The following is a 115783-nucleotide window of genomic DNA, read 5'->3' on the forward strand; positions in this document are numbered from 1 at the left end:
TTAGCATTTCAGATCTAGAACTAATAACACAATTTAGGCTACTGAGATCTAAGGACAGAGGTTTGCAAATAATAGTTTGGAATAAGTATCATTTTTCAGCTAGGATAGAGAACTCGATTTCTCTGTAAGAGAGAGTTTCTCCTTTGAAATTTTCTGCTAAATCAAGAAATAAAATATCAGGGACAACTACAGGAGAGCAATTGACTGAACTGTTGAATGTCTGGAAGGAGGTGGTGGAGTTGGGGTGGAGAAAGCCTGTGCATTCGAAGGACTACGGCTGGAATAAGGGAGGGAAACAGCAGGCAGGAACAGGAAGGGCCCAAGAATTTTTGCTAAAAAATAATTGCTCAGTATGAATATTTGTAGGCATCTTTAGAACATCTTTATCACTTTGTATTCTGTACATTTTCAAGGCAGCAGCTGTCTGGCAGGCAGCTTTGCCAGCGAGACTTTTAATGTGGATGTTTCTTACAAAGAAAAATACAGGCTGACCAGAAAGACTGGAATTTAAGCTTCCCCCTCCCCATTTCCTTGGATTTCTTCTCCCCCACCTCCTGCTGCAACTCTTTTAAACAATACATTATTGGGTCAGTGCCTCATTTTACCCTTTCCAAGCTAGTGGCTTCCTTGGCTAGAGCAAGAAAAGGACACGGTTACCTGTAAGTACTATTTTTTTGTTCTTTCTCTTTCTGATTCGGTTGCTTTCTCTAATAATTGAGTGTTGCAATGTCATATTTGCAGAATAACATAATGTCTTGTAAATGCTCAAGTTTCATAGAACTGAAGTTTTCTTAAACCATGTGCATGAGAAAAGTTTTTGGGATGAAAGTAAAAATCTAATGGGGAATGGGAAAAACAATATTGTAACAAAATACCATTAAAGAAAGTTGTGGCATCAATTCTCTTGCCTTAGTAGCTTATGTTGTATAATGAAACTCTGGACACAACAAATCTTAAACCACCTACATCTTGTCTTGACTGCTCATTCTGCCTTTACAAAACTTGGAAAGAGGAAGATTGTTTTTCCCACTGTTCTCAGCATGGGAGAAACTGAGAAACATATTTTACACAATATGTTTAACCTGCTGAGCAGTGCAAGTATCTCATGCTTTTTTATTAAGCAAGATTGCAAATCTTTTAGAGCCTTGCAGTGTGTTTACTAGGAACTTGTAGTATATTTACTAGGAACAGATTAACTTCCTAAGCAATTTAGCATGCTTCAAATGACAGGACAAATGTTGAACCCCAATCAAAAGTATTTTTGCAACTTGTAAAATTTTTATAATAAAGGAAAGATTCAGTAATAACTTGCAAAGAAATAGAATACATCTCATTGAATTGATTGGCTTATACAATTAGTGTAAGGTTATAAAAGAAAAATAAATGGGGGTTATAAATTGAATAAATAAATAAAATTATATTTTTAAGATGCCAGCTAAATCCAAGGTTTTAGGAAATAGCTTCCTGCTCATTATTGAAATAAGCATGGTCTACAATCCAGCACACGCTGCTTAATATATTAATGATTTTAATAAGATTTAGGTTGCAGTCTTAAATTCACTGATTAAAGAATAAATCTCATCAAACTCAGCAGGAGTCTGTCTTTTAATTTGCTTAAAACTGAATTGCCCAATATCCCAACTGCAAAGGATTTCCCCTCTGGATTGTAAAAATTCCTTTGTCTGTCTGGAGACCATTTTCATCTGTCATGCTGTTAACTTTTCATTCTTTGTTTTCCAACAAATGTTTTCTTTTGTTTTGAAAATATTTTTTTTAAACCTAGAAAGTTATAATATTCCCTTGCTATATTTAGTCAGCAATGAGATACATCTTGTAGAATTCATTTGTAAGATCTGGCATCTTCTGCTTAATCCATTTTCTCTGTGAAGTATTAAATAGCTTTCAGATTTGTGGTTCTGTTTTAACGTCCTCCTGCACTCATAAAGAGCAGAGTAAATAAAGAAGTTTTAAGATCAAGTTGCTTTTGTCTTTGGGGAAGACATTTGGAAATAATATTCAGTGTTCACAATTCTTACAGAAGAAAAATAGTGATAAAACATTTTGAGTGTGATTTTCTTTTTCTTCCAGTGAGTGCCTTTCCAGAAACATTAAATTAGTTTCATCTCTATAAATGTATCTGCTTTTCCAACAATCAGTAATTTTAAATCTTCAGCTTGACTGTCTTTTGCTGAGATGTGAGGAGAGTTAGTTTCGTCTACATCCTCTTTGACTGTTAAAAGGATTTTTTTTTAACCTCCAACAGAGAAGTGAAATGTACATAATTTTGCAGTTGCACTACCATGGTTATAGGATTAAAAAGAAAGTTGCTGCTTGCTACCCTGATATGAAACATGCTCATTGGAATCAGGCACCACATTTTTGCTTAAATAAATAAACTTTTAAACAAGAAGGGTAACAAAGTGAATATGTATACAACTAGCTCTTTGGTATCTATGAAATATTTAAAAAGAAAAAAGAAAAAGAAAGAAAAAGGACAAAGAAAAGGAGCATAAGCCAAAATTTTGGTGCCAGCTCTATTTGTGCTACTCCCCCATCCCCCATTATATCTTTGGTTCTAAGAATTTGTGGGGAGCAGAGAGTAAGTGGTGGAAGTGGTGAATTCTGCATTGTGATCTTGTGATACAAACTCAGCTCAAAACCTGCAAAAGGCTACTAGACATTTGTATCATAATGTCATGATGCATATTTCAGCATTGTGCCACCCTTCCAGCTAGGAATGGATGCCTCAGGTCCAGAGGTAGGTTTCTGCCAGTTCGGCCCAGATTGGGCGAACCAGTAGTGGTGGCAGCAGGAGGCTCTGCCCACCTGCCCGCATGCTTCTGCACATGCGCAGAAGTATCGCACAAGCAAGCGTGCATGAGCGAACTGGTAGAAAAAAAATGGAAACGCACCACTGCTCAGCTGGGTGGGCTTGGAGTTCCTTGCGGTTCAAGGATTTGGTTTTCAGCCCGAATAGCTAAGTTCAAGTAAAAATATTGACCGGACAGGTTTTATTTTCTCTATATTTAATGGTCTGTGAGAATAATCTTGGGAGACAGGAAAAGGCTCCACAGCTAGACACTGGTCAGACAAAAGCTATCTCAGCCCATGGAATGAAGACAAAGAAAACATCTCAGAAGGGACCCTCCCTAGTTCTGTAGGAAGTACAGGGAGGGGGGGAAGATTCTGTTATTTGTAACCCTACAATAAATTTAGCATTAAAACTAATGATTTTGATTTCCTGATTATCTCAGAAAGCTGACACTAAGGTAAAGAGGCATGATAAAACAAATCTAGCTGGCTGTTAGAAATTCTCTTTTCACTTCCTATTAAACCCAATTTTAAGCTTTTATTCTTGACAGTAGGCATGTCTGCAAAGATTCAGTGGCATGTTTGAGAATGAGGGAGGGAGACTTACAATGTTTTTTAAACCTTCCTAATGAAATGTTTTGCTTAGATTACAATAGTTATCTGTAGCAGATTTTCAAAGGCTTCAGAAAAATTGGCTGACAAGGTGAATTGTCAGCTGTGTTTCTTTTGATTTTTAGATAAACATTCCTTGCTAAATACAGGCAAGATAAGAGGATTTGTTTTTTTTTTTAAAGAGAGTCTTGCATTTCAAAGAAAGCAAAACAACCCTTACTAAACGATTTGGAAGTCATATTGTTGCTATCTTTGTTCTTTTAAAGTTGATGTTATATCCTTCCTAAAGTTGTCTTATTTTAAAGTGGTGTGCCTCAATTACTTATCCCCAAAGAAAAATACCTGCAGGCAAAATTCAACTCTGTATAAGCTCATCTCAGGGATGAAATCCAGCAGGTTCTGACAGGTTCTGGAGAACTGGTAGCGGAAATTTTGAGTAGTTTGGTAACCGGCAAATACCATCTCTGGCTGGCCCCAGAGTGAGGTGGGAATGGAGATTTTGCAATATCCTTCCCCCAGGAGTGGGGAGGGAATGGGGGTTTTGCAGTATCCTTCTCCCACCATGCCCACCAAGCCACTCCGACAGAATCCAGAATCGGTAGTAAAAAAATTGAATTTCACCACTGGCTCATTCCTACCTCTTCATCATCCACTTCTTCAGCTGGGAGATCTGAGGAGATTTGTGCTTATATTTCCTTGATCACAAATCCAATCCTCTGTGCAATCTGGGGCCCCAGCTACATAATTCAGGGTGGAAAGTATATGTGTGTTTGAACCATTGCTCAATTTTTGGTCTTACAAGCAATCTAGCTCTTGCTTGACCTACTTCAATTCCTCATTAAATGAAACTCTGAACAGGCCCAACAGGCCCTTGTAGGCAGAGATTACTATGACAAACATACAAAGCTCCTTTTCTTGCATGTGAATGCTTACCTTACGGCAATGGGAAAAGCATTGGGGCGTGGAGTAGAATGGGAGGCAGAGACTCCAATGCACCTCCATACCTGTAGCCTGGTAGATGGGCAACTCAACAGGTAGCTCAACTTTTGTTCAAAGCAACTGACTACATATGCCCTGGTGTAGGTTAACCTTATGTGGGTTAAAAAGACAATTCCCACCATACATTAATAAGAGAGATTAATGTTTGGAAATGATGCTCTATGGCTGGAGAAACAAAGTCATGGAAATTATCCAATCAGTTTCCTTAATTTGTCCTGCACCAAATCTGAAAAGACATCACTACTTGATGGTCTTCTTCCTGAGGCATAATACAGTTTGGGAATCAAATCAATGCAATTGATGATAGGATACATTTCTGCTGACTCAAGGATTAGATTATGGGTTGGATTAGGGACTTTTAAATTCTATAGATATCAGTAGTATAGAAGGAGCATTTTTCATAAATAGCAGTATTTTGTCAATAGTGAGTATCCCTTGTGCCCTGTTTCCCTGAAAATAAGACCTCCCCAGATAATAAGCCCAATTGGGCTTTTGAGTGCATGCGCTAAAATAAGCCCTCCCCTGAAAATAAGCCCTTCCTGAAAATATTGCAACACAGCTGCAGCCATGAGGTGACCACACTCGCCGCCTCCTTATTATTGCACCTCTAACATAATAAGACCTCCCTGAAAATAAGGCCAATGCTTATTTCGGGGGTCAAAAGAAAATAAGATCTTGTCTTATTGTTGGGCAAACACAATAAGTGAAAAGTATTTCACAAACTGCATTAAATAAAACTTAGATTGCATTTGTATATTGGACTATACCTATTTCTGAGTCTATGCAGGAAAATGGTGATGAACTGACACGATTACTTTATTATTTTTATATCTTCATTTATGTGGCACTTTGAAATGTAAAGCGTATAGATCCTTGCTCTGCAACACTTGTACTGAAATCAGTTGACTGAAAACTGTGAGGGATAGGATAGTGATATTATGTTTATTGGTCACAAAACACCTTGTAGCTCTTCCATTTTTCTTTTCAACTTTTTTTAAAAAGAAACTTTCCAAAAAAGCAATGAGACAAAATGGGACGGTATCACTTCAAAAATCCAGATTGTGCAGTAACAGTCGGCAAGCCTGGAACTAGCTACACAATTAACAGTTACATTCAAGCAACAGTTAGTCATTAGATATTAGCCTTTTTGAGTGATTGGTTTTGTGCCATCAAGTTCTTTTCAACTCCTGATGACTACATACATTTTTGTCCATGATGATCCATCTCTAATATGATTTTTTAAAAAAAAAAAAAACTTCCAACAATGCCATCGTCATCACTGTAAACTAAGTCCATTTAACCTTCCTCTCTTTCCTTCCATGTTTCTCAGCATTACAGCCTTCTCTGGAGAGTTAGGTCTTTGTATAATGGTCCAGAGTAGGATAAAACGATCCTAGTCATTTGTACCTCACGTGAAAACTCTGGATTGATCTGTTTTCTTGGCTGTTTAGAGTATTCTCTAGACTTCAAAAGTGTCAATACTCTTCCTATCTAGATACATATTGACTTTGTTATTAGATAGATATTAAAGTGTTTCAAAGTCCATTTTATTCTGCTGGAATTTTAAGATGGACACAGCTTGTAAGAGGACCAGCTGCAAACATGCTCATTTTTCTCTCTGTGGCACTCATCCTATAAAAAAAAATGTTTCAACAGGTAGAACACCTGCACCAAATAATGGCTGAGAAGATACAGTAGCTGTTTTCTTAAAGAAAAATGAAATATGCATTTTTGCGGGGGAAATAATAAGGCAGCTTTTAGCTTCACTAGGTATAAAAAGTTAGAATTCTTGTTTATTTTCTTACAGTTGCCAACAATTTTTTTCCTTTGACTTTCCCCCTCAAAGCATAAGAAAGCTTATTTCTCTAAAATCATATTTTCTATGCAGAACTGCTCATGTGGCATTATAAAAAATGATTATAAATCACCTCATGAAACTGAACACAACATTTAAGTAATGCCCAGTTGCCAATTCATGGTTTTATAAGATGTTATGTGGGGTTTGTTTTTTTCTTACAATGAAAAAGGATTCTGTTTTAACTGAATATAAAACATCTGTGTACCATCAGAGTATTTTGGCTCCTCATCATTATATAATTAAAAGATATCCCAAGGCTTCTGAAAAGAATCTACCTCAATTATCAAATCCTTTTTAGAAGCCTTGGGCTGTCTTTTAATTATAGAATGATGAAATTCATGAAAAATACACTACTTATTTTTGCTACAGACTTAAAGAGTACAGTGAAAGAAATCCATTTTCCATTCTTGATTCAATATACAAAATATTGAATATATAATATTGTTGAAAATATTAATTCAAAATTGATATACATATCCACATTTACTACTTCTGAACAGGAAAGGCCTAAATATGAGAGTCAGTTGCTACAGATAAATATAATCAATTAATATCACAACCATTTTCTGCATTAGTTTTATACATCTTTGATAATTTGGGATAGATAATTTGGGATGCCTTACTCCTGTGGTTATCGTGGGCAGACAATTGCTCCATTCACCTATAAAAGAGTGATGCATATAAAAGCTACAAAAACGATCACTTGATGACTACCTATTGACACATCTTTTCACCTCTGTAATAATAAACAATTGGGTGAATGACAGACATCATTAAATGCTTTCATACATGTTTAATGAGACAGGAGTCTCTAGGAAAGATCAAGATGGCAACTACACTGCTCTGTGATTGAAGATCTGCCTGTTTTTATATACATTTACTATATGGTACATTAAAAACAAAACAAATGAAGTTTCAATCACACCATTATGGTCCCCATCTTGTCTCCCCGCCGCATACTGTAAGGCTTTTCTCATTTGTTGGGTTGACATTGGCTAGTCTTAGGAAGTGTGAATTCCAATTCATTCATTCATTCATTCACTCGCTCGTTCACTCACTCACTCATTCATTCATTCATTCATTCTATTTAGCTAGCAGAACATGAGGTACATGAGATACAAAAGTTGGCATAACTTTTGTATCTCATGTATCTCATGTAAGTAGGAAACAGGCATTTTCTATAGAGCTAGATATCAGCCACGGTGCTCTCAGCGGCTTGGGGCTGCCATTCCGTTGGTGGGGAGATTTGTGACTGGAGCGTTTCATGACTCGGATCACGGCTGTGCCGCACTTGTTTTCCTGCCGCGCCAAGAGCTTAAAGGACCTTCGGATCCTGCAATGATTTTCATACAGAACGGTACCAGCGCAGGCATGGCAATGTAAATCAACATGGTCTGTCATGTCATTGGACTATATTGGGTGTATTGTGCGTGCGTAGAAAAGGGCGGGCCATAGAAGGGCGGGGCACAGGAGGGAAGTACAGAATTACAGGCTAAGATAAATATAGAAACAGTTATAAAAAGTTATATAAGAGCCAAGACTAAGGAAATGGATTGTATGATGGTGCTATGTTGTTCTTATCCCATCAACCATCTCCAGCAAGGAGCATGCCTTCAGACTCCCAAGTCACCTGGCAAAACCCAAACTACCTGGCTCCTCTGGAAGGCCAGGAGGATGGGATCAGATGTCATGTTGAATGAGGCTCTTCTCCTTGACTCTGCCAGTCAGAATTCCTTAGCAAATGGGTCTTGAAGTAATCCCCTCCACTGGAGGTGGTAGGGCAGGTAGTCCCATTGGGACGATACAGCTCTTCAGATACCCTGGACCCATGCCATAAAGTTCTTTAAATATTATTATTATATTCTATATCATATCATAAGTACTTTCCAGGTACTGTATGTCCTTGCATAATTTTTATTTGTGTGTTGATTTGTATATGAATTATTTCTATACTGATTGTGAAAGCTTTCCAAAGCTTTCTGAAGATATGTGATTTCATAGACATGACCAAATTTAATCAGCGTTCAATGATGAAAAGTTCTACTGATCATCATACTACTTTTCAAACATATTGAAGTATTCCTGGAGTTTATCATCTGCCTGTCCTTCCGCCTGTCCGCCCATCCATCCCAAGATTTAATAAATAATGGTGGCTCAGTGGCTAAGACACTGAACTTGTCGATCAGAAAGGTTGGCGGTTCGAATCCCTAGCACTGCGTAATGGAGTGAGCTCCCATTACTTGTCCCAGCTTCTGCCAACCTAGCAGTTTGAAAGCATGTAAAAATGCAAGTAGAAAAATAGGGACTGGGAAGGTAACAGTGTTCTGTGCGCCTTCAGTGTTTAGTCATGCCAGCCACATGACCACAGAGATGTCTTTGGACAGTGCTGACTCTTCAGCTTTGAAACGGAGATAACCATTGCCCTCTAGAATCAGGAACGATCAGCACGTATGTGCAAGGGGAACCTTTACCTTATAACATTGAGATAATCTTGGCATTACATTGGAAAGTAGATTCAAAAAATTACATGGGAAAGGAGTATGAGGTACAATATGTTCACCACATTAAATTATAAAAATAATAAAGGTCCTATATAAATAAAATAATATTTAACACTTTCAAAAAATACTCATTCCATTGTGTGTGAATTTTTCTCTCTTTCCATCTAGATTTTGGAAAAATATGTTCACCATTCTGATGGTTGGAATTGATCCATATATTTATTAACCTGAGGATACTTTCAAAGATCTCCTGGTTTCGTTATGCAGGACAGACCCTTAATGAAACCATACCAGACGTTGTAACCTGGAACTGTTGACTGAATGTTGATGTTTTTGTGTTGTTTACTTTTTGGAAAGGATTAAAAAAACACCTCATTGCACAAGGTGCCTTTTCTTTGGAAACACTATGGAAAACATTTGGGTTCTGTGGCTCTTTGCACTGAATCTGAAAACCACCTGTTCCACCTTTGTCAGCATCAACCAGGGGCTAAAAGTGATGAGAGGTCAATCTGTCTTCCTGTCACAAAATGAGTTGCAGTTTTCCATACCCAGAGAGAAGGATACTTGTAAAATAGAAGTGGTGATGAATGAGCCAATCTCCCAAAAAGTTGGGAAGCTGACTCCACAGGTACGTGGATTTCAACTGTAATTGTGTAGTGATGATTTGATGAGATAAAGACTTTTTAAAGCTGCTGTTATTTGACAAGGTGGAGTGCTGAGCTCTACCTTAGTTTCTGTCTGGGAATGATATTTTATGGCTAACGAAAAGTGCATAAAAACTTTAGAATGGTAGCCATCCAGTAAAACAACTATTAATCTAAAAAGACATTCTACTTACATAATGGAATATATGGATGATCTTGGCGAACAAGAGGAAGAGATGCTGTCTAGGAAATGATGAGATAAGTTTCAAGCTCTAGAGATGTCCAATATGACCTTTGGGCATTCCAGATATAACACCATCCTACTTCATGTATGGATCCAACATGAGATTGAGAAAAAGCAGAAATTCCTTCTCCTGTTGCCTAACATGGGAAAAATATAAAATTTTCATGTTACGTTTATCCCTATATAAGTATGAGAGGACATTTTCAGGAATGGGAGAATATTATGAAGAGTTGTTGCCACTTTAATATAAAAAAAATCAGTGGGGGGTTTGGGGAGACTGATGGGATGAATCAGACTGTCAGGGGGTGGAATTCAGCAGGTTCTGGTAGGTTCTGGAGAACCGGTAGTAGAAATTTTGAGTAGTTCGGAGACCCCAGAGTGGGGTGGGAATGGAGCTTTTGCAGTATCCTTCCTGTGCCACACCCACCAAGCCACGCCCACAGAAATGGTAGTAATTTTTTTTGAATTTCACTACTGGGGCAGATGTATTGATCATTGAATCAAATTCTCATTCCCTTCTCTCTTTCTCTGTTACTCTCTCCCTCCCTCTCCCTCTATCCCCCCCCCCCCCCGCAGCACGTTATAGTGAAAGAGGGTTGGGATTTGGGGAGAAAGGTTGTACAGATCACAACACCTCCTCAATTATATACAAAAGCTCCATGGAATTCAGAACTGAGACTAAATTCAGAGCTATCTATTCTGCTCTAATTACCATAAATGAACATCACTTCCAAATTAAACCTTTTTGCAAACTTTAGAAAGAGTCCCACGTTTATCCAAATGCTCTTCTCAGAACTCTAATGGAGGGAAGGAAAAGGATTTCCAAGGGCCACGTGCTGTTAAAACAAACAAATTGTACAAGGGATATACAGGAAAGCAAACACACTGGGCTACAGTGCTATAAATTTAAATCACATGTGGCCTTTTCTGACCTTTCAGCATTTATTTCTTCTGTACTTACCACACACACACAAACTGCTACATGCTCAAGATGCAAGCACAATAAGCAAGGGTGGGCTGCTGCTGGCGTTATTGCCAGTTCACAACCTGTGTGCAATGTGCACGTGCGTGCACTGTTCAGTGTAAATTCTTCTGTGCGCATGTGCAAAACAATTTGCAGTGAACTGCACACACGGAGTCACTAAAATCCAAAATGACAGAGGCCAAGCGGCACCAAGGGAACCAGTTTGGGGGTGTGGCAGGCCTGGGTCGCTGCCGGTCCTGCAACCCTGGCCTGAACTGCACTACCGGTTCAACCGAACTGGCAGCAACCCACCTCTGATAGTAAGTATTGAGTTGAATTCAATGTAATGTGACCCCTGAGCAACAATTCAAAAACTCTAGCATAGATCCAATGTGCTTTGTTAACAACTTACAATGAATTGCTTTGAGGAATTTAATTTGATTTAAACCAGAGTATATCCTTTATTCACAAACTTCATGTTTAATAAATAATGGGACCTGGCAGGATGAAATCCCATTCACTTGCTCCCATGTCCAATCCTGTCCATACAATTAGGTTATGCTGTGAGTGGATTTATCTGCATATATGCATTATTATTTGTTTTTATAGCTGTTTGTTCATTATTGCACCTTGCTTACATCTCTTGGACAAATAAGATGGGCGTGTGTATCAAATTTCTTAATTGCCCATCTACCTCATAGAGTTGCTCCACTTATATAGTATAAAGAGGCATTATTGTAGTTCTCAGTGAATCATCTAAATTATTATTTGTTGCATCTTTGACATGGTTAAAAAAATACATGGACCACATGCTGACTTGAAAAGGAAAGATAGATATTCGGGGAAGCATCATATGCTTTTATTTACATTTGCCTACCTATTGCCATTGTTAAGGCCACACTTTCCTTCCCAGAAAGTCTGTGTTTGAATACAGGTAGTCCTAGATTTACAACCAGCGGTGGGTTCCTACCGGTTCAGATCAGTTCGGCCGAACCAGTAGTGGTATGACTGCCTGGGTTGCTGGAACCAGCAGCGACCCAGGCTGCCAGGCCCCGAACTGGTTCTCCAGTCTCTTCCGCTGTCCTGTCGCCAGCACATTTCTGTGCATGCACAGAACAGTTTTCAATCAACTGCGCTTGTGCAGCAATGTGTGGTGGGGGTGGGGGTGAGTGAAGCAAGCAGTGCGCGTGCAAAATACCCTCTCAGAGAACAGGTAGTAAACCGGTTAGGAACTACCCCTGCTTACAACCATGTGTTTAGTGCTCTTTGAAGTTACAATGGCACTGAAAAAAACACACAACCATTGCAGCATCCCCATGGTCACATGATCAAAAACCAGATGTTTGGCAAGTGGCTCATATTTATGATGATTGCAATGTCCCAGGGTCATGTCATGGCCTTTTGTGACCTTCTGACAAGCTAAGTCAATGGAGCAGCCAGAGTCATTTAACAACTTACAATAGCAGAGTTGGAAGGGACCTTGGAGGTCTTCTAGTCTAACCCCCTACCTAGGCAGGAAACCCTATAACGTTTCAGACAAATGACTATCCAGCATCTTCTTAAAGACTTCCAGTGTTGGGGCATTCACAACTTCTGGAGGCAAGCTGTTCCACTGATTAATTGTTCTAACTGTCAGGAAATTTCTCCTCAGTTCTAAGTTGCTTCTCTCCTTGATTAGTTTCCACCCATTGTGTCTTGTTCTACCCTCAGGTGCCTTGGAGAATAGTTTGACTCCCTCTTCTTTGTGGCAACCCCTGAGATATTGGAACACCGCTATCATGTCTCCCGTAGTCCTTCTTTCTATTAAACTAGACATACCCAGTTCCTGCAACCGTTCTTCATATTTTTTAGTCTCCAGTCCCCTAATCATCTTTGTTGCTCTTCTCTGCACTCTTTCTAGAGTCTCTACATCTTTTCTACATCGTGGCGACCAAAACTGAATACAGTATTCCAAGTGTGGCCTTACCAAGGCATTATAAAGTGGTATTAACATTCACGTGATCTTGATTCTATCCCTCTATTTATGCAGCCTAGAACTGTGTAGGCTTTTTTGACAACTGTGTTATTAACAACAGCAGTGATTCACTTAACAACTGTGGCAAGAAAAGTCATAAAATGGGGCAAATCTCACTTACAACTATTTTACTTAGCAACAGAAACTTTGGGCCCATTTGTGGTTGTAAGTCAAGGACTGCCTGTATGTATGTTTCAGTTATTTATATTTTGATTTTGAGATTTTAATTTTCCCCAGGCAACTCAAAAACATAACACAATGACAACATTTGAATATATTTGAATATTAAATTTGAATATTAAAATCAAGCAATATCATACAATTACATTTATTTATATAAGAAAAAATCTTACCCTAAAACTGATTAATTTAAAAAGAAGCCCTCTGACATGACATTATTTGAAGAAGAAAGGCCCCACTGGATCTTTGCGGGCATAACATTTTATAGCTGCACTGTCTTTCATGCTGTAATGAAAATAAATGTTATATTAAATATGAGTCCAGAATAAGACAGACCCCCCCCCTCTTCTTCTCTGTGTGTGTGTGTATGTGTGTGTGTAAGCAGACTTAGATATTAATGCCTTTCCCACTAAGTTTTTGGAAGCAGATGTCAAACATCATGTCACACAGGATTGCATGAAAAGCATGATTTATACAGGAGTGGGCTTCAAAACTTTTAGCAAGGGGTTCTCTGCCTGGTTGCTGGGTGGACATGGCCATGGTGGGCATGGCCTATTTCGCATCCTGCACCATGACGGTGGTGTGTGTGTGTCATTTTTGCCCTCCCCAGACTCCTGGGGTTTTCTTTGAACCTCCAGAAGGGAGAAAATGGCCACCCCAGGCTCCGGAGGCCCTCTTCCCGAACTTCCAGTAGGCCCTGCATTTACCTGCATCCAAAATGGGCCCAGTTTGACAGACAAATCTGTTTTAAATAAAAAATCCTATGGGATTCTTGTTTTAGAAAGAAGCTCTTAAAGATAGTATACTTGAAGCAAGGCTAGTATTACAGTTTAATGGATGTCAACAGACCAGCCAGAGGTGGTATTTATTGGTTCTCTGAACTACTCAATTTCCGCTACCGGTTCTCCAGAACCTGTCAGAACTTGCTGAATTTCACCCCTGGTTTTGACTGCACTAAACATTAACTATTTTGGATGACCTCAAAATAATTTTGAATGAATGTGATTCAGTGAGAATTGAAACTGAACACATCTGGTGGGCATCAGGCCGGTGAAGGCAAAATTGTTATTTTAACCAGCAAAAGCTACATAGTAGAAGAGCCTTTCCTATGATCTCACTTCTGTCATTAAAGTGAGTAATGTACCAGGGATGTGTGACAATTTAATTACATATTGTAATTGAAAAGTAGTTGAAGTGGAAATAAAAGCACAGACAGACATTAATTAAGAAAAGATTTAGCTCTCCTTTGTTTTATTTGTTAAATATATAGACAATTATGGATGCCTGTTTGTATGAAAGGAAAACATATTAGGTAGCATAAAACAGATGTTTCTTTTTAACAAAGCAGATTGCGTCTATTTTATAATTGCTGTCTGTTTTTGGTAACAGTCCTGTTGAGAAGAAAGCTTTCATTATTTATCTCCCTTGTTATCAATTAAGAGGAAGAAGCAATGATGTCTTACGGGAAAAAGTATAATTTATGAATATCATGACTATTATTCTCTGATGGATAAGCAAAAGCTGTACAGATGTATATTTTTGCATTAGGAGAAGCTGCTTTCTCAAAACTAGGAGTGGTTTGAAACAGGAGGCTTTAATTGCCTTTAATCTTTTCCCATCTATCTAAAGTCATTTTCACACACCAGCTTCTAATATGCTTAAAAAAAAAATTAATGTATGCTTATACTGAGTGAGGTTTCTTTCAATGATTTCCTGCATTAGCTTGAGGACACATACGTACATGCATAGGCAAAAAGGCATTGTTAATGGCTGGTTCTACCATTGAGAAGGATAAAGTTTGTTGTCTTGGAGGAGAAATTTTGGAGGATCTTTAATTGGTAATAAAGAAGAGTTCAGTGTGTGTGTGTGTGCGCGCGCATACACACACACACGAATGAAATTTCGAGTAGTTCAGAGAACTGGTAAATACCACCTCTGATTGGCCCCGCCCCCATCTATTCTCTGCCTCCTGGGTCCCAGCTGATTGGGAGGAAATGGGGATTTTGCAGTATCTTTCCCCTGGAGTGGGGTGGGAATGGAGATTTTACAGTATCCTTCCCTGCCACGCCCACCAAGCCATGCTCACCGAACCACACCAGGTCCACCAAGCCACGCCCCCAGAGCCAGTAGTAAAAAAATTTGAATCTCACCACTGATATATATACCACTATATATATTGTTGCTAAGCAAAACATTTGTTAAGTGCACTTTACCCTATTTTATGTTTTTTGTGCCACAGTTGTTAAATGAATCACTGCAGTTGTTAAATATCGTAACATGGTTGTTAAGTGAATATGCCTTCCACATCGACTTTGCTTGTAAGAAGGTCACAAAAGGTACTATTGTAATGAACTGTTGTAAATTGAGGACTATTTGTAGTTTTTAAAAGGTTAGAGAAAAGATTTTGGGGAATCAAAGGCTTACTCTAAATTTTCTGAACCTTTATTTTAATATGAATCTTGTTTTTTCTCTCTCATCATTGTCTTTTGCTTTTTCTAATGCAAGAGAGGAATTCGTTTCTCAATCTTCAGTTGTTTTATGACTTTGCTGGCATTTGGGAATTTGAATGAGTGAGATTCTTTTTCTCCACCATCCTCATAATTGGCAGAGACTTTCAGAACATTTTTGATACATAAGTCTTGCTAGATATGATGGCATAAAAAGCAAGTCACCTAAAATCTTTATAATTAATTAAAATAAATTAAACTTTAAAATAAAAACATGGAGACAGCGGAAAAACTATTATAATACCCCCATAAACAAAAGGAAAAATGTTCAACAAATAAAAAATATATTTAGCGTAAGTATGTATAAGTACTACCATTCAGCAGTAAGTGAATTTTATGTGTAAAGTGTTGGCTTCAGTAATTATATTATTTCTCAAGTCTCCATATATTTGGATGACTCAAAGTTCATCCCTTTAAGACTACTCTTTGGGGGTGGAAGTGCCTTCAAGTCAGTGTTGACTCCTGTTGCTATAGTAGTCTTGGTAAGATTTTAGAAGGGGTTTGCCATTTACCTGCTTCCTAAGGCAGAGAGAATAAGAGATGCAATAGCAATGAAGAGCCGAGGTGGCGCAGTGGTTAAATGCAGCACTGCAGGCTACTTCAGCTGACTGCAGTTCTGCAGTTCGGCTGTTCAAATCTCACCGGCTCAGGGTTGACTCAGCCTTCCATCCTTCCGAGGTGGGTAAAATGAGGAACCGGATTGTTGTTGGGGGCAATATGCTGACTCTGTAAATCGCTTAGAGAGGGCTGAAAGCCCTATGAAGCGTTATATAAGTCTAACTGCTTTTGCTGTTGCTAATAGCTGAGTGGCTAAGATGCTGAGCTTTTTGATCGAAAGGTCGGCCGTTTCGAATCCCTGGTGCCGCATAACGGGGTAAGCTCCCGTTACTTGTCCCAGCTTCTGCCAAACTAGCAGTTAAAAGCACGTAAAAAATTGCAAGTAGAAAAATAGGGACCACCTTTGGTGGGAAGGTAACAGTGTTACGTGTGCCTTTGGTGTTTAGTCATGCTAGCTAGCCACATGACCACAGAGATGTCTTTGGACGGCGCTGGCTCTTCGGCTTTGAAACATAGATGAGCACTGCCCCTTAGAATCGGCAATGACTAGGACATATGTGCGAGGGGAATCTTTACCTTTAACTAAGGCCGAGAGAAAGTGATTGGCCAAATGTCAGCAAGCTGGCTCTGTAGATGATGGAACTAAAACTCATGGTCACTGAGGTTCTAGGCTTGTGCCTTAACTACTACATCAAAATGGCTCTCTACTGTGATATAAGGAATGATAACTTATCTTCTCCAAGGTGTTTATAAATTATAAAGGGGACAAACAGTTACTTCAAAAATGTTCACAGATTCAGTGGGGAGCCACACTCCCTTTTCTTCTTCACAGTTTAAAACATGTCTCTTTCTCCTCTAACATGGAACTTACTAGAGGATTGATGGATTTTCCTAAAAACATGAATAAGTGATTTTTAAAATACCTGACTTCAAATTAGGTTGGGATAATCTGACCATGAAGGAGAAATAACTCAATTCAGGAGAAAAAATATTATGTGACAAAACAAAAGCAGTAATCTACAGAGTCATTCCACAATTATCAGTTACTGAAGTTTCAATTTTGAAACTTTCTAAATAATACAATGAAATCAGTATTCATTTTTGTAGCTCAATTACATTGTTAGGGTCCTATCTTTATCATGCATGATTTAATTGTGAAAATCTCATCTGTGTTGCAATACATCCTTTTCAAGTTATGAATGCATAATGATAAAAGAGAAATGTCTATAATACTACGTTCCCTCTCTAAATATATTCTTTATGTAACAGGTGTTTGACTGCCATTTTCTTCCGAACGAAGTCAAGTACACTCACAACGGATGCCCAATTCTTGATGAAGACTTTGTCATACTAAGGCTTTATAGGTAAGCAACACCTGAGTAGCATATGAGTCATGAGTATATGAAATATATTTCCATCCTTTTGTAGAGTTAATAAGAAAAATTAATATTATTTAATAAGAAATCTAGTTTCTTCTCCTATGTTCTAGGTTTTTCATTTAATTTATTTTCATGATTTGATCAACATTTTAGTTGGCTGTTGTCACTATTGATCAATCATTAGCTGTGGTACATTTCACCTCTCGTATAGGTATTTCACTATTGCTTCCTGAATTCTGATTGCATAGTTTCTTTACCCTTTGCAGGTTTACAGAAACTGAAACTTTAACTGAAACTTTCACTCTTCTTGTAAAGATACTTGAACCGGATTGTAATATTATCAAGATGAGTTCCAGTGCTTTGGAAGTCCCTGAATTTCACGGCCTGTCTAACATAATTAATAAGAACATAATCACTTTGGATTACAACAGGAAGATAAACTTGGAATGCACTATAAGCTTGAACTCTTTAGAGACGTTTCTGCCAGCCCACGGGCAACTTGTTATTGGAAAATACAAAGAAGAAGTACCTAGAGGAGATCAGCCACAGAGTTCCTTCCATACAACCAGTATGTCCTGCTTTAAAAATATATTGATTATCTCAATACTATCTGCATAGTATTGAGACCAATTTGGTATTATATCTCTGGTTAATGCTTCCCTAGAAGCCACATTAAGTGCCAGATTGTGTCTTTTGAGTCTGCAGCATGCAAATGGCTACATATCAGGGGTGAAATCCACTTACCTTTGCTAATGGTTCCCTTGCTTCACTCACTCAGGCCACTTCTGCACATGTGCAGGAACTCTTGCGCATGCGCAGAGAGTCAAAAAGGTAAGGTAAGCGAAAAGCGAGGGTGGGGAATCCACTGTGCCATGTGATTTAGATTAGCTAGAAAGCAGGAAATTCTGATTTTTAGCTAATATAAATCATGCTTCACAGCTGATCGTCAGAAAGAATGTTTTCTTTCTTTACTACCAGTTCAGGCGAACCAGTAGCATTTTTACTACTAGTTCGGATGAACCAGTCCAAACCGGTAGCATTTTACGCCTGCTACATATGTTTACATACACATGCATATACTTAGATACATACATATCTCTCATGCATACACGTGTACACTTTATCTACCTAGCCATCCAGTCAAACCACGTTTGTCTTTCAAACCCAGAGCTCTTCACACATACACACCGACCAACAGTTTCTTTTCTTTTAGAAGTGAAAAAGGCTTTTTTTTTTCTCTTCACCCAGCATTTCAGCACCTAATGAAGTCTGGAACCATCATAAGCCCTGCAATAGGTCACACAACTGGATTTTTAGGACTGTATGTGAGCTGGGGATTTCCACTTTTGCTATAGCTGTCCAAGGGTAATCCTTTATTCAAAGCAGTTCTCCATTAAAAAGGCTATTCCGTTTAAGTCCGCTCAGAGTGAAAGAACTGTAAGAGGAAAAAGTAGTTTACTCATTGATAACATTTATTTTGATAATAGATTGAGAAGGTACAAAAGAGTTGTTTTTTGTTTTAATTAAAACATCAAATGCCAGATAATTTAAAAATGCCCTGCTGCCTAAAAATTAATGCTGTGAGTTCTGGGCTATCTTTTTTTTGGGTGGGGGGAGAGATCTGTAATTAAAGTTCTTACAAGTGAGCGGGCTATTCTAATATTATTTCTTTAATCAACCATTATATTAATTAGATAGCATGCAGTTTATTTTCTTTGAATAAGAATTTGACACACAAACTGTTTAAGAAATAATAAGACTACATACCCTCTCAATCTGTGTACTACCCAGATCAGAACTTTACTAGTTTACTTCAAAGTCAATATAAAGGGAGAGTTTATCTGTATATCACATAACATATGGTTTGAGTATGGTTTGGTTCTTTGATAATTATGGTACCTACAAATGCTCAAAGACCATGAAACGTGAATAGAAAATGGCTGTTTATATCTTGTGACCAGCTTTGTTTTGCCAAAGTTTGTAGATATTGGAAGGGTTATGTGAAAATTGCCCTGGAAGTGTGTCTGATAACAGTTGAGAGATCTATCCCATGGATAAATGAGAAAGGCTGGTGTTGTGATTTAGACCTATATCCCTGAGCTCATAATGTAGTAATCCTGGATTCTGTTCCTCAGACCTATTTACACTGATTTCAAACCATAGGATGGGTGAAACTGTCTGATGAAGATTTGTGTTTCAGACCTGAAGACTGTTCAGAATATCAGAGTGAGCTGTGATGAGTTTCTTTTGATGGGACTTAGATACCAACATTTGGACCCTCCTTCACCTAATATTGATTACATTCCCATCAGGCTGGATCTCACTGATACCAGAAGCAAGATTTTGTATAAGGTAAATATCTTAAATGAAAGGCCAAAATCAGTTCTGGTTTACCTGACTCTTAACATCAAATCTGAATACAAAGGACTCCTTATTGGTTCCAACTGTCACATAATAAAACAGTCTCAGATGTCCTTCCACAAATGGCCTGGATTTTGGCTACTTAAAAAAAAATCATAAGTGATGATCATAGGATGTGTTACGATCTTAGTGGATATTATGAGTTAGATAACAGTAATTGTTCTCGCATATCAGAACCCAGCCCAATCTGGACTCTGCAGAAAATCCCATAAATCTCAAAGATCTTAAAGAACTTCCCAAATACAGAAAAAAATATTACAAGTTTTACTAAGAAAAGGATATCTCTGTCCAGCCCAGAAGCCTCTCTGATTTCTCTTGAGCCTTGCTATATTCTGCAATTCTCTTTCCTTGTCATGTAGTTTTGTAGAGCACAGGCAAGAGATCAGATGAGTGAACATAAGACTATTCAGTACCAGAGGTGGTATTCAGCTGGTTCTCTCCGGTTTGGGCGAACCGGTAGCAGTGGCTGCAGATGATTCTGCTCACCTGCCCCGTCATAATGTGCGAGCACTGCACAAGTGCAGATGAGGCGCCTGTGAGTGAAGTGAGAGTGTGTACAGGTGCACTCGCATTTGTGAAAAGGTAAATGAAACCCACCTCTGCTCGGTACTATTATAAGGTTTTGTCATGAAACAGCTAATTGGAATAATAAGCCTATTTGTGGGGAAAAAAACCTCAGTTTTAATTAGTGAAACAGCAAAAAGTCAGAGCGAAGATGATGAGTTAGTAGTTTAGATTTAAACCCTTTATACCTTTCTTGGCTCTGTCGACCCTTCTTCCTCTAATGTGAACCATAAAACAATCATCATTAGCCACTCATTTTTTAAATGGCAAAGTAATTATAAATATATGGCATCAATTAACTGGGTTTGTTGGGACGCAGCTTCTCTCTATAACTGTACATTTTCAGCAATGAAAACATGGAAATGGTTTTTTTAAACCTAGAGATCAGTGTGTGTGTGTGTGTTTTTTTTTTTACTATTGTCAGTTTTTATTCCACAGATGGAAATAAACCAGCTAAGCTCATAAGAACTGAAAGAACTGCATATTAATAATATTTAAAGAAAAACAGTCATAACTAAAGAATAAGCCCTAAATATAGAAACAATGTTTAAACCCTCTTAAAGTTATTTTTAAGTAGGGGACTACTTGATCTTCTCTTTACAGTGGGCCTGTCTCCATCTGTCTCTTTGTTTCTGTAATGGTCAGATCTGTTTATCTTATTATTTTTCAATGACTGTGAGAATTATCTTTCATTGTTATATTACTGTGTTATATGCAATGCTGATATTCATTGTTTTGCTTCAGTTTGACCTGCTATAAATAAACATTATATTGGTGCACTGGATGAACAATGGACAGAACTGGAGATGGCTTGTATTATTTAATGTTAAAAGTGTTACAAATATGAGGATTTTTTCTCTCACAAAGGAGGAATCTAATTTGTTGCTTCTTTTTTTTATTCCACAGTCTGAGTGTGCTTGGATTCCTGTTCAAATCAAAAATGCAGTTTCTAACCAGCCCCCCCAACCTGCCTTCATGGCCATGCTCATCTTAGAAGCAGACCAATTCATCCTGAGTCCCCTATCCACAGCCATATTGGATGCTGAAGACAGTGAAACATCCAAATCTTTGCTAGTCTTTAATATCACCCAGCCACCCCAGGAAGGTTACATTACACACCTGCAAGACCACACGAAATCTATCTCATCCTTCACTTGGACCAGCCTGGATAGCATGCTGATTGCATATCAACCTCCAAATAGTAGCCATACAGAGAGAAGAAACTATGAGGTAATTGAAAGGAAGCTGATGCTTCAGTCTGGCATCTTCCTTTATAAATGAACTCTTCCCTCTTCCTGAGTAAATAGTGTATCATGTACAGTAAAAGGATTCTATGAGGATTAGTACTGTTGTTTCTGGGTAACTAGGAGGCAAAGAAAATATTTCATATTATCTTTTGCTCACAATGACTTTTAAGTTGACAAATGTTAAATGATCATATTATGAAAAATCAGATGAACATCATGTATGTCTTTTGCACTGACTCTGTCAGTGTAAGGTGTCCCCCCCACCCCGATTTTAACCAATAAACTAGAAATATTATTTCCTTCAGCAGCATCTGGGTCTGCAACAAAATCACTACTCCCTCTTGTGGAAGTTAAAATTAATAACTCACAGACTAAATCTTAAATCTAGATCTCCAAACTTGGCAACTTTAAGACTTGTGAACTTCAAGTCTTAGAATTTCCCAGCCCAGTTGAATAACACAAAGTTGCCAAGTTTAGAGACCCCTGCCTTAAATCATTGTGCTAATTGAGTAGAAAGAAAATGAAGGTACAAGATTCTTTTCCTCCATTCAAAATGAGATGCTGAAAGTTGCTGTTCAAAAGAATTTGGTCCCAAATTATTGGTGTCATAAACATTATTGATTGTAAATTATCATGTCACTTTAGAATATTATTTAACGGTTGTTAGATCTGTTCTTGAAGCAGATTTATGTATACAGTCACTAACAGTTGACACCTAATCAACATTCAGATCAGCCCAGCAATAATGAGTCATGACCAATTTTGGTAATCTTAAAAAATATTAGACAAATTCATAGAGGAAATACTCTTACTTGCTACTAGATATATTTGCTGTAGATTGCTTCCATTATCAAAATCATTTGCCTCAGCTGTAATTTCTTCAGGAAGGTGAATGGGATGACATCATTTTGTTCTTCTCTTGACTACGCAATTCCTGTAACATCCCATTAGCTGCTGTGGGGATAAAATTCTGAACTACCTACACCTTGCAGAGTGGGAAATAATGTTTAGTAAACCGTTTGTGTCTGTTTTATTTCATAGGTGGAATTTGAAGTTTATGATTTGTACTTTGAAAGAAGTGTGCCAATGACTCTTTATATCTCTGTGAGAACAGCAGACACAAATGCACCGAGAGTTTCATGGAACATGGGTGAGATTTTTTAAAAATGTCATAATATCTTTGATTTAAAATGCAAAAGAACGCTTACAAGTTCAAATTAAATAAACCATGGAGATTTCTAGTAGATCTAATCTCTCTTGGCTTTGGGATAGATTAGTAAACTGTGCAGAGAGAAAAAAAAATAGTTTTAAGCACAGAGTTAGCACTGAATACAGTGGAGTGAAAATATCTATGGGTGAAAGTCTCATTGCTGCTTTATGTTAATGTGTATTCCCAAGAAATCATACAGTCACCAAGTTGGAAAATTGTTTAAGGTAACGTCTTACTTAGCACAGGAAATCATCCATAACAGATGGATGCCTAAGGGTTCATTTGCACATGGTACTTAAAGTGGTACAAATATGCTCCATTGACCATTTGCTAAGGGCATGTCCTCACAATGGATCCTCCATCTTGGTAGGCAACTGCCACTGAAGTGAACTGAAGCTGGTCCAAGATTTTCTGGCCTGAAAATAGAGTTTTCCACACTAGTAGCATAAAACCTCCCATTGGGGCAATCCCGAAGGGGATTGAAAAGCAGCTCTGGCCAGAGCGACAGCAGGTTGAAGGGAAATAGTTATGAGGGATTGCAGCAAGAAGAAGGAAATAGTTATGAGAGAGAAACGTTCTATTTACATTTAATGGAGCTGCATCATATTGGCCTACTTCTTGTTATTGTCTGGTGTAGTGTTTGCCTGATCTATGTATATAAAAATGGCTGTGTGTGTTTATGTTCCAACATAACTCAAGCAATTTCAACCAAATTTGGTCCACAGATGACTCTCTGGAAACAAATACTGTGAGGGGTAAGACACCCCTAAGACCCTTCAGGGTGTGTGTTCTGTTAAGATATAGCCTGTTGTGCCTTAAAAAGGCTTCTGCCATACTGCCTTAAAATGGCTCATACTATACAGTGCTGTATAGGGGAAAATCCAACATTAGAAATTGCGGCAACATTCATGGAAGGAGGGTTGGAATAAATAAATACCCGTGCTGTGCCGGGTTATGAGCTAATATCCAATAAAAGGGACCTAATAATCTCTCAGAGGAGTTAATTTATTATCAAGCTATTTGTTAATAGTTTTTTTCCTGATATGCCATTAGAATCCAAGATCCACTTTGGTGTAGTGGTTAAGGTTTTGGAATAGAGCAGCCCTGAGTTCTAATTTTTCTAATTCTGGGAGTTGAAGTCCACGCGTCTTAGAGTTGCCAAGATTGGATACCGCTGTTCTACAATAAAGCAGAGTTAAATCAGGTGATATGGAATGTAAAACAGAGAAATGTGTCTTTAAAGAGTAGTTTATAAATGTTTGTTTTAAGGTCCAATAAAAAATTACTGGATGCATAGAAATATAACCTATATTTTTGTTATACACCTATACACATGTACCTATTATGTTTGCATGTTAAATATTTATCACATTGAATGCATATTAGTGTAATAACTCTGGCTGTATCATTGTTTCTCTTGTCTTTTTTAGGTCTTGATCTCCTGGAAGGTCAGTCTCGCCCCATAACATGGGAGCAGCTTCAGATTGTAGACAACGATGATATCAGTGGAGTTCGCTTGGTCCCTGTGGATGGGTTACAACATGGGCAGCTTACTGTAAGAGGTACCATCTTCCTTCTAAAGTCTGACTGCAGTAATTGCAATTTGGTTCTCAGCATAGCCTCTGCAACATGAAAAATATATTTTTCCCTTGGATCATCCTTCTTCACCCAAATGTTTCTTTCGTGGTCTGTCTGGACTAGAGGAGGGATCACCTTGTGTCCTACTTTCCATTTCTGTTCTGTTGTCGTTATGGACACAAGAGGGTTAAAGCTGGAATAACTAAAGGGCCATTCCTGTGGAGCTGTCCACGCTAATTATCTATAAGGCAGCTTCTAGCAATTCTGAAAGATTCTGCACTTTTTGATTGAAATAAGATTATCCATACTAAACTCCCTGCCGTTTTTATCTCTTGCCTATTGTTCATTTCTTTTCCAGCTTTTTGTCCTGTTTCCATACATCCATCTATATATTCCGCTAACTGAACTGAGTGATGTCTGTGCCCTCTGATCTGAATGTGCTGGGTGAAACAAGATTGGAAAAAGTGCACAAAAATGTGCAACATTTAGTATAGCCTCCTAAATGTGAAATTTTGAAAATAGACTTTCGTTCTTCCCCCTAATTTTGCATTGCACAGAAGAGAACAACACAGTTGGAAAGGACTTTGGAAGTCTTTTAGTCCAACCCAAGAAATTGTGATTAGATATATTGGTTAAGGAGCAAAAATCAGAAAAGGCGTGCCTTATTTTTATTTGTTCCTTTCAGCATGCATGCATATATATATATATATATATATATATATATATATATATATATATATATATATATATATATATATATATATATTTATTTATTTATTTATTTAAAGTCACAACCCCTGGTATGCCCAAATATGGGAGGAAGGTCACACTTCCATTCTGTATCCTTCGGCTCCTCACAAGAAACCATCCAGACAAAAACCCAATATTTTTTACTGTTGCCTTTTTGTTACATTTGTTATATTTGTACCGTCCTCCAAATATAACAAATGTAACAAAAAGGCAACAGTAAAAAATACTGGGTTTCTGTCTGGATGGTCTCTTGTGAGGAGCCGAAGGATAGAGAATGGAAGTGTGACCTTCCTCCCATATTTGGGCATACCAGGGGTTGTGACTTTAAATATATACCTTTCACCCTGGCCTGGCTGATAAGGAGTCGAGTTCTGTAGCTCAATGGTTAACACATCTGCCTAAGAGGCAATAGAGCACAGGTTCGATTCCCAGCAAGGGTATGGCTAGCTGATGAGAGCTAAATAGCTTGAAATAGATCTATACTAGTCTCCCTTTATTTATTTATCAGCACAAATATAACATATATATATATATATATATATATATATATATATATATATATATATATATATATATATATATATATATATATAAAATATATATATTTGTTGAACATTTTTTTCCTGCTCCATAGTGTAAGATTTCAATTCAGTTCAGTTCTCTGCCTCAATTTCCTACTTCCTGTTGCGTTTCTGTTAGTGGGTGATAGTTGGAACGTCCACTGAGAATGAGCTGAAATGGAAAGTGTTACTCTTTGTATATTGGGGGGAGGAGTAAATTTTGCCTAAACGGCTAACGTGTTGGTGGGTATTAGGAAGGAAGAAGAAGAGTTCTCTGAATGTGTGTATGTGTCTGTGTGTCTGTGTGTCTGTGTGTGTTTGTATCAGTAGCTATCGCACCATCTTTATAAAATAGTGCATTTCCAAAAGCACATTCTAATATGAATTGCTCACTTTCAATTGTCTAACAGGAGGGAAAGGATTCATGTTCAATGTCTTGGATCTTAAGACTGGAGTTGTTCGTTACCATCATGATGACAGTGATTCCACTAAAGACTCCATTGTCTTTAGGATCTTTGATGGCCACCACAGTAGCCGCCACAGGTTTCCAATCAATATTCTGCCCAAAGATGACAGCCCTCCTTTTCTCATTAGTAATGTTGAAATAGAGGTCCATGAAGGAGAAACGATCCTGATCCAAAGTTCAATGCTTCAAGCATCAGATATGGACTCTAGCGATGACTACATACTCTTCAATATCACCAGATTACCGCAAGCAGGAGAAATAATGAAAAAACCTAAAACAGATTTTATTGGTAATGTGCTCAACATCTATGGTGGTCTTTATTCCTTTTTTCTTTTTCTTTATACAATGTTTAAGTTCTGTTTTGATTTATGCCTGGAGATTATTTTCAGCTACACATTAGATTTCACGCTTGCCCGCCTTATTAGCTTTGGTGCTTATGTTAGTTCCTTTTGCTAAGAACTGTACAAATGCACTCTGAATCACATCTATTATCAAAAATATAAATAGTAACTTCAAACTCTGGGACCACATGCTTCTAAAAGTCTGGGCTATGGGCCTAATTTGTCACAAAATTGACAATTTTTGAAAGACAAGAAGAGATTCAATCTTATCAATTGTATCAGTTAAAATTTGATTTGGATTTATATTTAAATATGCCCAGGATTATAAATTCAATCAAATTTAATTTTCTTCTGATTCCATCTTTTTTTCCTGCCCTAATCCCATATGTTTTTTGACATACAGGTAATGTAGTTCTCGACTCATGACCACAATTGAGCCCAAAATTTCTGTTGCTAAATGAAGCACTTGTTGAGTGAGTTTTACCCCATTTTATGACATTTCCTACTACAGTTGTTAAGTGAATCACGGCAGCTGTTAGAGTTAGAAGCACGGTTGTTAAGTGAATCTGGCTTCCCCATTGACTTTGCTTGTAAGAGGGGCGCAAAAGATGATCACATGACCCCAGGACACTACAACCATCATGAATATGAGTCAGTGCCAAGTGCCTGAATTTTGATCACATCATCATGGGGATGCAACAATTGTAAAAGTGAAAAATAGTCACAAGTCACTTTTTTTCAGTGACTGTTGTAACTTTGTTGTTGTAACTTTGAACACTCATGAAATAAACTGCTGTATGTTTAGGATTACCTGTGTTGCCTTTGGTATGTCATTCAAAATTAAAATGAATTCCTCAATAATAACGGAGGGATATAAAAAAACAAATAAATAAATTCTCCCTAGAAATTGTATACCCATATATCTGTAGGGAGGAATAAAAAAGTTAAGATAGCGGCTGTGACTGTGTGATCAAAGACCTACCCATTTTTATATTCATACAATTGACTGCACAATTGAATCATCATCTTTATTGTTTTGACTCCCACCCCTGTTTGAGAAATAAAGCAATTGCTGTGTAAAGTTTGACACAAGAAATTTATCCTAGAATAAGAGCATGGTGTTTCTTTACAATGAATATAAGTTATATTCTTCCTAAATAAGTGGGAACAGTAGTAAAATGATGGTTTAGAAGGCATATTAAAAGAAAACACCAAAGAAATGTAAAGTCTTGTGTACCTCAACAGCATTAAAGAAATGATTAATTTCAGAATTACATACAGAATAACTATGTCTAAGATTTCATGATCCCCCCATATATATATATATATATCTGTGAAATAAATAAATAAATAAATAAATAAATAAATAAATAAATAAATATTTCACAGGTGTAGGTATGCTGGTCTTATTGTATTCGGGTCTTTTCCCTAGTAAGATTGAGATTGTTTTGGCAACGTTACAGCGAGGTCTCACTTGTCATCTTCAGGCTGGGTTTTGGCCTTAAAGCGTGGTCGGAGCTGCTGTCTTTCTATAAATCTTGGTGGGGCTGGTGGAGTGCTGGCTTTGTTTCAGTAAGTGGAATGGCAGTTCCGACCATGCTTTAAGCCCAAAACCCAGCCTGAAGATGGCGAGTGAGACCTCGTTGAAACGTTGCTAAGACAATCTCAATCTTACATGGGAAAAGACCCGAATACAACAAGACCAGCGTACCTACACCCATGAAAATCTACGAAAATACGCACACACACAAACACACATACACATATCATATCATATCATATTAGTGACCTCTGCTAATCGAAGTTATGGATTTCTTTCTGTTACCGGTGTTTAACAGGTTATCCAGTTACCAAATTCCTTCAAAAAGACCTGTTTAATGGGATCATTTACTACCATCACTTAGGAGGAGAAATATTTGAAGATTCAATTGAATTGATTCTGTGTGATAGTCATGATCCTCCCAATCTTTCAGAAATTCAGGTAAGATTTAGAAATCATTATCGGGATCAAGAGAGAATGCAGTAAAATTTCTGTATAACTAAAATATATAGTGTCAAATTCACTTACAATTAAGCATGTCCCATTTGTAGAATGCAGATATACCAGAGTGACTTTTTTCTTACCCAGATAGCTCAAATTTATGATTACATGTTAAGATTAATGTTGTTAAGTTCCTTCTTTAGCTACGTTGACAGCCAAAGCTATCTAAATATGTGACGTGGCAAGGATAACTAGACCTGTATTACATATTATAGTGAAATAATTTCTTCCTCCCAGCTATTGAATGTTTAATCCACAGTTTACTTTGCATGTCTCACATTTTTTTACTAATGCCAGTTAATTGTTTACCTAATCAGAATTCCTATCTTGGAAAAAACTAGTTCCCAACATTCTTCCCACAACCATATTTACGATTGATAGAGGGGGATGATGGAGCTGTAACTCAGGTTTCAGGGTGGTATCAGGTTGGGAAAAACTCTTGTTTTGTAGTAAGTAGATAAACGGTATTGGAAACCTATTGAAAATGCAGTGAACCTGATTTAAATTAGATGAAAATACTAGTAGAATACATAGCTGCCCTTTAAGTTGTTTCTTCTAAAAGACACCAGAACAAAGATCTACAACATTTAAGAAAGTGTCCAGGGACTTCTAAAGTATAACACAGATTAATTTAAACAAAATGTAAAGAAAAACATTTCACAAGATTGCCAGCTCTTGCAACCTGCCCACGTGATAATTTGTGAGAGCTCATGTAAAAATGTTGAAATCTCATTACATTTTTTAAAAAAATAGGGATAGTATCTAGGTAAATGCAGGGTCTGCACATGCTTGCAAAATTTGAGGTGCTTGAGGTGTGTGGTCAAACAAGTTGCATAGATTCATTTTAAATGCCATGGTTATTTATTGCAGCATTTTGGATGGTCTCTGTTTAGAAAAAAATCAGGGTATGATAATTGGTCTTATTATTGTTGTCCTAGATAATTAGAGTACGCATAATTCCTGTGAATGATCAGCTGCCAAAAGAATTTCCAGGAGCAAGCCATCATCTGATTGTCAAGGAAACGGAGATTGCTTATTTAACAAAGACACACCTTCATTACATAGATATGGAAACCCAGGACAGTGAGCTGATATACATCATAACATCTCCCCCATTCTTCTCCTTTGCACATTAGTAAGTCCCAGGGATGTACATTTTGCTGAACAAAATACATTTCGTGTATTTTGTCATTTCATAAATGACTTATGACCATTTTTCACATTTATGTGTTATGAACTTAACAACTGCAGTGATTCACTTAACAGTGATGGGACGAAAGATCATAAAATGGGGCGAAACTCACGTAACAAGTGCTTTGCTTAGCAACAAAAATGTTGAACTTGATTGTGGTTGTGAGTTGAGGGCATACATGTGTATTTTCAGGCTCGGCTATCTTTTGACGCTCAATTGGGAGTATGTTTAAGGAGAGATTAGAAGGACTCCTGCTTCTCTGTTTGTTTTATGTTATGTGTACCTTGACTGATAAGTTTTCCCATTTTTCTACATTTATTGCAATCACTTATTCTACCTGCATGGATCAGTGGTGGGATTCAATTTTTTTTACTACTGGTTTCTGTGGGCATGGCTTGGTGGGCATGGCGGGGCTTGGTGGGTGTGGCAGGGGAAGGATACTGCAAAATCCCCATTTCCTCCCAATCAGCTGGGACTCGGAAGGCAGAGAATAGACTGGAGGGGCCAGTCAGAGGTGGTATTTACCGGTTCTCCAAACTACTCAAAATTTCTGCTACCGGTTCTCCAGAATTGGTCAGAACCTGCTGAATACCACCTCTGGCATGGATGTGTGGAGATAGGACTATATTATATGTGCAATACCAGAAGCAGCCCTCAATGTATATTTAAGTAGAAATCAAAGATATTTTGTATCTTAAGATCTTTGACATGTACATGTCAAAGCATCATAGACAACAATATGAGAAGCTGATCAATGACAACGAATATGAATCCATATAAGCAGACCTACAATGACCTCAGGAGGCCATTTGAAAACACAATTATGGTTATTTGAATTGGGAAGGTTCAGATTGTGCACAAGACTTTAAGAACTACTAAGTACATAGGTAGCTTGCCATAATAACATCTCAGTATTATGGACATTATAATAGACAGTTGTGATTACATTACTTGACTGGTCACTTAGTGGACCTCTCCAAATGTACTTATGACTCAATTCTAGAGTTCCAATAGTTGCATTACATCACTGCAATTACATGACTGCATTTTGGATGCTTGGCAATCAACTTACCTTTTTGAGCAGTTATTGCATTCTGTGGTGATAGCACCATGAATTATGATATTCTTTTGTGAGCTTCTGTCTTTTGGGCTGGTTTCTGGCCAAAAAAAGCCCATAGAAATAAAGCGATTCCCTTAACAACTTTCACATTTGCTTAATGGTTGTAGCAAAATCTATTATAAAATCAGAGCTGTATGTTATCTACCTACAAGTACTTACCCAGACATTCTGTGATCACAGTTATTTCACTATAACAAGTAGAAAGACACTTATAAGGAACTTTCTGTCCTATTTTGGAATGACTGTATTTCTTCTCTTTTCAAAACATCCTGTGATTTAGTACACATATATGACAGTACTTTTTTTTTCTACAGCCATACAGATGCTGGAAAATTATTCATGGTAGAGAGTATTCCTAAGCTTATCAAGGATCCTTCTATTCCACCACTAAGATCATTCACTCAGGTTTGTCATTAAATTTAAAGTTGACCTGAAAATGTCCCATCATGCATTACACCCACTTTATCTAAAAAGAGTCCATTGAAAAACAAGCTGCTCTGCATGTGATTAGAAGCAGTTTTCACTACAAGGAACCTATGGAAGGAAAAAAAAAAGCCCAAAATTAATGCTAGCTTTGAAGAATTCCTATGTGGACAATCTTAATTTGGTCTGGGATGGTTTGATGGTTTTTTTCCTGCAGTCTGCAATGTTTTTAGTAAACATTTTCACATCCATAATTTAAAGGTCTTTTACCATTTCCTCATTCCTTTTAAATGATCAGCTTTCAGAGCTGCGTAATAATTGAAATGTAAAATATAAAATAGGTTATTGTAAAAATGTATGCACAACTAGATTAAAATAGGGGTGGATAACTATGAAAACTTTACAACCTGTGAATTTCAATTTCCAGAATTCCTGAGCCAGCATGGTTGCCTAACCTTGGATTATAGCATAGTATGAGTGAAAAGGGGACGCAGTGGCTCAGTGGCTAAGACGCTGAGCTTGTCGATCAGAAAGGTCAGCAGTTCGGTGGTTCGAATCCCTAGCACTGCGTAATGGACTGAGCTCCAGTTACTTGTCCCAGCTTCTGCCAACCTAGCAATTTGAAAGCATGTAAAAAATGCAAGTAGAAAAATAGGAACCACCTTTGGTGGGAAGGCAACAGCGCTCCATGTGCTTTCGGCGTTTAGTCATGCTGGCCACATGACCACGGAGACGTCTTCAGACAGTGCTGGCTCTTCGGTTTTGAAACGGAGATGAACACCACCCTCTACAGTTGGGAACAACTAGCAGATATGTGCGAGGGGAACCTTTACCTATGATTGAAAATATTTCCTTATTTTAAAAACGATTAGCGATGCAGATACAGAATGGAAGATTTTTTTATGCTATATAACAGATATTTGTTTAACTATTTTGCATCCCTAGCACGCCATAAACCACATGAAAGTTGCCTATGTGCCGCCCATGGAAGATATTGGTCCTGAACCTCAATACATCCAGTTCGCATTTTCCATCAGCAATCAACATGGGGGAACTTTGTATGGCAACTGTTTTAACATTACTGTCCTTCCAGTGGACAATCAGTCTCCAGAGGTATGTTTTTGATGCTAAAAGAAGTAGAAGAAAATGGAGACTACAGGTAGATCATGATTTATGATCGGTTGCTTAGTGATCATTTGACGTTAGAATGGACTTCCCAGGGAGTACTTATGACCTGGTTCTGAAGTACTGGCAGCCATGACCCTGGTGGCCACCTGACCGCATGCTGGGTACTTAGAAACTAGCCTGCACTTAGAGCAGTGGTGAAATGCAATTTTTTTACTACCGGTTCTGTAGGCGTGGCTTGGTGGGTGTGGTATTACTTGGTGGGCATGGCAGAGGAAGGATACTGCAAAATCTCCCTTCCCACTCTATAATGGGGCCAGCCAGAGGTGGCATTTCCGTTACCGGTTCTCCAGAACCTGTAAGAACCTGCTGGATTTCACCCCTGACTTTGCATTTGCAAAGCATCCTAAGATCACATGATACCAAAAAGGTTATAAAGGGTTAGTCCAGTGGGTGATTTGATTTATGACTCTCATGACTTATGACCATGATGAGCAGACTCCATTATAGTCCTACATTGAGGAGTATCTATATATCACTTAGGTCTGAGTTTCAGTGGGTGTAGAAGCTGGGCATAGATTTTGTTCATTTATTTTCAGATGCAGATCAGTGGTGGTTTGCCAGCTTTTATTGGTTTGGGCTAACTGGTAGTGGCACCTACTGGAGGCTGTGCCCCACCCCGATGTAATGCGCAACCTTCTGTGCATGCGCAGAAGGCAGTGCGCATGTGCAGAAGGGGGCGTATGCTAGCGTAGCAAGCGCACGTAGAGAGCATGCTTACATTGGCAAACTGGTAGCGAAGGTAAGTGAATCCCACCACTGATGCAGATGTTTTATTCATAATCATTTGTTCAATTGTACTTTTGGTACGATTTTAAAACAATAACCATAATAGTAATAATGATATTTGAGAATGGAATCACGTTTTACGAAACAGGACTTTTGCCAGAGAAGGCATGGTGGGCAAAATAGGTTCAGGAAAGGGAATAATGGATAGAAATAGGAAGTTTTAATAATTTCTGATGCTGTCAATTCTTCTTTAGAACTGTCAATTTTCCAATTTCCAAGCTAGGACAAAGGGAAAATCAGTTTAAAAAACTGTGAAAGGAATCAATACGATTATCATCATCATTATTATTAGCCTATGTTGTAAGCTATTGAAATTATATTATGTTTTTACTTTTCATATGGTCTGAGTTCCCCCCCCCCATTAGAAACATTCACAATCAGTTAAAATAAGCACACCTTAGGTGTAAAGGGATAGAATAAAGTTTTATTGGGTTGAGAAGGAGATAGTATGAGAAATAAGCAGAGTGTTAAAGCCCAAATGATGATTTGCTTTTTCTTTACATTTTAAGAATTAGAATTGTCTTTCTCTGATCTTATAATGTCGGTATTGGAAAACTGAAAAAAAATATTTACTATATCTGGAACCAGAACAAAGCAAAACTGGTCTTTCATTTGAATCACAATGCAGTTGAGTTTGGAAGTGATTGTTGCACACTTCTGGGAATTCTTTGCTTTAACTTTCCCCATGTCGTTGCTAAAAGCAATCATCATTTTTCCTCATTGTTCACATCAGAGGTGGTATTCAGCAGGTTCTGGCCAGTTCTGGAGAACTGGTAGCGGACATTTTGAGTAGTACAAAGAACCCGTAAATACCACCTCTGTCTGGCCCCATCCCCATCTATTATCTGCCTCCCAAGTCCCAGATGATTGGGAGGAAATGGAGATTTTGCAGTATCCTTCCCCTGCCGCGCCCACCAAGCCACACCGCGCCCACAGAACCGGTAGTAAAAAAGTTGAATCCCACCATTGATTCATATGTAGAGTTAGAATATTAGAATATTGCAAAACATTTCAAGTTTTTAAGGACAATACAGAACATCTGTTTTGATTTCAGTGGGCTGTTCTTACTTCACAAATGTTCTGATACTCTTCTTGTGCTATCAGGAGCATTCTGAGTTTAAAAACAGCCCTGTTTCCAGCTCAGAAAATTTCAAATTTGAAAGTCACCTCTACTCAGCATCACTGAGAAAAAAAGCCAGCTGTTAAACTGTTAACATATGCTGTATAAAAATTGTTGCTGTAGAATGATTTAAATGGAATAAGAAAATGATGGTTTGTGGGGGAGGAAGATTAATTGCACAAATCAGTTCCTGCAAGATGACCTGAAAATGGAGAGGGGGGGAATAGCAATTTATTGTACCTATATTTCCCCGAAAATAAGACAGGGTCTTATTTCTTTTGACCCCTGAAATAAGCACTTGGCTTTATTTTTGGGGAAGTCTTATTATTTTTGAGGTGCAGGAAGTGGTGAGCGTGGTCACCTCATGGCTGCTGCTGTGTTGCAATATTTTTTAGGAGGGGTTATTTTCGGGGGGAGGGCTTATTTGACGCATGCGCTCAAAAGCCTGATTGGATTTATTATCCAAGGAGGTCTTATTTTCGGGAAAACAAGGTATATCCTTTTTTTTTTTCCTGATGAAGTAGATTTTTATTTTTAAATGTTTTATTCATTTTCATTTTCAATTTTGTACATTCACTTATATACTGAATATTTGCAATAATAATAATATAATAATAAAAAAAAGAAAAACCCCAACCTAAACACAACTCATCATAAACCCAACCTATCGCTTTCATACACCCCTTCTTCTCCCCCTCCAACTTTCCTTTCTCCCCCCAACGATCACCCCTCTTACTTCCCTTTCCCCTCCTATCTTCCTTTCTCGCCTTCCTCACCCTCCTTCCCCTCTCATCCTCCTTACATTCCCCTCTTCCTCCCTCCTTACTTCTCCCTCTTCCTTTCCTCTACTTCTCACTTTGGTGCATTTCTCTATTCCTTAATCTATTCAGTTACTAAAAATTACGCTAAAAAGAAAAAAGAAGAAAAAAAAATAAAAAGAAAAAAAAAGAGAAAAATAAAAAGAAAAGATAAGGAACAACAGTATACAAGTGTATTCTTCTTATTCTATATATTGAAACTATATCTCCACCCACCCACCCACCCCAATTAACCCCCCTCCCTAATCCCCTCCGACTTCCCAGGTCCCACACCCGGCACAGTTCAGTACCATTCACCTTCTAAAATATCTTATTAACAATAATAATGAAAATAAAATAAAAAGAACACTCCGAAAAAGAAAAAAAAACGAAAAAAAAAAAATCTTTTGCATTATGCTCAGCCTCCCATCATTCTTAAGATTTAAACAGTATAAATCATTCCATTTATATTTTGTCCTCGTCCCTTACTTCTTTGATATTTACCCCCATCTTCCTGTAGACTCTCCAGATAGCCTTTCTTAACCTTATATTCAAATATTAGTTTATACAAAAATCAATTTATCTTCAAATACAAAGCAGTCTAATCATACTTTCGCTACTCATCTTCCTACCCTTCGTTTCTCATCTCCATTCCTCCCAAGCCCAAATTCCATAAGATTAGGATCTCGCTCTTCACTTTAAAATCCTGAGCTTTTTATGTTATACTTCAAGCATGTAAATCCGTAAAATGTGTGCCCAAAATCCATACCACTTCATTCAGTCCCAAGATCCCTTCATCAATATCCCGCTCCACCTTCCCTTCTGCTCCACTCCTCCCGGCTCCATTCATCCCAAACCGCAATTCAAATAAATCTTAGTCCCCGCTTTCCTCACAGAAAAGAATTCATGCGCAGTTTGGATTGAAATTCAAATAAGTCTTATAAAAGTCCCGTACAATATCTGTCCAAAATAAACAATGCTTCTTTCCATTCCTCATCGGTACACAGCTTTACCATTTCATACCAAACAGAAATCCTAAAATTTTAATCAGTCCAAGAGCTTAGAAAGTATTTTAAAGACATCGCTGGATCTTTATTCTTTATGCTTCTGCCCTTCCGGAAAGAGAAGGCAACCCTCTGCCTTATAACCACGTGTCCCGCTGCTTTGAAAATATGGCTAAATCCTCAGTTTCGGCTCTTCTGCCTCTCCAGTAGGGGGAGAACAACTCCCTCCATCTTGTAACCAAGTGAATTGCTGCTTATCTTTCCTTCACCTTGTCCTTCCGCATTTCCGAGAGAGTCAAGAAGCCCCGCCTTCAAAGTTTTATAATAAAAGTCCCGAGCTTCCGAAACAGAATTAAGACGAAATCTTTGATTTTCGAGTGTAACTGTGATTCCAACTGGAGCTTCCCATTTATACTGTATTTGACGATTTCTAAGTTCTTGGGTTAAAAAAGAATAGCCTCTCCTTGCTTGCAGCATCTGGAGCGGGATTTCTTTAAAGACAAACAAATCATGGCCATCGATTCGGAGCCTGTTGTTGTAAAACTTTTGGATGATCGCATTTCTGGATTCTCTTGTGAAAAAGTATATAATTATGTCTCTTGGAAGCTGTCGTTGTTCTGCTACACACGAATTCTGGCGATAGATTTTTCGAATATTCCAATCAAAATTGAATCCCGGACCTCCCACCGCTTGGCTGAAAGCTTCTACAAACGTCTGTTTCAAGTTCTCTCCTTTCTTTTCGGGCAGTCCTCTGACTCTTATTGCAAACGCCTTTCTGTTATAATTTATCATTATAAGTTGTGTTTGAGTATCTCTAATCTCTTGTTGTAATGCTTGGATGTTGGAAGTCAAATTAGAATTAGCCTCCTCCAAAGTTTCCAGTTTAGTCTCCATTTCTTTGATATAATCTGTCAAAGTAGACATAGCTTCAAACATATCCACCTTTATTTGGGCAATTTTAGTCTGTATTTTGTCGCATAAATCCAGCACAAATTCTTTGATTTCTTGTTTAAAATCATTGAGTATTTGAAAAAGAAGCTCCTGTGTCAAGGAATCTCCAGTAGGGGGTGTAGGAGGCAAAGGCAGCGATTTACTAACAAGTTCTTTGAGCACATGCGGGAGGGATTTTTTTGCCTGCTTAGACCTGGGAGGCATTATAGATAAAAGCTGAAAATAAACAGATAAACAGTGTCTTCACCTGGTCAGTTCTCAATAAATTATTTGTAGATTTTGCTTGTTAATGAGTAGTTCTCCGGGGAGATAAAGCCGGTTAATTACGTCATCAATCACCAACACAGTAAAAACGCCATCTTGTAGCACGGTTGAACAAAGAAGTTTCAAAGGAGAAACAAGGCTGGTGTTTAGATAGTTATAAAAAAAAGAACATCACAGGAGTAAGACCCGCTCGTGTTAGCCTTAAGTTGCTTTAAGCAATTTATCATTGTCCTGAGGGGGGGGATCGTCTGTCTAGGGCTGCAAAAAGGCAGCTGCGAGGAACTGGCTGGAGATAAGAGCTCAGTTACGCTGGATCTCTTCTCCGTTCGCAGCCCCCCCCCAAAAAAAAGGGGGCTGTGAACTACGAATAAATCCTAGCACCTGAGCTTCTGCCTGCCCCTTTCTGCCAAAAAGGGGTGATATCTATTGATCTTAATTAGATATACAGACCAGAACTCTGAGAGGGGCTCCGTTGAGCTCCTTCGGCGACAGACTCCGCCCCCAGGAAGCCCCAGAAAATTTCAAATTTGAAAGTCACCTCTACTCAGCATCACTGAGAAAAAAGCCAGCTGTTAAACTGTTAACATATGCTGTATAAAAATTGTTGCTGTAGAATGATTTAAATGGAATAAGAAAATGATGGTTTGTGGGGGAGGAAGATTAATTGCACAAATCAGTTCCTGCAAGATGACCTGAAAATGGAGAGGGGGGGAATAGCAATTTATTGTACCTATATTTCCCCGAAAATAAGACAGGGTCTTATTTCTTTTGACCCCTGAAATAAGCACTTGGCTTTATTTTTGGGGAAGTCTTATTATTTTTGAGGTGCAGGAAGTGGTGAGCGTGGTCACCTCATGGCTGCTGCTGTGTTGCAATATTTTTTAGGAGGGGTTATTTTCGGGGGGAGGGCTTATTTGACGCATGCGCTCAAAAGCCTGATTGGATTTATTATCCAAGGAGGTCTTATTTTCGGGAAAACAAGGTATATCCTTTTTGTGTGGAATTGAAATGAGAGGATTTTTGTTGCTCATTAAGGAACAATAATTCAAGAGGTGGGACACTCTTTGTAGTTTTGCGTGCAGTGGAGATAAAAGTTTTGTCAACCGAAGATAAATGTGGGTGCTGGCTCTCTCATAATGTTCTCTGCATGTTTTTTTGCATTTTGAGGTTGGCAGAAGTGAAGATAATAATGGGGTCAGTTTCAGACTTTGGGAGACTTGTGAGTGGAATCAGCAGAATCAGAACTACCATATGATTTTGAAATCTCAATAAATCTAGCGATATATAAGTACACCTCAAAGCAGGAATGCCACTACCACAAGATAGATCCCCTCCACAGGAGGGCAAAAACAACTTTAATTGAGTTTGTCTGTAGTAACAGAAAGTTGCTTGTCTGATTGTGTTGTACCTCCTTTCTCCTACTTATTAGGGAGGCACTTCTCTGCATTAAGAAGGCACCTGTTTGAACCTCTTCTAAATGCTAACTAGATGTCCTGAGTTTAGAAATGGTTTTATTCTTTCCCACTATGACAATGGAGTTTGCATATCTCCCTCATGGCCATCTACCTGATCTCCTGCAATAAGAAAATATAATTTCATCCTGGGTATTTCTGATGGGAAAATGGGGGGGAAATTACAATACATAACATTACATATTCTAACCGCAAGTAGAATTGTTTTAGAACAGAACTGGAAACAAACAGATACTCCTCCAGATCTGATTATAAGAAGGTAAATTTATGAATGCGCAGAAATGGATATACTGTCTATGGAAATGAAGGCGAGGGAGGAAACCAAATACTATCAAATTTGGAATAGATGGTATTCCTGGCTTGAGAGTAAACATAAAACTTAGGGTATAAAAGGTTAAAGTATAATATATAAAATGTAAAAGGTATAAGAAATATACAATATTGATTTGATGTTATTATAACTTAAATAAGGATATAACTTAGGATAGTGAAATTGAGATAGAATTTTTGTAAATAGGATTGTTATGAAAAATATTGATATCGATATAGAAAACTGTTATAAGTGTAAATTTGTGTTTTGTGTTTTGTCTTTTAAATGTTGGAAAATTAAATAAATACTATTTAAAAAAAAGAAAATATAATTTCAGAAAATTTATGGTTTTTCATTTTGTCCACAAAGATCAACACTCTTCAAGTCCAACGTTGACCAATTGAGAAAATATTATGGACACTGTCTCCAGAATGCAAAACTTTTTTTAGATGAGAAATTTTGAAGCCTGCAGAACTGTGTTCTATGAAAAAATACGCCCTAGGCCTAGTACTAAAACTTCAGCAAAAATATTATTCTAAGAGGAAATGGCAAGTGTTGTAACTTTTCTTCTGCTTAGGTGCTTACAAACAACTTGAAAGTGGAAGAAGGGGGCCAGAGCACCATTACCAAAGGCCATATTTTGATTTCAGATGTGGACACCAAGCTGGAAAACATACGTATACATCTCCTTAAGCTCCCTCTTCATGGAACTATTGAGTTAAATGAGAATCCTATGAACCAAAGAGATTGGCTGACGTGTGAAGATTTACAGATGTCCAAAGTCAGGTTAGGGTGCAAATTGCTTTTGCTGTGAAGCCATAGGGCTGATTTCAAGCCGGATCAAATTTTGATGAAAAGTAACCTGTCTTACATTCATTGGATAGCAAATATGTTTAAATTCTTTCCCGTCCTCTTCATATTAACTCTTTGCAAATGTAAACAAGGAGATCTGAGAAAATTGATTCAAAATTGTCTCTTTCAATTTTGATTCTGAAGTGTGTGTGTGAGAGAGAGAGAGAGAGTGAGAGAGAGAGAGAGAGAGAGAGAGAGAGATGTCAAGATGGTGGGTTTGATCATGTGATTAAAAATGGGGAGGTTTTTATTTCACAGCTGTATCTGATATTTTACTTTTTTTGACATGCCTCCTCATGGATGCTTCGTAGTGAAGAATGGGAAATATTAGCTCTTTTTTGTTTAGAAAAGACTGAATTTAGTGACAATGTACAGAATTTAGCGCATTACTGAAGCCTGCCAATAGTTGCAGTAGCAACCTTGCAAACCTAGGTTTATCCTTTGATTCCCATAGGTACCATCATAATGGTTCAGAGTTTCCACAGGATCATATTCTTTTTGAGGCTACAGATAGCATTAATTCCCTCGAATTCATCCTCCATGTGAAGGTCAGTGTAAGATTCCTTCAAAACACACGTCCGGTGGAAAAGTGAAATTGTCAAAGGGATTCGCGCTTGGCTTCAGCAACTGGGAATTCATAGACAGGAAGAGTTTTGTTCTTCACTTTGGAGGTTTATGTGACAGTACTTGTTAGGCAACAGATTTGATATGCAGGAGCTGATAGACACCTGCACCTGTTCAGTTTATCCCCTATTGTCAGGAATAAATTTCATTTAGAATTAAATGATGAAGAAAATGCAATGTGTCAGAAAAAGTTATTTCAGCAAAGGCCCCTTAAGAAAACCAAACTTATATTGCATTTTTATTTGGGTTACCATTCCTAGATTGTTACAAATCAGATGGTTCAAAATGTTTGCCTTTTGTTTGTAAAATCAGGAAAATCTCAAGCCAAATATAGAGATTATGATTTTTAAAGGTATGAGTAAAAGGCTAATTCTGCAAACAGTGGTCCTCGATTTACAACCGTTTGATTAGTGACTATTCCAAGTTACACCCTGCCTTTAGTGGGATATAAAATAAATAAATACACGATAACCTAGCTAACTAAAAATTACATGGCATGTGATATAACTGGAAGCAATCCTCTGTTTATGCATGAGGTGGGTAGGAGTTTTGGGACTGTGGATTTTTAATGTTGTAATCTTTCTGGAATCACTGTGTATGAGTTGGACATCCATATACATTTGTTTGAATAAATAAATAAAATATTTTTTTTCTAGGTAATTTCTGTAAATGATGAACCCCCGGTGATGAATGCTGACCTCATTCCCTTCATGCAGTGTCCAGAAGGACAGGCGGTGTCCATCACTACAGAGCACCTCTATGCAACTGATAAAGATAGTGAAGACATGCAGCTTTTGTTCATGCTTGCGCGACCTTCTAAGTATGGGGTTGTGAAGAGAGGCGGACTTGTGATAGATCGCTTTCTCCAAGCTGATGTTGTTTCTGGAACTGTGACATATGAACATACAAGTAAGTAAAAACTTGGGACTAATTGTGGAAGGCACAGAAAATGGCCTTGAATGACAATGGGAAGATCCATTACCAAGACAGCAATCAGACAGAAACAGCTTAAGTACAGAGGTGGTATTCAGCCGATTCAGATCGGTTCACCCAAACCAGTAGTGGAAATTGCGGGTGGGCCTGCCCACCTGTCTCGGTCCTGTGTCATCCTATTTAGACATGTTTTCAAGTCATGTGCATGCGTGCAAGTCACACATGCAATCAAAGAGCATTCGTTGAAGGCTGAGTGCATATGTGGATGGACGTGCTCCCATTTTCAAACCAGTAGGGAAAGTAAGTGAATACCACACCTGCTTACCACATTCCAAAGGATAAGCCTGATAAAATACTTCAAATAGTACCTTCCTAATTCCTAATTCACACGAAGATAAAGTGAAGGAGGAGGGAAGCATATTCAGGCATGCGAGATTCTGTTACTATAACTGTTCTAATAAAAGTAGTTTATTGACATTGATTTCATAGCTTAGTCTATTGAATATGTTGATACTATATAGAGACCTGAGTTTTTACTGGTATTGTGAAAAATTATTCCTCCTTGAAATTCCCTTGAGTGGCACAAAAATGGTTGTGCTATGCCTGAAAAGGCCCTTTATGCTGATTTCTTTTTTGTTTTTATTTAACATTGCTACACTATAACTGAAAATAAATATATTGTTTTTTCCAAGGGGAAAAAATCCAGAAAAACAAAGAAGAAAGACATTGAATGCTAAGTGAGAGTGAACTGTGCTCGTAGCTATTTAATAAATTTATTTACTGTCCAATTTATTATCTTGTCAGCAGATTTTACCAATGATTTAATTCTTCAAGAAAGTTTGCTTCTCTTATCAAAAGATAAACTTTCCCCCTCTTTCACCAAAGGCATAGTTAGCAATCTCCTTTGTAATGCTTGCCCCGAAGAAGAAATTTAATTCTATAAGACATTAGGCAGAAATGTAAATTGAATAGTAACTATCTTTTTGGCAGTTCTGCAGAATTATTCTTGCTTATTCTTCCAGATGAAAGTTGCATGTAATCTATAATAGTTTAAAATATTGGTCAGGATACAGATGGCTTCTTTGCATTACTATGGCTAGACTTCAGGTGACAGATGCTGTAATTGATACTGAATGATCATTAATTTTATTAACTAGATTAACGAGTTACTAAATTTATAGCTCCAAAGCACAAGAGTCCCTTTTTAGAAAGAACCGTAGCACACATGGCCATTACATAATGTTCTTATGACTGATACCATATATTTCTGTTATTGAAAACACAAGATACTTGAAATGAAAAATATCAAACAGCAGCAGTCATGTGCAAAATTGATAAACATTTGATTTACATAAATAAATCTTCCATTTTGCCTGTTTGTCATCTCTTTGAGCTGTCAATATTAGAAAACACAGAGTGTTTATGATACCTGTCTCCATGACATAAAAGCAGATGACATTAAATAATCAAGCTTGTACCTTCACTGATGACAAATGCTGGTGGGAGATAGTTGACAGAGAAGGTGATTCTTGTACTGGGAGAAAACATCCATGTTTGCCACCAAATAACTCCAGGGAATGAATTTTTTCTCTCTCATTTTAGAATCCTAGTTCGTCTTGGGAATATGCATAAAGGCAAAAACTGAAATCATTTGTGAAAGTGTCACTTTAATTCAGTTGATGGGTGTCTCGTCTGACATTCCTCCCTCATGAGTCCTGTTGAAGAAAATTGTTGGGTGAAAATCTCTCAAAATCGCCCATCCTGTATAAAGCTGACAGATCTTATTTAGTTTTTTTTTTAAACTGTTTTGTAGCCATTCTATTTAATAGTCTGAAGGGGTGTAGTTCACCAAGAAGAGTATTTCAGATCAAAAACTGCATAATTGAATCAGGTCTAGGAGCTCAACAATGAACTTTGCTAATGAATTTAGATACAGACTTTCTTATGTACTGTCAGAGATGGTATTCTGCCAGTTCAGACCGGATTGCCTGAACCGGTAACGGAAATCGCGGGTGGCTCTGCCCACCCGCCCTCGGCTCTATGGCATCCCATTTAGGCCCTTTTTTCGCCAAAAGCGCATGCACGGAAGGATCTGCGCATGTGTGGAGGTGTGGTTAGGGAGAAAATTGCATGCAAGCTCACATTTGTGAACCGGTAGGGAAGGTAAGTGTATATAATTCCTGTATAACCTATAACAGGCTTGTTAAGGAAAATGTTAGCTCAGGAACTGAAGCGCTTTTCAAATCTATTTGTTTTTCTCCAGAGGATTGCTTGGAACATGTCTATAATGATTCAGTGGGACATCCAAAATTCTTAACCTTGACTATCTTTTGTCACAGTAGTCACTAGGAAAATACTGAAATATTAAATTACTTTAGTCTTCATGCTGCGTATCTCTTATATGAGACAACAATTGGTTACTCCCCAATTCCCCCCCCCAAATGTTTCTTTTGTTTGCATTAGAAGGAAAAGATGTGTGTAGAATCTTTTGATAATTTTGTGATTTGATTAGATTAGATTCAGCACAAAAACATAGATACTGCACTTTAGCTGCATCACAATTTTAGACATTTCTCTTAAACCTCGTGGTTTCCTAATTATTGCTGAAAATAATTTTCATATATCCTCTTGATAGGCTAATGCTGCAAAATACCATATACTTCATCTATATATTTTATTTTTCTAGGTGGCGAGATTGGCCTAACTCCTATCTTTGATGTTCTTACCTTTATTGTGTTGGATGATGAAATTGATCCTGATGTAAAGGCCTGTTGCGACGAGAAAGCTTCATTTTTTCCTGTACCATATCATAAATCCTTTCCAGTATATGATATTAATATCACAATATTTCCAGTTGACAACCAGCCACCATCCATTGCCACTGGTAAAATTATTATTGCTTTTCATGTCTGGCTAATTGGGTGTGGTGATTGTATAAGCACACACAAAATTTAGCAAAATAGATAAAATAGATAAGCATTTTCTTCTTTCAAAACTCATAGTGCCACATTCTGTCATTTAAAACTTAGGCAGAATGGTAGATGATGGAGGACATCTTCATTTGTACCTGTACCAATGGAGCAATAAAGCTTATGTAGGGTACCATCAATACAGGTAGTCCTTGACGTACAACAGTTCATTTACTGACTGTTCAAAGTTACAATGGCACTGAAAAAAGTGACTTATGACCATTTTTCACAGTTACAACCATTGCAGCATCCTCATGATCACGTGATCAAAATTCAGATGCTTGGCAACTGGTTCATATTTATGACAGTTGCAGAGTCCCAGGGTCATGTGATCACCTTTTGCGACCTCCTGATAAGCAAAGTCAATGGAGAAGCAAGATTCACTTAACAACTATGTTACTAACTTAACAACTACAGTGATTCACTTAACAACTGTGGCAAGAAATGGAGCAAAATTCACCTAACCACTGTCTTACTTAGCAATAAAAAATTGGGCTCATTTGTGGTCGTAAGTTGAGGACTACGTGTAAAAGCATTGTCCACCATAGATAATGATATCATTAGTGGTATGATATCATTGTCTATCAAATAGGCTAGTACAAATTTGACAAGGCTACAGGATCTGGAAGGATGCCAGTAGTCAGTCAGTCATACATACAATTCACAACATAATCCATTTCTTATGCCACTAAAAGGTTGACCTATTGCCAGAATTGCTATATAGTAGGTTGTGTTACAAGTTGCAAAGAAAAATAATCATGAATCCAATGTAGGATTTGCTGAAATCTTTGGGGATTTGCTTAGCACGCTGTCATTAAATTCCAGTGTGATAGTATGAATTGCCTTTGAATGCTGTAGTGTAGAACCCAGTTTTTCCCCCAATCAATTTTCATTGAGTTTGTCCAAGTTGGACTTTCCATTCCAGCAGATACTACAGGAATGTGCTTCTGTTGTAGAGATAATTCAGTCACCTTGCAATTTAGACTTCTTTGGCAAGTATAAATGCAATTCCTCGATGAAAGTGAACTGCCATAGCCCTTCTCATGCAAATGCTGCAGAACTTTTGCAGTGCACATTCTGTTCCATTTCAACACTCTTTTATTTAGGCGATTAGCGGAATTGCCTGAAATTACAAGCCTTGGTCTTTTTGGCAGAGAGAAAACTAACTACAGAGAAGAACAAACAGCAGTCCAGAGTTGTAGGAATTAATCCCAGTTGCTCTTTTTTGGTTCGAAGTCTGTGTTCAAGTCAGTTTTGAAATGCGAGGTATGATATTATAACTGTAGTTGAAAGGGTAACATAATAAAGATCTGCCAGGAATTAAGTTGGCAAGCTAGGAAGCAGGAGGTTTGCAGGCCTCAGATAACTTTAATGTTTACAGATCCCAGCTGCCTCCCCTAGCGTTGAAGAATGGCTTTCTGTTGTATTGGTAAAGTGGTAAGACGAAATCTAGGATTCAAATGTTGCTTCATGAGGCAGATCTTCCTTCTGTTGCATATGATTTTCTTCTGTCCTGCTGAGTTACAGCTCAGAAACTAAAAAAAGGTTCAATGTCTGGAGAGCTGAGATTTCTAACTATGCTGGACAAAACCCAAATATCAGAAAGAACCTTACCATTTCAATTTGCAGGTGAGGTTTTTGTTTAAAAATGGTTTCTGTGTAATGAAAGTTCTCTACAATAATTAAGTTGCAAAGATAAAGGGGAAACATATTCCAAGAGAGTTTATTTTTAAATTTCAAGGTGGTTTACACACACACGCGCGCACACACACAATCTGAGAAAAACATTAAAAGTATATGATTGTTTTTTGCTCTCTGAACTTAAATAGCCCATTATTTACATTTAATATAGTAATTAAATGTAAAAAGATTAAGCATCTTTTAAACTTTTCAGTAGATGAAAACTGGTCATATTTAGGATTGTACCTATAGACTCTAGATTGTAGAATATATAAGGGTAAAGCTGAATTATATATAATTGCTTTATTTTTATTAATCATTTATTATGTACCTATTTATTAGCTCAGTGGCTAAGACGCTGAGCTTGTTGATCAGAAAGGTTGGCAGTTTGGCGGTTCAAATCCCTAGCGCTGCATAACAAGATGAGCTCCCGTTACTTGTCCCAGCTTCTGCCAACCTAGCTGTTCGAAAGCATGTAAAAATGCAAAAAAGAAAAATAGGCACTACCTTTGGTGGGAAGATAACAACGTTCCATGCGCCTTCTGCATTTAGTCATTCCGGCCACATGACCACAGAGATATCTTCGGACAATGCTGGCTCTTCGGCTTTTAAACAGAGATGAGCACCGCCTCCTAGAGTCAGGAACAACTAGCACATATGTGCAAGGGGAACCTTTACTTTTACCTTTAAACTTTACTAGGCATTAATTATAAATTATAAATTTCAAGACAATCTCTCCACATGGGTTTCTCTTTAAAAGTTTTTATATTGGGCCATATTAACTGGATTTTGAAGAGAAATTGCATTTAAAAACATGAATTCTCTTGTGAATGAAATTATATGTGAGTCTTAAACACTACCACTATATTTGCCAGAATAAGCTCTAGTGTTATGCAGTGGTCCTAATTAATATTTCTTTATTGCTGTTCCACATCTTGCAAAATAAAGCTGGTTTGCCAGTATTGTATGCAAGTACACCACATTTCAACAGCTCATGTATGGGCAAATTCGTGATTTGCTGTCTGTCACCCAGGCAATGTTCTGAAAATGAAGGATTGTCCCAGCAGAGAAATTAAGTACTGATGCATGAAAAATGGTTCATTATGAGCAATTCATAATAGCTTTCAGGCAATTAATGCTGTGACAAACAAGGGTAACAACCCATCTTGAGCAACCCATAAGCCATTCTGAATAGCTGATCAGCAAAATTGTTTTGCAAGTGTGTTTTTTTCCTCCTTTCTTCTTCTCTTGCTGAGAAAGAAGAGTCATTGGCCTGACTGCAAAATAATGGTACCAAGTGGTTGAAGGAAAATTTTCCTCATTAATTACTAGTTGTATTTTTTAGCCTAAAATACCATGGGGGTTTAATATGTTTAAATAACAGTAATCATCTCTCTTTCTTTCTTGCTGTCTCCTTCTCTCTCTCTCTCTCTCCCTCTCTCTCTCTCTCTTTTTGCAGGACTTGTGTTTGCTGTGCAGGAAGGTGCCTCAGCAACTATCACAAGTAAACACTTGTACGCCACTGATCTTGACACCAATGCAGATGACTTACAGTTTGTTTTAACATCCCCTCCCCAGTTTGGGTACATAGAAAATATATTACCATCTCCTGGTTTTGAGAAAAGTAACGCAGGGATAAGTATAGGTAGGTCTGTGTTACAGGGAGGGCCGCTTGTCTTTAAATGCAGGAAAGTTTGTATCTTCTTTGGGGTGTCTTACAGCATTCTTGTACATGCTTATAGTTGTCTGTTGGGCTTGTTATCTATCATGTTCTTGTTAGTAGATTTCACTGAATTCTATGGAGAGACTAGAATTGCCTTGTGATCAGGATAACTCCTATTTCATATGTCCAGGGGTGGGCTGCTGGGGGTTCGCACGGGTTTGGGCAATCATCTAGCTAGGATTCTGTCCAGTTCGGCAAACCCCCAAATGCCATCCCTGGCTGGCCACGCCCACCCCTCCCTGCCCCTACCAAGAGTCTCCACGTTCATCATGCCAGGTAAGTGCCTATTCTATGGAGTTGAAGGTGACTTCCCATATTTATCCTATAATAGCTGATAATGTAGCCCGGGTATTTATTTATACTAATCCATACATTTGTCCTCAAAAATAATCCTGGACCAAATGTAATTTCTAATGTTGGATTTTTCCCCTTACCAGAGGGAGAACCCTTGTGGAATACTGTGAAGCCGTTGCCATGACAATTCCACTGCGCTGTACAGTAGAAGTCATTTTATGGCAGTATGGTAGAAACCATTTTAAGGCTATATCTTAACAGAACACACACCACAAGGGGTGTTAGGAGTGTCTTACCCCCACAGTATTTGTTTCCAGAGAGTAAGTCATCTCTGTACCAAATTTGGTTGAAATTGCTCAAGGCATTCCAGAGTTATGCTGGAACACACACACACCCATTTATATATAGATTAACATTGGCTGTTGTAAATCCAATGAATTTTCTCTTATTTCTCTGTAACCTGTTCTTTGCATTATATGTGTTTTGTTAGTTATCTGTACTTTTATTTTCGCTAAGGGTAGAAATATGCATTTTCATTATTTTTCATTTCCTCCCCAACACGGCTAGCTTCATTTCATATGGAAAATGTGAGGAAGATGCATATTAACTATGTTCAGACCAGGCACAAAAGAATTGAACCAACTACAGACCAATTTATGCTGTATGTCACTGATGGGAAGCATCGTTCAGTGGAGGCACCATTTTATGTCTTAATTAACCCAACCAATGATGAAAAACCAGAATTCATGGCAAGGAATATTACAGTAAGGAAGGAAATGGTGTCCCAAGGACCGCTTTTAACAAGGCAATATAATGATCTTCGCTTTTACTGTCCCCTGTCAAAATCATTCCATCTCTGATCCTCTGTGCATGTATATGCACCACGTTGAGCAAAATATTGTGCTATGTTTATCTTCAGAATAATTTATTTATGCCTCTTACCTTTTTATCATCCTATGCTTTGAAGTCGCATCATTTGCCTGCACCCAACACTTGCAGAGCTCTTTTACTTCTTGGTTATTTTGTTATACCACCTCTCTCCCTCCTTTGGTACCTAAACTTGATTGTGTTGTTTTAGCTTTGGGGAGGAGAGTATGGAGAATCAATGAGAAAAGCAGACTATAGCTGAAACTCGAAAAATTAGAATATCGTGCAAAAGTTCATTTATTTCAGTAATGCAACTTAAAAGGTGAAACTAATATATGATATAGACTCATTTACATGCAAAGCAAGATGGTTCAAGCCGTGATTTGTCATAATTGTGATAATTATGTCTTACAGCTCATGAAAACCCCAAGTCCACAATCTCAGAAAATTAGAATATTGTGAAAAGGTGCAATATTCTAGGCTCAAAGTGTCCCACTCTAATCAGCTAATTAGGCCATAACATCTGCAAAGGGTTCCTGAGTCTTTAAATCGTCTCTCAGTCTGGTTCAGTAGGAATCACAATCATGGGAAAGACTGCTGACCTGACAGTTGTGCAGAAAACCATCATTGACACCCTCCATAAGGAGGGAAAGCCACAAAAGGTAACTGCAAAAGACGTTGGATGTTCCCAAAGTGCTATATCAAAGCACATTAATAGAAAGTTATGTGGAAGGGAAAAGTGTGGAAGAAAAAGGTGCACAAGCAGCAAGGATGACCAAAGCCTGGAGAGCATTGTCAGGAAAAGGCCATTCAAATGTGTTGGGGACTTTCACAAGGAGTGGACTGAGGCTGGAGTCAGTGCATCAAGAGCCACCACACACAGATGGATCCTGGACATGGGCTTCAAATGTCATATTCCTCTTGTCAAGCCACTCCTGAACAACAAACAACGTCAGAAGCGTCTTACCTGGGCTAAAGAAAAACAGACCTGGTCTGTTGCTCAGTGGTCCAAAGTCCTCTTTTCTCATGAGAACAACTTTTGCATCTCATTTGGAAACCAAGGACCCAGAGTATGGAGGAAGAATGGAGAGGCACACTCTGCAAGATGCTTGAAGTCCAGTGTGAAGTTTCCACAGTCTGTGTTGATTTGGGGAGCCATGTCATTTGCTGGTTCACTGTGCTTCATTAAGTCCAGGGTCAATGTAGCCGTCTACCAGGAGATTTTGGAGCACTTCATGCTTCCTTCTGCAGACGAGCTTCATGGGGATGCTGATTTCATTTTCCAGCAGGACTTGGCACCTGCCCACACCTGCCCACACTGCCAAAAGCACCAAAACCTGGTTCAATGACCGTGGGATTACTGTGCTTGATTTGCCAGCAAACTCTTCTGACCTGAACCTCATAGAGAATAGAGAAAGAGAAAGATGAGAGAAATCTCATCATAGAGAAAGATGAGAGAAATGAGACCGAACAATGCAGAAGAGCTGAAGGCCGCTATTGAAGCATCCTGGTCTTCCATAACACCTCAGCAGTGCCACAGGCTGATAGCTTCCATGCCATGCCACATTGAGGCAGTAATTGCTGCAAAAGGGGCCCAAACCAAGTACTGAGTACATATGAATGCTTATACTTTTCAGAGGTCTGATATTGTTCTATGTACAATCCTTGTTTTATTGATTGCATGTAATATTCTAATTTTCTGAGATTGTGGATTTGGGGTTTTCATGAGCTGTAAGCCATAATTATCACAATTATGACAAATCACAGCTTGAACTATCTTGCTTTGCATGTAATGAGTCTATCTCATATATTATTTTAACCTTTTAAGTTGCATTACTGAAATAAATGAACTTTTGCACAATATTCTAATTTTTTGAGTTTCACCTGTAAATGTTGCATCTCTACAACTCGCCTAATAGGCTGAGTTACATACTGTAGGTTCAGTTATGTCATGGGAACCCAGAAGTGTGACACCAATCCCAGATGAGTGTAGATACTGCAGGTGAGTTGTGAATGAAAGTTTACTTCTTCGTTCTTTCCTTGCTTTTGTCATTCTTGTGCCGATTTCCACTTTCTCTTTCCTTTTACTTGTTTCAAGTCTGTTTTATTAGTACATGTCTTTCTCTTTGTGTGTATGTGAAGTAAAACAAAAAAAGCTCAGGGGAGGGCATCCCTTTACGAAAAGTGAAATTTGATCTTTGTCTAAATCTTGGAGCTCGCTCATATTAATTAAAAAGAAGAAAGCCCTTGTTACACTGAACAGTCTAATGGTAATTTACTGAGTGATATTCAATTGGTCTGAGAATTCTACATCTTACCATTCATTTTGTGAAAGAGTTGACTTTTGTCTTCTGTTGACGGTACAGGTGCAAGAGGGACAGATGAAGGAGTTGGATCCATCAATAATCAGTGCTGTTGATTTGGATGTACCAGAAGATATCCTCATGTTTACTGTCCTTCAACAGCCCCACCATGGGTTTCTTGTTAAGGGAGTATATGGCAACAATATTTTCCATTACAGGCAGGCAATTATTAGTCAACAGTATCATGAAATTCAGGTGGATAGTTTCTCCATGGAGATTTTAAAAAATGGTAAGTATTATATTCCTTCTGGCCATGTTGGTTCTTTGAAACAATTTCCATCAAATAATAGGCAATAGAACACTAAACTGAAAATTAGTAAATGAAACTGAATTATATTAATAAAAGATTCCTCAGTTCATTAATTAAAAATACTCTGTTAATAAAACAAATAGAGATCAAATTAGAATAAACAGTCTGTATGAAGGATTTTTCAAGATTTTATCTTTAACCCAATCCAGTTTCCTATATTTTCAAACACAGTTGACTTGGGGTTAGGTTCCAACAGGCACTACTGCCGGTTCGCTTGTGTTTGCGTGCTCTGTGCGCACACTTGATGCAATATGTACACGCATACACAGTGCAATTAAAATTGTTCTGCGCATGCGCAGAACTGAAAATCAAGATGGCAGCACCTACGGCGGCGTCTGGGGAACCGGTTCAGGGATGTGGCAGGCCTAGGTCGCTGCCGGTTCCAGTGATCCAGGCCGCCAAAGCACTACCAGTTCGGCCGAACCGGTCTGAACCGTAGAAATCCACCACTGAATTGACTTAAGGAATGTTGGATTTCTTATTTTTTATCATTTAGTTGCCTTATTGGCAATAATTTGCCATATTGCAATATTAATTACAATTACTAATTTGGCAGCAGTAACAACAAATACAGTAACTTATTATGTGTGCCATTTATAAATTTAAAAATCTAAATAAATTTCTCCTTTTCCTTTCTCCTCTCCCTTTCCTTGTTGCCCACCTATATTCTCTACCTTTCAGGATTGAAACTTGTGTATCTACATGATGACTCTGACAGCTTAGCTGATGACTTTTCAATCCAGCTGTCGGATGGGAAACATAAAGTGTCAAAAACCATTTCAGTTAAGGTTATCCCCATTAATGATGAGAAACCAGTGCTGATCAGGTAAACCACAAATACCTCTTCCAAACTGCTGTGTTTATACGGGCCAAATGATTCAGTACTGACCACATTTGTGATTAGAAGAGCTCATCTTTGGCAAATATCCACCATTAATGCTAGCAATGTTTTCATGTAGTATTCCTTCTCATTGAAGAACATTGTGTAATGGACAATGAGATAAAAGTTACTGTAGCTAGATCTGAATTGGGGACACAGACACACACACACACACACGGGGAAGGAGGGATGGAGAGAGACAGAGACAGAGAGAAACCTTGTATATGTATATTCAAGCGATATACATGTAGGCCAGTGATGGTGAACCTTTTCGGCACTCTGGTGAAAAGGGAACACATGTGAGCTCAGCATCAAGTGCCCAAAAGGGAGCACTTTGCGCATGGAACTCATCTGCACTACAACCAGGAAGAGAAGCTGTCCAGGGGACATGCACGTGCTGGAAAATGTACTTCTAGTTTCTGGCGTGCAATTTTCTTGCCGGCCAGCAAGTCTTCTGGTTACTGCGGTGCATACGCATGTGCAGATCTACTGGGCAGCGCACATGCTCACGCCAGAAAAAGGAAGACCAATTTTTCCGATTTTCAGCACTGCCGCATGCACAAAGACCAGCTGATCGTCGCATATGCATGCATGAATGCCAAAAACCTGGAAGAGAAATGGGACACGCCGCACATGCCAGGCGATATGCCTCTGTGTGCCACTTTGGGCACGCATGCCATAGGTTTGCCGTCATGCATGTAGGCAAATGTTACATATGATTCCAATAAAATTAGTGTTTGGATGGTTTTGGAAGGTGATAAAAAAGCAATAATAATATAAGCATGCCCTCTATTGGTCAGTCCATTCTTGCGCCAAGAATAGCTTTTCTCTCTCTCTATTCATCCAAGGAGACAAGACCTATTTATATTGCTATCTATATACCAATCATTCTTCACCCTGTTTGAAAAAGATTATTTTAGTTGTGGAGAGAATGCAAATCAAACATCTCCTCAACAGACCTTCAAAATCCTGTACTTTGGGGTCATGCCTTCAGAAGTAATTGCAGAAGGTTCCCAAAACCACCTTCAGGAGAAGAGAATGGAGAGAAAGAATTGTGCAAATTATCCCTTGCAAGTGAATGTATTGGGCATTTTGAATAATGCATGGCTGAATCAGAGTACCAGAAGGTTCAGGAGACCTCTTCCACAGAGTTAGCTCCCCCCCCCACATTTGCTTTCAAAGGCATTAAAAACATTTTGCTTGAAATTTGAGAGGGAAGGTGTGGTTCTTTTCCATACATTACCTCCAGTCAACTTTTTCCTTTTTTCCCCTTTTATATTATTTTCCTGACAAGAGAAAGGTCCCCTTTATAAAACAGAAGGGAAAGCATAGCCACTGAGCTTTTTGCATTGCTAGGAAGTTCACTAAGAGGGTGCTTTGAAATTTGAGGTAGCAGGGTTTTGTTTGTTTTTTAAAAAAAATTCAAAACAACCTCCTTGTGTGCTTGCTAAGAGGCACAAAGGATCCCATTGTATCTTTGCTCCAATTGCCTTTTACTTTTTATAACGTGGCATGGTCACTACAAATAGAAGAGTGAAGGGAGAACAGGTGTCCTTCCGCTGCTAACACAGATGGACACAGACTGTATTGCATTTTTTTAAAAAATACGTTAGAAAGCTAGGATGACTTTTTGCTGAATTCCAAAGGGAATTCAGATTCTATTCACCAACTGTTCTCTGTGCTTTATGTTTAGCCCTGTTAATTGGGATGAATTCACAGGGCAGCAAAAACCCTCTGCAGCACTAATGTTGACTGTTCCATCAGAACACCTAAAAAGCCCTTAAGGGAGTTTCCAACGTTAAATCTGTACCTTTAAGCATTCATTATGAATGAGCTCTTCTTATTGTCCCTTTCTTGCCAATCCCCCCTGTCACTTTCTTTGAGCAGCAGAGGAATACAGTAGGGGTGGATTCTGGTAGTCACTACTGCCGCTTTGCTCATGGCTGTGCCGTGTGCGCTTGATGTGCACAGCTTGCGCATGCACAGTACACTAGAAATTGCTCTGTGCATGCACAGAAGCAAAGAACAAGATGGCAGTGCCTACGGTGCCACCAGGAGAACTGGTTTGGGGGTGTGGCAGGCCTGGGTCACTGCCAGTTCCAGAGACCCAGGCCGCCAAACCACTATCAGTTCAGCCAAACCGGTCCGAACCGATAGGAACCCACCACTGGAATACAGAGAAAAGAAAAGAGCATTTTCTAGACTGAATCCAACAGATTAAAGTGATATTAGTCCCCAGATAAATTGGAAAATTGACCCTGACTGGAAAGGTAGGTTGTTATTAGAAATAGTACCTGATAGAATTTTGAGAGGGTTCCATGTAGAAAGCATCTCCCCTTGAATGAGGAATATGATTTCTTATAACATTAGGTTTGTCAAATGATGCTCAGAAGATACATGACAAACGCTACAGTGCAATATTTGTGATGTTGAGCATGAGTAGCAACCTTTAGCAGATTAACAGAGTTGGAAGGGACCTTGCAGGTCATCTAGTCCAACCCCCTGCCCAAGCAGGGGACCCTACATCTGCCTCTACCTAGGATTGAACTCACAACCTCCTGATGGTGAGGCGAGACCTCCACTACTAGGCCACAGCAACAGGTACTTGAGAGTCATTGTTGCTAAAGAGGTATGAAGTGATGAACGGTTATTTGACAACCTAAATACTGGTGCTGGAGGCTTCAGTTGCTGGTGTGTGTTTGTGTGTGTATATGTGTGTGTAGGGGAACTGCTAGACTAGGTGTGTCTGCCTATAAGCACAGCTTTGAGCCATCATTCCAGTACACTTAATGGAGTTTTTAAAAAAATAGTTCTTTCCTTCCCCCAAACAAAAAACTGAAGTAGAAATGGCGGGGGGGGGGGGCTTACCCTCTCCTTCATTCATTTCATGGAGATCATCCATGGCAAATGTCATAATCCGATTTTATCGGATGATCTACTTCTTTATGATTGCAGGCCAAAAACAATGCTGTGCCAAGCAAGCTTCAGCCTTGGGAAAATCCCATTGGAAAAGCTGTAGCTAATGCAATCCTGTCTTAATGTAATAGAGTGATAAAGGTGCAGACCCCATGCAACATGTGGCAAGACATGGAAAATTCTGTGGCTCCTTGAAGACTAATTAGTGTAGAACACACATGCTTTTTTCCTAGACAACAGATGCAGGAGACTATTCAAGCTCAGGAGCAGTAAAATGTCCCATTCCGTTGGTAATATGTATGGGACTTCCATCCTCGTATTGGCTTCTCTCCTGGTCTTTTAACCGCAGATTATAATACAGAAAACAGTTTAAAAAAAGTCTTCCTAGTATTTATCTCCATCTCTGAGCAATTTCATCAATTTTATTTCTGTTTTGGGTACAGAGAAAATCCTTTGGACATGCTAGCAGCTCACCTGCTAGTAACATGGTTGCAGTTTTGCACTTAATTAGGTTGACTTGAAGGGGATGGGAGCACTTTCGGAACAGATGTGCACCATCCATCTTTTCGGAAGCTTTTTCAAGCTACAGCTAGAAAATAACTAGGTGCTCCTAGCAGCCAAAACGTATGGATTTGTTCTCAGAATTAAGCCTTTTCACAGAAGTACTTATGACCCATAAGTACACAAAGTTGTTTACCTTTTATACCATGTGGCAGCACTTAATCAAATTACTTGAATGAGAAATACCAGGAAATCTCTGATAGGCTTGGGCAGTAAATAAATGGGAAATTAAAAAAACAAATCCTGGAAAAGAGCAGTAACACAACACTTCCGTTGCCAATGAAATCTCATCAGAAGGAAGTATTTTGTATATACAAAAAAAAGGGGTGGTGGTGTCAGAAATGACAACCAGAATTCTCCAATCCCTAGGAATAGCAATAGCCCACAAACCCACAGCCACACGCCATCAGGAATTATCCAGAAGAAGACAATATGCAGAAGGATGAAAGAAACAATGCAATTAAAATATTAACTGTAACAATTCCAACCAATCTATGTGGGACAAATATCACACCGATTAAAAACAGAATACATGAACACCTGCTAGAAGTCAAAACAGCAGTAATTTTGATTGGAGCAATGCAAAAATCATTGGCTAGGCTACCCCTCACCACATGCTTGGCACCGGAGCTTGGCACTTCATAAGCCATTTCATCCATAGACATATTGACCTACAACCAGCCTATGAACCAGTGGTGCGATTCAAAAAAAATATTACCAGTTCTGTGGGTGTGGCTTGGTGGGCGTGGCAGGGGAAGGATACTGTACAATCTGCATTCCCACCCCACTCCAGGGGAAGGTTACTGCAAAATCCCCATTCCCTCCCAATCAGCTGGGACTCGGGAGGCAGAGAATAGATGGGGATGGGGCCAGTCAGAGGTGGTATTTACCGGTTCTCCGAACTACTCAAAATTTCCGCTACCAGTTCTCCAGAATTGGTCAGAACCTGCTGAATACCACCACTGTTATGAATCCCTCAGAATTCAAATCAACCGCACAACCAACCAGCAACAGCACCAACCCTCAACCAACCCACGCAACCCCCCCCAACCAGCACTTCATCTCCCAGTGACCTATATATGACCTGACTTACCCACCACAATACCCTCACCTGACACACCCCTACCTGACCCAGCACAAGTCCATGATGTGACCCTCACCTGATGTGACCTCCCCATCACAAGAACTACTGACCACACAAAACCTTTATAAGCAGAAGAACACAGAAACCGACTCCGCTGAATGTGTTACCTAGCCTGGTAACAAAATGATCAGAAACCAACTCAAGCTGGGAGAATGAACTTCTATCCTCATCGTACATCCAAGCTACAGATATTTGACATTGTTGCAAAAAATAAATCTTACATCCTGTTTAAAATGTTATTTGAGGAAGCCACTAGATATGAATTAATGCTTTAATTAATTTCATTCTTAAATCGTAAGAACTGTGTTTTACTTTAAATAAACTGAAGTGATAATTTGTAAAGAACTCACAAAGGGAAGAGAAAAGAGCATGATTTAGTATGCCTCTATTAGTCTTCATAAAACTTTGTGAATCAGTTCATAATTTAAAATCTCAATATATATGCATTGAACCACAATACCACCACAGAGCCTTCTCTGCTTGCAGTGAAATGTTGTACACATAGATATGGTTGTGTTGAGTCTTGAACATTTCAGTGATTATTTGCATTTTAAACCCACTTACAAAGAATCTTTGTTGCAGAAAGGATAAGATTGAGCTGAATATGGGGGAAGCACAGGTAATATCTAGTGCTGTTTTGTCAGCTGAAGATAAAGATACTCCTCGGGAACAAATTTATTATCTATTTGAGAGAGTTCCAGAAAATGGACATCTTCAACTCAAGGTTAGTTTTTATTTTTCAACAAAACCAACTGAAGTGTTGGAAAAAGAGATTCAAGTCTTAGCTAACAATGGGAGGGAGTGTAATCCTTCTGTTTCTTAAATATCCCTCATGGGACTGAAACACACTCCAGTGACTAGTAGAATTTACAATTAATTTTTGATATAATCCTTTGAAGGGTTCCCTGTTTATATTGAGAACGCATGAGATAATTTTGAAAATCCACCACAGCTTTATCGTAATTTTATTTATGATCAAAATGCTTCTAATGTTGAATCTGACCAATGTTCTTCACTGCCAAAGAATGTCACCTGTTTTCCAACTGAAACTATTCTAAAAGTTTCAGTTCAAACATTCAGGAGAGGCTCTGACCTGGAGCCACTTCAGTCTAGGAGGCACAGCAGTTGTAGAGGCCAGGAAAAACATGGTAGCTGCTGTATATAGAAAGGAAATGTAAGACACCCTGTGTCAGGGTTCCAAATAGCATCTAAAAGTAAATCAGAGTCCAAGGCAAAGTATTGCTTAAAGTTCCAATTTATTAAGAGAGCCATGTTGGCACATCTAGGAAAACCCGAATCTGAAAGCTTCCCAGTTGTCCCCACCCAGTTGAAAGTTCAAGATCTTGCCCACACACCCACAAATCCATCACCTGGTCCAATCTTCCATTGCCATGCTGGCAGTTCCACCCATCCAGTTCCGGTCAGGTGCAGAGATGCAAAGACAAAGGAGGACCTTGGCTTTCTAGAAATAATTTTGTTATGGCTATATAGCATCTCGCTCCTGCAATCCTCTCTCCCATTTTCCCACAGTAGAAAATGCATAGTAGAATAATAGAAAGTGTGGCAGGCCAAAGATCTAAAAAAGAAGATAGCTGCAGGCCTGACACCCCGTTTTAATTAGGGAGAAGTGGGAAGTCTTAGAAAAGCAACAGAAATTTGGCAACCAATGATATTACAGTTGCAGCTCGACTTGTACCTTATTTCTTTTTTATATTGTTCCATTTACCTGCCTGGAGATATGCACAGGGTTGAATCATCATTACTTTGTATACCTTTGAAACAAATTGTGTATTTAAAAGGAGAAAATTGCCTTTTTCTGCCTTCTAAGATCTTAGCAGAAGTAGAGATTATAGTTTACCCTTCCATCCTTGGCACTTATCACATTTTTGACACGGTTTCACAACTTGCTTGTACATAACCTAGTCTTCCAAATTTCATACAGCAATCCCATAGTCAGTTTCACAATGCTTATTGAACTGTATAGCATGTTTAGCAGGCATTTCTGTAGTCATGTCCTACAAATGAATTTGTTAATGCTGGCACTTTGATATGAATGGTAGTCATCAGTTATAAAAACTAGACCTGTATAAAGCAGTCGGGAAAAGTGGATTCTTGAAAAAATTAAGTAGCCAGGGGATGAGCATGTGTTCTGTGTGGTGACTGACTTGTTGATGGGATGAGTACCAAGTTGAAGAAGAATGGATTTTGTTTTAGAACTTGTGTTCAGTAATAAAATCTTTTTAATGGCTGCATTAGTACTATAATACCAGAGTTATTAGGAGATTGATAGCATATAAATGTTAATAGTAATACTCTAATCATAATCATAATAATACACAATATAATATCTCAAAGTCATGATACAATTTTCCCTCCTAGGTAGGTCATGATTGGGTGACCCTGTACAAAGGAATGAAATGCACCCAGGAGAATATAGACATGAACGCTTTGAGGTATATACACACTGGAACTCTTGGATCAAACAATGAAGACAGCTTCTCTTTTCAACTTTGGGATGGAAGCAACAGATCTCCAGAAGTGGTTTTTCCTGTTGCTATTAAGGATGTGGAAAAAGGTAATTTTATTTTAGATCTTCCCATAGTGTGTATAAAACCATGAGAATGACTACCCTGGATATAGAGGATGGGAGTTGAAGCGTAGTGTAGTCCAGTGGGGAAAACTAATACATATCTATGGGCAATAACATTTAGCACAGTATACACTGTCCTGATTGAGGAGAGAGAGGATGTACTCCAAGAGATCTAGAAAGCATAAAATTGTGTGTATGAAAGTGTGGCAGAATATAGCAAATGTTATGCTCTGATGAGGGGGTGATAACAATTGTGACCTGATTCATGATATTGAGAAAGGCTGATACAAAATATTTGATGATGGTCCGTATTTCAAATGTCTTATAGGAAACATTGCAATGTTTATGAGACCCCTCACTGTGTTGATGGGTGACAAAGGTCTCCTGATGACTGATGTCCTCCTTGCAGTTGATGGTAGCAAGAAGCCAGAGGAGCTACATTATGTGATTACTTCCCCACCACAGTATGGACAGATAGAATATGTCAGCTATCCTGGAATCCCCATTACAAGTTTCAGCCAAATGGATATAGCAGGACAGAAAGTCTGCTATGTCCACAGTAATAAAGCATCTTCTTCTAAAGATACATTCAGGTAAGCAAAAAAGAGTCTTATTTTACACTTTAGTATTTAATTAGGAAGTATACCAGGGGTGGGTTTCAAAAATTGTTCGAACCTACTCTGTGGGCGTGGCCTCCTTTGTGGGAGTGGCTTGCTGCCCATGTGACTGGATGGGAGTGGCTTGCCACCCATGTGACCGGATGGGAGTGGCCTGCCACCCATGTGACCTGGTGGGAGTAGCCAAGACGATGTTATTACTAGATATTACTAATTACTAGATATTATTAATATTACTAGATCATTATTAATGCATAGATAACTGTGGGACATTACACACCCACCCACACCCACAAACTATGACAGTGCTAGGAAAACACCAAAAAAATAATCCCCCCCCCAAAAAAAAGACTGCCAATGAAACCAGTTTTTTTTCCCTAAGCCTAAGAACAGGAAAGACAAAGTCACTGGAATAAAAACCATCAAGGCAATGTGGAAAATTATAAAGAACAGGCACTCACAGAACCATCAACCACCTCAGAATTACCTAAACAAGTAAGGTGACCAGATTTTCAGATTGGTAAAGAGGGACACCATTGACCGGGGGGGGGGGGGAGCTAGGCCGCGGCAGTTACTGCCAGCCCGCGACCTCGCTAGGGACGTCTGGTCACCTTAATTATATACATCCTCTCTCTCTCTATCCATCCATCCATCTGTCTGTCTATCTGCCTGCCTATCTAGTTATGGTATCCCTCTCCCTCTTTCCCCCTCTCTTTCTCCATCCATCTATCTGCTTGCCTACCTATCTCTCTCTCTTTCTCTCTATCCATCCGTCTATCTGCCTGCCTATCTGTCTATCTAGTTATGGTCTCTCTCTCTCTCTCTCCCTCTCCCTCCCTCATTATCATCTATCTCAGTGTTTCTCCACCTTTTTATAAAAATATTTTTTTTAATTTTTTTTGTTACATAGACGACACATACCCACAACAATAAAAACAAAACAAAACAAAAAGAAAAAAACCCATCATCACATATAGCATGTCGTTTGGTTACAAGTGTTTTAACATTTATCATTCTTATACATTTATTATTTCATTTAATAGGTTATAATATACAGTATGGGTTGCTTTGTTTACCATCCCTTCCTCCTGTTATAACACCACCTTATTTTCCCTTTCTTTTCTCCCTTCCTCCCTTCTCTACTTTCCTCCTTCTTCCTCTCCTTCCCCTTCCTTCTTCCCTTACCTTTCTCCTACTCCTGCTCTTCCTCATCCCCTTCCTACCCTCTCTCCTCCTCTTTCTCTCCTTTCCATCCTCCTCTCCTTACCTCTTTCTTTTCACCCTCCCTCCCTTCTCTACTTTCCTCCTTCTTCCTCTCCTTCTCCTTCCTTCTTCCCTTACCTTTCTCCTACTCCTGCTCTTCCTCTTCCCCTTTCTACCCTCTCTCCCCCTCTTTCTCTCCTTTCCATCCTCCTCTCCTTACCTCTTTCTTCTTTCCCCCATCTTCCTTTCATTCTCTCCTCCTTTCTCCCTTTCTCCCAACTCCCTTTCTGGGAGTTGAAGTCCACACACTTTCAAGTCTCCAAGGTGGAGAAAGACTGATCTATCTAATTAATATAATTATTTCTCCCTCTCTTTTTCACTCTCTTTCCAGCGCATACACGCAAATGCATAGGGCAGCCCACCTCACACACAGGTAACTCCGGGCGGCTTACGGGAAGAGGACAGCTCACCCACGCGGGGGGGGGGGGGCAGGATTTCGCCAAGAAAAATTAACTTTCCTGCGAAAGGGGCCGGCAGCCTCTCAGCTCTTCCCGGCCGGGAAGACCTCCCCCCACTTCCACTCCTGCGATCCTCCTCCCGCCTCCTCGGAGCTTCAAGCAAGCTAACTGGGAAGGCCGGGGAAGAAGAAGAAACGGCAGCGCGAGGTCAGCGGTCCTTGGGGGCACGGCGGAAGCCCTGCAAAAGTGCTCCTTTCCCGGCTCGGCTGCCATTGCTGCTGCTGCGGGCGGAAGGGGAGGAGGAGGAGGAAGAAAATTAAGCGGCAGGGCGGTCCCTGCAGCCGCCGACGCGGGAAAGGTGCGCTTTGACAGGGCTTCCACAGCCCTGCCAAAGCGCTCCTTTCCCGGCTCAGCTGCCGTTGCTGCTGCTGCGGGCGGAAGGGGAGGAGGAGGAGGAAGAAGAAAATAAAGCGGCGGGGCGGTCCCTGCAGCCGCCGACGCGGGAAAGGTGCGCTTTGACAGGGCTTCCACAGCCCTGCCAAAGCGCTCCTTTCCCGGCTTGGCTGCCGTTGCTGCTGCTGCAGGCGGAAGGGGAGGAGGAGGAAGAAAATAAAGCGGCGGGGCGGTCCCTGCAGCCGCCGACGCGGGAAAGGTGCGCATTGACAGGGCTTCCACAGCCCTGCCAAAGCGCTCCTTTCCCGTCTTGGATGCCGTTGCTGCTGCTGCGGGCGGAAGGGGAGGAGGAGGAGGAGGAAGAAAATAAAGCGGCGGGGCGGTCCCTGCAGCCGCCGACACGGGAAAGGTGCGCTTTGACAGGGCTTCCACAGCCCTGCCAAAGCGCCCATTTCCCGGCTCGGCTGCTGCCGCTGCTGCTGTTCAAGGCAGAAGGGGAGGAGGAAGAGGAGGAAGATAAAGCGGTGGGGTGGTCCCTGCAGCCGCCGACGCGGGAAAGGTGCGCTTTGACAGGGCTTCCACAGCCCTGCCAAAGCGCTCCTTTCCCGGCTTGGCTGCCGTTGCTGCTGCTGCGGGCGGAAGGGGAGGAGGAGGAGGAAGAAAATAAAGCGGCGGGGCGGTCCCTGCAGCCGCTGACACGGGAAAGGTGCGCTTTGACAGGGCTTCCACAGCCCTGCCAAAGCGCCCATTTCCCGGCTCGGCTGCCGCTGCTGCTGCTCAGGGCAGAAGGGGAGGAGGAGGAGGAGGAAGATAAAGTGGTGGGGTGGTCCCTGCAGCCGCCGAGGCGGGAAAGGTGCGCTTTGACAGGGCTTCCTCTCTGGAGAGGCGTTTTTTAAAAAGAAAAACCCTGCAGGCACCCAGCGACAGGGGCTAGGAGCTAGGAACCCGGAAGTTAATTACTTCCGGGTTCACTGACGAACCGGATCGCAAGAACCGGTGCGAACCGGTAGGAACCCACCCCTGAAGTATACCACATTTTTTGGAGTATAAGGCACACCTTTTTTCCTCAAAAAAGAGGCTGAAAATCTGGGTGCGTCTTATACATCGAATACAGAATTTTTTTGCCTCCAGAAGTCCTGCCCCCTTCACCAAAATGGCGTGCATACCCTTATGGAGAGCTGAGGGCTAGGCAGGGCAGAAATCAGCAAAAAATGGCCCTTTTTTTGCCCTCCCAGCCCCCAGCAGCACTCTAAGCCTCCATAAGGCTATGCATGCACTTTTTTTTGCCAGAAAACGGTCCAGTTTTCGCAAAAAAATGGGCCATATTTGCTCGTTTTTGGCCCCTTCATCCCCCCAGAAGCACTCTGCAACCTCCTCCCAGGCTATTCATGCCTTTTTTTAGAAAAAAGGGCCCGTTTTTGCAAAAAAACAGGCTGTTTTTGGGAGGTTTGCAGAGTGCAAAAAATTTTTTTCCCTATTGGAAAGCTTTTTAACTGATTGATGAAAATTAGATGGATCAAGTGCTGTGCCAGCAGAAACAAAGTGTTAGGTGCTGCAAATTGTCAGCGATTTCCTTTTCCAGCCCATGGATAAATACACCTGGAAACATCTACTTGCCTACCTATTCTCTCTCGCTCCCTATCTACTGTATTTCTCTCCCCCCCATCTATCTACCTATGTACCTACCTACTCTCTCTCTCCCTACCTATCTACTGTATCTCTCTCTCTCTTTCTATTTCTCTCTCTCTATCCATCTACCTACCTACTTACCTACACACACTCTCTCTCTCCCTACCTACCTACTGTATCTCTCTATCTCTATTTCTCTCTCTCTCTATCCCTTTACCTACCTGCCTACCTACCTACCTAACTATTCTACCTACTGTATTTCTCTTTCTTTTTCTCCCTCTCTATCCCTCTATCTACCTACCTACTTTTTTTAATTTGCCTCTTCAAAACCTTTGTGCGTCTTCTGCTCCGGTGTGTCTTATACTCTGAAAAATATGGTAATTAGTTAAACAGCAAAGGACTTTCAGATCTGGTTTGCAAAAATTCCAACAACCTAGTAGTAGAGTATGAGTTTTCTGTATCGCTTTCCTGTCATATTTATATACTGTAGCCATAGACAAAGTGATATGTTGGAGTAGCAGCTAGTGCGTACCAAATGTTTTAAACTATAACTCACATAATTCTTTGCCATAAACTGACAACTGAAGTTCAAAGGAGCTGGGAGTCCAATATTGGAACAAAGTGATGCTTAAGAATCATATAAGCTACTGAATACTCATTGTCCTATACTTTATAGGCAGTTCCGCAAATATATAATTCAACTATTAATGTCTCACTTCTGCACTGTACCAGTTGCTCTTATGGCTGATGTATTTCTGAGCTCAGTGTAAAATATTGCTTTCTTGGGAGACAGCGGCACCAGTCTGGGCTTGGAAGTTAAACAGGTATTATAGGCTAAACTGGGAAGCTGCAAACATCCTGGAAGGTGGCAATGGGAAAAACCGCTTCCATATTGCCACTATAGAAAATACATGGCAAAACCTGTTAAATTATCTGAGTTAAGTTTAGCTTGAAGGAGAGTTTGCATTGGAGGGGAAAAAAAACTTTACAGCCTTAATCTTCAAAGTCTTAAAAGTGGCACCAAGTTGAACCACTTTTATCCTTTAAATCAATCGCTTTAAATTAATAATCCAAAGCCCTCTTTGTATCCCCATCTCTTTAAATTGGCAGTCAAAGGATAACAAGTTAACAACTATAATCCTATACCTACCAGACTGATTATCACCCTATATAATGTGTGCTTGCTGAAATTCATGTTGGGGCTGGTGTCAGTTCATTCACAAAAGAGGAGTATCTTGCATTGCAATGGCATAATCAGATTCTCCTGTTTGAATTCCCCTGTGGCTGGCCCAATCCTTTGAGTCTTTTACAAAAACCTTGAAATCATATTGTTGATTACTTTTTCTTAAAAGTTTTACTTGGCTATTAAATGGAAATTCGTATTAGTTTGTGACTGAGCTAAACATTTAAAGTTGTTTTAATTTTACTGCTGCCTTTTATTGGTTATTCATCCTGAGGTTAATTTAAATTTGATGTTCTATTATTGTCACTGGTGTAAGCTATATGGAGTAGTTTGCTATCCTTGAAGCCAGCCTATACTCTTAAGTATATTTAAATGAACAAAGATTAGCTCCAAGTGTTAAATAATTCATGAAATGAGCTGTTGAGGGCAAGTGAAATGCACAAATGTTCAAATGTAAGTCAAACATGAGTGCAAATGACTTTTAATTATATACTTTGAATGTTTAAAGCTGGGGAAGCATTTTGGAACATTCATGTTTTTTCTCTATTCTGGCTTCTTATTATTGCCTTCTTCTAAGAAGCATTCTCAGTATTCCTCAGCTTTCTTGGCCATACCTGGGTTTGGGTTTTCCTGATTCTCTTCCTGTGACTTTTAAGAGCAGCTTCTACTTTCTTTTCTACTCTGATGGTAGGTAAAGAGGATAAGACTCTGTTAGCTTCTTATAAGGGCCATTAGGAAAGGAAGGTGATATAAATATAGAAAAGGAATAAAATTCCTCAAATAATAGTATTCTTTTTTAAACTTCAGAATTGACCCTTGTTAAATGCTGTTGCACCTTAATTCAGGTGATACAATTAAGATGACATTTCCGAAATGCTAAAATTGTTTTTACATTGAGACATGTTTTCATTAACATGCTCTAAGATATTTTAATATATTTGCAATTGTCTATCTCATTGTCTAGCTGATTAAAAAGCATGGCAGCTAATTAATAAAACAAATCTGTATCTATTAACAGTTTGGTATAAGTTTGCTCTCCTCGTTTGTGATTTTTCTCTTTTTAATTAATTGGTAAACCTGCACTGATCCAGATTCAAAATGCCAATTAAATACCCATTTAATTGAAATGGTAGATATTACATTTGTTTGCTCAAATACTGAAATGGGTTCTGACCACAGATAGAGATAGGTATATGCTTATAGTTAAATTGTGGTGACATAACATCTAGATTACATGACCAGTTTATTAAAATCCAGGCCAGTTTAATTTTGATAAAATAATTTTAAGGAAAAGAAGATATAGGTTCCATTTTTTTTTTTAAAAAGATTTTATTGGTAAAAAGAAAATACAACATCCATAACTTGTAAAAAACAATACAACTACATTTCGAGATAGTCCCATACTATCAAATCATTATAAACATCAAAGGTTATAGGTTATAGATATAGGTTCCATTTTAATCACTGTAAATTATGTTCCTGCCCGAGAGAAGTTGGCAAGGTATTTGGTTGTACAGTGAAATATAAATACAACGATGGATTATTAAAAACTAAAACACCAAGAGCTGGTGATATTTAATTAAATGGGGAGATTAAATGATCAGATTTTTACCGTCCGTTAAGGCACTTTATTCCATCATAAACTTACAGCATTGTCTGTTGCTGCTGGCCTGGAAGACGGATTTGGCAGTGCTTGTTTGGGACAGATGACTTCAAGTGATTAGCAATCTGACATCAGATGCTGGCAGCAGGATGCTAAAAGAAGATGCTAATGTCCTCCATTTTGACACGGTGGATCGGTTTTGTAATGAGCTGGCACCATAGCTGATTCCATTTTTCTGTCGTAAATACCATGGCAGATGGCAACTTCTGTAGCCAACTCAATTGCCATGAACTCCAAAAGCATGATAATGGTGAAATCAGACCATGCAACTTGCCTTCCCAACTAAACTGGAGAGTTATTTTTTTCCTAAATTTCATCAGAATTGTAAGAAGGTTGACTGTTCCCTATCCCAGGGGGAGACACAGAGAAGATTTAGCATGAAATAAACAGCATGTGGTGGATAGGAACCCAGCACTTCCTTTCAAAACTGACAACCTTGTTGTCTCGAAGAATCTAGCAATGCATGTTGTTTGTATGGTATTTATTAATCTACCAAAATAGCAAAGCTCTTTATCTAATCTCATGTCTAAATTGTTCATTAAATCTTCTTCGGTTTGTACCCAGCAACTTTGTTGACTTTTTCAAAGTAGCAATAATAATTTAATAATATTTTTATTCTTCTGGCTGCTTTTAATCCAATAGACATGAAGGTAGTAGGAATTCCAGAATTTATATAGAGAACTTGGGTCAACAGAAATGCATCTCACCAGATGGGATGGCCTTGCAGAATAATATACATTCCTGGAGCTATTAAAGGGTCACTTCCATTCTGCTTTCTTATATTTCTTTAATTTTAAGCAGTAATTGAAGCAGACCAGAGATAGAATTTTCATGATATCATTCATATGTCCTTCAAATGTTCTTGGCAGCAATGTGAGGATGGTGTTTGCCATTTCTGTTTTATGTTTTTGTTTTACTTCTCTTTCTCTGGAGTTCTCATGAAGTTCCTAACCAGGATTCATCCTGTTTAGTTTTCTAGGCCAAACAAAGTTAGCCAGTTCCTGTTGTCTTCTGAAACAACTAAGGATTACCTTCAATCAGAAGACCATTGCCAGTGAAGCAGGGCATTTTATCTACTTGGTGTTGTTGCCTTAGTTCCAAAACCTCCAAAATATGCTTATAATCTTTGTTATTCCGGATGAAAATCTGGTATAACTAAACTGATTATAGAGAATCAGTTTTCCTCTTGGCACAAATACTAGGTCAGTGTAGGCAGCTGCTGTTTGATGGCACAGAGCCTATACACAAGTTGGTCAATCTTTAAGCAGCGGTAAAAGTGCCAGCAGCTTTGATATCAGTATTGTTCCTCTCATCAATAGATCCCGAATTCTATTAATGGAAGTACTAAATTGCAGGCATGTAAACTTAAATGTATTGACATATTCCCGACACAGGTGTTCAAGGACAGGCTTTCAGATGAAGAAAGACATTTGAATTATAATTTTCAAATATGTATCATTTTATTCATAGCTTATGCTTGTGATATGATGATTTCCACTTTGATTCTATTGTAGTGAGCTAAATGTACCAGTGCTTGAATTAAGAAGCAACAACATATATATAGTAGATTTAGAATTAACACATCTAATGGGTTTTCTTATTTTCGTTGTTATAAAAATGAAATTTATTTATTTAAATAATAGTCAATTCTGATTTCTCCTTGTCTTACTTTGGGGAATCTGTTGTTTCATCAATTGTTAGTATTTTTTTAAAACCTGCACTAAATGTTATATGTACCGTGATTCCCCGAAAATAAGACAGGGTCTTATTTTCTTTTTACCCCCCCCCAAAAATAAGCGCTTGGTCTTATTTTCAGGAAGGTCTTATTATTTTTGAGGTGCAGGAGGTGGCGAGCGTGATCATCTCATGGCTGCTGCTGTGTTGAAATATTTTTGGGAGATTTGGGGGGGGGGCTTATTTGGGGGGGTTATTTTAGTGCATGCGCTCAAAAGCCCGATTGGGCTTATTATCCAGGGAGGTCTTATTTTCAGGGAAACAGGGTACTTGAATATATACTGTGTTTCCCCGACAATAAGAAAGGGGGTTTGCCGGGTGGCTGCTCATGAGCGTGGTCACTTCATGGCTGCTCCGACAGTGCAACACAGCCATTCGCCCATGAGGTTGTGCCTGGCTTTTTGGGAGCCTGCTCACAAGAGAGCAGCTGCCCAGCAACCCCCCTCCTCAGCTGGTCACAGCGCTGCTCACCAACCTAGTGGTATCCCAAAGGCACCAAGCAACACAATCACCTTTGCCTCCCCCCCCCCCCGGTTCCCACGGCTTGGCACCTTCGGGATACCACTAGGTTGGTGAACGGTGCTCTGCCTGGCCAGAGGTGGGGGGTTGTCCAGGGGGCTTATTGGCAGGGGAGGGCTTATATTTTTGCCCACCAGAAAAATGTGGTTTGGCCTTATTATTCGGACATGTCGTATTTTCGGGAAAACACAGTATTTCTACAAACCTATGTATTGTACATATTGTGTATGCACCAAATGTACAGTATTTGAAACTTTACATTTTTTATTTTAATCCATTTTTGTACATTACTTTAATGAATATGTGCAGATTTATTATTTTCCTAAAAATACTTTTTCCTACTTTTTTTAAATTGACAAACTATATTGAAAAAACGCAAAAATGTGGATTTTGAATAGGAAGGTTGCAATTCAATATTGGTTGGAAAACATAGTAGGCCAATTTTCAAGTGGGAATTAAGGCATTTTCTCTGCACTTACATGGAACTACCTTCAAAGAGAATTAAAGAACTGTTACTTTGTTAATGCTCAGGGAAAACATTTTGATTTTTCAAAATGAGAGTTTTGAGGATGTTAAATTGGTCAAATACATTGTATAACTAAAAACCAAGAATCAAATTTATGTGACATAGTTCCATGAATTTTATTTTGAACAGTCAGAAGGCAACCTAATAATATGAAACAATTGCTAAATAAAATATTTATAAAAATGTTATAAATAAAATATTTAGTAATTTACTAAAATTATTGGACAGCGCTGTGGCTCTTCAGTCAAGATGCTTGGATTGGTTCGCTGGAAAGCCAGCAGCCCAGGTTCAAGACTTGAGCACCATGCGATGGAGTGAGTGCCCTTTCTCGCCAACCTAGCAATTCGAAAACATGCAAATGTGGGTAGATAAATAGGCACCACTTTGGTAGGAAGATAACAATGCTCCATGACATCATACCGCTGGCTTAATGGCCTTGAAATGGAGATGAGCACCACCCCTTGTAGACAGTAACATCTAAGAGAGTAAAATCCCCAGGAACTCCTTTACCTTTACTAAAATTATTAGTAAAGCTTCAAAACCATTGTAGCCCATTTCCACAATTTGTAGTCTGTTTCTAGAGTTGAATTTTGAACGTTGTGCCTTTTCAAAGGCTTGAAACGTGTCACAAGAGCCATTCAAACAGAAATTGGGGCTTAATTTTTCTCATAGGTAGTAAGAGATAAGCTCTTCAGTAAAGGTGTCTGTTTCATTTCAGTAGATGGTGCATCAAGAACACATGCTGAAGGATGCCTTGCCTCTTTTTGCCAGATTCATCATCAGCAATGGGCTAAGAACTAAACATGGAGAATTTGAGATCATCTTGGAGACAGTGGATCGAGCTTTACCCAGCGTGGTCAAAAACAAGGGCCTGAGACTGTTTGAAGGCAGCACAGCAGTTCTTTCTCCAGATGTTCTCCAACTTTCAGATCCAGATACACCACCACAAAATCTTTCTTTTCTCCTAACACAGTTCCCACAATACGGTCAACTCTATAACAGGGAAACTGGATCATGGCAGCAAAACTTCAGCCAACAAGATGTGGACAATCTGAATGTAGCCTACAGACATGGAGGAGGTGGTTCTCAGATGGACAGGTTTTCATTTATGGCCACAGATGGAGTAAACCAAGGTTTTCTTGTAAACAACAAGCTTCAAGTAGACCCCTTGCCATTTATTATTCAGGCAAGTTCTACATAAATACCTGCACTCATGTGTACAAACGTAATTCAATACACAGAAAGTGTGCAAACATAAGATATTTGCATTATTTATTTAATAATGTTACAATGCAGCCTGAAGCAGTCAAGGGATACCAAGACTGAGTATGCTTATGTTTAAAATAGAACAAAATTCATTTCAGTATGTTTATCTCTCCAGTGCATGCAGACATTTTCAGAACCTTCAAATATAATTTGGATTATGTGTGCCTGATTCCTTCTATGATATTAAGTCCAGTTCACAGCATGGTTGATTTTGATTATACAAGTGTTCAATTTCACAAACTAGAAGTTACACATTACTTTCATTATAATCTAATCTTTGACCAGTAACAGAAATTATTTTCTTCCTTACAGGTGGATAGACCAGCAAACACAGCACCAGAAATGGTTCATCTTCATACAGCTTCAGATGTGGAACTTTTGCGCAATGGCAACTATGGAATTTACATTACAACGAGGTCCTTGAAAGCATCAGATTGTGATACTGAAGATGATCGAATTGTTTTTAAAATTTTACGAGGACCTCAGTATGGTTACTTGCAAAATATAACAACAGGTATTGTGTCCTAATAACCTTGTGTCCTAACCTGTCTTATGTAACATATCTTATGGGTATTACAGTTTACGTTTCATTAAGGATGTAAGATTTTTAAAATATTTTTTATTCCACCTTTATTTTTTTGTATAAATAACTCAAGGTGGTGAGTATACACAGTGCTCCTTTTTCATCCTACTGTATTGTCCCTACAACAACAATTCTGGAAGGTGTGCAGGGCTGCAAGAGAGTGACTGGCCCAAAGTCATCCAACCATCTTTCATGCCTAAAGTGGGACTAGAACTCACAGTATCCTGGTTTACAGCCTAGTACCTAACCACTGGACCTAACTGACTATCGTATTCCTTCCCAGAAGGTTAACATTATTCCTTCCCAGAAGGGTAGTATTACTGTGACTAATTAAAAATCATTTCACCATTCCACCAGTTCTTTTCACATAACTGATGTATTGTGAGAAGAAGAAAGACAGAGGAAGGAAGCCTGGGAAAAGTTAGAATTGGAGGATTGCTTCTGGATATCAATAACATTCTTTGGACAAGTAGTAATATCACCACAAAAGCCAAGTCTGGGAGTCCTCATTGCAGATTTATTATGGGATATGAAAGAATTAGATAATTTTGTCAGTAAAATATAGTGGATGACCTCCTTTTATGGGTCCACAATAGAAAGCATCCTCACGTATGGCATTACGCTATGCTGGCTTGATAACCGCGGATAGTAAGACATTACAGAGGGTGATGAGCATGGCACAAAACATCCTGGGCTGTCCCTTGACACTACTAGACAAAATTGCTAGGACTCACTGCCTTAGAAGAGTGAGGAAAATCCTCAGGGATGACTCACACTCTGGTCAGCAGTTCTTTACTCTCCTGCCATCGGGAAGGAGATATAGAAGCATAGCCAGTCGTACGAATAGGCTGAAAAACAGCTTTTATTTGTGGGCTGGCACACTCCTGAATGCAACATAACATCATAAATATGTAGTATGATAGACTTGCAGGGCCGGCGCAATGTGCAACATGTTCATATTGGTGTAATATATTGCAATGTAATGTTATGCACCTATATGTATAGAGGATTATGTATTTGTTAGTATGATTTACTGGGTTAGGGATTTTCTTTCTTTCACTCTGAGTTATTGAGATGTATTTGTGTTGGGGGTGTGCACTAAGGGACACTCAGCCAATCTTATTGTACACATGTTGTGCATTGACAATAAAGGCTTGAATTGAATTGAGATTCTACAAAAACATATAGCTCCAAGTTGTGTATCTATTTAGATTTTTTATACTAATTGGTGGGGTTTTTCTCTCTCTATGGCTCTGTCCTATTTTGTAAATTGACAATGTGTCATAAATTACAGCCAATTTCCCCTACATGCGTGCTTTTCTCCATTGATTCTCCTGGCCCCTTGTCTGTTCCATATTTGTTGTTCATATTTACTGGACAGAATCTCCTTCGACAGCAACGGTGGTAGCACTAGTGATGGGATTGGTGGAGATACAGTAGAAGCAAAGAGGCAAATCTGGGAAGGCAGGACAGATTTGATCATAATAATTCCTACTTCTGCCAGGCTGAGCAGTCATAGGGGGTCCTGCCTCTCTGGGCTCTGCATAGAAGTGGCTTTGGGGAAACTTTGGTCAATTCCTTAGAGACTATTTTGAGAGATCTTGCAAGAGTCCACCTATAGATAGTCCTCAGTTGAAGACCAACAGCAACAGTTCAAAGTTATGACAATGCCAAACGAGCAGTACTTATAACTGCTGCTCAAACATTTGCCCATCCCAGCATCTCTGCAATTAACATGATCATGATCCAGGTGATCGGCAACCAGATTATACGTACAATGGTTGCAGTGTCCCATGGCCATGTGATTGCCATTTGTGACTTTCTCTGCCAGCCTCTCACAAGCAAAGTTGACGGAGAAGCCGGCAGAGAAGGCTGCGCAACACTCCTGTGAATCGCTCCTGTTTCCATTATTTGTGTACCTTCCCACCTCCAGCAGCAGCCACCCCAGTCTGGCTATGCTTGAACTGGGCTGCAACAGCCTTTTATACACCATACCACTCTTTTCAGGAGCCATTTCTTCTCTGGCAATGGTGATGCTAATCTGAGACAGCTGTTTTCACGCCTTCCTGCACTTCAGAGCACCTTGTGCTGGGTATGGCAACAACTTGCATGCCCTCTCATTCTCTGGAGCACTGATCCCCCCTTCTGATACACTTGCAGTCCACCATAGCAGATCCATACCTGTCGCCAGGGACTTGCAACTTCCTCCTGGCTTCCCTGTTGACTTTGCTTACAGAAAATCATGAGGAGGTCCATGCTTAATGACCTAGCATCCTCACTTAATGACAGCAATAGGGACTGCTGTTACTGAATAATGTCATGCTTTACAACTGCATGGCTTAGCCATGGAAACTCCAATTACCATCATTAACTGATGACTCCCTATATTCCCAAACTTCTATATGAATTTGCTGGAATGGATCATTCATAAATTTGAATTACTTACCACAAAGTTCGATGATGGCTACATAGGATTAAGTGTGCTACCATTGCTCTCTGTGCTGGAGAAAGCGTAAAGTGAATTGTACAACTGTGTATATAGAGACTATCAGGATAACTTTTTTTGAGACAAAACGTAGGCTAATGCCTTCCAAATTGAAAGAAGTAATTGAAAAAGTGATCAAGCCATTTAAGCCATTATTTTCTGCTATTTACATTAAATTAACAATAACATCACCCCCATCCTAGTGAATTGTATTTCTTTCTTGATACATTGGTAGCCACACCACATTTTTCAGTGATTTTTCACCTAACCAAATAACAATTGTCATCTCTAAAAATTGACTGTACCAAGGTTGTTTTAAACTGTGGAAGCCTAGGTTCTCTAAGTGACTAAGGGAGGGAGAGGGGAGCAATTTTCTATCAGTACACTTTAGTCTTTTGCAGTGGTGGGATTCAAATAATTTACCAACCAGTTCTCTGTCCTAATGACCAGGTGGGTAGGCGGGGCTTAGTGGTCATGTGACAGTGTGGGCGTGGCCAACTCAACATTACTCAGGTCGATGGGAACTTTGCCTTAGCTATTACAATGTAATAAGGGTTAACCGGAGAGGCAGTTTCTGTAAGCAGGGCAATAAAGATTAAGCTAGAAACAACACCAGAATGTTTCCTTCCTGCCTTCCTTACAGGATTAGCCCTGTAAAGCGGAAAAAAAAACAAAAGAAGATTTCTTCCAACAACCGATTCTCTGAACCTCTTAGAAAGTTAAGAACTGGTTCTCCCGAACTGGCTGAATCCCACCACTGGTCTTTTGATCATGGTTTCTGGAATTTGTTTTGATTTTTGTCTTTTAACTAGCAATTTCCACAACTCAAAACTGTTTGAAAACCCCTAGTCTAGATAAATATGGACAACTGTTTTTAAAGAACACTTTGATTTCTCTATAATCTTCTTTATTTTATCAGGAGAAATTATTCAAGAACAATTCAGCCAGAAAGATTTAAATAGCAAAATAATATTTTATGTCGTTGATCCTTATTGGGAGGAGAATTCAGATGATCTGGAATTTCAGGTTATGGATCCTGAAGGACATTCTGCCCTCCCACAAATGTAAGTTAAGATTTCCTTTCTCTAAATGCTTATATCCAGTGGTGAAATTCATTTTTCTTACTATTGGTTCTGTGGGCATGGCTTGGTGGGTGTGGCAGGGGAAGAAGACTGCAAAATCCCCATTCCCTCCTCACTCTGGGACCAGCCAGGTAGTATTTCTTGGTTTTCCGAACTACTCAAAATTTCTACTACCAGTTCTCCAGAACCTGTCAAAACCGGCTGAATTTCACCCCTGCTTATATCATTCCCAATAATTGCTGCTTGCTTCCTTGTCAGATCCTGTATGAACAGATTTGAAACTAAACTAATGGAATTTCTGGGCCTTATGGGTTTATACTGCAAAATCTACTACTAAAGCAGTACCTTTAAAAAAAAATCTGTCGCTGTCCTGTCGTCGTCTTATTGAAAGAAAGCTTTTTGTCCAGGAAATTGCTGCCATGTTGACTCTTAAATGATAGTAATACTTCAAATCCATTTAGATTTCACAGTGCACCCATATTCTTTGCCTGGGTTTTCCCACTGTATTAAAGCATAATGTTGTTAACTTGGTTTGGCTTAATACAATGTGAATCTAGCAGTTGGGTTTATGGCTTAATGGGATATATGAACTTAATCATTATTCTTAGGCAAAGCTAAGAAATTGCCTTGTTCAAGATCACCAGGCAGAGGTGAAATTTAGGCTGAGAAGTTCCTATTGCACAGATAAGGGTGTATCTGCCCTGCTAGGTGACCCCCAGATAATAAGTATTGACCACCAACAGCTTCTGGGTTGACAGCAGAAGTGGTATTCAGCAGGTTCTTACCAGTTCTGGAGAACCGGTAAATACCATCTCTGACTGGTCCCGCCCCCATCTATTCTCTGCCTCCAGAGTTCCAGCTGATCTGGAGGGAAGGGAGATTTTACAGTATCCTTCACCTGCCACACCAGAGGTGGGTTCCTACCAGTTCGCACCTATTCGGTAGAACCGGTTCGTCAAATCTACCGAACCAGTTAGAAGAGGTTCCACCAGTGGACTCGGAAAGCAGGCCACACCTACAGAAGAGGTTCCAAAATTTTTTGAAACCCACCACTGTGCCACACCCACCAAGCAACGCCATGCCCACCCAGCCATGCTCACAAAACGGGTAGTAAAATAAATTCACCACTGGTTGACAGGAATAAATATTGCTTTCTATTCAATTCCTGCCAACTGAGAATGAGACCTTCACCTATATTTTATGGTCTGAGTTGAAAGCAGAGTTTTCCAGGTTATGCCACTCAAGTATTGTTCTTCCGTTTGTCTCCTGTGTTTTGTTATAGACAACCCTCTGCATTTTGATTGGCTACGGCATAGAGACAGGAATGCACTTGAACCTTATTTTTTCAGCTTTTCTTCAGGGAATTCTGCTGCAGCTTCTGTGTTGCAAGTGCTTCTGAGTGGCATAAGGCCTCTTCCTTCCTCAATTTGTAGGGTTGAAAGCGTGTGTGTGTGTGCAACTGTGTGTGTCTCTTTCACCCCAATTGTAGGAGCTCTCAGGACAATTCATCGCCTGAACTCAAGGCAATAATCTCTTTCTCTCATAAATATGCATTGAACTGCCAAAAATACACACATTTTTTCAGTCTGTTTTTTTGGTGAAGGATTGACAGGCATTATGCTCATTGTGATGCAGGACAGCACAACATTAATGATCACACTGATAAAAAGAGTTTCTACTTGTGAGGGGAAATTTTGCTGTAAATTACTCACTAAAGTAAACTTCCATTTGGAAATGAGGAAAGCTACCTTTTGATGTGCTTTTCTGACAGCTAGAGGTCACTCTAGTTCTGGGATATTAACATGTCGCAAATCTATGCAACAATCCTTAGTAAGATTTTTCAAAATGACAAGAGTGTAATTATATTTTGAAAGCTTCCCCAAAACCTGACCTTTTTCTCAACAGTGTTTCAATAACAGCTGTCAGCACATGCTCTGTCTTTTATCTAGCACTAAAATCTGCATACCGCATAAAATGATGTCTCCGAAGGTAGAAACAGTATATTTTGGAAATGTACCAGTGTCATTTAAAGGTACCCCATTTGCATTCTGCTACTTACAGCAGCAGTGATGGACAAGAGGTAGACCTGTAATGTTGTTTGAATCTATAGCTCACTTCATCGAATGCACAGAGTGATTAAATGGATGTAGTTCAGTTTTAGCCACTCCGTGCATCAGATAAAGCAAGCAGTAGAATTCCACAAAGCCTATATCTTTCAATAAAAAGTAGCAGACTCTTTTTAAAATCCTGCCTAGTGTGACTAGCTTTCTTTCATTGTTCTTTTTGTGGCTTGTTAAAGTTTAAAATAGTATGGAAAAAGCTCTATAGGGTGTTACTTTTAATATAATTGGATCAGATTCCCTGGAGGGAGAAAATAACAAAATTTTAACTGAAACCTCTCTGCTGTGTATTTCTTTGCTATTTTGGTTATGAGCGCAAAAAGGAACATATGGAATAATAACAGTTGCTTCAGTGCTGTCATACCTCTTTTCCAGCATTAATTATATTTATTTTTAAATAGAAGGTACTGTGTACTTTCCAGTGGTGGCATTCAAAATTTTCTACTATCAGTTCTGTGGGCGTGGCTTGGTGGACTTGGTGGGAATTGTAGAGGAAGGTTACTGCAAAATCCCCATTCCCTCCCAACCAGCTGGGACTCGGGAGGCAGAGAATAGATGTGGCCGGGGTCAGTCAGTGGTGGTATTTACCAGTTCTCTGAACTACCTAAAATTTCCGCTACCAGTTCTCCAGAACTGGTCAGAACCTGCTGAATACCACCTCTGGCACTTTCCCACTGAATTTCTGAAATCCTCCAATTTCCTAGATGTAGAATGGACAGGGGAGGGACTTCCTCCCTCCCTCTCCCTCCCTCTCTCTCTGCATGTGTACATGGTGTGTGTGTGTATGTAGCATTTTTGTATTAGGGCATGAAGGCCTGCTTGTTTTTCCTTGACTTTCTGCAGTCTGCTGAGTATTTCATTAGAGAGAAGGCAATGCCACTTTGAGAAGGGAAGTTGATGATATTGGGTCTTTGGCAGTGGTGGGATTCAAATAATTTAACAACCGGTTCTCTGCCATAATGATTTCTTCCAACAACCAGTTCACCAAACTGCTCAGAAAGTTAACAACCGGTTCTCCCGAAGTGGTGCGAACTGGCTGAATCCCACCACTGGTCTTTGCCCAAGGACTGACTATTGCTGCCATAATGTCTACAGCATGTGGATTTTACTTTCGTTATATTTAATGAGGATACTTAAATATAACATGTATCTACATCATCTGCATTCTGTCCTTAGTCAAAAAAGTAAAATACAATACAAATGTGGTATTGATTATTTTTTGTGGTTTTCTTCTTATGATCACATTGTGTGATAGATTAGATTTAAATCACAATGGCAGTTGTCCAGTGTAAATGCCTATGGAGATTCTCAGTTACCCAGGTCATGGTTGTCCCAAAAGTGCTTTTTAAAATAGAGAATTGTTGTTGTTCTTGCAGAATTGTAGACATTATTAAATGAAATTATAGATGGGAACAGAAGGAGAATTATTTTGCAACTTTAAAAAAGAAAAATGAAACTCAGTGAGCATATCCTATGCCTCTGCCCTTTGTACTGTATCTCCATCTTACTGGATTTTTACCCCACCTTTATTGCTGTATAAGTAACTTGTGAACATACCCATAAAGCTCCTTCTTCCTACTTTTCACCATGACAACAAGCCTGTATGGTGGGTTGGGTTGAAAGTGCACGACTGGCCCAAAATCACCTAGCTGGCTTTCATGTCTAGGGTGGGACTAGAACTCACAAGTCTCCTAGTTTCTAGACCATCACCTTTACCACTATACCAAACTGACTTCATTTTGCTCTATTATGCTCACTGAACCTTTGCCTGTTTGTCTGTCAAACTAACACCAGATTTGGGGATGCCTTCTAGCTTGTTCCTATGTCCTACTACGTATATAAACTTGCAAGCCAGAGATCAAATCATTTCTATTTGCATGTGAATTAAATAATTTTAAAAAATCTTAGAAATAGTTGTCATCAGTCATGCAAATGCTCTCTTGCTTTCTACATAGTGTGACCCAGGTATAAAACTACAGATAAAAACACAAGTGAGGCTTAATTTTGATCAGATCAACTGCTTACCTCTCTTGAAACAACTCTTCTCTTTAAAACAATGACAAACAGCTAAAAAAATAAATTTCCATTAACAACAAAGAGACAAACCAGGGATTTTTTTTGGGGGGGGAGGGAGATTTTTATGAGAATTCCTTGTTGTGTTTTCTTCCTCTCTATTCCAATAGGTTAGAACTAAAATGGTCTAAAATTGAACTGCAGAAGGATGTGTATGAAATGTGTGAAAATGAGGAGATGCTATCTTTAAAAATCACCCGATCAGGATACAAGGGAGATTCTGCTTTTGTGGCAATGAAGGTAATTCATCACAAAGGATAATTGTATTTAGGACACTCAAATTACGGACATGGAAATTAAGAATATATTTGCTGGCTAGGGAATTCTGGGAGTTGAAGTCCAAAAATACCAACTTTTACGTTTAAACCATCAGTTATTAGTGCTATATCCTTTTTTCCTATTTTGCTTCTAACCTCTCTTGAATTTGCCATAGAATTCCTCAGAGCCTTTTTTTTGTTGCATTGGAATAGCTACTTATATTTCTATAACATAGATGTTCATGGAAATCCACTCATTCTAGTATATATTTTCATGATTGGATTATAGCCAAGCACATACCTAGCAATTCCCTTTTGCAGTATCCATATTACTATCACATATACAACGTAAGATCTGATTTAAAGTACTCACTTTAGACCTGCACTTATTCCTAAAACATCCAATATATTACATTTCAGATGCATGCTGATGATTTTAATACTGCTATCATCAGTGACTAGATTTCCTTGTGGTTTTGTGTGTTCATTTCATTTTGTGTGTTCATTTCATCTCCTCCTTTAACCTGAGACTCTCATCTTCAGTCATACCCATATAGTTCATATCTATTTTTGCATAATGCAGACGTGCTTGGCCATTGCATTCATCTGCATTTAAGTTTCATGTTCTTTGTGTCAGGAGGTTTGGTGCCCCACATCGTCTTTACTCCACTGTATATTACTCTTAGATTCCGCCCTTCTTTTTTAACATTGGAAAGAGTGACCCTACCACAACCTACTGCTTCCGCTTGCATTTGTGTTAGGATCACTGAAGTAACTCACTGCTGCCACCACATCAAGGTTGTCACAATGCATGCACTGTGACTACTATTTTGAGACAACCCAGGAGCAAAATAGAGGACACGGAGATTTGTCTTACAAACAGTGGTTTATATACAAGACTTCTATATACAAGGCATATAGGACATACATATACGTACCTACGCGCACACGTGCACACACACACACAAACACATTTCTAGGCACAGCTAGGCAAGCAATAAACCTCCAACTCTACACAGAGAACTACCATACTATGAATACACAAAGAGAGAGATACCCGAGGAGACAGAAGCACCCTCACATGGCCTCTCTTATATAGACAGCTTCTTAAAGGAGCAATAACCCAGCTTCTTAATACCTCTGCTGACTCATCCTGATTTTATCATCTTAAGTTACAGCCTTACATTGGCTAGTTAGCTTTAAATTATCATTACCCTGACTAAGGTGTTCATTTCTTGGGAGAGTAGAGTCTATTAACCAAATTGCAATACAAATCTTACATCTTTTGTGTATGTGCATCAATATCTTCACATTCATCTTCAGAGGAACGCGGCTTTGATTGCATGGCCACAATTGCCCTTGGACACTTTTTAATTCCACTGCACAAACAACTGATTTTCAGTTTGTATATTTATATACAGGAACTCCTGGTGTGTTAACGTAATCTTTAACTTGCAGCAAATATCGCCCTATGCAGATTTCACTCTAGACTAGAGCAAACATTTTCAAGGGCAGAAATTAGGTAGAAGGGTTTTTGATACATTTTTTATGCCAAGAGGTCTCGTTCATTCTATTAAATGGAATAACCACATTTTTATAGACTGCATAACAATATTTTGCTGTTGGCTTTCTTAATAATTACTTATGAATCCTCCATCTTGTGCATATTCTCTTGTACAGAACCGTACCAGCACAATCACTATGGGAATTGAAGACCATATTTACCAAAGCTGTCTTTTTTGAAATCATGCCCTTAACGCAAAGTAAAATGCATTTTTCTCTCCCCGAAGAAACTTAAATACACTAGGGATAATTCTTTACAAATTGAATTCTCAGTACTTTAAATTTCCTTGTTTTTGTTTGTTTTGGCTCTACTTTAGTCTTTCCTTTCATTTGACTGCACTTCATTTGATTCTCTGTAGTGAAAGATAGCTGTTCCTTTTACTTTCACTTGTGTCCCTATTCAAGGATTTAAAACTAGAAACACCTTGTGTATTAGCTTGGATGGTTGCTGAGGGCTAGCTACATTTCAGGCACAGAAGCTGACAATTAGTTAAACCCTAATGGTAGATATCTTGGACTGGCTATCTGTGGTAAAAGACCCAGAGCTTCTATTTTATTGCTGTGTTTTTCTCTCTTAGGTTAACGAAATGACTGCCTTATCAGGAAAGGATTTCATCCTTCCTCCTTCCAAACTTATTCAGTTTGATCCAGGTGAGCTTCCATCAGTGGTTAAGGTGATGGCTTAAAACTGGAGGCTGAGAATTATAGTCGTGTCTCAGGCATGAAAGGGTGACTTTCGGCCAATAACTCTCTCAGCCCAACTTACCTCACAAGGTTGTTGTTGTGGGGAAAATAGGAGGAAGGAGTATTGGATTATGTTATCACCTTGAGTTATGTATAAAAGTAAGACAGGCAGGATAAAAATCTAATTAAAAAAATAAAAGAAGGCAATGGATGGAGAGATGTAAATCAAAACAAAAGCAGGCAGAGAAGAGAATCTATGGATGGTTGGTGTCCTTGTCTAAATTAGGAAGCAAATTTCCAAGCTACAATGATGTCAAAATTATAACATGTGCATCATGAAATCATTGTACAAATTGCAGAGTTATGTTCTTGAGGCAAGAAATTGATACAAAAGCGGGGGGGGGGGTGTGTTCATATCATGATGCGCAGTTCCTTCCCTCTCCTCTTACCCCTACAGCAGATGCTGCAATGACACTCATATACTTGAGCCCTTGGGCACTTATTCTGTGACTCAAGTTTAGATTGATAAGTCATCTGTGGTATTTGTCAGACAAAGGTAGTCTGTCCATGATGATTCATGCTCCGATAACATTTCATGTGGCTAATTACTGTATAATGGACAGAAAATCGCTCAGAAGTTCAGCAGTTAAAAAAAGGCTGTAGTTGGTTTATCTGATAAGAGCCAGATATTTATGACTGCACAACAATTGAGCTGGCTTCTGTTCCAGACTTCAAAGATTAGGGCATAGCGTTTCAAAGACCCACAGTAATAGGACCAGCATATTTTAAGAAACATTTGCTATTGTATGAACTTATCTAATGTTTTGGACCTTCTTTAGAATTTTCCTTGGAGATAACTAAATATTGATATAATAAATAGTGCTTTTTTTTCTTCATTTTAATATTACCAGATTTTTTAAAATGACTGTTGCTATTAGCAATAGTACTTACACTTATATACCGCCCCATAACACTATAGACTATAAGTGGTTTACAGAGTCAGCATATTGCCCCCAACAATCTGGGTCATCATTTTATTGACCTGAGAGAGCATGGAAGGCTAAATCAACCTTGAGCCAATCAGGATCGAACTCCTAGCAGTAAGTAGAATCAGCCTGCAATCCTGCATTCTAACCATTGCACCACCACAGCTGTATTGTTATTATTTTAACTTTAAAGAAGTGTTTATAACTACATATAAATAAGTGTGTCATTTTCAATTAGGTTCATTAAAATATACCTCGTCCTGACAGTAGAACAGTAGAACAGAAACCCCCAATAAAAGTAATCGTTGTGAAAAGACGTATTAAGTACACTTCTTTCCTTTCTTTTGCCTGTGTGCAAAAATGGTTACAGATTAGCTGAAAATCCCTTCTCTCTTGGGACTGCTCTATTGGAGATAAATGTTGGAGTATATTAGTCAAAACATTGACACTCTAAAACACTCCTTTTTGGGGGCTGACACTGATCTGCAGGATTTCCATACAATATCAGCATTTTGATTCAATGATGGCAGCCTTGGGAAACTCAGGGTTAGCGGCAGCTCAAGTACTTACATCCCATCAGAAGAAGGAGATCTTAAAAATCTGAAGAAGGAAGCATTGTTCTTGGTCCTTGGGCCAAAATTGTGGTCACCATCATTAATCCTAAGAAGCACAGAGGTGCAAAAAGAGTCATTTAGGCCATTCAGTCCAACCACTTAAGCATTGCAAGAGCTCAAGGCCCTCGACAAATGTTTGAACAAATCCAATCAATGAGAGCCAAACCCTTTTTGTAGTACTTGGGTTCACGATTAAGCTGCTCTTACTCTTAGGAAGTTTTGTTTTTTTTAAAGGCATCAATCAGAATTTGCTTTCCATATTCTTATGCTATCCTGTTGACAATTCCACTGTTCTTTTTTCTAGATGAGAATCTACAAATATATTTTGAGTGTTTGCATTAAGCCAAAGCAATTAAGCAATTAAGAGATTGCAATACTTATTTCTTCTTTTCAAATTTTTTTGGACTTTCTGGCCAAATCTCCAAATTTGCTTTGGTAGTAGTAGCAACTTTATTCATTTTAGTTTTTCTCAGACATTTTTTGAGGGTATATATGTGTGTATGTGTGTATATGTAGTGCATGGGATACTTATTTCTACTTACATCTGAACAGATTACTTGGACTTTCCAATCAAGATACTGGCTCTGGTTCAAGGTTTTTTGACAGATATACCTGGAACTTGGAACAGAGCTCCTGGTGAAGGGTGATTGAAAATGACAATATTTCAAAACACGAGTTGGATTCCTTGCAATTAAGATTTCAAAATGAAGAGTTCTCTTAATTTCTTTTTCAAAATTTACATGAAGAGCCAATCCTCCCCTCCTGAACTGCATGCTATTATCCCCCATCCATTTACCCTGTAGGAAACCAATCTTTGTTACTATTTGAATGGAATCATCAGTGCTTAGGAAAAAATTTGATCTCTAGTTAGTGTTATTTCGGAAAGCCACAGGAGTCCAATCAATGGGCAGAAGCACAATAGAATTATACAAGCCAGTCTGTTATAGCTGTAGACATGTTAATTAATATATTTCTTCGACACCTAGGTTGATTGAAAAAGCAATTAAAGTGTAATTAAAATGTTTACTTCTGGTAGGAATGTCAACCAAGATGTGGAATATAGCAATTACCTATGATGGATTAGAGGAAGAGGATGAGGTCTTTGAAGTGGCTCTGATCTCCCCTGTGAATGCTGTTCTTGGCACTCGGACAAAAGCTACAGTGAGAATTTTGGACTCAGAAGGAGGTATTTTCTTTTGATCTTCCTAATGAAATCTGGAGCAATCTTGGCTGAGTAGTTGCTTATTTTTCAACACACAAATGTTGCTGCTAGCACCTTTCGATCAAAATGCTTCATTTCTTTCTTAAAAGGAAGACAATAGCTTTGATAGCTGGAGATCCCTTCTCTTCTGCTGAGAGAGCACAGCATGGAGGAATCAACAAACAACCATAAAAGCAAATACCATTGTCATCTACCAACAGATCTGGGATCTGACTGATAAACAGATGAAGTTGTGGCTTATAGCTCCTTTTGTGGGACTTGCAATACCCCTTCCACTCTTTTCCCTGGTAATCATAGGGCGGTTTGGGGGTAATTCTGAGGATGCAATTTTGGAAGGAGATAGCTAAATACAAATAAATAAATAAACAAACTGCCCGCCCTCCTGCCTGCCTGCCTGTCTATATTTGGAACCACTCAGTATAGAAACCACCCAGTATAGAAAATTTATACGGGGCAAGCTATTTTAAAAAGGAATGAAAAGGAATGGAAGAGCTTTCAGGGTGCTTAACCAGCCCATGGCTGCATATTCCTCTCAGTGCCTCAAGGAGGGCCGCAGGAGAATCATTTCTTCATGCCTTTCTGGAAGGCCAGGAGAGGGAGGTTCCGCCTCACCTCAGGTGGAAGAGTGTTTCACGGGGCAGAGGCAACAGTAGAGAAAGCTCTCTTCCTTCACAAACACCCCATTAAGGGGAGGGGGCACAACATCCCTTCTCTGCCTGGCTGGGTGCGACAGGCTGATGTAATGGGACGAAGATGGTTCTGTAGATAACATGGCTACATGCCATGTAAGGCTTTAAAGGTCATCACCAATAACTTGAATAGGACCCGGAAGCAGACTGCCACCCCATGCAGCTACACAGTAGAGGTACCACATGTCCCGTTCTTTGGGCATCCAAAATTGCTCCCATTTGGACTACTGCAATGTGCTTTACATGGGGCTACCTTTGAAAAATATCCAGAAGATAAAGCTTCTGGATACTTTTCAAAGATAGTCCCATGTAGATCACATTTCAATAGTCCAAATGGGAGATCAGTAAGTGACAGAGTGAAGAAACTCCCTATCCGGGAAAGGGTGTCACTGGCTCAGAATATAAATTGAGCAAAGGTCCTGGCAACCACATTTTAAACAATGTTGAGTTTAGATGTACTGCTGCATCACAGTATATATCTTGATATCATACATCCACTGAGATTAATTTTTGAACCACTCTGCATAGCTGAATAGCTAGAGAAGCATGCCTACCCATCTATCTACAAAAGCATAAATATGCACTATTAGAGAGGGGGGAGGGAGGAAGGGGGAGAGTGCAAATGCAGCATTTAAAACTAATACAGATAGGTGCTCCCAATTTGAATAAATATATATTGTCTGTATAGATCAGTGTTTCTCAACCTTGGCAACTTGAAGATGTCGAATGCTGGCGAATGCTGGCTGGCTGGGGAATTCTGGGACTTGAAGTCCAGACATCTTCAAATTGCCAAGGTTGAGAAACACTGGTATAGATTCAGGTTTAGAAATGATAAACATTTCAGCACAGTGGGGGAGCCTGTAACATTTAGTTGGCTATCCTGATATGGATGTTCTACTTTTCCCATTCTTTTTATTCCTTTTATCTTCACTTCTTAATACAGTTTAACTAGTTTTAATTTTATACACTGCCTCAGGCTGTTTATGGCTTGAAGGCAATCTAAAATATTTAGATAAATAAAATCAAGACGTAGGCCAACAATGATTTGGCAAGCCAATGTGAACAAGCGCAGCTGACATCAAGAGTCAAACCTTCAAAGTTGTGAAGTTCTGTGAATCAAACAGATGGGAAGAGTAGAACTGACACTCCAGGAGGAAAGGCCAGATTTTTAAAAAAAGTTAAAAAGAGGTACAGAATTTTTCTGATTATACTGTTGCTAAAGTTTAAATGTGGGGTTTATGCCCATAAGTTTGGGCACAAGAAGTTTTTTTATCACCTTTTTTTTAAATTATGAGAAATTATATTTTCATCTCTCATATCAAACTTCTAAAATTGTTTTTCAGTTTTCAAATTAAGCAGAGAAATAAGGATTATTTAAAAGAACTAAATGAACTATCCCATTTTTAATGACAAGCTGTTTCATCATCCATATCAATGTGACCATTTCTCTGCTTTTATTTTATTTTATTTTTTAAAAAGACTGACCATCTGCCATCTTGTTTGCTTTTTTAGGTCAGTGCAATTCATTCCGTTCCACAAGCCAAAATATTCAGAACTTGTGGCTGAAAGAAAGACCGCTTCCAGGTTCTCCTTCATCTTCCAGGCACAGTAGTGTTAATTTGGAAGGAATCCCGCTGCCCCTTTCCAAAGAGATGATAACACAGCGACGAGACAAGCCAGCCAAATTCAGCTCCGTGAATCTTGCGAGGAATCGGCTACGGGTCATCGGAAATGGCAAAGTAGTAAGTGTTGCCTCATAAACAGGGGGAACGTTATATGTATGTTTTCATGAAAATCTCATCTGACTTATTAAAAATGAGACTGACTGCTGATGACACTGAAAAAAGGCATTTTGAGATATGATTTAAGGTTACAGGTAATCCTTGAGCTGTCAGAACTTAGAATCTGGTTCATAAGCACTCTTCTTTGGATCCGTTGTAACTTCAAATGGTTGCCAAGTGACCAGTCAAGGACTATCTGTATTGTCACTAGTGTGCAGGGCCAGCTATATGCATTTTGATGCCCGAGGCAAGACATATTCTGGCCCCTCCTATGGTTTAGCTCATTGCCTGATTTTGACCTCTTGCTTCTTTTTTTTCTATGAGTCTTACACTTAAGATTTTCCAGTCCCAATTTGTTCCTCAGATATTTTTACCCTATTTACACAGTATTCTCAATTATATCACCAGCTATTTTCGTCATATGGCAACAATTCTGCAAAATTATATTTTTACTCTTGAGTGAGTGCATTACCTTAACATTGTGTGCTGTTTCTTTTGCTTTTTTATTGTGTTTTTCGGAACACAATTTTGGCACACCCTAAAGTTTTAGCATACTAGCAGGTAACTGTCTACTTGACTTTAGCTTAAAGGGAGTTCTGCTATATGAACTTTATTAAAATACTCTATTAAGTCAAACAGATTTCACTATTTTCTGAAGCATGATAAAATAATTTAATCAGAAATAGTAATGTACATTTTAGAGAAGGATTCCCCTGCAATGCCAGCTTAAATTCTCCATCTTCATTATGTGTTTTTTTCCCTATAGAATCAAGAGAGAAATATTCTCCCTAGGGGCCAAAAATTGAAAAAATGATAATGCTCAGATAAACTAAAAAATATTTTTCAAAAATGTTTCATTCTGTTGGGATTGTAAAATATTTTCCCTTTTATATATTGGCATATTGTGGCCAAAAATATATATATTCAGATATAAGTTATAAAGCTGATTTGTTTGCTTTCATTTCCTTTGCTCTCTTTGGAATGGGAAATTGCTCCAAGAACTGTATAATAGAAAGCCAAGAGTAGAAAACAAATAAATTAGAATCAGAGAAAGAAAGTTAGGTAAAGTTGACTAATGTCCATTTGTTTATAATAAAAGGTTCTATTTTTCTGGGTGAATTTCGTATTTGTAATTCAAAAGATCTCTCTCTTTCCGCCAATTATTCAAATGATATAGACTAAAGTTTTGTCTTACGTTCTAACTATGGTCAATACTACTAACTACCTTATACAAATTAAATTTTGCTTCTGTTACTCAGCTATACTTCTCCCTTTCCTTTCAGATTCATCCCTCTTTTATTTTTCGAAATGGCACAGAAGAGTTTTTCAAAGTAAGGGCATTTTGGTGTAACAAGTTCCTTATTTGTAATATTTATTTATAGCCTCATTATACATATACTATTTAAACTGCCTTGGTCAATGTTTCACAGGGTGTGAAATAAGGTGAAGTTGAGCACATAGGCTTAATCTTAAAGCAAATGCAAGGAGAACTAAGAAGAACTGTTTTAGTGCAAAATATGTTTGTGAATGATGAGTGGAATAATGCTTTCCATGCTCATTTTTTCATTTACCCTCATATCCCCAATAAGCTTCCCTAGCCAGAATATAGTATTGGAAACAAATCATGTGAAAATAGAGAAAAAGAAGATAGGAAGATCTATCACTTTGCATGTTTCATTTGTTCATACTTTAAATATTATTCCCATAGATATCGGGTACTTTTGTGTCTTTAATATTTGTATATCCAAACTATATATCTCTCTCTTTCTTTTTACCTTGTTTCCCTGAAAATAAGACCTTCCTGGATAATGAGCCCAATTGGGCTTTTGAACGCATGTGCTAAAATAATCCCTCCCCGAAAATATTGCAACACAACAGCAGCCATGAGGTGACCAAGTTCGCCCCCTCCTGCACCTCAAAAATAATAAGACATTCCCAAAAATAAGGTCTCCCTGGATAATAATCCCAATTGGGCTTTGGAACACATGCGCTAAAATAACCCCTCCCCAGAAAATAATCCCTCCCTGAAAATATGGCAACACAACAGCAGCCGTGAGATGACTATGCTCGCTGCCTCCTGCACCTCAAATATAATAAGACTTCTCCAAAAATAAGGCCAAGTGCTTATTTCGGGGGTCAAAAGAAAATAAGACTGTCTTATTTTTCGGGGAAACACTGTAGTTCTGTGAATTAAATACCTTTGAAATTAACTGATATCAAATTCTCTTTTCTATCTCTTACAAAGTACCATGGGATTGCAGGGCTAAAAGTAGATGAACACAATTCTTTGCCTAGAAAAACCAAGATGGGACCCATATCTTTAAGAAGCCAAAAAGAGCCAAGAAAAAATGTAGCTTCCTCCAAGAAAATGGAAGTTCTTCAAGCAGACTCCAGCATTCTGGTATGTTCCTGTTAGGGAAGATGTCACCTTCCAGAATTAAAGTTCCCAGAAGTTTTAGAGTAGACTTGTCCAATGGTGAGGGATGGTAATACAGCCAGAGAAATGTAGGGTTCCATCTCTCTGGCGAATTTTGAAATATTTTTAAAACCCGAAGTTTGGCCATTTCACATTTAGTATATGTTTATTATTATTAATTGTTGTCATTGATTTATGACAATAATGAAAAGTAAAGCTGTAGGAAAGTTTTGTGATGGAATCTAGTAAGCAAGTGGGTCCCCAAGAGGGAGTGGGTGAATTCAGAAAGGAGTAAGAGGCAACTCTGCCCAGATCTTATATGTGAAAGAAAGAGGGTGAAGACAGACCTTCCTTAATTGTTCACAGAGTATATATGGTATATGCAGCTGGTAGAGTACTCAATCTGTCTACAGATGTGAAAACAATAAAGAACTTAGCTTGGAGGAATCACCATTCTTGGTTTGGGGCCTGGCAATATTGTACACTTAATTCTGAATGGATTTCTTCAGTGATGTCACTGATTTAACATCTATCAACAAAAATACATAAACATAATTTTTAAAATAAACAATAAAGAATACACAACGTCAATATCTCAAGTGTTCTGTTTCAGAACACTCATTTATAACTGTTGTTTACTTCATAAAGGTGTTACTCATTTTCAGGTTGACAGCCTTTCATTTCCAAATAGATGCACACCAAATTTGAAGGGTCTCTTGTATTTTGAAGAAAGCATACAGAAGATGTTTCTGTGTAATGGTACTGCCTGGACATCATGGAACTACTCAACCAAGGTAGGCATCTCTTTTTCCTCTGTGTGTGTGTTTTATTTTTTCTTCTAAATTTACCACTGGCAAAAAAAAATGTTTTACAACTGATGGGGAATACAGATGAGGGCAGAAAGGAATCTGGTTATCCCTATGTCTGGAAAGAGAACACCTTGTACTCAGGGTGCTTAACTTTTGAGAAATATAAAGCCAAATGTTATTGTAACAGTTTGATCCCAACATTCAACTTTGAAGGGAGAAAAATGTAAATGCACTGATTATCAGAATGCTTCAGAATGCAGGTAGTCCTCGATTTACAACAGTTCATTTAGTCACCGTTCAAAATCACAACAGCACTGAAAAAAGTGACATGACACTTTTTCACACTTACAACCATTGCAGCATCCCCATAGTCATCTGTTCTGACCTCCCTCTGTCCGGTGAGTCACGCCGACACAAGCTTACTGTTAGCCACGCTTTATTCACAGTAACTACTCACAGACAAGCATTGGCAGCAACCCAGACTCCCACAGATAAGAGATACACACAAGAGCTTCTCCAGCTTAGTATAACGGTTGTGTCCTGCAAAAGGTCTCCTCCCAAAGTCTCTTCTTATATATTCTCTTGGGAGTAGCCAAATCACAACCACCTGGGCCCGATTATCTCCTATGAGTCTGTCTCTGTAACTGCTGCCTTCACTTCTCCACCCTTCTCTGCCTGGCGTCAGGGACAAACTCCCTTTGCTCTTCCCCACTGCTCCAGTGCCTGACATCAGGGACAAACTCCCTTTGACTTTCACCACTGCTTCATGCCTCAGGCGCCTCCTGGTGGCCAACCAGCCTCTCTGGTCCCTGCTCGGAGTCTGAACCCTGCCCAGGGTCCTCCACATCTTCCAGAGCCGACTCATAGGGTCCCTCGCTATCGGAATCCATCAGCAGCTCCAACGGCTCCAACAGTCATTTGACCAAATTCAGACACTTGGCAACTGGTTCCTATTTATGATGGTTGCAGTGTCCTGGGGTTATGTCATTCCCTTTTGTGACCTTCTGACAAGCAAAGTCAATGGAGACTCAGATTCATTTAACAACGGGGTTACTAACTTATCAACCGCAGTGATTCACTTAACAACAAGTTCGTAGAATGGGACAAAACTCACTTAACAAATGTGTGTTACTTAACAACAGAAATTGTTGGGCTCAATTCTGGTCATAAGTCAAGAATTACCTGTACTGAAATTTATGAAAAAATAGTTTGTGAATTGAAGGCCAGTCATTGATACAACAAAAATTATAACTCCAGGAAAATATATGTCATGAGGGAGCAGTTGTGGCATGCTATAAGGAAGATAGTGCAGCAAGTAAGTTATTGTGGTTAGATATATTGAATGTACATTACAAGAACAAGCAAAGACAGAGATAGCTAGGTATCTTCAGTGACCCAGTTATGAGCGTGTAGAAGGCATGTTATAATTTAAAAAAATCCTTCCCCACATGGTACAGGATGGGAAAGAATAAAAAAGCTTTTGAGTGGTACTGTATTCAGGAATGCTTATTATTGCCAAGCAATAGGCAGTGTTTGTGTTTCATTTATAGCCGGATGTCATCAGAAATGCAATAGTAGCCAAATTCATAATTTAGAACAGAAATAACCCAATTAATCAATGTTCTTATCTTTCTGAAGCCCAAAACGGAAAGGAGTTAATCACTTCTTTCAAGGTGGACAATTTAACAAGTCACTCTGAACTAAAAAATATTGCTTTATTCCAGGATATTAAAATGAAAACTTGTCAGTCAGGATGGACCTATCATGATAGAAGATGCTATATCCTAATCACTGAGCCAAAAACCACATGGGCAGTTGCTGCCCAAACTTGCAAGACACGGTAGGAACAACCTTATTTGTACCTACCTACCTACCTACCTACCTACCTACCTTCCTTCCTTCCTTCCTTCCTTCCTTCCTTCCCTTCCTTCCTTCCTTCCTTCCCTCCCTCCCTCCCTCCCTCCCTCCCTCCCTCCCTCATTCATTCATTCATTCATTCATTTGACATTAATCCCGCCTTTATTATTTTATTAGTAACTCAAAGTGGTGAACATACATAATACTCTTTCTTCCTCTTCCTATTTTCCCCACAAAAACAAACCGTGAGGTAGACTGGGCTGAGAGAATGACTGGCCCAAGGTTATGCAGCTGGTTATTCATGGCTAAGGCAGGACTAGATTTCATCGTTGCCTTGCTTCTAGACTTTTCATAATGTGACTTACGACCTGATTTTGAGGTTCCAATAGCCACACCCCTCCCTCCCCCTTAGACACATAATTTCATTTGGGGTCCTTGACAACTGGCTCATCCGTACAGCTATTTTCAGTGATCTATGAGCACATGATTGTGATTTTTCCTCTTTTTTTCCTGATTTCTGACATTTACTTTTATCCATTGGATAAAACAGATTTACTTAATGACCTTATTATCTTCTTAATGACTGCCACGGAAAAGGTCATAAAATTGGGCATGGTACCATGGTGGCCTACTTAATGAGTGCAATGACTTACGGTCATAATTCCAGGCTCAATTATGGTCATAAGTCTAGGACTACCTGTAGAGCATATTAAAATTTCAGCATGCCTGATGTTTGCTGCTTATATATAAATGTATTTGTATTTGTAGATAAAAGAATGCAGAAAACTTTTTCAAAATGCCCTTTCAAAAAGAATTCCTAAAACTCTTACTAATGACTCCCAGTCTTGGTGTCTATTGTAAACTGCAAGTAATTAGTGCATTTATTATATCTTGATGAGTGAATAGTGTGGTGGCCTAGTGGTGAAGATGGCCCCCTCCCACTTGGAAGGTTGAGAATTCAGTTCTAGGTAGCAACATATGTTTTTCTCTCAGGGTGCAAAAGAAAATATCTGCTGTGAACTCAACATAGGCATCAGGAAAGGCATCTGGTCTGTAAAAGCTCAGCTCCTTACAGTCGGCTCAACTGTATCCTAGATTAAAGGATGAGTAGCAGGTACTATATCTCCTCTGATTTTTTAAAAAAATATCTTATTTCTAGGTACCAAGGCCATTTAATAAGTGTGGCTTCCAAATCACACATGCACTGGCTCTGGAACTTCAGTGGAAAAAGACCTTTTTGGATAGGTAGGTATTCTTACAATTGTCTGAAATTTCCCTATGAAAGATGCAGAATTCTACAATGTGAGGAATCCACCAGAGCTAGTCCTTTCCTTACAACGATTTGTTTAGTGACCATTACAAAGTTAGAAGTCCCCCAAAAGGGACTTGCAACTGGTCCTTGGACTTAGGACCATTGCAGCATCCTCATGATCACATGATCAACTAACTTGCTTAGCAACAGAAATTCTGGTGTCGATTGTGGTCATAAGTCGAGTACCTTTAAGCATCCATAACAGAGAGCCATTTCATGTCCCGCAAAGGAGAACATGTTACCACCATCCGTCCCATTGTGGGATAGCTCTTACCATCGGAGTTTTTTTTCCTGAAGTTCAAGGAAAATTCGTTTCCCAGTTTTTTAAATCCATTGTTACTTTGGATCATCTCTGAACAATTTAGCTATCTTCTAAATGAGGGCCCTTGAAAATGGCTGTCATCCCTCCCGGCAGTCTTCTTTTTTCCAAGCTAAATATACCCAATACGCTAACCCTTTTTCCCTTCAGGACTCTTATCAGAGGTGGTATTCAGCAGGTTCTGACTTGTTCTGCAGAACCGGTAGCAGAAATTTTGAGTAGTTCAAAGAACCGGTAAATACCACCTCTGACTGGCCCCGCCCCCATCTATTCTCTGCCTCCCGAGTTGCAGCTGATCGGGAGGGAATGGGGATTTTACAGTAACCTTCCCCTGGAGTGGAGAGGGAATGGAGATTTTACAGTATACTTCCCTTGCCACGCTCACCAAACCACGCCCATAGAACCGGTAGTAAAAAAAATTGAATCCTACCATTGACTCTTATAATATTGGTTGTTTTGCTTCGAATGTACACCAATTTCCCACTATCTCTCCCAAAATGCAGTGTGCAGAATTTGGCACAGCATTCTAGATGTGGTCTGACAAATGGTCAATAAACAGTGATGTCCCTTGATCGTGACTATAATTCTACTTATAGAGCAACAAATATTAAATATTGTTCCATAATATTTTAGAGTTCAATATTTATGTTGGTGATACTGTGTTTCCCCGAAAATACGACAGAGTCTTATTTTCTTTTTACCTATAAAATATGGCTTGGGCTTTATTATGGGGGGAGGGTTTATTGTTTTGGGGTTGCTGGGCGGCTGCTCTCTTGCGAGCAGGCTCCCAAAGAACCAGGCACAGCCTCATGGGCGAATGGCTGTGTTGCGCTGTCGCAGCAGCGCAACACAACAGCTATGAAGCGACCACACTCATGAACAGCCACCTGGCAAATCCCCTTTGCAGCCGGGCACAGCACTATTCACTGACCTAGGGGTATCGCCAAGCCGTGTGAGCGCCTGTTCGTCGCCGCCCGGGTCCCGCGGCTTGGCGCCTTCCAAATGGTGCTCTGCACGGCTGGAGAGGGGGGTTGCACGAGCAGCTGTTTGGCTCTCGCTTACCCGCCTCCTAGCCTCATGATGCATGGCCCAGTTCTCATTACGGAGCCAGGGCACCTCTGCCACCGCCATCCCAGCCTGGCTTTTTCCGCGGCTTCCAACCCAAGTCTTTCAGCAGTGGCCGCTCTGAGCGCATGCTCTATGGTTGTACGCTCTGCAGGCAACTGGCCCACAACCATAGAGCGTGTGCCCAGAGCGGCCACTGTAGAGCACAACACAGCCATTTGCCCATGACGCTGTGCCCGGCTCTTTGGGAGCCCACTCGCAAGAGAGCAGCCGCCCAGCAAACCCCCTCTGCAGCTGGGCACAGCACTGCTCACCAACCTAGCGGTATCCCAAAGGCGCCAAGCAACGCGATCACCTTTGATGATGCTCTGCCTGGCCGAAGGTGGGGAGTTGTCCAGGAGGCTTATATATGAGGGGGCTTATATTTTTGCCCACCAGAAAAATGTGGCATGGCTGTATTATAAGGACATGTCATATTTTCGGGGAAACACGGTACTGTACATGCAAGTACACATGATGAAACATTTTCATAAGCAATACCTATTAGTCTATCTATGTCTTTCTGAGAGGTTGGGAAATATACATTTCTGGCTGCTCAGTTTTCTGACTTACATTCCTGCCCTTGGGACACTTAAGTAATTTGACCACTCTACAAACTACCGCCATTCTCCCACCAACACCGATGGGGCAAGTTTATAAAATGAGAACAAACTTCCACTCCCTATATGAAGATAACATCATCCACTGATGATGTTATCTACCTTGGTAATGAAACATTTGCTAGAAAACAACCAAGGACTCCATGCTTCCATTTTTCTGGAACTTTTCCTTTGTGTCCTAAAAGCTAATGGAAGAAGGGTTCTCAGTAACATGGTAGAAAGACACCAACCGGAAATCAATAGATGTGATCAGTTGCAGCAGTTCCCTGCTTACAGCAACTAAATCTTCAGACATTTTTCTAGTCTAAATACCAGCAGAATCTATTTTCACAACAAAATGTAATCTTCCTTGTCCATGGAGCAAATTTATTGTGGAAGGGGGGTGGGAATTTGAAAATTATTAGAAGATCAGATAGCACCAATAAAACTTCATTAAAATGCTTGAATCGGTTGTTCTCAGGTTGTCTTTTTATACAAGTAATGTGTTATAGGTTTGAATGATCAGCGAAACCCAGGTCAGCTGGAATGGAGCAACAGAGAACATGTCAGTTTCACAAACTGGAGAAGAGACCCACCTCGGCTTTCAAAGCAAAGAAGAAACTGCATTTTAGCACAACAGCAAGGAAAATGGCAAAGAAAAAACTGCAGGAAGGGCAAAGCATACAGTTATATATGCTCCACAAAACTGTAAACACAACTGACAGACACTTACTTGGCTCTCTATATGATAAAACAGTTTTATTTTCAGGCAGTTGGAAGTGTTGATGGAACTTATAAACGGATAGTTGTTTGGCCCATTTGCAAAAATTCCTATGTGAGAAAAGGGTTCAAACGTGATACAGGATTTTGTTTTCTGCTTGCCATTCTGTCTTGTCTTGCTCTCCTGTGTTTGTGATGCAATGGCTATGTGCAGGGGTGGGCTTCAAAAATTGCAGCAATGGGTTTTCTGCCCTGTTGCTGGGTGGGTGTGTCATGGTGGGTGTGGCCTAGTCAGCCTCCTGCATCACAGCAGGATGGGGGCATTTTTTGCCCTCCCTGGGCTCTAGAGGTCTTCCTTGAGCCTCCAGGAGGGTGAAAACGTTTTCCCCTCGGCTCCAGAGGCCCTCTGGAGGCTGGAAACATGCTTGTTTCTGGACTCCCGGAACCTACAGTAGGCCCGTTTCCCCCTCTCCCCGAGCCTCCACATGGGCCCTGCACTAACCTGGCATGATGAACAAGCCGCATGGAGACTCCTGGGAGAGGCGGGGGCGTGATCAGCCAGGGGTGGCATTTGGGAGTTCGCCAAACTGGGCAGAATCCTAACTAAAGGATCACCTAAACCCATGTGAACCCCCAGCAGCCCACCCCTGGTTATGTGTCAAGAATCAAATGTATTGGTTCCAGAGTTCATTTCTGTCTCTTTCAAGAGATCATATCTTTGAAGGTGCTAAAAGGCTAACTGGAAAGAGCTTTGAGTTGAGTATAGACATTATATCATATGCTACTCACCATCTTTCTTGAGTAGGATGGTTCATTCACCACAATTCTTATTTAGAAATTTAGGCAACATCCGGTTCTTCACTTGGTCAGGCGAGACTGGTTGCAGATACATGGAACAAAACAAAAAAAAGGAACATTATGCCACTCCCTAATCCTCATGCCCATTTTTTAATATACCTGGATGTAAACTTCCAACAAATGTCAAACATTCCCATAACAAAATTGCAACTGTGATAAATTTCTAGTATGTCTATATTTGGGGCAAATGTAGGAGCCATGATGGCATAGTGGTTAGAATGCAGTTGTCAACCCTGTTGATAGTATTGCAGGCTACCTCTACCCATAACCAGGAGTTCAACCTTGACCAGCTCAAGTTTGACTCAGCCTTCCATCCTTCCAAGGTCAGTAAAATGAGGAGCCAGATTGCTGAGAGCAATATGCTAACATTTGTAAACCACTCAAAGAATGCTGTAAAGCACTGTAGAGTATAAGTCTTAAGTGCTATTGCTAAATGTCAAGGGAACTTTCCAATTCTCATGGTAACAAATTCAAATGTGTTCCCTTTAAAATAGATATGAGTTATGGATATAAATTCTGAAGTATAATAGGATTTCCCTAGCCATCAATGTTAATTGATTTCCCAACAGAAGCGTATTGTTTGCTACGATCCCTGATTAGCTCTGAGCTTTGTTTGCATGTAAATTTCTCTGGCCTCTTTTTGATAGTTTCCTTTCCTTTCTTCCATTAACATTGGAGACACTCTGAATGTCCATTCAACTTTTTGCAACTTTGTGATGTGTCAGGACTACAACCAACCTAGACAGGAATTCTGAATGCTGCAGTCCAACACATTTTGAAGGTGCTAGACTGGGTCAGACAAATCTGAGAAGTTATACACATTTCCCAATCCTCTTGTGTGGATGCTTGCTGGGAAGAATTGTACTGCAAATGGGAGTACAATGGTAGAGTTTGAAAACAAAATCCAATTGCACATAAAAAATAGGAAGAATATATGTGAAGTTCATATAGACTGGAATGTGTTGTAGAATGTGCAAAATACACTTGAGTTATTATAAAAGCGTGGAATTGAATAAATATTCTGACAAAATCTGAAAGGAGAAAAAGAGATGTACTAATTTTTAAAAAACTCACTGCAATTCATTTTGACATATCAATAATCTTCTAACACACCCTTGTATGTTAATCTGAGATTGCTCGTTGGAAAAATAGTGTGTGTAATAGTGTGTGTAAATCTAATTTTACCTTCCATTATTCCATATTGATAAATAGGTAAAAATATTTATAAATATAACAATCCATTATGGACACATAGTCCCTCCCCCCTTTTTTAGTGGCACTAAAATAGTTTTTCCCCCTGCAATGTGTATTTCAAGGGATAGAATTAATCTAGATAAAATAATACCTTAACTGCTGTAGGTTTGGTTTTATTTGAACTTAAAGGGTGCCAATCTACTTTTGTACCTTAAATGACATGTGTTGTGTGCTGTTTTCTACTGTAATATCTAAATTGAATGCATTAATAAAAATAGCATTGGAGATTGTGCAAACTGTATAATCAATTTTCCAGAAAAAACTTGGGGCTGATGAAAATACATCGCATCAAGAGCTACACAATTAAAACCTCAAACTACCCATAGAAGGGAGGGGGAGGCAATTTGCAACACAGTGCGGTGTTTGTTCCTATCTCTGCCTGGTCTCCTCCCACGCACAAATACATACACACACTCACACACCATGTGGCTTTTCCAGCATGGATTGTCCAGGTGCACAATTGTCATATTCAGTGACCCAAACAATTGCATAGAGTTGTTGTGTTTGCTTTAAACAAAGAAAGAAAAGGGAAGTGAGGGGGCCACAGGTGGTGGTGGGAATGAAAAGAAAAAAGGCTGAGGGCACTTCCAGTCATTACCATTTTTCCCCCTCTATAAATCAACATATTTACAACAGAGAACCAACAGAGGAGTTCTCTGCCTCAAGTTTACAACAATGCTTTTACTTCCAGAACTCCGAGAATGCCTCCTTTCTGGGGCAGTGAAATTCTCTTTATGTTTTGCTGCTTGATTGTTTTGGGCTGCAAAATAATTGAATCTCAGGAAGCTATTTACCTCTTTAATTCTGAAGACAACAGTCTTGTCAGCCATGACACCACCTCCTTGCAATGGGACAGAGCTTCTCCTGAGTGACAGAGCATTAAGCCTTATAGGATGTACACCAGATGTTTATTTGAGCATAGCAACATTTGTAAAACTCTTCTTCCTTTGTGTCCTAAGGCTCGATGCAGGTCTGTCTCCTTCCTCTCAGGTGGCTGTTCAACAAAGAAAACAACAACCATGCAAATATGTATTATGGTGTCTCCTGAAGATCTTTATTCATTTCAGTCCACATCCAGCAGAGCCAATTGCAACAACTTACAATATCCAGATTGAAATCTGTTAAGGAGGACCGAGACAGACTCTTAATGAAACAGCTTTCTTTGGATTCACTGCTTACCAAGATTGTTCTTATTTCTGTTTCCATCCCTGTATGTTTTATGTGTCCATGAGAATAGAGACATCTCTTCCTGCACCCAGCTATTGAAAAATATATAATAAAATGAACTTTTAAAGTGACTTTTTCTCCAGCTTCCTAGACCTACATGGTATCTCAGGGGGAAACTTACATTCCAACTTTTAGAAAAAGCAGTTATGTTTTTTACTTGCTACAATAGAACATGATGCATGGGTTGTTTTTTTTAAAAGGACAGATTATATGTCAAGCAATTACAGGTAAAACTCGAAAAATTGGAATATCATACAAAAGTTCATTTATTTCAGTAATGCAACTTAAAAGGTGAAACTAATATATGAGATAGACTCATTACATGCAAAGCAAGATAGTTCAAGCTGTGATTTGTCATAATTGTGATGATTATGGCTTACAGCTCATGAAAACCCCAAATCCACAATCTCAGAAAATTAGAATATTGTGGAAAAGGTGCAATATTCTAAGTTCAAAGTGTCCCACTCTAATCAGCTAATTAAGCCATAACACATGCAAAGGGTTCCTGAGCCTTTAAATGGTCTCTCAGTCTAGTTCAGTAGGAATCACAATCATGGGAAAGACTGCTGACCTGACAGGTGCAGAAAACCATCATTGACATCCTCCATAAGGAGGGAAAGCCACAAAAGGGAATTGCAAAAGACGTTGGATATTCCCAAAGTGCTGTATCAAAGCACATTAATAGAAAGATATGTGGAGGGGGAAAGTGCGGAAGAAAAATGTGCACAAGCAGCAGGGATGACCAAAGCCTGGAGAGGGTTGTCAGGAAAAGGCCATTCAAAAGTGTTGGGGAGTTTCACAAGGAATGGACTGAGGCTGGAGTCAGTGCATCAAGAGCCACCACACATAGACAGACCCTGGACATGGGCTTCAAATGTCGTATTCCTCTTGTCAAGCCGCTCCTGAACAACAAAAAAAACATCAGAAGCGTCTTACCTGGGCTAAAGAAAAACAGACCTGGTCTGTTGCTCAGTCCTCTTTTCTGATGAGAGCAACTTTTGCATCTCATTTGGAAACCAAGGACCCAGAGTATGGAGGAAGAATGGAGAGGCACACACTGCAAGATGCTTGAAGTCCAGTGTGAAGTTTCCACAGTCTGTGTTGATTTGGGGAGCCATGTCATCTGCTGGTGTTGGTGCACTGTGCTTCATTAAGTCCAGGGTCAACGCAGCCATCTACCAGGAGATTTTGGAGCACTTCATGCTTCCTTCCGTAGACGAGGTTCATGGGGATGCTGACTTCATTTTCCAGCAGGACTTGGCACCTGCCCACACTGCCAAAAGCACCAAAACCTGATTCAATGACTGTGGGATTACTGTGCTTGATTGGCCAACAAACTCGCCTGACCTGAACCCCATAGAGAAACTATGGGGCATTGCCAAGAGAAAGATGAGAGACATGAGACCGAACAATGCAGAAGAGTTGAAGGCCGCTATTGAAGCATCCTGGTCTTCCATAACACCTCAGCAGTGTCACAGGCTAATAGCTTCCATGCCACGCTGCATTGAGGCAGTAATTGCTGCAAAAGGGGCCCAAACCAAGTACTGAGTACATATGCATGCTTATACTTTTCAGAGGTCGGATATTGTTCTGTGTACAATCCTTGTTTTATTGATTGCATGTAATATTCTAATTTTCTGAGATTGTGGATTTGGGGTTTTCATGAGCTATAAGCCATAATCATCACAATTATGACGCATCACAGCTTGAACTATCTTGCTTTGCATGTAATGAGTCTATCTCATATATTAGTTTCACCTTTTAAGATGCATTACTGAAATAAATGCATTTTTGCATGATATTCTAATTTTTGAGTTTTACCTGTAGAGAGCTGAAGGCCAATGCTGCTTTCAATGTTTTAAATTGAGAAGAGTTACAAAATGATGAAAAATTATACCATAATGTGGAAATACATAGGAATCCAATCCCTTCTGGTGAGATTATTGTGATTTCAGCTTGAACAGCAATAACTTACAGCCAAACAATCTTTCAAAGTTCATATATGAAGACATTATTGGAGTCTATAAACATTCTGGATGCTATTGGTACAGCATGAGTAAGATATTTATATCAGGGCTGTTTTTTGCATATAAACTAATATAAAATCAACTTTCCAGTTGTACCAGTCCAGTTGTTAATTGTGTCTTTTTAGAAAAATAGAACACAAATACTCACTTTTCATTTTACTGAACCTTTGTGGCAAACTCATTTCTACAGAAATAGATAAAATAAATGTCTAGAACTACATACACATGAAGTACCATAGTAGTAGTACAAAGCAATAGTAGTACCAAGAGTGAACATGGTCATTTTCCTTTTACACAGCATGTAAGATGGTTGATCCAAACCTATGGGCACATATATTTTTGAGTCATCCATTATTTACAAACAGTTCATGTATAAACAAGGTTGAGAATAATACCTACTTATCAGAAGGAAGACTATACTTAAAGTATGCACTCTGGCGACCTGCATGCACTAATACTTTCCCTTTGAGGTCTATAAACATTCTGAATGCTATTGGTACAACATGAAAAAGATACTTTTATCAGTGCCGCTTTTCACTTATAAACTGTAATGGAGATTTGACAGGCACTCCTGCCATATAATTAAAAAGACCTACATAGCTTTTAAAGAGTCTTGTAATAAGTACAGGTTGAACTATAACATTTTCAAAATCCTAAGGGTTTAATAATATGAGTAGTGAGAAATTAGCTCATTATTTTATTTAGTAATTGCATTTTTCAAAAAGTGCATCCTCTATTAGTTTTTACACTGTAATTTTTTTTTAAAAAATCTAAGTTGGATCCATTTAAAATGGCATATAACTTGACTAGATATAATCCAGCTGTTATTTTTAAATAAGATTTCATCTAAGAAATTAAATTAAACTTTGTTGTAATGTGTACCTACAAACATAGTTTTCTCTCTGTTGTATTGAATCCCTATTGCCTTATGGTGACTTGGGACCAAATGTATCAGGTAAGTTAATATGCATCTAAGAACTTTCCCCAGTATCTAGACAACAGCTAAACTTAATCCAAATATTTAGAATGATTCCTACTAGAGAAAACAGATGTAACTAGAAATACAAACACAAAATACACACCTAGGAAGACAAGCTAACTTTATCTTTGTTAGAGGCTGAGGTTAATGAATGTTAATGGGTATCACTGATTAGCCTTCCCCTCTTCCCCCTCCCATGCTCAACAGCTGCAAAAGAGTACTTTAGGCTTCCTTTATAAATACAACAATCTTCCTACTGCTTTTTTTTTTTTAAGCAGAAAAGAATTGAAGGAGAAAGACAACAGTCAAGAATAATGCTTTTACTATTGTTTCAGATAGTGTTGATTTCATGGCTTGGAAAAGCAGAGCAAAGAGAAGAAATGCAGCAGAAAAATTCCATACGGGATATGCTCAACAAATATTTAGGGGAACTTGAAGGCATTGGGAGGAAAACTGAGAGGCCAGTGGTACCCTTGGCAGAAATGAAAATCAAACAAGACTTGCCACGAGGTCCTCGTTTCATGTTCCCAGATACAGTTAAGGAAGAAATGGTTGATGATTTGGGAGGCTGGGCTCCTACAAACATAACCCCATCCTCTGTGTATCCAAAACATCCACCTTCTCGCCCACAGAACAAGAGAGATGCAGCAGCGGCCTTCAGAAAGGATGCCAAAAAATTCTGGGACCTTTTTAAATTGAAGAGCAATTCAAGATCTGAAGAGGTGATCCTTCCAATCAAGATGTCTGAGATTTATCAGGAGGTTTGCAACATGCTTCCTTTCTCTCAGGTAAAAATGACTGCCACAAATATAGTATTCTCCTATATCTTATTTTAATTAGAAATAAGCCCTGCTGTACTAAATAGTTCAACCTTATATTATCTCTGGAAAATAAGCTATGTCATGTCCTCCCCCATTTATAGAAGGAAAGTTAAAATAAAGGTGGTAAAAATTTACACTGCTCCTAAGGTGAAAACAAAATACGGATTTTTAATATATATTTTTGCAGGTATCTGGTAGCAAGTGGATTTTTGCAGCTCAAATCTTGTAGCTTAATTTCAGTGAAAGTGGTTTGCTGGTGTTCTTAAATTCAGTCTGATATCTGAAATATTAACAGCATAAAAAACCCAGAATATTGATAGCTTTGGGCTGGAAATTTTTTGTTAGAGTAGACCAGGTTTGTTGTATTGAAATTGCAAAAAGCTGAAAACTGGTGTTTGACTCGTATTATGTTGCAGAATATTTTCAGGAAATTCTTAGGCAGTAACTTTGAGAAATTTGTAGAAATGTCTGTATATTTCAAAGACCCAACAGTTTTCCCCTTTAAATCTTTCTGCATTTCTAATATTGGCTAAGACTGTAAAGTTATGACTTAGTATCTAAAACAATTCTAACCTTTGTATTCCTGGCTTTATCTCTAAAGGTTGTAGGAACATTTTAGTTTTTATATCACTGGCTATTTTTATTCTAACAAAGTACTATGGCAAGTATTTTAACAATGTGTTTCCTTTCAGAGCATTACACATGAAAATTGTGACAAAGTGGTGATACAAAACAACCTGTGCTTTGGGAAATGCAGTTCTTTCCACGTTCCTGGTGCTGATGATCGCATGTATAGCTTCTGTTCCCTCTGCATGCCCACCAAATTCTCCATGAAGCATCTGAAGATGAACTGTACCATGGTTAATCCAGTAAACAAGATAGTTATGATCATTGAAGAATGCAAGTGTGAAGTTCAGAATATGAAAGAAATTGAACCAGGGTTTCTAAAGCCTGCTCTGCATTTGAATGAGCCTTAGCACAAATGAACCTTCTGAAATGACTTGTTTTTTCAATTGAATCTGTAGTTGCTAAGGGCCAGAATACTCGATAAATCCTTTTATAATAGTTTGCATCTGTCTTGATAAAGACTGTTGTAGCTTATATGAAACAGCACACTCTAAACATAATTGCAGCTTGATATGTTCATTACCAACAATTTTAATGGTCTTCATACATCTTTTTTTTTAGTGATATATTGGTATGTTTTATGTACATTTTAGAATAAAAATATTTTGATAAATGTGGAACACAGATTAGGACAGTAATAGTAAACCTATTGAACATTTAGTAGCAAAGCAAAGCTTTCTCTGCCTCCTTTTGCACTATACCAGTAATATTAAATGCATAATGTAAGTATTGTTTATCCACAATAAAATTATGGAATACGGTCTTTATACTTTGAATAAAAATGATTTTTTTAAAATTTATGGACTGGAATTAATTATCTCTTACAAAGTACGTAAAGCAACTTTAGCTTCAAGGCTTTTTAACGCTTATTTTTCAAAGTCATGTTTTTAGTAAATTGTGTATTTTTCAGTTTTGAAGCTGTTTAAGATGTATTGTGGCCTGCATTTGGCTACAATAGGGGTCCCACCAAACAATATACAATGTCTTATAACGCTTAAATTGCCTTTACCTCTCCATCTTTGTGTATGTGCCTCATATTTAAATTTCAAAGGGGGAAAAAAATCTGTGAATTGGAATTGAAAGAAAATCAGGCTACCAGTTCTGGGCTGCAAATTTCCATATTTTATAGCCCAGCATTGATGGCTCCAAATGTAACATCAAGTTGATTAGAGATTTGAACAGATTTTTTAAAAATGCAATGACAATATTCTAGTATGTGATATATAACCAAAAGAAAGTGATAATTATTACATTTATATGCTGCCCAACTCTCAATAGTAAATATACTGGAAACTCAAGTCCTATTTAAAAACTTTAACTTCCATCAATTCCTTTCTAATATGTACAATTATGTTTTATTTTCCCCCATATATTCACATGTAGGTATATACTACTATCTAGTTCAGTAGAACTTTAGATACAAACTCTACACAGTATTATGTACATGTGTACATCAATCCCAGTTCTAAAAAATGTTAAGTTTAAGGTTACTGCTGAGCAACTGAGTAGTGTAAAATTGCTCTAATGTGCAAACTTCAACAGTTAAAGGGGTGTATCAAATAAAATGTAAACATATTTTATTGTGGTCTTTAGCAAGCACCATTACATGGTCAAGAATATCAAATTATTTCTCAAGTATTCAGTTCTCTGAGTGCTGACCACAATTTCTAACCTCTTTCTTCTGCCATCCATCTCAAAGGGAATTCTTTTAGAGGAAGAATTTGCTGGATTAGGACTGAAGTGTGAATATTCACCATTTAGAAAGCAAGTGTAAAGAGAAAACAGCAGCTGTAGTAATTGTTAATTAGATTAATGCCTTAGCTGGGGGGTGAGTGTTTAATTAACCCAGCAATGATCAGCTGCATGTAATTAACACTGTATTCTGTTATATCAAGGATGTGTTAATTGGATCTGATTTTAAGAGTCAACTCCCATATTCAGAGCAAGTTAAGCCCAGGTGCTAACAGAATATTGCTTCAAAAAAAAAAAAAAAAAGAAAGAAAGAAAAAAGGAAAGGCAATAAATTGCTGCCCAGGGAGAGTGGTCAAGGGTTTCAGTACAATCAAATTTAACTGTACATAGGACATGGGATGTTCTAAAAAGTAGCTGGTGTATTTTGAGTTTTTAAAAGTCAATTTAAATATTCTGGGTTTTCAAAGGTATTTCCAGCGGGAGGAGAAGTAATTAACAGTTCCCAGTTATTGCTATACTTATCTTACTTAAATATAAGTAATTGTCAGCCTCCAGAGTACATTTCCCCCCTGTTTTAAAAATCAAGGTTAATTAATGTAAATAGCTGTTCTGGATCACAAATGTTCCCAGTAATGTCTGTAACAATTAGCGAAGTATTGCATATTTATTGTTAGCACAGATTTTAGGGAGGTAGGGGATGCAAAATTTTTTGAAAAATACTGTGAGTAATATTTAAACCAGTATAAATGCTAATAAATGCTATAAAACACATTATTGTAAGAAATAGGAATGGGCTACCAATGGTTACAAAATACTCATTAATATGACAGTAAAAAAATCAGTTTCTAGCATCGACAATTATGTAGGCTGTTTGTATTATTATGTATTATGTAGGCCAAAAGCTAACATATTTGCCTATTATTTAAAGTCCACATTGAATTGGATTAATTGGTGAGGATTTCATGTGTGAACATGCTTTTTTAAAATCAAACTATTCATTTTATGCTTTAGTCCCTTTGATTAGTTGTAAGTTATTCATATATAAGTGTACTCAGGAGTAACACTTACTAGCTCAACAGTGTTTTCTCAAAGTTGGGAATTGGATTACAGCTTGTAGACACCTTCAAAGCACTTCATCTTTAAGTAAACAGGGCTCATTTCAAAATAGACATGTACTGTCATACAACTGCAATATATAACCCAGGTTAGTGTAGGAGTTAACATACTGGATAAGAAACCAGGAAAACATGAGTCGTAGTCCTCGTTTAGATGTGAAAACCAACTGGATGACTTTGGCTTGGTTATTTTCTCGCAACTCAGCTTCACAGAGTTGTCATGGGCAAAATAGAAGAAATGAGTATTATATTCACTTTCTGTTGCACAAATTACAGGTAAAAGTATAAGGGTGCTAAAATACTTGCTGTCAAACTTCCTGTATAAGAAGCTAGTTAGTTCAGAGATGGTAGTTTTTAATTGAATGAAGGAGTGAATGAATGAATGAATGAATGAATGAATGAATGAATGAATGCATAGATACATTATTCTTTGTGAAGATTAGTATCTCTCATATATCTTATTATCTAATAACCCAGTCTCACTCTCTCTCTAAACTGGTAAACCTGTATCAAGCCTACATTGCTAGAGATTCTGAGCCCATGTAGCACAATGCTTTTTTTCCCCATTAAAAAGGCCCCAAAAGCAATGAAAACTGGCAGGAAGAAATTTAAGATGGAACTGTTCCCCCTTATGTGTGTATTTGTTTTAGCTACAGTACACGTAATATTCCATTTGTATCAATGAGCCCTCCCTACCTACAAATTGCAATGGTATAAGTAAGTTGCCATGTTGCTATTCTGAATACAAACTAGGTCTTTCAAGCAGACATAGTTAAACACTACTGTTGTGGTGCTGTTCAAAGGCAGTTTACTCTAAATTCAGAGGAACAAAATGTAAGGTTAAGCAAGATCAGTGTGTGTGTTTTAAAGCAGGGGTGATCAACCTTTCGGACCTCAGGTACCACCAAATTCATAATTTTAAATCTCACAGACCACTAATATGATTTTTTTTAAAAATGTATTTAGTGCAATATAAAAATTGCAAATATTTTTTCTGCGGACTACCAAACTTTTCTCATGGACCACCAGTGGTCTGTAGACCAGTTGCTGACCACTGTTTTAAAAGATAAGGGTGTAGAGCTGTGCCTTTTCTATTCATTTAACATTAAAAATGAACTTTAGTTCTCATCTTTGGAGTAGGAAGCTCATATATGTAGCTAAGATGATCCGCTGGTGTTAATCTTAAACCGTTTGTGATGGATGCGAAGGAAAGATGCAGCTTCTGGTTCAAGATGATGCTTAAAGGGTCACCCTGCCAAAATTTCTCATGAAGAAAAGCAGGCTTGTAGACAACACCGTGTATCCCCTTCTCTGGTTGGCTGCCTCCACAAGAGAGCATCAGCTGCTCAGGCACATGGCATGATTTGGGGCCTGCTGATTTAATATTTACAGAGTGCCAATAAATTTTTTATGATGACAGCTGGTGATTCCTGTGGTAATTTATAAACAACAACATAACACAGACATCAGGGAGCCCCAAGAAAGATTCTGCATGGCTGTGCAATATTTAGAAACCTCAGATGCAAGGATTTTTCTCTCTCCAACAAATAGGAGAAGTGTATGTATTTATCCGTTGGTAAGATTTGGAGGAAACCATTGCTGAAAGGCAGCCCTTAGGTACAATTCAAATTAAGGTTATAGAAATCCATTCCAGTTATTCGTATTCTCACTTTTTCAGGACGATGTTCCAGATGGCTTGCAAATTGTATAAACAGCTATAAATAAAATAGCCAAAATATTGAAAAGAAAGACTTTTCTAGGATTCATTCCAAAACAGCAGGAAGATGATGAACATGGCAAGTTTGGTTGAGTAAGCTTTGAGGATAGTCTGCAAGCATGTGGTAGAACTTGGATAGCTGATATATCTTGAAAAACCAGCTTTCTCAGCATTGCAACTAGAAAGTCAATCAAATTGTCCAGCAAACATTACTTTTGCCAATCCTTCCTAATACATTTCAAGCTATTCTTATGATGAACTTTTTCTTATTTTTAATTTAGCCCCTTAGGGAAATGCTTTTTTTTATTATAAAGGCATGTGTCTATTTAATTTCAGGTAGTCCTCAATTTACAACCATAATCCAATTACAATCATGAAGCAAGCCATCACTCAACTGTACTCAATTTTACACTTTTTGCTGTACGAACATGGCAGTAATCAGAGTTGTCAAACTCATTTTCATTGAGGGCCACACGAGGGTTGTGTTTGACTTGGGAGGGCATGGCCAGGGTAGACATGGCCAGTTCAACATCACTCGTGTTGGGGGCACCTGTGGTGACCCAAGCACTCTGCCAGCGAAAACAGGCTACTGAGCTCTGTTTTCACATGCGAAGGCCTCCTGGAACCCTCTGCCAGTGAAAACGGAGCTCGGGAGGACTGCCCTCAGCTGTCGTGAGCTCCATTTTCACTGGAAGAGGCACTATGGGCCAGTCCTTCGCTGTTTCCAGGGCGGCCTCGCAGGCCAGATCTAAGAACCCCATAGGCCAGAATCTGTTCCCGGGCCTTACACTCCTCCATTAAACAAATGTTGCAATCATTAAGCAAACTCATTGTTTTTGTGTTTCTTTCCACTGTAAACTAGATGCAGGTAAATTCAGGTTTCTAGCAAAACTGTTGTAAATTGCAGTCATGTGACCACAGGGAGCTGCAAATGGCTGTAAATGTGTGATTGCAAAGTGCTCAAAATATGGTCACCTGATTGCATGGGGGAGGAGGCTCACATATAATTTAGGAACCAGATTGTAACTTCCTTTGGCAGGGGTGCATCATAATTTCAAGCAGCCACTAAGCAACCAGTCATTAGTTGACTACCTGCATAAGAGAAAGAAACTAGGAATAAAACAACTGATTAATTGGAAAGGACAGGTCAACACTAATAATACTTGACATTTGATTTATTTAATTTGAAGTAAAAATAGCCCTCAACCAATAACAATTTTATTACAGGTAAATAAATACTCGACTTATAACCATGTACTTAGTGACCAAAGTTAATCAAAAGTTAAGATGGCACAGAAAAAAGTGATTTATGGCACTGCAAAAAGTGATATTACAACCATTGCAGCATTTCCATGGTCACATGATCAAAATTTGGACGCTTGACAACAGGCATGTATTTACGGCAGTTGCAGTGTCCTGCCCTCTTTTGTGAGCTTCTGACAAACAAAGTCAATGGGGAAGCCAGATTTACTTAACAACCATGTTACTAACTTAATAACTGCAAGGATTCACTTGACAAGAAAGATAATAAAATGGGGCAAAACTCACTTAATAACTGTCTTGCTTAACATCAGAATTGCTAAGCAAACTGGATACACCTATTAACCATTTAGTCTTTATCGCTTTAAAAATATTTCATAGTTGTATAATTCTTTTTCCAAATATGTTGCAAGCTGATAATCTTTAAGCTGCCTATTCACCTATAACTTTTAATGCCAAGCTGAAAAATCGGACTGGCTCAGAAAGGGCAGCCTGCCACTCTGACAGATGGGAGGTGTCTTCACAGGCAAGAGACTGAATATGTGCATCAGTTGTGGGTGCTCAAGGGAGAATTCCCAGCTGGTAGCGATGAAGCTGCCATCCATCCTGATCTGCCTATGGCAATTAGCCATAATTGATTTTGCTCTGGGCAGAATTTGTTTAAAATATTTCTTTTTATAGAAGCCATAAAACATAATTTTTATAGAAGCCATGCAAGATAATTCATTGGACTTGGATAATGTGCTAGAGATTGTGCTTGATGTAATTTTGACTTAATGAAATTCAAAATTAAGTCAAAAGTAATGAAATGTCTGCAAGAAAACAAGCAAGCTCAGAGAGCACCAAGGACCATCCAATTTCGACTTTTGCTGTTTTTTGATATATTTTGACTTTGGTGTATGCATTTGTATGTGTGTGTATACATACCATCCATTGTCCGTCCGTCCGTCCATCCATCCATCCATCCATCCATCCATCCATCCATCCATCCATGAAACTCACTTAACAACGCTCTTGCTTAGCAACCAAAATGTTGGCTCAGAAATTCTGGCATTTGAAGCACGCAAGTCTTAAAACTGTCAAGTTATAAGACCATTGCCCCCCTAACCCTTTAGAAAAAAACCCAGGGGCGTTCAAACTTGACAGCTTTAAGACTTGTGGACTTCAACTTCCAGAATTCCTACACACACACACACACACACACACACACACATTTTTATGACTCACCAGCATCTGCATCTATAGATAAAAGTATGACAATTAAATGTAAATTCATTTCACTGTCTCCCATCTATGATCCAACTAGAAGTATTCATCCATCTACAATTTTTTTCCACATTTAAAATGACCTTCATCTTGACAATATTCATGTTACATTTAGCATAAAAGATAGGTAATGGATATTGCATATCAAACATTTTGTATATCATCTTAAAACATGCTCACTAAATATCAGAATTCCATATGATACCAAACAGAAAATTCTTTTTCCTATAAAAAAAATTGTACTGAGAAAATAGAATTCATTGCATCATTTTGCTCTTACCTTGATATGTACTTTAAAAAAAAATTAAGATGAATGATAATCTAACTAGTTTTCTCCTCTTGTTTTCTTAATATTATCATATTTCTGAACCTAAAAAGCCTCCGATATTTGATTGACCTCTTAAACCAGGGACAATAGATGAAGGCAAGATCCTGCAACTCGCTTGCCATGTAATTGGATCACAGCCCATTAAGATCCAGTGGCTCAAAGCTGGGACAGAGCTTAGATCAGTGTTTCTTAACCTTGGCAACTTGAAGATGTCCGGACTTCAACTCCCACAATTCCCCAGCCAGCGAATTCTGGGAGTTGAAGTCCGGACATTTTCAAGTTGTCAAGGTTGAGAATTCTACACTGGCTTAGATCCTCTGATAAATGCAGCTTCAGGTTGGCAAATGGAACAGCTCTCTTAGAGATCCAAGCAGTTACTAAAACTGATTCTGCGGAATATGTGTGCAAAGCCGCAAACACAGCTGGAAATAATTCTTCTAGGTCAAAAGTGGCAGTGAAAGGTACAGTTAAATTGAATATTTAGACAGAGAACAAGAATTCAAAGGCTGCCTGATTCTCCATCACTCGCTCGCTGTTTCGCCCAACTGGATCGCCTCATGCCACTCTGGCTAGCTATGTCTGTCCTCGCCCGGCAGCTGCGGTGACATCGTCAGGACGAAGTGGCTTGGAAGTGAAGGGGCCTTGGAGCCCTGCCTAAGCAGTGGCGGGGCCTTCTCCCGGCTGGGCTCTTCCATCTTGCTCTTCATCTTGATGATGTCACTGCAGCTGATGGACAGAGGTAGCCAGAGTGGCGCCAAAGCAGTTCGGATGGGCAAAAGAGTGAGCAAGCGATGGAGGATCAGGCAGCCTGATCCTCGTTTGTTTGCTCGCTCGCCGGGAGGCACGGACAAGAGTGCAAAGTCCAGTGGATGCAGGAAGGTTCTCGGCATTCCAGGAAGCCGCGAAAGTGACTGGGGAGCGCCAAGAACCTTCCTGCCTCTGCTGGACTTCGTGCTCGTCTCTGCGCGCTCCTCGCAACTGCAATAGTCGTCCAGAAGTGGTGGGGGCTGTTGGGCTGGAAGCCCAGGCCCCATTAGCCCCAAAAGCCACTTCTGGACATCTATTGCAGTCACAAGAAGCGCAAGAAGAGTGTGAAGTCCAATGGAGGCAGGAATGCAAAAGCAACGCCTACTACTCTCTTACAAGGGGAGCGAAGGAAACCACGAGGAACCTCTTCTAACTGGTTCGGTAGATTTGTAGAACCTCTTCTACCGAAGAGGTTAGAACCGGCAGAAACCCACCCCTGTCATGCTGGCTACATGACTATAGAAATGTCTTCAGACAATGATGGCTCCCTCAACTAAGAAACAGATTTTAGCACCATCCCCTAGAGTTAAACACAACTGAACAGGGGAAATCATTATCATTATATTATATTATATCATATCATATATTTATATGTATATCTATATATTTATCTGATATATAGAAGCGTCAAACATGTGTGCGAGTTCACCCGAACCAGCATCCCACAAATATATGTGTGTGTGTGTGTGTATGTATGTATGTATATATGTATATATGTATGCTGGTCTTGTTGTATTCGGGTCTTTTCCCATGTAAGATTGAGATTGTCTTGACAACGTTTCGGCGAGGTCTCACTTGCCATCTTCAGTCTGGGTTTTGGGCTTAAAGCGTGGTCGGAGCTGCCGTCTTTCTATAAATCTTGGTGGGGATGTGTGGAATGCTGGCTTTGTTTCAGTAACTGGAATGATTGGTTGTGTGGTTGTATCATGATTGGTAGATTGGTGCTGATTGGTGCTGGCTGTGTGTCTGTTGTTGTTTCGTGTTGTAATGGCCTGGGTGGTTCATTTGCTTACCAGAGCTGGTTTCCAGATGTCTGGTAGGTGGGAGGTATCATCACGTTTATTTATGTTGTGGGGGTGTTTCTCTATTTCAATAGCTTCCATAATTATTCTCTTATTGAAGTGTTCAGTTTTGGAGATTAACCTGGTTCCTTCAAAATTAATTTCATGTCCTGTAGCTTTAAGGTGCTGGAAAAGGGAGGAAGTTTTTTCTTTTTTTCTTACTGCGTTCTTGTGTTCTGCGATGCATGCATTTATTCTCCTGTTCGTTTGTTCTATGTATGTTGCAGGGCAGATTTTGCATGGTATTTCGTAGACTCCTTGGTTTTCTAGCTGGATTTTGTCTTTGGGGTTTCTTAAGATGTTGGCTATTTTTTGGTCAGTGTTGAAGGCTGTCTTAATATTGTGTTTGTGGAGAATTTTGCTCATTTTATCTGTGGTGCCTTTGATGTAAGGGAGGAGGGCTGTTTAGATGTGTGAGGAAGTTGTCCAGTTTTTCTTTCCCATGTGGCCAAATCACGAAATCAAATCTGGCCACATGGGAAAGAAAAACTGGACAACTTCCTCACATATCTCAACATACCTACACCCGTGAAAATCTATGAAAACACACACATACACATACATACATACTACATACATACACACACACACGACTGTACAGGGGAAATCATTACACACAGACACAGACACAGACACAGACACACATATATATCCAAGAATTTTCTGAAGGTAGCCAAGGATTACAAGTTTGCTTACTTTGAGTTTCTAATATTTTCTTCCTTTCTTTCAGTATCTCTGTCCATATGTGAATGGAGAAGAGTTGTAGTATTCATTGTAACCGTTCCCAGAAGCATCTGTAGTAAGCTGCAGTAACAGCAAAATATGCAGTGCCACCACAATGACATGCAATGCCACAATTACTTACTTGCATTCCAATGCCTGATGTATGCACACAAATTGCAATATTGCACGATGTTGTCACACATTACCATAATTTTACCCCACCCACCATTGCTCACATTTGGCCATGACTTTCCAGATAAAGACTCTGTAGAATTAAGTTTAATTCCTGTGGACTTCAAGGAAAAATCTATGGTGTTTTCTTGGCAACAATATGGCTTGCCATTGCCAATGCTCTGCGATTATCTGTTAGGTAGAAGATCTGACTCAACCCTGCTTGGCTTTTTGTAGTTCAGATAGTATCATAGCTAAGTGCTATGACTTATTTAGAATTAATAATGACCTACATACCTTGCCTTTATTTCTGACATCCTGTTGTACCCATAATCAAAGTTATCGGTTTCTTCATTATTCAAATGGATTCTTAATTGGTGACTCAACCTTAAGTATGTTTACTCAGAAATAAGTCTTACTCACTTAAGAAAGGTATATTACCTGGTAATTTTGTTTGTGATTGAAGCAAGGATTTCATGTAGTAGTCATCTGAATTTTTTCAAGCCCAAATCTGGTAACTCTAATGAAATTGATTTCTAGTTCACAATAACATAGTTTTCTAAAATTATGAAATAGATCTTTTGTAAATTTCATGTAATATAGTAGCTAAACTTCAACATAAAGGTACCAATGTTTCTGCAGGATTTTTTCCTGGATTTGCAACTTAAGAAATGATTCTTCATATACAGAGCCTACTGACATCTTTATATCATTTAACGGAGTAACACTCTGTTAACACCCCAAATATTCTATATCTAGTGCATCATCTTACTAAAACAGATAATAAGGAACCCTGCACTACAAAGTTTTGGTAATTCTGATACTAGTTCATGACTTGAGACAACTCAGCGTAAAGGTACAGCATGAAAGTATGTTCAACTTTTCATATTAAGAATTTTACCGTTCCATATAGTTCTGCCCTTGAAAGTCATTCAGAAGCATCAACTGGTCTAGAATGCAGTGGCATAGATAGAGATGGTCATGCATGCTTTAGCATGCTTATGTTGACAATTCTGCTCTGTGAGTTGTATTGTCTGCCACTTTGGTTTCTGGATGCAGTTCAAGATACTGTTGTTTGTTTGTTTATTTGTTTGTTTGTATCCTGCCTTTATTATTTACAAATAACTCAAGGCATCAAATACTCTTTCCTCGTCTTATTTTCCCCACAACATCCTGAAAAGATGACTTGAAAGAAAGTGACTGGCCCAAAATCACAGAGTTGGCTTTTATGGATAAAGGGATTTGAACTCAGGGTCTCTAAGTTTCTAACCTGGTGCCTTAACCACTAGATCAGAGTTCCCCAACCTTTCTGGGTTAGCGGCCTGGAGCAGGGAGGGGGGGAACTACCACGATGTTTACAGGGACACTTGTGCAAATGGGGCCGAGCACCTGCGACAAGTCTTGTGCGAGTGGGGCTGCCATCTCCTGCAATGCTTGCAATGACATTTATGTGAGTGGGGCCATGCGTGGGGGCACCGGCTGGCTACTTGTGGCCTAGTGGTGATTATGCCATGGCCCAGTAATGGGCCAAGGCCCACAAGTTGGGGGTGTCCGCATTAGATCAAACTGGCTGTCACCTATAAAGCTCTACAGAACATGGGA

At 38.9% G+C, this 115783-nt stretch overlaps 2 protein-coding genes across 2 annotated transcripts; both read left to right on the top strand.

Annotated features, from left to right (window-relative positions):
* The first annotated feature begins 431 nt into the window (after positions 1–431).
* Positions 432–96523, top strand: FREM1 (FRAS1 related extracellular matrix 1). Its single transcript, XM_032214606.1, has 37 exons — positions 432–659; positions 8950–9409; positions 17162–17256; positions 17538–17839; positions 19472–19623; positions 21163–21486; positions 22545–22653; positions 24144–24275; positions 26012–26356; positions 28247–28389; positions 29388–29584; positions 31076–31166; positions 32130–32297; positions 39654–39862; positions 40383–40476; positions 41209–41461; positions 44172–44369; positions 47594–47779; positions 48719–48915; positions 51385–51610; positions 52373–52517; positions 57775–57916; positions 59572–59767; positions 60111–60375; positions 70479–70893; positions 71286–71487; positions 74961–75105; positions 79427–79556; positions 81715–81787; positions 84457–84606; positions 86844–87073; positions 88396–88443; positions 89358–89513; positions 90194–90322; positions 92062–92177; positions 93354–93439; positions 96041–96523. The coding sequence occupies exons 2-37, from the start codon at positions 9188–9190 to the stop codon at positions 96238–96240; spliced, it is 6471 nt and encodes a 2156-aa protein (XP_032070497.1). The 5' UTR covers positions 432–659; positions 8950–9187; the 3' UTR covers positions 96241–96523.
* A 6384-nt stretch (positions 96524–102907) lies between these two features.
* CER1 (cerberus 1, DAN family BMP antagonist) lies at positions 102908–104806 on the top strand. The gene is made up of 2 exons (XM_032213832.1): positions 102908–103381; positions 104107–104806. Exons 1-2 carry the CDS (start codon positions 102908–102910, stop codon positions 104389–104391), a joined length of 759 nt encoding a protein of 252 aa, XP_032069723.1. The 3' UTR covers positions 104392–104806.
* The last annotated feature ends 10977 nt before the right edge of the window (positions 104807–115783 follow it).

Source organism: Thamnophis elegans, chromosome 3, assembly GCF_009769535.1.
Source record: "Thamnophis elegans isolate rThaEle1 chromosome 3, rThaEle1.pri, whole genome shotgun sequence".
Lineage (NCBI taxonomy): Eukaryota > Metazoa > Chordata > Lepidosauria > Squamata > Colubridae > Thamnophis > Thamnophis elegans.

Coding starts and splice junctions, on each gene's coding strand:
- CER1 (XM_032213832.1), top strand. CDS start 102,908: ATGCTTTTACTATTGTTTCAGATAGTGTTGATTTCATGGCTTGGAAAA. Junction 103,382..104,106: donor ACATGCTTCCTTTCTCTCAG/GTAAAAATGACT, acceptor GTTTCCTTTCAG/AGCATTACACATGAAAATTG.
- FREM1 (XM_032214606.1), top strand. CDS start 9,188: ATGGAAAACATTTGGGTTCTGTGGCTCTTTGCACTGAATCTGAAAACC. Junction 32,298..39,653: donor TGGACAATCAGTCTCCAGAG/GTATGTTTTTGA, acceptor TCTTCTGCTTAG/GTGCTTACAAACAACTTGAA. Junction 51,611..52,372: donor CATGGAGATTTTAAAAAATG/GTAAGTATTATA, acceptor TCTACCTTTCAG/GATTGAAACTTGTGTATCTA.